Genomic DNA, 144,179 nt, shown 5'->3' on the forward strand with positions numbered 1-144,179 from the left:
GCCAAAAAGGGCCAGAGCGAGGTAAACCGCTGCCACGGGCGTCAGTACCGCAGTGCCAGAATTTTAAAATTAGTCAAAAAAAAGTTTTTAATACCGATTTTAGATTTTTGAAGTATTTTTAGGTACGTTAAATGTGTTTTAATCTTTACATAAAAATTCAAAAAATCCGTAGACCGTAGTAGGTGTAATAAAAAGTTTATTATTTTGTACACCGATTCGAGTAAAAATCTCTCAACTTATTCTCTGTTATGGAATTGAAGCTTAATAATCGGTAATATGGTATTTTGTATAATTTAGAAAATTTTGAGAATAATTACAGGTTACCAATAGAGTCGGCTAGTCATTTATTTGTTATCATGTTTAACTGATTGTTGAATTTACAGCTTTAAATACATGATGATATACTTGAATGATTAAATAATTCAATTATGTTTCCTTAATATATATATTGTCTGTCTTGCGTGACTTATGGTTGATTGTCAAATTAGAAATTAATATACAAACGAAAAACTGTTTGATCATGTGAATTAATGAATTGTAGGCTTACTGAATATCCTGATAGATGGTGGACAGACCGGGTACATAAGGAACCCTAACATGAACGTTGCCTTATACCGGACGGGGTATCGAGAATTGGTATTTTCGGCGCTCATACCGAACAGGGTATGAGGACGGTCCGTTTCACCCTCATACTAAATTGCGTATTGAGGAAATATATTTTTGGCTCTCATACCATACGGGGGTATAGGGACAGTTGATTAGTTGACAATGTTGAATATTGATTCACGTATAGTGGGACATCCCTATGGGCCCTCAATGATACCAATAGGCAAATAAAAATAAAAAATTATTGTTCTTATTCACTTGAATATGATATTAGAATGTTATTTAGGTTATTGTCTCTATAGGTTGATTTTGAAAATCTCGCAACAGTAAATATATGTAATAAATAATTTTCCTTATGATAAATGAATTTACTCAAATCAAGAGCTCTATTGATTGTTTTTATAATTTTTGTCAATCTTCAGTTTCTGTACCAGTGAGTAGTGTGATATTCTTACTGGGCTAGTATAGTTCACCATTTCATTAACTATTTCATATCAATAAGAAGAAAATCCCTGATTAATAAGAGGGTTGTAAATAGTTCACCACTCCGACTCCTTTCAAATGCTAGTAAAGGTCGTCATATAATACTCAATTATTGACTTTTTATTTATTTCCTTAATTTTCGTAATTTCTTTTGAAATGAACATTCCTGTAGCCCTATTGGGCATTTTAAATTATTATGTAATGAATATAAACCTAAATTCTATTATTTCGTTTCCGTATTTAATTCATAACTTTATTTTATTTTAAGTTCCAAGCTTTTACAGATAGTTTCACATACAGACTTTTGCATAAAATATTGTGCTGCTTGTAGAGATTATGGTTTGAAAGTAATGAATTTGTATTGACATGTAAGTTGTTTGTAGACCACACTTCTATATGCGTAGCAAATAAAATTTTAAGTGAATATAAGCAAACAAGGGATATTACACATGGAACAACACCAACCCGAACAGATGCTTGAGAACCTACAAGTATGGTGGGCTCAAGATCCCAATTATTGGTAGTGTAATATTGATGGAACAGTGTCCCATACAGGTGCATGAGGGGGTATTAGGGTTGTATTTAGGGACTCCTTTAAAGGAAATGATGGCTGCCTTAGCACAACGAATATCGGGTTGTTACTCTCCTTTCTTAGTTGAGTTGATGGGCTGCTGACTTGCACTCAAACACATTATGGCCAACGTACAGGGTCCTGGTATTATAGAAATGGACGCCCAGACCGTGAGGAATGCTTTAATAACCAGATCTGTAGATAATTTAAAGTTCAACTTCATCATCGATGACTATCGAGTTATGTTAGCATTGCGGTCGAATGTTTCACTCAATTCGATACGCTGACATTGTAATGAAATGACCCGTCAAATAGCAAGGGAGGCATGCTTTTGTCTTGTGTTCAATGCACGAGAGATTTTGCTCTCGTCCACGAATGTATCTCTCTCGTCTTAAGTAATGTTATTTGGCTTTTACTAAAAAAATACTACAATTTTATATAATGGATAATTAGTTTTTAAAATTATATATATATAAGAAATATAGAGATCTAATACATATATAAGAAATATCAGATACTAACAGATGTCATATTATTATTTTTTTAATAATTTTATATTTAAAATAATACATATCATATATTATCTCTCTATATAGAATATAGGTCGTATATATGTGTGTAATACTAGAAAATACCACACATAAATGATAATTTCTTATCTTTTACCGTTTAACAATTTTACATAGTCTTCAAACATAAAGATAAAAATTAATATGATAATATAAAATAATTATCTATTTATGTTTTTTAAATGTAAAAATACAATATATTCATTCACAATTTTAATGTTAGTAAACATAATGCACAAGTAGATATTTGGTATTTGGTTTGTTATGATTAATCAAAATAATTTTTATTTTTTAAAAAAATTTAAATATATTTTAAATTTTTAAATATTTCTAAATATAAAAATAAATTTATTGAAATAATATATATTCGTATATAACTAATAATATTAGTATATTTTTGTAGTAAATAATTTAATTAACTTTTCGGATAACATACATTAATAATATAAAAATATGTGTGTAATTGAATCTTACAATTATTGAATCTTAATATCATAATAACTTATATTGTCATGATTAAATTTAGGTTGAATTGAAAATAAAAATAAAATATAAAAATAGAATTTAATTTTTACTTTATTACAAAGTACATACTATATAAAGTTTTAAATATAAAAATAAATTCGATACTATAAATAATAATAATTTATTTAAAAATTTTAATATAAAAATATAATTTAATTTTTAATTAACTATGATATATATTATATAATTATTTTTTAAAAATTATAACTAGTGTGTAACACAAGATATAAATGTACTTAAATCAATTTTATTTATTTATATTTAGTTCAAAACTATTATTTAATTTTAGATTTTAGTTATTTAATATATATATATATAAATTTGTCATTAAATCAAACTTCAGTTATATGTGGTACTTATAGATTTTATATTTTACATATTAAGAAATAAATCACAAAAATCCAGTATTATGTAATTAAATTAAACTTCACTATATCTCATAATTACAGATTTTCTATTTTACATATTAAGAAAAAAAAATCCACAAAAATATATATTATTAATTAGACATAGATTTTATTTATAATTAAAAATTGTTATTTTTTTGTAATTTTTTTCACTTGAATAATGGCTTCAAATTTTCCTTTTATTAAATCTATCATTAAACTCCGCCGCTGGTAAAGGTAACGGAATCTATACGACCTTGTTAGCTGAAACCCAATTATAGAACGACACGTGTCGCCAGCCCCAACACTAATTAATCCACTACCCTCTAAATGTTTTTAATTTCTCTAAACCACCATATTTCTAAAATCCTTTGATTTACATACCTGCTTTTCTTTACACGTCAGCTTGCCGTCATATCAAACTCAGCCACATAGTCAACGTAATGGAATCTACAACCACGACCGCGTAAGCGGGCATCCAATTAAGATATGACACGTAATACACCCCTCAATATTTTAAATTTATTGAAAACCATCAAATTTCAAAAATCCTTTCAAATACGTACCTGTTTCTCTTTTACACGCCAGCTTACCATGTGACCATGCGACTGTGGTAACTACTACAACTGTTTAAACCGGAGAGTTTAATTATGAAAAAAAATTCTCTTTGGCCCACTAAAATCCCAAATTAGAAAAACGCCCACAGTAATTTCTTGAATTTTTTTTTTCTGTCAATAAATATTGATGATGAACACTGGTGTGCCATTTTTGACCTTTCGCTATCGGGATCTAGGGTTTTCTTGGTTTTTCAATTATTATTTTTTAATTTTAGCATTCCTTCAAAGTCCAAACCCTAAGGCCAGTGGTAATTCATCTATCTAGTCTACCAATTGATCATTGAAGAAAGAGAGATCTAGAGTGATCATTATGATCAAAAATCACACATCTTAAAATTTTGAGAAAAAAACCCTAAGTTTTTTCCTTTGTTTTGTGTTTTGTTTCAACAGATCGGTTTGTTTTAAACGGCAAAAAAAAAAAAATGGGATCAAATCTAATAGGTTGATTATGAACAATCTCGACGACTGAGAAATTCATCAACTTTGATATTGAATAATCGATCTTGATGAGAATTTGATTTGGGGATCTGAGGGAGAGAAGAAATGTCTTTGTTTAAAACGGTAGTGTATGAAGGGGAGGAGAGACTGGGAGATGTGGAGATATACCCACAAGAACAGCGACGACAACAATATGAAGAAGAAGAAGAAGAAGAAGAGATGAACAAGAAGAGGAAAATCATCGATGAGGTGGTGATGAAAGATATCAGGATAAGTCACTTCTCGCAACCAAGTGAGAGGTGTCCGCCACTTGCAGTTCTTCATACCATTACTTCTTGTGGAGTTTGCTTCAAAATGGAATCAAAATCTTCGCTCTCTCAAGACTCTCCGCTCCACCTATTGCACTCCTCCTGTATCAGAGACAACAAGGTATAGCCACCAAGAACCATTCATGCAACTTGAAAGGGAAAAAAAAAAGAAATTGAAAATTACGCTTAAAAATGGTTAAAATACTTGACTGTTTAAACATGACTCTCAGGGAGGAAAATACAGATGATAATTTTCCATTCTTGCTTACAGAGGACTCTTCTGGACATTCTTGTCAAGGACCCATATCATGAAAAATTTTGACAGTTTCAGCGAATCCATTGTAGACCCTAATTTTAGTATGAACTTCTTTGGTTTTGCCCAGAACTGATTTGTGGAACTTTGAACATTTTTTACCATTTCAGCGAACATTCTGTAGAACCTAAATGGCAATAACTGTACGAACTAAACTTGAACTGTGTGAAATTTGCATAAAATTCTCCAGATGCTTGTTATAAAGCTGTCGAAGGTTTCACAGTTTCGGACAAACCAGTATTATAAAATGTCTGAACTTGATTGATTTAAATTTTCAACATAATATGAACTGAACAGAGTAGTTGAGTTTATATTCCTGAAGTCCCTGAAAATGGTACTTTTTGATGGAAACTTCTTATGCTGAGAATATTCCATGTGATTCTGAAAATTCACACCTGCTTAATCTGGCTGTGCGTGTATAATGGATGCTATTATGTTTAGATGGACAGGATGATGGTATTTTGATGAACTATATACTGGGTTTTCACTGGATTATAATGTAGAAATCATGAGACTTTGCTTAGCATGCTTCTAGTACTAGCTGTATTTCATGGTTCTGAGAAGCAGAAGCCCTTGTTTTTTTATCCCATCCGAAAATTTCGGGAATTTCATGATAGGTAGTAAGAAACAAACTGTGTCGTTTATTCTATTGATCGATTCTTCTTCTTTCATGTTATATTTGTTTGTATATTATTAATGAAGCTATCTGTACAAGATAGACAAATCACAAGCATTGATGGCCATTATTATTATTGTGGTGCCTCCAGACTGCAGTTATGGTTTTCGGAAATGAGGAGCTTCATCTAGTCGCAATGTATTCTAGGAATAACGAGAGAAATTATCCATGTTTCTGGGGATTCAATGTTGCTTTTGGGCTTTATGACGCGTGTCTTGTCATGCTGAATCTTAGATGTCTTGGTATTGTCTTTGATTTGGATGAAACTCTCATAGTTGCGAATACAATGCGCTCATTTGAGGATAGGATTGAGGCTTTGCAACGGAAGATTAGCACTGAGGTGGACCCACAGCGTCTTACGTGTATGGTGGCAGAGGTCAAACGTTACCAAGATGACAAAAATATATTGAAGCAATATGTGGAAAGTGATCAGGTTGTCGAAAATGGAAAGGTGATCAAAGTTCAATCTGAAGTTGTTCCTGCTTTGTCTGACAACCATCAGCCTATTGTCCGCCCACTAATAAGGTTACAGGAGAGAAACATTATTCTGACTCGGATCAACCCACAGGTTTGTATCTGTAAAGCTTAAGAGCAAATTTCTAAGGGAACTTGTTTTCTTGCTCTCAACAATGGATGTATTTTTTGGGTTGTTGGGCCACCATAAAAACCGTCTCACCTGTGGTTGTTTGCCTTAAGTTCGAAACTTGTTTTCTGGTATGATATAGCTTAGAGAATTCATTGCACATTACATGATGTTGATCCTTGTGCGATTTTTTTGTGTCAAGAAGAAGAGCACCAAGAGGTGCCACCTGTGTCCAAGAGAAGAATTTACAAATCTTAGAATTTATACAAATAAGATCCCATAATTCCTCTCCACTACTTGGGATTACCTTATCCAAAATATAAATTATTTGGAGCCAAAAGCCCCTAATATTTTGCAATAAAAGCTAGTTCCTATAATACTCCTGTACACTTCTTAAGGTCTGGTAGATCCACTCAATGGGTTTAAATGGATGAAATTATACCTTTTCATGTTTTTGATGGTTTTATTATTTAATAGATTTGAAGACATGTAAACTACATGAATTTAAACTGGCTGGTTTCTACTCCTATAGATTCGTGATACTAGTGTCCTTGTGAGGTTGAGACCTGCATGGGAGGACCTACGGAGCTACTTGACTGCAAGAGGCAGGAAACGGTTTGAGGTTTATGTTTGCACAATGGCTGAGAGGGATTATGCCTTAGAGATGTGGAGGCTTCTTGATCCAGATTCAAATTTGATAAACACAAAAGAATTGCTAGACCGGATTGTGTGTGTCAAGTCTGGTATGCATATTGTTATATATTTGCTTATATTAGATTTAAATGTCAATGTTGTCTTTTTCTTGCGGTTATTTAAAGCAGCATGCTCATTCTCATCTAGTGCTTCTCATTATTTTTGTTTTATAAATATGCATAATATATCTCAACAGGTTCAAGAAAGTCATTATTCAACGTCTTCCAAGATGGAATATGTCACCCCAAGATGGCATTGGTGATAGATGATCGCTTAAAAGTATGGGACGAGAAGGACCAACCTCGGGTCCATGTTGTCCCTGCATTCGCTCCCTACTATGCTCCATTAGCTGAAGTATGGTACTTGCCATGGGCTGTGATTTTTTACTCTTTGATGTTCTATTAACATTTGCACATCTCTAATATCTTTTATTGAGACATGGACTCACCGTAGGTTGTTTCCTTGTAGGCAAATAATACTATACCTGTACTCTGTGTGGCAAGAAATGTTGCTTGCAATGTTAGAGGTGGTTTTTTCAAGTAAGAGTTGAAACTTGAAAAAAGTTTTCTCACATAGGCACATACATGTTTTGAGTTCTGAGAGAGTATATTCTGGTCTGTTGATCTTTGAGGGATTATTTTATGTGAATGTTGGTTTTATTATCAACAGAGAATTTGATGATGGTCTTCTACAAAGGATGCCAGAAATATCATATGAAGATGATATTAAAAGTATTCCTTCTCCACCTGATGTTAGCAATTATTTGGTCTCTGAGGTCAGCCTACTATTTTGCTTTTCTGTATCTATGTTTATTCTTTAAATTGTTGTCTTTGTTCCGTGCATTTCTCTTGTATGTGCACGTAAATTTGTTATTTACCATCTATTTTTCTTTCTTTTGCTACATTTCAGGATGATTCTTCTGTTTCAAATGGGAATAAGGATCCACTTGCTTTTGATGGGATGGCAGATGCTGAGGTTGAGAGAAGACTAAAGGTAAATTAACATTCTTGGACCAATGTATATTCAGGTTTGGTTGCTTCAAGTAAATTTACATTATTAAGTACAGATCATTTACTATAAAAAAAATACATATCATTGTTGGCTTTCCTTTTCCAAACTTCTCTATCCTTATAATTGGTGGATGTGGTGCATCGATCATTGAAGTTTAAATGGGTTTCGGTGCTTCTTGGTTTCTTCCGATCAGGAGGCAATTTCAGCATCCACAGCAGCTTCTCCTGTGGTAACTAATCTAGATCCAAGGCTTGCTTCTTCTCTTCAATATACAATGGGGTCTTCTTCTAGCTCAGTTCCACTGCCAACAGTTCAACAATCAGTTATGCCCTTTCATGGTAGGCAATTTCCTGGGACAGCCTCAGCAGTTAAACCTGTGGTTCCTGTTAGCCCCTTGGAATCGAGCTTGCAAAGTTCTCCTGCCAGAGAAGAGGGTGAGGTTCCGGAATCAGAATTAGATCCAGATACAAGGAGGAGGCTTCTCATATTGCAGCATGGTCAAGATACAAGAGATCATGCACCAACTGAAACGCCATTTCCTGGAAGACCTCCAATACAAGCCCCAATTTCACGTGGGCAATCACGTGGAGGCTGGTTTCCAGTTGAGGAGGAGATGACTCCTCAACTGTTGAACCGAGTAGTTACAAAAGATTTTCCTTTGGACTCTGAATCAATGCCTTTGGAGAAGCACCGAGTTCATCATCCTTCATTTTTGCCCAAGGTTGAGAGTTCTATTTCATCTGATAGAATTCTTCATGAAAATCAAAGATTGCCAAAAGAGGTACTTGACAATCTGGTTTTAGCCTTGAGCATTTATTTTGAGAAGGTCAGTGTTCCCTGTGATTGGTGAATAACATGATCCATATGACATTCTTTATTTGCAGCCACTTCATAGAGATGATCGGATGAGGTTAAACAATTCACTATCTAGTTATCATTCCTTCTCAGGTGAGCTTTCAAATTTTAGTTGCACATGAGATGATATCAGGAATCTTTGATTTTCATTCTTAGGATATTATTGTTCGCTTCTCAGCCCATCCCATTTTCATTATTTTCTATTATGACAAACTGACTGTTGATTTTGGGCTAATGTTTGAAATTGAAGGTGAGGATATGCCCCTGAGTCGATCTTCTTCAAGGAACAGGGATCTTGACTTTGAATCTGGACGAGTTGTTTCAAGTGCAGAAACTCCTGCTGGAGTTCTACAGGATATTGCAATTAAATGTGGTACAAAGGTAACAAGAAACGAATTGTATTGTTACAGATATTCTGCACCTAACTTTATGCATGCTTTCTTGCCTGAGTTCATATCTAAGTTGTGCCTTTTTGCATCCTTTTCTTTTAATGATAATTTGTAGGTGGAGTTCAGGCCAGCTTTAGTTCCGAGCAAAGAACTGAAATTCTCCATTGAGGTTTTGTCAAAACTTTGAGTTTCAGATTTTTTTTGTATTTTTTCTTCGCTTTTTTATATAATATTTCTTCCTGAAGTTCTCCTTTGAGGTTTTGTCAAACCAACAATTATACAAGTTCACAATTTCTGCCGTTCTGCGTGCAACTTACATGACCTGTCTCCAAGTGTTCCTATTATACATGCTCATTTGATTTGTTACCTTTTGCAGGTTTGGTTCGCTGGAGAAAAAATTGGTGAAGGAGTTGGTAGGACAAGAAGAGAGGCCCAACATCAGGCTGCTGAGGGTTCTATTAAAAACTTAGCCAGTAAGTTTTTTCTCCTGATGTTGTATTTCTGATATTTCTTAGCTCATTTTTCTGCTGTCTTTTTGATAGAAAAATCACACTCTCTCTGTTCTATCTAGAGTTATTTGCATTTGGGTATTAACTCTTATATCTGACCCAAGGTTGTTTCATTTAAGTTTATGGAATGCTTTGGAACTTCTTTTTGTCATATAGCTTTATTTTTGAGAGAAGAAATATTATTAGAAACAGGAGAAAAAAAGTATGACACCAGAGGAAAAGATTTGTTAACTGTGTAATTTAATGTCAGTTCTGCATTGGTTCAGTTCTATATTTACTCAATGAGATCCTCCATTGAATTTAATGCTTTTCTTCTAGTATTTTCCTTCGGTAATCTTGACAATCTTAGCCTAGCTATTTTGCAGATATATATATTTCTCGTATGAAGCCTGATGCTGGGTCTGCACATGGGGATGCTAGTTCCTTTACCAACACAAATGATAATGGCTTTCTGGGTAATGCAAATTCTGTTGGGAATCTACTTTTTCCCAGAGAAGAGTCTACAATATTTTCAACTACATCAGAGCAATCTAGGCTTGTGGACCCAAGGCTGGAAACCTCTAGAAGATCTATAGGTGCAGTTTCGGCACTTAGAGAATTGGTGAGGTCCTAGAAATTCTAGCATCTTACTTGTTTATATTTGTCACTTTAACCGCTATATCTTTTCTGGTTACTGATGCGGAATGGACTTGGTGGAAAACATCAGTGCATGATGGAGGGCCTTGGGGTAGTTTTCCAACCACTGCCACCATCAGCTAATGCAATCCAGACAAATGAAGTACAGGCACAGGTTTGCATTGACTAATATTTTGCTTTAATGTTTGGATTCAGATATTGTTGCCTAAACACTTAGGGAAACTTTGATAGAAAATTGAAAACCAATTAAAATAAAGACTTGATTTTTTCTAGTGATCTCATCATGCAATACTATTATTTCTTGTCATTCGAGATATTATGTGAATGAACCTAATCTACTATTGAATCTAATGACTAAAACGAAAGTAAATTCCATATTCAACTTTAATAAAATAAAAAAAATAGAAGAAATAGATATCATAGCTTTAATAATAGAGAAAATTTCTTACTTCCTTGCTTTTTCTTGCCCTGGATTAGAGACATAATGTAATACATTGGTTTTGATACCAACTGATGTAAGGTGAGAGAGAAAGGAAGGAAGTAGGGAATCGGAGAGAAATGGTTGCAGAGACTGAAGAAACTAGACTATCAAGAAAAGGGGTGAAAAGACAATGAGGAATAGGTATAATGGGAAAAAGAATAGAAATCTGAAACTCAATCAGCCACCTCTGAACCTTAATGAAGGTCTTCTAATTTTAGGTACCAAATTACGTTTTAAAGAGAAATTCAATCTAATCAATTTGGGAAAGTAAATAAAATTTAAAATAGATAGGATCTCGGAGATCCATCAAAGCGCAAAAGCCGGGATTTTGAAGAGTAAATCACCACGTGTAAGCTTACCTAATCCATCGGTTTAAGGTTCTTTTTTGGGGGGGCTGTATCTGCAAGGAATTCAGATGTATGATTGCCAATTCATAATTGATCATACATATATATATATATATGGAAGAAACTAAATCCTAAATATGATACCTTTAACTTCTGATAGAAATTATGCTTATAGATATATAGTAAATAATCTGTACATTTCTAAGTGCATATAAAAAATTAAAGTTTTATATTTTTAAATAAATATATTCTAATCTGAATTTTTTTTGAATATATGTTATTCTCATTCTGCATCACTTAAACTTCTATTTGTTTTAGATCTTGAGAATTGCACTGCAGTTTATCATGCTTGCATTAATGCAGGGCCATCCTGGAATTATCTCCCCTGTTATTACTAGTATGGACTTATTTATTTATTTTTTTTAGAAAAACATATGGGCTTATTATATCTTTAATAGGTTTGTTATTTCTTGGTTAGCTAGAATCCTATTAAGTTGTTATTCCATCCTATTTAGTTTTTGTTTCCTGTTTATAATTCTAGATGACGTTGTCTGGACTTGGTGTGAATATCCAGTCTGGGTATAGAGCTAAGTGGTGTTAGTTGATCAGTTTTATAGTCATATTATAGAGAGTCCGTCAATAAGAGTTCACAAATTGGGTATTGGTACTTGGTTTGTTTGATAAGGAAATATATAACTAATTTTAGGTTTTAGGAAGCTATGGCAATGTGATATACATAACAATCTTAGATGAGAATGTCACATACATAGCAAACAACCTTTAGCATAAGAATTAGCACTCATATTTGTAGTGAATAGAAATGTGATAATAAGGGTTTTGAACTTGTTGTAGAAGTACTGTCAATGTAAAATATAATATTATAATTTTTGTCTCAAAAAAATATAATGTTGTATTTAGTTAATCATGTTAAAAATTAAGTGGTCAATATTGAAATAATAATAGAAGCTACGTGACAATGAAAAGTAATTATTACAAACAATTTAAATATATTATAAATCTTTTTCTTAAAAATTTTTGTACTTATTTTACTCAGTTTAGTTCATCATCTTTTAGTTTTGAGAAATAGAAACTACTTAAATAAATAAATTACCCATATTTTATTTTTAAAATATCAAAATGATATTTTAATAAAACATAAAATTAAAAAATATATTCATTAGAGATTTCATTCACCAAGCTATATCTTAGAAATAACTTTTTTCAGCTTTTGGTTCACTTTTATGAAAAGCCAAAAACAGCTTCAACTTCAATTAGAATTGTGTGCATTTTATATGGCACAGCATGAGCACAAACCAGCAGTGCGGCCAAAGACCGGTGAATTAGTAATATATAACTAATTAAATGTTTATCGTATAAAAATGTTGAAAATGTAGACATCTAAGAGTTCGAAATGCACATCAAATGTTGGACATAGGTCCGGTAACCACATCAATGTTGTGTCATGTCTAGCACAGGTATTATACTAAAATTAAAGAGTCTGAGCAACATAGGTTCTAAGCATAATAAGATATCCATAAATCCTATATAAAGTGCTAGTCTATTGTTATTCAGCCGTCTTATAAAAATCACAGAAATATTTTCTAGTGTTCCACAGCTCTAACAAACTTCTAGTTGCGCCATTACTTAGCATGGATTGTTAAATCTGCTACTGCTTAGTTAAATTATTAATATAGAATCACATCTATATCCTTTTTCATTTTGGTTGGATGATTATAATTACTATATCAGTCACTCAAAGATGTAAGGTTCGTATTCAGTTGGACATCATTAGACATGACACATGTAATGCCAAGTTAAATAGGAAGTCTGTTTCTTGGTTGGGCTATCATAGAAATGAGGTCTGTATTGATGTGTTGCCTATGGTTGTTTCTCTTGGTGCTTGATTGCTTTATCTCTAATCTTCTAGGTTGAGCCTTAAGGAAATAAATCGATTGAATGGGGAGCCTTTAACTATTCTTTTCATCATAACTCCTTATGAGTTGTGCTACTCCTTACTTTTATTTAAAAAAAAATGGGCTGTGCTACCCTTACTCTATTAACCACCAGTAGGATGGATCTTGGAGTATGCGCGTGTGGATAGTATAGCTATCAATAAGATACCTGTCACGAAAATGTTTCCAATCTCAAGGACAGGTGTATTGAGTTAAGAGGGACATCATTATAGCATTTTTTAATGAGAAGTATGAGGTATGCGGAAGTATTACTGTTATACAATAAACTGTAGAGTCGTTCGTTCATTATTGAAGATGTTATCTCTTTCCAAGGAGTTCGTGCTGTGCTCCAACTCCTTAGCCTTTAGGTACTAATCTTTATAAAGGAAGTTGAATCATAAGCATACTGAGTCTAGTTCTCTAGTGAGTAGTTCTTAAGCATTGTTTAAGTTTTGAGAGTAACTTTAGTAAGGTTGTTGTACTTTAGATGATTTCTTTGGGTGCATTGGATGACTAAGACAAGATACTTGATATCTAGTTTCATATATTTTTTAGTTTGCTTATATCAACATTGTCAGTCTTCAGGGAAATATCCCATCACCATTTTTCATGGATATTTACTAAATGCACCTATTAATTTGATCTCTCTTTCTCGTGGTGCTTTTTTTTTTAAGAGGCCATGAATCCTTTGGCCAACATATTCATGATTCATATGTTATGATTAAACCTAAAGATAAAATGAATAATGCTTGCGGATGATGTTTATTGTAATACTAAAAATCTTAGTGTTGGTGTATGTCATGGTTCGCGTAGGACCTTGGTATTTGTTCCAAAAAGTTATATGCTTGAACCATGGGCCTCCAATCAATACCATGAAACACCTTGGTCTTGTACTTATTTGCCAGATATAGTAGGATATCTAAAAGCACTATAAACCGTTAGGTGTTACTTTGTTGTTAATTCAGGCTGTTTATGACTAGATATTGTCTCATGATTGATTGCTTTAACAAACTTTAGTTGTAGCACGTGTTTGGATCCCTGTGATTTTGAATGGGGCCTCATCTCCTTTTTTTCTTTACAGTTTATAATTTCTGTCTCGCTATGCTACTTCATGTATGTTATTATTATGTATCCTTACCAGCCATTCGGTACCTAATTTGTGTCCCACTGAATTACAGAACTAATTTTTTTGTCCTTCTGTTGAGTTTTTGCACATTTTGGAGAATGATTGTCTAAGTACTGTGTAAACAATTTGAGTCTTCACTCGTGTTTCTTGAATGGCTGATTAGGACTGGTTGATTAAGTAGAGCCAAATGACATTTCAAACATTTATGGTGCCTGAGTTTGCCCATTTTGTCATGGTGCCTATAAATTAAGATGTGAGCTTGGTGTTGGTTTAAACCACCTTTTTCCTGAATTCTAACAATCTTCTTCTGTTCATGTTTCAGGTTGAAATAGATGGACAGGTTTTAGGGGAAGGGATTGGGTCGACTTGGGATGAGGCTAAGATGCAGGTTTTTCCCTGCTATTATGAGCTATACATTTTTAACACACTTAGAGTTTCCTCATATTATTTATTAATATTCTATTTGATCACCTGAACAAAAATTTCCTTAGGCTGCTGAGAGAGCTCTTGGAAGCCTGAGATCAATGCTTGGTCAGTTTCCTCGGAAACGTCAGGGTTCCCCGAGGTATGTCATTTTGCTTGTTACCATTTATTTTCCTTGTATGATGCATTGGATACTAGTATTGGCTTGGTACTGGATGGTTTTGGGGCTTGATTATTGGGTCCATCTACCCCCCATGTGGCCCCTTTAATCTTGTTTTGGTTGCTTCAGCCAAAGGATTTTATCATTCATCTCCTTATTTCTGTCAAACTTTTATTTTTTTGTTTCCTTAAATGAACTTCTGATTTATGATGAAGGTCATTGCAAGGGATGTCAAGTAAACGACTAAAGCAAGAGTTCCCGAGAGTTTTGCAGCGGGTACCATCTTCTGGGCGATTTTCTAAAAATGCTCCACCTGTTCCCTGAAAGAGCTCAGAATTCTTTCAGGTTTTGCGACATTTGTACCATACTGCACAAACAGAGTAGACGAGGGGAGGGGACAGGATCAAGCGAACTGGCTACTGAGACCTCGCCATGCCAACTACCTGGTTCCATGCTTCCTTTACATCTCATATCACTTGCCTGAACTTCTCCAAAATGCAAGAGGAGATCTCCTGCCAAGGCTGCACATCTAATTATGTTCACACCTGGGGATTTGTGCAATTTGTATATTTTCTCAATACCGACAAAATCTGTACAAATAGATCTCCGCTGTCTTGGCTTTTCTCGTCGTGCCCGAAAAGATTAGATTTTGAGAGGTTAATGTAACCCAGTTTTGACATACAGTTGGCGCAAGTGATATACTGGAATGTGGTAGTATTGATTTTTGCAGGTTTTGTGACCGCAAGAACATATCTATAGCAGCTTGTAACAATATTTTATATCCAGCCAGAGTCCCCCAGTACAGAATGATCCTTGAGTTTTAGGGTTAGCATAGTTGATTGACTGGTTTCAGTTAGTCATAAGGAGTTCTAGATTTAGTTGATTTGCCTTTTTTGATTAAGTAAATGAGCTGATGTAATTCATTGCTTATTCAGTCTTGTTACAGAGCCTACAAATTTTCATCTCTTTCTTTTTTTTGTGCAATGAAAAAGCAGTTTCTCTCTCCAATTATGTATAGTATTTAAAAAGTTCACTTTTGAAACAAATAAACTCTTTGAAAAAATGTGGAGTTCTTTTGTGGATTTATGTATATAGGTGCATATTATATATAGATATATATACATGACTATTACGTATGAGAGAGCTATATATGCATAAACTATACACACACACACACACATATATATATATATATATATATTGATACAAGGGGGGTCCTTATATATAAATTATTCCTTCATGTATTATTGGAACAAGAAGGGGGAGAGAAAGTAATTCTAGATTATATCTAAAAATAAGAAATTTTGGTATGAAAATTTCATTTATTTATTTTCTTATAAAATTTGAACAAATATTACATAAGAATTCCAAAAAAAAAAAAAAAGAGAGAAAAGAGAAAATATTTAATAATTTTTACTTAATTTATTATTACATTAATAAAAAGTACAATTTTTTATCCATATAATTCTAAATTTACATAGAAAAATAAATTAATTTATGGATGTAAAATATTTGTTTTGAAAAAAATATAGAATGGTAATTAATAAAGAAAAAAGTAAGTGTAAAATGTCTTAAATTAGATACCACTTATTTTAATTTTTACCAAATAAAAGAAGTAAATGATTTTATTATTTATTTATTTATTTATTTCAGTAATTATTTTTTACTATTTTTAATTTCAGTTCTTCTTTAAAAAATAATTATTTTTATTCTATATTTAAAAATTAATTTCACTATTACTTCAAAAAAAAAAAAAGAATTGACTGTTTGGCTGGGAGTAAAAAATGTTTTTGACTGCGAACAGCCACCGAATTGACTGTTTTTTACCGAGAGGAATTGATATTGCCAAGCGAACAATTGGAGAATGCAAGACTGCCTAATGCCACAACGACGTCGTTTTACAATCTTCTTACAATCGTCCCTGGCACTATCATTTTTTGTCTCGTAGTCACCATGAAGTATATAAAAAGTCAAATAATGGCATTCGAAACTTCAAAGCCACCTCTTACATTTCTTACACATTTCCCTCACCGAGCTGTTTCTAGAGAGAGAAAAAGGCGTACAGGGAGAGAGAGCGAGAGAGAGAGAGAGAGGGGGGAAGGGAAAGAGAAGCATGTCTTCCTTCGATTCATTTGGCATGGAAGGAGAGGAGATTCACGCGGCGAATCACCATCGTCCCTTCGAAGACGACGATGAATTCTCTGGTTACGGCGCCTACTCCAGCTTCTCAGGCAATAACCAGCACTCATCCAGCGGGTTCCCCGGGGAAGAAAGTGATGTTACAGTGGATCACGTGGCTGAGTCGCCGGATATCTTCGGCTTCGGATCCTCTGATCCGAATCCTAGTTACTCGCAATCTCCGTTCAGCTCCTCGGTTCATGTGGAGAACGGAAATGGAAATGGCTATGGTGCTGGAAGTGATAACGTTTTTGAGTCGGATGGACCGGTGCTTCCGCCTCCTACCGAGATGGAACCGGAGGAGGGTTTCGCTCTCCGTGAGTGGCGTCGGTGAGGGTTTTGATTTGATTTAATTACTCTTATACTCTTCTCTTTTTATTGTGAGCTCGAGTAGATCTGCTGTAGATCTGTGCTCCTTTTTCTTTTTCTGTTTTCAAATAGTTTTCCTGATTCAGTGTTTTAGCTGTAGCTTTGGTATGTCGTTTATTATTTTCGAGAAGTTGCGATTTGAGTTGAGTAAGCTGGAAATAACTTGATGAAGTTAATTTAATGCTTGTTTTTTTGTGTTTTTTAAAGAATTTTTCTTGAACTTGATCAGATCCGTGTGTTTACTATTTACCGTGTGATAAAATTTTTTACGCTCGATTTAGTTGTGGAGATTAAGGTAAAAGTTTAAGTTTTCTCTATGGATCCGTATTGTTACTATTTTCTATTCATCTATTTTGAGAATAGTGTTCAAATAAGCTGAATTTTGGAGAAGTATGACAAAACTTTTGATTGGATAATTTTGGAGAACTGACTGAACTTAAGTGAGGCTTTGGCATTTTTAACTGATATGTTAAGAGTTGAATGGATCACAGCAGGAAGGAGCTAAAATCCATTGTGAATTTACGATCCATGATGGTTATTCAGCCATGTTCCTGTGAAAAATGTAAATTTAAAGAGTTTGAATTTTGATTATTGCTTTTTGGATCCTGCATCAATTCGAGCTTTGAAAATCTGCATAAGTTCACATCTAGGTTATTTTAGATCTGCAGAATTACGTATGGAGTACTTAAGAGTTCAAAATTGCTTCTTGTTTAAGTTCTTCTCTAGTCAAGATTTTGTGATTGTATGTGGTTGATGGTGCTAAATTTGGTATGTTTTTCTTTCTGTGAGCAATATGAAAACGATTAGCTTTTCTTGTTATATTTAATTGGAATGTGCTTGAAACCCATCTTGAGAAGGTGTTCTGCTGAGCTTAGTTAGGGGTGTTGCTAAGATGATTCATCAGTTAGAATTGGGTGTAGCCTTCTCCTCGCTTGAATATAGAAGCATTCTCAGATCTAAACAGCTAGGTTTCAATTTTTTTCGGCTTGTTTGTTCAAGACCATGACATTTATGGTGATATTGTTTTCACAATTCACATTATTAGAATCTTTATTTGGAATAAACTTCTGTATATTGTTTGAACTGTTTTTGCTTGCTATAAGTTAACGATTGACCATAATCTTTGTGGGGATTGGCTTAGAACAAAAATTTATGGGGTGTAAAGCCTGATCCACGACTTTAGTTGTGATGTCCAGCAGCATGCATGCTTTCTGGTGGCATGGTAATTTGGCGCTCATTAAACAGCCTGGTGTAGTTTCTTTCAAATTTTAATGGAAATAGTTTATTGTAGTTGCTTTTGTGTAATCATACTTAAAGGCCTGTCATATCCTTGTTTACTCCCTTCTTCTCCTGCAATTCACTGTTCTTTGAAGAGTTGTTCCCATCTGGTACTGGTTGCATAGATGAAATTTTGGATGTGTTGGATCCTTGCTTTTCCTTGATAAGTTTTGTTCTATTTTTGTATGTTGAGAATTGGATGTTCCAATACATTATCAGCCTGATTTGCCTCTTACGAGTGTAGTTCAATTTCTTCGAGGCAGGACATTTTTTTCGGGTTCTAATACCCAATCTCAGACTTCTTTGTTTCTCCATAATATTACATATTTTTTAATGGTGGAACTTCGAATGCAGTCAAAATGCCATCCAGCTAGAGGAGAAGGAAAAGAGGGAGAAGGAAATCAGGAACCAGATTATTGAAGAAGCTGAAGAATATAAACGAGCATTCTATGAGAAAAGAAATGTTAATATTGAAAGTAACAAGGTTAATAACAGGGAAAGAGAAAAGGTAAGCCATTAATGAGAATTGTCTTTACAGGAATTTATTCCTGTGTTGCTGTATCTGATATTTTGAGATTTTGCTTCTGGAGCAGTTAGTCTTAGCTATCCAAGAGAAGTTCCACAAGGAAGCAGACAAACAATACTGGAAGGCAATTGCGGAACTCATTCCTTATGAGGTGCCCAATATTGAGAAGAAGAGAGGCAAGAAGGATCAAGAAAAGAAGCCATCAATAACAGTTATTCAAGGACCTAAACCTGGGAAACCCACTGATCTCTCAAGAATGAGGCAAATCCTCGTGAAGCTGAAGCATGCACCACCACCTCACATGATGCCACCTCCTCCCGCACCTGTGAAAGATGGGAAGGATAGCAAAGATGCCAAAACTAAAAAAGACGCTGCAGAGAAAGCTGCAACTTCTTCGCCAGCAAAAGATGCCATTCCTCAAGGTTCTTCACACACTTCCCAACCAGAGGCTGCTGCAGAGAACATCCAACCTGCTGCGGAACCTGAGCCAACACCAGCCGCATGATTTGCTCACAGTAGTCCTTTTCGCCTAATTTCAGGTTGATCGCATATTCTCTTATTTTGTTTTTGTCCAATCTGTCTATTTCTGTCAAAATAGCATTTTGTATCACGTCATTTACCTTAGGAGAGTCAAAAGAAAACATTAGTCGGCTCCTTCTGTCAGGAGTTGGATTCTTATTATTATTATTTTTTTTTTTGGCTGTATGGACAGGGAGTTGAAGTCCTGGCTTTTAATATGGTTTTGTTATTCTGCGTTTAACTTCTTCCAACTTTTCGCTCTTGTATTATCTTGGCTTTTAATATGGTTTTGTTATTTTGTTTTTGGTTGTATGATGGACTTGTGTCTTTTAGCTGATCACGAATTACTTCCTGGTCGATAGATATATTTATCTGCAGCCACTTCAGATTTTGATTATTTATACTTGGAAATTTTGTCATATAGACCACAGCGACGGAAGTCGCATGATTTTTGTGTCATTGATAAAAAGATGGATTTTCTTGTTTCCTTGCTGTGCAGCCATAGGTCTCAACTACACCACCATGGGTTCTTTTGCCCAGATCTGTTCTTGTATTCTATAAACCACGAATGTAGGTTAATGTGATAAGAGTTTTTAATTATATATAAATGTTGATATTGTTCAATAATTAAATCCCTTTTGTTAACACTACTTAGTAAATTTATATTTGGAATAAATGAACTATTAGAAATGTTAAATTAAAGGAATAAAATATATAATAAAAGGACAGGAAAAAAAAAAAAGAAAATGAAAAGAAAGAAAATTGATGTCTTCTTTCAGATAGTATAAATAACTTTGAGTTTAATTATTTATTATAAATATAAAAAAAATTATTTTAAATTTAAAAATTAATTTGATCGATTATGTCTAAAATACGTGTTAGCAAAAACTTTAATTCAACATTAGGTGTTTAATTAAACAAAATAAAAAATTAGATTATTAATTGCACATTTGTTGAAAAAAAAAAAAAGATCATTTTAATATGTATTTAACCAAAAAAAAAAAAACACAACTCACCTGCAGTCGAAGATCTTGTAAACTATATATCTTATAAGTTCTCATAATTGTTTTAAAAAAATGAAATATAAGTTTTTACATTTTGAAAATGAAGCAAACAATTTTAAATAGGCATCAAATTTTGTATTTACTTATGTCCAAAAGTATCTGATAGCATTCAGATAGATCTCTGGGATGGGCAGAAAAACAAATGTCTTGAAAATGACACTTGATTATTATACGATATATACATTATATTATACTACAAAAACATTTTACCACCATTAATTCAATGCACATTATAGATGGAAGTAAAAGCTTTTTCACGCACGGCACTAATCTGAACATATTAATTTGTATAATTCTTTTAAATGATAGTTTCATTACATAGAATTAAAATAATAACCTTCAAATTTTATTAAAATATGATAAAATTAAATTCATATAGAACTTTACATGGAATTATTATATCAATAAATTTCAAATACAAATTTCTTTTTTTCAGAAAATAAAAATGACAAGAATCATGATATAAAACTCAACATGATTTTTTTTTTCTAAAAAAGAAAAAAGAGTAATAGAAACATAAAAACAAAGCAAGTGGGATTATGCCCTGAAAGACAGATATATTTAACCTTTTCTTCCTCTTTGTTATTATTATTTTTTTTTAATTGCTGGTCAAATTGAATGAAGGCTTTAATGTCTATCCCTAAAAAGTCACATCTCATCTAGCAGTTACCTGAGTGATCGTAATGGGAACAGAGCTCATTTGGTAGCTAGTAGAATCAGGCGATGATTTCTTTTCTGCTCCACTAAACTCCCCTAAAGCTTGGAAGAAACCTGGAGCAGCCAGTAGTTTTTCATTGAGCTTAATGTTCTTTGATAGCATGTCGACAACCTGGCTCATCACTGGTCTTCGGCTAGCTGCTGCCTGGGTGCAGAAAAATGCTACTTTCATGTACCTAATGACTTCGTCTTCTGGGAATTCCTCTAGCTCAGGATCTACTAACTCCAATAGTTTCTCTTCTTGATAGAGATCCCATGCCTGTTGAAGCCAACCAAAGTGTTGGGAGATAACCAACCAAAATGAATTAATTTGAAACAGATTCCAAAGAAATTGCAGGTTTAATCTGTGAAGCAACATTATTTTCTATACTTCATAATTTTCAGTTGAAAAGGGTTGTTGGGAAAGAGAAAAGATATTCTATTTCAGTAAACGAAATTTAATGCTAACAATTTACGAATTATTAATTTTGTGTAAAAAACAATAGCTTATATAAGCTTTAGACCAATTGGAAAATGTCAAACCTTAATATTTATTAACAAACAGGTAAGCACCCATACAATATTACATCATAAGTTGGAATTGGATAATTATCTTAAAAAATTAAAAAGGAATTAAAAAAAAATGTTTAGACATCATGGTACATATCACATTTAATATTCTGCCTGTTCACAAATGAGAAGAAGAGACTTCATTTTACTATAACAAAAAGTTTCTGAATTTCAAAACTCTAAGACAATGTGTGGAGTAAATGTAAAACAGAATTCACTTTGTATTCAAATTAATTCTTATATTTGACCTAAACCATGAATTAATCAAATGTTCATAAATTCAAAGCATGGAGTTGAGAATGAAGAAGTCTTTGTACCAGTTGCTTGACTACAAACTATTTGCTTACTTATTTCCTTGGCGGCTCAAATAAAGTAGAAAATTTATCAACCAGATGTAAAGTTGGTCTTCCTAAATGGTTATCTGAATAAGAAGTCTATATTGAGTTGCCATTAGGTTATCTGCTCAATAGACATGAAGATAAAGTCCTCAGATTGAAGAAAACCTTGTATGGATTGAAGTAAGCACCAAAGACATGGAATAGCCGCAAAAAAAATGGGTTTATCCATTGTCTTAATGAGTATACTCTTTATTTCAAAATTCATGATAATTGAGATATTTTGCTTGTTCTTCTTTATATGGACTTTGTTCATTGTCTTAATGGGTATGCACTTTATTTCAAAATTCATGATATTTGCAATGCTTTGTTTATTTGTTTTTATGCGGATGATTTTATATTCACTAGCAGCAATCCAAGCTTGTTAGAAGAATTAAGACCTATGGCACTTGAATTTGAGATGACCGGTATAGGACCTATGTCATAAATATTTGGGCTAGAGGTGAAGCAGCTGAAGGAAGGCATATTCATTTCTCAGGAGGGCTATGCAAAAGAAGTTTTGGAAAAGTTCAAAGTAGTTGATTGTAAACTCGTAAATACATCAAAGCTTGAAAATAAAGAAAAAGGAAAATCTCACTCTTTTCAAGGTCTTGTCAGAAGTTTAAGATATTTAACGTGTACAATGCCTAATACCTTTTATGTAGTTGTAGTAGTGAGTCTTTCGATAGAAACTCCTGCTTCCACCTACATGTAAGCTGCTAAGAGAATTCTTCGCTACCTAAAAGGTACACTTGATTTTAGACTATTCTATTCGTTCTCAAGTAATTTAAGCCTGTGAAATTTTGTGATAATGATTTTTCTGTGAGATATGGATGATATAAACAGCACTACTAGTTTTGTACTTTTATGAGTGATTGTGTTATCGCATGGAGGTCAAAGAATCAACCTTTTGTCACAGTTTCAACATATGAGTCTGAATAAATGTAGCAGCAACCTCTTGTACTTGTCATGCAATTTAGCTAAAAAGATTGCTGAAAGAACACCATTTGTCACAAGAAGAAGCTAACAAAAATCTGCATTCACAATAAATCCGCACAAGCATTTGCGAAAATTGGTTGTTCCATGACCAAAGCAAGCACATAGACACAAATTATCATTTTATTAGAGAACGCATTGTTAACAAGAAGTGGAGCTCAGGTATGTGAAAACTTAAGATCAGGTTACAGATATTTTCACGAAGCTTTTTGAAGATTTTTGAAGATTGAGAACAAGCATTAGTTGAATAAGATTTCAAATTACGGGGGATGTTAAAAATAATAATTTGAAATTATTATGTGACTTTTATGACGCACTTTGTATTTTTTTAAAAAAAATATCTCTTATGATGCATGTAAGTTATTGAAATTATTGCGCGGCTCTTAAAATTCTTATGCCTACAAGAATTCCTACCAATTAAGTAGTTTTATGAAATCTAGTAATTATTTAGAAATGTTTTTTTGGATATGCACCATTAATTAAGAATAATTTATATGTGTCTCTTGGTTCCCTTTTTGCACCTATAAGCACCCCCTCAGAAAGAAAGCAAGGAAAAAGTTCTATTTCTATAATTTTCTTTTCTCCAACAAAGTAACTTTCTTTTCCAACAGTTGTACTAGTTTTTTTTTTCCTCAGCATCTATAAGCAAAGCAGCAAGGTAACCGCACAAAGATGAAAGTGCAAAGCTGAAAAACTAAAATAAACGTACCCATTCTAAGAGGAGCTTCTGCATCCTTCCCCGGTTTCCCTTTGCACTGCTTCTCCCACTAATTATTTCAAGCACAAGGACCCCAAAACTGTAAACATCAGCCTTCAATGTTAATTGACCACCCAATGCATATTCTGGTGCTAGATAACCGCTGCATGAAAACATAAACAGTAATGTAAGAGGTTTTCACCTAACACCAAGATTTCATTTCATAACTGGAGGGGAGCCATAGGTCTGTTCAGGACAGCTCTATAATGTCAATTAATTATTAAAGAAATCCAGAATTCATTATGAAAAGTTTTAAGCTGTTCATTCAAGGCCCACTAAACTCTTTTGAACTTAGACCAGTCAAATTTTGGTTGTATCAGTAAAATGCTGTAAGAGGCAAATGTCTGTCTGGTCCATTGCAGGAATGCTTGTTCTTGATAGTTCTTTACTCTTTTTGCTTTTAGAAAGGGTTCACTCACTTACCAGTATCTTAATCTAGCCTCTAAGCGACTCCTATAAAAAGTCAAACTCAACAACTGAGAGTTAGTCGTTAAGCTTTTATACTACTGGTACGAAAAGCTTATGCGGTCCCCTGAAGACCTACCTTTTCAACTTATCTTGGATTTTGGTTGAATGATGGTTAACAGTGATACTGTGTTTTCCGTTTATTCTTTTCCCCGATATGGAGCGCAGTTTAGGGGAGGAGACTGAAATATCAAAAAAGCCTTTGGGAAAAGGGTTGAGATTGAGTGTCATAGGGATAATGCTGAACAAATAAGTATAAGGTTTCAATGCATCCATATCAAACTCGCCACTGGATAGAATCTTGTTAACAACTAGTTGAGATTTTAACATTAATTATTCAAGTCTAATATACAGAGCTTCGGAGAATTCTAATAATTCTGCTGTATGTTTTCTCGGCTTTTTCAATTAATAAAAGCCTCTTCCTTGCTTATCCTACCTTAGCAAATAGAGTAGGTATCATGCCCACTGCAATTGACAGAGCAAGAAGGCTCAGAACAGAATTCAAACAGTGAGAGTATTCCAGTTCAGTCAGAGAAAAGAGAAGGTGAAACTGATGCAATGTAGAGAACCAATGTCAAGAACCAAGACCAGTCAACTAACTATCTGAAAGATGACTTACGTTGTTCCTGCTATTCTTGTGCTAATATGAGTAATATCATCCGGGAAAAGTTTGGCCAACCCAAAATCTCCTATTTTGGGGCTAAAATCCTTGTCAAGAAGTATATTACTAGCTTTGATGTCTCTATGTACAATATGTGGTGTAACTTCTTCATGAAGGAATGCAAGACCCCTGGCAATGCCCAAGCAAATATTAGATCTTTGACCCCAGTCCAGTTTGATATTTCTACTTCGACCTGCAAATATATGGGAAACAGGTAATTCAGCCTTCCATTCCTCAGGCAGAGATCATATTCAAATCTCATGCAACAAATTTAGTTAAAAGCTACCTAACAATGCTCGATCAAGGCTGTTATTTTCTACATATTCATAGACCAAGATCCGGTTATTTCCTTGAACACAGCAACCGACTAACTCAACCAGGTTTGGATGCTTGACATTGGAGATTGTATTTATCTCGGTCAAAAATTCATGCACTCCCTGCTTTGATTCTGCAGAGAGTGTCTTAATGGCAACTTCTTTTCCACTCCTTAGAATTCCCTACAAAATTTGGAAAATTGTTAGCGAGTCACAAAACTTTGAAAAAATTATATAAATAAAGCTATAGCTCCACAGTCCCTATAGTGTCAACATGAAATCATAAATGAAATTTGTTTAACATTAAAATGAGTCGCAGTGCTTAAGGCAAATAGGAAATAAAAAAAGCGCCACTCTGAAATTGATTGTAGCTGAAATATGGGCATAACTATACCAATACTAAATATCTACATGTTTTTAACAATAACTTAAAAAAATCTCTAATAAGTTTGTTCTCCAGAAAGCCGATAGATCATTGTCCTATTAAGCTGTATTAACGAGAAATATATGTTAACTTTGAGCACCTTGTAAACAGTTCCAAAACCACCACGTCCTATCTTCTTGCTTGAATGAAAATTATCTGCTGCCGATCTTAATTCTTTGTAGGACAAATTGTTTACATTACCAAGCAATTGCCCTAGAAACCATGAAGGTAGGAACAACAAGAAGAGAATTACATAGAGGAAGAAAAGATTATGATAATATGAGGGGAAGATGATCTTGCCAAAGAATATACCAACAACTTAAAAGTAAACCACACGATGGAACTATATGCTAAAATGCTTCCAATATACTGCCAAGTTCCCTACCCAAAAATTTTGAAGAAGGTATTAGAAAAATATTGTATAAGAATCTATTGCTAAAAGATATATGTAGTTTTAAATTCTGATGCACATTTTCATGAAAATTTGTAAAGCATGATCTTCTCCAACAGCAGATCCAATCTTAAAATTCATTTGCCAACTAACACATATTTCGAAGTTTTATTCACTGAAAGCTTAAAGTATCAGCCAGAGGTTGAACAGATGCTCAAATCAAAACTTGTGCTTAAGCAATTAAACTGGATTCATATATTAAATTTATGGGCATCTGACTTTGAGATGAAATTAGATGCAAACTTCCTCGTGTCAAATGCAGCAAGCAAGGATATAAGGAAAAATTTTTAACGCAGGCATGAAGATCATCCTTCCTCTTTGTTAACTAACTAATGAAGGAGCCTTACTTAACCTTACCCTATCCCACCCTATCTTACCGGGTGTACCAAAGACAGCTAAAAGCAAAAGTAGTGAATTATGAGAGTTCCATGGAGTCTAACATCCTTGTGCTAGTCTAAGTCTTACCCAAGAACTACTAGCGGCAGCATTCTGATCCCATCCAAGATGTTAATATTACCACAAAAAAAGAACTAATTTGCAAGAGAAAGAGAGAAGCCAGTGTAATTAAAAATAAAAATTACACAGCTTATAGATGTCAGCACAATTAAGTTTTTCTGCATATAGTTCTTTTTTAAAGCAGCCATCATGATTCGAAAAAATGATTTCAATTTGCATCAGTTATTTCTTCTTCTTCTTCTTCTTCTTGAGATACTAGATCCGTGAAATAAAAAACATGAGAAGTTCTTACCATCTATGCCGTGTGGAATTTGACTAGTACTCTGTTTTTTGGCTGCAGTTGACGCACTGAAGCAAATACAACCCATATCTGTCTACGGTAAGTTACTGCTATTTTCTTTCCCACGACATAGTCCCTACCTCTTTAGCACAAAAACAAATTACATATGAATAATTTCTTCAATCAATGAAACCTCATAAACAGAGAAAAGAGACTCTCAATCTACTTGAATATCTTGAAACTCACAATATTTTACTAAAACTTAAATTAAGAAACAACATTTATAATTTATTTTTAGGTCGTTAGACTCAGAGCATCCATTCAACTAGGACACAGTTCATATTTCTTACAACTATCCAGTTTTAAGCCAACTCTCTTTTTAGATAGGAAATAATGCATGGGAGGAGCACTTAAGCTTGGATCTCCGTCTAAGTTGAGAAACACACAATTGCTAGGCTAACGTAACCATCACTCAATACCGTTTCTTCCATAAAACATAACAAAGAGAAAGTAACATTAGGTTATGATAAACACAACCGTGTCCCTCTTATCAAAAGTGTAGCCATAATCAAACTCAATATTCAATTATTAGCATCTCAATAACTGATCAAGTCGCACTCACAAATTTTTCTAGATTTAGTCAAAACAGTATACATCGATCACACTTCAAGTTTAGCTTAATTACTATCAAAACTATAATCGACCTCGATTATACTACATTTAAAGCATTTCCCCTCAATTAACTACTGAGGTCTACTTAATCAGAAAAGAAGGAGTCATACCAAGTAATTAAAACTCCAAAAGATCAACAGACAAAAACAAATAAGCAAAAAGGCAATAATAAATCAACAACTAAAAGATTTCCTCGAACAAATGAAACTCGAAATCAATAAAATTAAGATCAATTAGTAGTTACCGAGTTAAGACGCTAATAAACGGCGGCCATATTAAGTAATCTGACAAGCTTTACATACTTGGAAGAAGAAGATTAATTTTCTCAAGAAAAAAGAAAGAAGATCAAATAGAGCTACGAAGCTTTTTTGTTCGTTTGATTTTTTGAAATAATTGTTTGATTGAATATTGCAACGACTAATTTATACGAGTTTAGAGCATTTTTCTAGTAAGTGATTTGGCCGGCAACGTGTGAGAATCACCGCTGTCTCTGGTTTACTGCTTCCCGTGTGGACACTCCCCTCTTTCTCGTTCGGCGGCTGTTGCAGACAGCGACCGTTATTTTTCAAACCCATATATTTTGTGGAAATTAAGTTTCGTACCAGAAATCCTTTTTTAATTTTCATTTAGGTTACAAAATTTATTTTTAAAATTATCAAAATTTTTATTATTTTAAAATCTCGAATACTGTATTTAATTAGATTAAAATTAGTTTTAAAATTGTATTTAGGAAAAAAAAAAATGTATTATATTTATAGGAAGACAGTGTATTATATATATATATATATGAGAATTATATTTTTACATATATGTTAAATAAAGAAATGGCTTTGTTGATACAATAATAATTTGTATAATGTACAATAGTTAAAATTAAAATTAGAAAATTTGTACTTCAGGTAATTAAATGGACTTCCCAGAAAGTACCAACAAATATTTTTGCACATAAACATGTAATTAATATCCTAATGTTACTTCATATTTCAATATGTATACATATATATATATATATACACACACACACACACACCTTTGATATTCTAGTGTTAACGTGGGACCCATATTTGCTCCCATCCAATCATAAGGAGGTAATTTGATTCATAAACTTTATATTATAAATTTAAACTTTAGGCATAATTTATTATTTTATAAATATATTACGAATTAGTCAATATTAATTTTAACACTATTAAAATAATTGAAAACGAAATATTATTGACCCTAACAAAATTTAGAAAGATTTGTCTGGTGCAGTATATATAGTTTTCAATTTAATATAAAAATTCAAATTATAATTTAATTTTATAATTTGAAAATTGAAGTGAAATAAATTAATTGAGTTAGGAAATTATTATCTGCAAAAAATTTTGTTTGACATTTCAAATTATTGACCCTGACGACAATTAGAAGATTTATCTGGTGCAGTATATAATATAAATAATTTTAAAATATTGTATTAATAACATATATAAAATTACATCTTTTATGCCTAATTATATATATCTATATATAAATATATATATTTATATTGTTACTGAAAGATAGAGATGTATTGTTGTGTTATTATTTTCAAAACGTAAAGAATAGTAATACATAATAATAGCAGAAGTCAAGTCACATTCACACGACTATTATTGTTAATGCAATTAAAAAATAAAAAAAAAGGGTCAAATTAATTGCAAGTAGGTAAGAAAATTAGGATCATATTTGCTGGAATCCATGGAAAATTAAAGAAATTATAAAATAACATATGTAGTAAGTAACCAAATTATATAACTAATTAGTTTTTTCAATACATTATATATTTTTAAAAACTCTAAATTAATATTTTTTGTAGAGTCAGTGGTTTACCTCAGCCTGTCTGTTTTCGGCCGATTTTAGTCGATTTCGCCAGCATATTTATATATCTCTGCGAAAAAATATGTTACGGAGTTTCAGTTGACCGAAAAAAATCAGAAAACAGAAATTTACTAGTGATAGGGTTTTTCGGGTGTGGCGGCTCAGTCGTTTCACTTTCGCGGCTGGAATCTTTTCTTCGGTCAACCAATAGAAAATAGAACGGTAGAAAAATCGCACGAAATAAAAAACGATAAGAGACTCATCAGAGGCGGTTGCGGGTTTTGCCCGCGACGGTTCCGCCAGGTTTTTCTCGCAGTTTTTGGCTCACTTACTATTTATTTTGCTCCAATATGGCCACAGGGGTGCTCGGAATCGAAGTCCGAGTGAGTTAGAAAATTTTTACTTTCTTTTGCAATCGGAGGTGGCTCCGGTGCGACGGTGGTCGGTTGTCGGCTCCCTTCTTCGGTGACTGATTCTTCTTCTTCGACGGGAGACTGGCGGACATGGTTCGGGTTCTGTGTGATACGAACTATTTATACCCATTTAGCGTTAATCTAAGCCGTTCATCGCGTATAATCTTGACTGTTCGATCGCGTCTAAGAAGAAAACCAATATTGACCGTTCATTATGTTTGATCTCGACCGTCCGATCGCGTCTAACACTTTATTTGGATCGTAGTAAATGATCGAGTTTTAATGTATGATATTCCACGGGTGTGAAAAAATCATGTTTATTTCAACTTCTAATGGTAACAAACGGTATCTCGCCGGTAAATTTTGGATGAATTTTAAAACTACCGAATTGGTGGTATGTGAATGACATGTTACTTTTTTTCTCTTTATACCCTCATATAATATACTTAATTCTATTTTTATTATCACAATTTATTATTTATTTTATTAAATATAAAAATTTAATTTGTAATAATTATTTATTTAAATACAAATATAATTATATTAGTAAACAATTTAATTTTTTTTTTATTATATACTTCTTATATACCACTTACTATTACATAAATAGGTAGAGATAAATTATTAATTTGACTGAAAATACAATCATATCATCCTATCATCAAAACAAAAAATATGATATTAATATACATTAATATACAATCATCCAAACATAAAAAAATGTTGTCATCTTTATCTTATGTCATTGTCATTCAATTATTGTTATTATCATACATTAATTAACTATCACTAAAATTTATCCAAACAGAGTGTAAAGGGAGAATGGATTCGGACCGTCTACGCGCGGGGAATCGCTTCCAGGTCGTCCGATCGCGAGGCACGCGAATCGCCAGCATGGTCTCCCGTGTGGTACCGAGTCAGCGTGCTTTACCACGCGGCGCGCTCCGATTCGTCAAGGTTGTTGACTCAGCGGTCCTACGGGACCAAATTTTTTTTATTTGCATTATGACCTCCAGTTTCTGATTTTTCTTTCAAAAACACTATTCGAACCCAAATTTTCACATATTTTTTTAGAAATTATTTTTAATTTCATCAATAACCTATTTTTTCATAATTTTATATTAAATTAAAATTTATTAATTTCAAAAATAGATTCTTATACATTTTTAGAATGTTAAAATTAATCTCGGACCAAATTTCGGACTCGAATATTAGATTATTTATTGAAAAAAATACATGGGTTTGCATATAACAATAAAAGTATTGTAAAACAATCATGTGATGATTCATTGCAATACTTATTTGTATTGCTTTAAGAATGTTATAGCAATAAAATTAGTTTTTATAGTGATGATTATTTAAGTTTGTGTCAATTTAATGTCATTATAAATTATTTTCTTGTAATCTTATAAGAAATATTGTTTTGATGTTTTAAAAAATAAAAATTATTAAGATAATTTCTTTAGCTAAGTAAACTAATTAGAAATGTATATTTGTGAAACTAAATACTTAAAATAATTAGCATAAATACTTAAAAGAGCATATCAATAAAAAATAGTTAATTTATTGAGATTTAACCAAATTTAATTAATACAAATTCATTAACACATTAATGATATTTGTTGTACAATTAAATTAAATATTTTAAGTTGGTCATTGTTAACCGTAATTCATATAAAAAATTACGAATTATACAAATTCGATAGAGTTTGAAATAATGGAGTTTAAGTAAGATATAAATGGTCTTAACAATTAGAGCACAACTTTGTTTGTGACAATTAAAACCCTTTAAGAGTATGGAAATACACCTACTCAATTTAGTGTATGAATATGATATTTATTTTAAAATGAAGGCATTAATTTCTAGCATTCTGTTTGAATAAGTATAGAAATCGAATTAGGAAACATAAGAAATTAGGATCAGAGATGAAAGAGTTACTCACTAGATCCAAAGATCGAGAGGATCATCTCTTTCGTACTTATCAATCGCTTCAATCAGCACTCTGTGCCCAATCAAAATCAGTATAAAGTGGAGAAATAAACATCAGAAAAAAAAATAAAGAGATATATATCGACAACAAAAAGAAATAAAAAATGAGATAGACGAAAATGAAGATATAAAGAATTTTTTTTTATATAAGATAGCTCCTATAAGACGTTAATAAAAAATCAAGACGTAATAAATATTAATTATTGTCTTATTCCATAAACCCTAATTCTTTGGATCAAGTTAGATTCGTGAGAAATGAAAAGGAATAAAATTATGAAAAGAAAGAAAAATATTGAATATGGTATTTATTTTAAAATGGAGGCATTAATTTATAGCATTCTGCTCGAACAAGCATAGAAATCGAATTAGGAAACAGGAGGAATTGAGGCCAGAGATGAAATAATTACTCACTAGATCCAAGGATCGAGATGATAATCTCTTTCGTACTTGTTACTCGCTTCAATCAGCTCCCTATGCCCAATCAAAATCAATATAAAGTGGGGAAAAAAACATAAAAAGGGATATTTATCGACAAAAATAAGAAATATAAAATGAGAAAAATCAAGGTGTAACAAATATTAACTCTTATTTTATTCCATAAACCCTAATTTTTTGGACCAAGCTATATTTGTGAGAAATGAAAAGGGAACAAAAATATAGAAAATAAAGAAAGATACTGGATATGGTGTTTATTTTAAATTGGATACATTAATTTCTAACATTATGTTTGAACAGACATGGAAATCGAATTAGGAAACAGGAGGAATTGGGGGCAAGAGACAAAATAGTTACTCATTGAACCCAAGGATCAAGAGAATCATCTCTTTCATACTTGTCAATCGCTTCAGTCAACTCCCAGCACCCAATCAAAATCAGCGTAAAGTGGGAAAATAAACATTAAAAAAAAGAGATATCTATCGACAAAAACAAGAAATAGAAAACGAGATAGATGAAAATGAATACTTAAGAGAATAATTTTTATATGAGATAGCTCCTATAAGACGTTTGATAGTGTGCAAAAAAAAATCATTGTCATATCTTTTGTAGGTTTAATTGAATTGCTTACTATATAATTTAAGTTATTTTGTCTATTTTGACGTAGGATAGAAGATAAAACTTAAAATCTAGAAAAATAGTGAAAAAATGAACAAACACTACAGAACAACTATTTGTTATGGTTTAATCCTTGGGCAAGTCTTAAACCCTACAGCATTAGCAGAATTTAGCCCACACACTTAAGCCTTACCTAAGACTTACATCTCAGCAAAAAATGATAAACACAACCAACCCTTGGGCATAGCTTGCAACCAAGGCAACAAGATGGAGCAATGATTATATTCAACTAAGCCTTGACCAACGCTAAGACAACATATAAGTTCACATGTCCCATGCGTGACTAGAGTAAGCCTTGCCCAAGGCTTACGTCGCGAATAACAATCTATTTGAAGAAAAATGCGCGCTTTTTAAATCTGAAAAAAATTATATTCCAGCTGAAATATGATGCCTGAAATATTTGAGAAATCTTTGAGAAAGATCTCAATATAAAAAAAAACCCTAACCTCCTTAGGTTATAAAATATGGAGTTGCTAAGCAGAAAACATCTTATTCTTTTCATCCGCTGCCGCTAAGAGCAACATCTATTACAACCACATCTTCCCTTCATCTTCCTTCTTTTCTTTATTCTCAAGAAAACTCATTTTGTGTTAAAAAAGTCCACCATTAGTGATTGATTTTCTTCCTTTTTCTAGTTGATATATTTAGCAAATTCCAATGATGAGTTGTGAGATTAAATTGAGTTAATATAAAGTTTTATTTCAATTATTGTATTTATTTACTTTCTGTAGCGCCCGGGAAATTGAAGAAAAAAAAAAGGAGGGGGGGGCACGTCAGCAGCCACGTCAGCAGACTTAGTCAGCAGTCCCGGCCAACCGGGACCTGCCACGTGGCAAGACCACGTCGATCCAGGACGGGCTACGTTGGCGATCCGCGTATGCGCGATCGGACGGTCCAGATCGAACGTGCGATCGGACGGCCCATATCGAACGTGCGATCGGACGACCCAGATGCAATCGCACGGACGGCCCAGATTCAATCAAAAACGGACGGCCCAGATTAAATCAAAATGGACGGCTGAGATCAAAAGGCAAAAGGGTATAAATAAGACCCCACACCAGACCACAAACCCTAGCCGCCTGCCCTCGCCGGAGAAGATGAACCAGAAGTCGGCCGCCGCCACCCACCGCCGCACCGGAGGGATTTCCGACCGCCGATCGAGGTAAATTTCATACCCCGACTCGTTTTTCCACGCTGATTTCCCCTGTGGCCAAATCGGAGCCAAAATCCGGCCAAACAGCCGGAAAACACGGCCGAAGCCCAGCGCCGCCGCCGCGCCCCTCCTCGGTTTTTGCCTCCGATGAGGCCCTTCCCGGCCTCCGTTTAATGCAATTTTTATATCACCGTGATCACCATTCTTTTCTCTACAGGTTGATCGGAGCCGAATCACCAAAACACGAACTTCACCGGAGAGCCGCCGCATCCGAGAGCACCGCCGCCGGTAAGCTTCGGTTTTCTGTAATTTTTTGACCCCCCGAGGGCCCTAGAGTTGTTTAATCGCAAGGATCGATACAAGTGTGGCTGAATTCGGCCGGAAACGGCCGAAAACGGCTAAACCGAGGCGAATCGTCGCCGTAAGCGGCGGCGCCGTCGCCGGAGCACTACGGAGCCGCCGTGCTGGAAATGCGATATTGGCCGAAAGGGGCCCTGGGCCTAATTTGGGATTTTTTTGGAACACGTGCAGGTACTAGTAGTGCGTTTCAGTTCCCCGAGAAAAATTCAGGGAAAATTAGGGACAGCCTGTAGGCGCACTGTGAAGCCGTGTTCGGACCCCGAAACTTGTAAGGACCCCTCACCCTATTTCCTATCACGGTATTAAAGTTCAATAAATGATAAAATGGTATTTCATGAATCAACGAATGTGTGAAATTGCTTAAGGTCGCTAATGGAGCCCGAGTCTAGTGTGGTTGTCGGTTAACTGTTATTTGGCCTGTTTTACAGTTTTAAATGCAGTATGATGTTTGATGTTTTCATTTTATAGTTTTGTGTGCATATTGTACTGTTTTATTGATTATGGATTGAATGACTGGGATATTGATGCTGTATGTTGTCTGTTTGGCATAAATTACTGTTTTGCTTGTTTGTATGTGGATTGATGATGCTGACTGAGGGAAAATAGAATGATAGATTATGTAAATGAGTAACTGTATAATGTGGTCAGCCTGACTAGATATCCTGGGAGATGGTGGACGGACCGGGTCCGTAAGGAACCCTACCGGGATTGTTGTCTCCCATACCGGACGGGGTATGGAGATCTTATGTGTTTTGGCGCCCATACCGGACGGGGTATGGGGACGGCCCGTTTCACCCTCATACCGGACGGGGTAATGAGGTCTATAGTTTTGGCGCCCATACCGGACGGGGTATGGGGACTGCCCTGGAAAAATAATTTCAAGTGTTAAGGGTTAACGGGTAGCGGGACCCCTATGGATCCCCATGGATACTAGTGGGCTGGTAAATGAGGAAAATATGTTGTGTAACAATTGAATTACGAAAGGCTTGATAAGTATTATGTTATACAATTTATATATGATTTCATGATGATGATGATGTTATTGCTTTCGTACACTGTTTTATGGATTCTATCGAGGTAAGTGAATGGTAAATGTTTTATTATTGATAAAAGGATTTGTTGTAAATTATGCTCCATTGGTCTTTTTGTGTTTTCTACTCACCTTTACCTCCGTGATGGTGAGATATCGTGATGTTTTTACTGGGTTAGTGTAGCTCATTCCTTATTTAATCATTTTAGATCAAGAGGACATCGTTCCCGAGCCGGTTCTGCAGGAGGACGACGAAAGGGACGCCTAAAGACTCCATAGTCATATTCGTAACTTTTACTTTCAAGTTTCTCCTTTAGATAGTTTGATCTTTTATATTTTGTGAGCATGTTTTTGGTTTTAGTGTAAGGGATGTTATTCAAATTTTGACTTCGTTTCCGCATTTGATATTTTTAATATACATTTCATTTTAAATTTTCGGGGGCGTTACATTTTCTGTACATATACATATTTGTTATATTTGAATCGGTTTGAACAGGGTCCATCAGATGAAACCAAGGACATAAACATTTTTATAGAAAATGTAAAAAACTAAACAAAATATTTGAAACATCTTCGTAGCTATATTGCAAATCTTTTAGATAAATCCTTTAAAAAATTAGAAGGTCTAGGACACTGCGATGTGTTATTTGATCGAAATCATTATTTTACATATTAGAAATAATAAACTGTCATCTTATTCAATTGAATTAGGATGCTTTAGATCTGACATGTCTATCGTGAGGAGTAACATCAAACTCAGTGTTATGGGTATATTCAACATTTTCAAAAAAAAAAAAAAAGGTTAATAAGACACATTTATTTTATTAATTTAATTACTTAGTCAAAATTATTTTATAAAATTATTTATTTAAATGTTCATATCATAAACATTTTAATTTTTTTTTGTTAATAAATAATGTGAAACCAGATGTTTAAAACAAATAATAAATATAATAAATAAAATTATAATAGAAACTATTAAATATTATATTACAATAAAATTTAAAATTTATAGACTAACTTGATAACTTGCAACTGTAATTTCACATACATGAGTTTAAGTGAAGATAAATATATTCGGTCTATTGATTAATTTAATAAATCAAAGTCTGTTAAATTATTTGTAAAATAATATCTTATTTTGTTTCTAAATATTTTGTATTTTTTTAATTTATTATTATTTTTGGAAGAACATTTAATTAATTGCTCACCCTAAGATCTTAAATAAATATTTGATTTTTCTACAATTTTATTTTTTCTTATATGGAATAGTTTAAAAATCTCAATTTAATTTTTTAAGTCAAATATTTTATATATTCTAAATAATTCATCGTATAACTCATATAATTGTTTAAATATAATTTATTTTTTTTTAAATTTCATCAAATTCGATATAATTTGAAATAGACTAAATTAATTATATTTTCGAAAATATCATATTATGAATTTTTAAATAAAAAATATGCCAAATTAATTATTCAAATAAAAAAACTAGTGTCCCACTCCTGGTCCCGGTAAAGCCCGGCCCATCTGCTCCTGATCCACTCAAACCCGATCCGCCCAGTCAGCATTACCCGGCCCGACTGAGAATTGTTAAGAGGAAAAAAAAAGCAGTAAGGCGCACATGACGCAGCACAAACCCACTAAACCCCTTTTTCTGAAACACAAAACAACAGACGTTGACACCGAACTTTCTAACCAGACCGTCTCCTCTCGAATCTTTTATCTCCAACACCACACCAATCTGCTTCAAAGCAAACCCTAACAAAAAAAAAAAAAAACAAAACAAAAAGAAACAAAATTCAATTTCCCCCTGAGAAACCCACCCATACTAACCCCACTACTCTCTCTCTATCTCTCTCTCTCTACAGTGTTATGTGTCGCCCTCAATTGCGACTTTTACACCACTCAGCACGACATTTCTCTCTCTCTTTAGAGCTATATATTTTTATATATATAGATTTTTAGGGTTTGTTGTTTTGTTGATATGAATCAGCAGCAGCAGCAACAACAACAACAACAACTGCCCCAGCAGCAGCAGCAGCAACAGGTGGTGAGCTCCGCGAGAAGCGGAAGTGCTGGTACTGCTGTTAAGGAGGGGGAGGAGGAGGGGGCGACGGTTCAGTTGGAGGCAGGTGCAGTTGCTGGAGCGGCAGCTAAGGGCTCCGAGAAAGGAGGTGGAGCGGAGCCCGTCGCGAGTGGTGCAGCACTTGAGGAAGATTCCATGGAGAAACTTGGGGATCCGATGGAGGAGGATTCTGTGAGTCCGGCCACCGTGTTTTGCATCAGGCTTAAGCAGCCTCGGTCCAATTTGCAGCATAAGATGAGTGTTCCTGAACTGTGCCGCAATTTCAGGTACAGTTCGCGTTGCCACAAATTTTTGGAGTTTGAGCTCGTGATCAGCTATTTTCTTGTTTGGTCTCTGTTTCTTGTGCTAAAAACAATTCGAGTGCGCTGTCCTTTGAACTTGACCTTGAGGGAAGTTGAACTTAAAATTAGTAAAGAGCTCGGCGTCTGACTGTTTTGAAGCTCTTTTTGCTGCTATTATTTATAAGTCTTACTTGTTTCTCGGTGAATAATGATTGAGTTTCATATTAACTTAGGTAAGCCACATAAATTTTTACATTCGTTATTTCTTTCTTCGTTTATTTTTGTTCTATTTCATTTATACTAAAAAATCAAATGTTTGCGTATGTAAGCTTCTTTATCAGTGAAGACCAAAAATTGAGGGGGAACCTGTGGCATTACGCCTCAAACAACTCACCTATTCTATGTGAAAAATAATTAAAATTTCTGTTTTTTTTTTCGTGCTAAAAATTTGACTGTGCTGTCCTTTCGGCTCAATTTGGAGGAAAAAATCGAGCTCGAAATAAGTCTATGTTCTTTTCTGCTATTGTTACTTATCCTTAAATCCTACCATTTGATGAGTTTGGTATTTGATCAGTAATTGCTGTTTTGTTGAGATCAAGAGATATAATTCCATTTCCTTTACATTTCTTGACATTGTATGGGAAAACAATGTTTTTTCTTGAATTATAATTTATGTTAATGATTGTTACATAGGAGAAAGTTGTCATGTGGGTAAGGCTCTCTAGATGTGAGGATTCCCAAAAGCAAAATGTTAATAACACAACGAGGATATCTTAGTTTTTTTTTTTCTTTTTGAATTGGGGGGTTTCGGTGGTTGGGGGGCAGGCAGGGGGGAAGGAGATTAAGTTGTAAAAAATGGATGGGGTCTGGGGGCTTCTTATATAAAAGCTTAGTTCTTTCTTCTTCCTTGTTATGATAAACAAAATATATTTTTTTGAAATATCAAGTGTATAGTATTAATAATGGCACCAAGGGGGTGCCAAACCCATGTACAGCTGTGATAAAAATATTTTCTATTCCTACTATTTACGTTTTTCACTTTTTTCACAGTGAATTATGATCAAATCTTATATGACTTTAATCAAGATAAATAAGTTTCTCTTCTTTATTTATTTCTATGCAAGGAATTATAATATTTGCATATACAGAATGTCATTGAAGTTGAGATTCAGGGTGATTTTGCATATTACATCTCGAACAACTCAGCATTTCTACATAAAAAGCATTTAAAAATTTTGGACTAAGGGGAGGGGATGGTTCCCCGTGTCTCTCCTTCTCTCTACCCCTGCAAGCTCTATTTTTTAGCCTCCTTTGTATACTATGCCTTTACTTGGTATAAATCACTTGCATGCTAGGTTATGTGATACTTAGTTGTTCCAAAAGGTCAGAGGCTGTTTGCTGGGTGGAAATGTTCATTTCCTCTAAAAGGAGTGGTTAACTTTATCCAAGAGCACCCTATAAAATTTTCTATTCTGTTACATCTCTCTCCTCAGAATTCCTGAATTGGTTGCCAAGAAGTTGGAGACGAGTCAGTGCAGGCTTTGTGGGGAGACACTGGTGAGCCAAGAAGTTACATTTGGTTGGCTGGGATGATATCAAGAATCCTTTTCTGCAAGATGGTCTACTTTTTAAAATCTACATGTGGCCTCAGTAGTCTCTATCGGTGGAAGTGTCTTTATGGGTTGCTGGCGGAGGGGAAGAAGGTGAGAGAAGCAGCTCTGTTAAACAATGAACACTGCAGTGTTAGGAACGAGGCGCACCAGAAGGAAAATAGACAGGGAAGCACAGAATCAGGACAGGAACACAGAAAAAAGGATAGTGGTGGAAGTAGGGGATCTGAGCAAGCTTACAGGGAAGAAAGTAGAACAGGGAACAGAGAACCGGCACCATTAAAGGTTTATAAAAGATGGGAAAATACGTGTCATCATCTGAAGATAAACAGGGGCCACATGGAGTCATCAAGTGAAAAAGGAAGGAGGATTATGTGTCTGCAATCCGTGATTCACTAAGGACACGTGGTGATAGATCAAGAGGGCATATATAAAGAGAAACAATGAGGCCAGAACCTCACTCATCGTCGAGGGTTTTCATCTCTTGGGTTTCCTGGTGAAACTCTGGTGATTCATGGCGATTTTCATTCCTTTCTAGTTTAAATATGTGTGTACTTCTGTAATCCTTGCATGGTAAGCCTTATGTTGAGTTTAATTTTTCATCAAATCTCCTTTCATCTCTCTGTTTTTCATCCTTTTCCTCTCTTTTCTCTCATTTCTTTCTCATCAAACCCCCTTTTTTTGGCACTCAACCATCAAGTACGTGTCACAAGTACCTGGCATGCAGTTGGCTTGATGCATCTAGATATTACCAAGGAACTTATGAGAAAATCTCTGCAAAGAATCTATTAATTCTGACAAAAGGAACTGCTTAATAGAATGCTATGCCTCTGCTTATACAGAGGATAGGAATGCTAGGAAAGTAAACTACCACAAGGGAAAATTTTGTGTTAACAGTTTTCTGTCTGCAATTTGTTTCCTGAAAAGGATAAACAATACAATAAAGAACCCAACTTAAAAATAAATATATAACTTAAATGAGAAAAACCAAATTAGCAGTAAATTAGTGACCCTAATTTTTTCCTGCATGAGTTTTCCCCAGGTTAGGAGCAAAAAACTCATCCTCAAATTTGATTGTTTGCCACGACGAAACAGATTATCAAACAATCCTCCACATCTGGGACCTTGTTTGTCCCTCCATGTAGATCCAAAAATTATAGTTGTTCACATGCAGGAGACTTTTCTATTCAATTGTCTATCTAAGAAGCATAGAATTTCTATGTTAATATGAACATTCAAGTAGCTTTGCATCCTTATTTGAACTTTGCTTTATTTCCTTGTCCAAGTAATCTTCCCTTTCTTGATTGATTTTTGCAAACTCAGCAATGAAAATTGAATTGGCTTGTTCTTGACTTCCATAGGAAACTTGAAAAGCCCCTTCGTTGCTTACTTATTGACATTCTTCAGCTGATTTCATTATTGATTGGTGGTTATCTTCAACCTATGTATGTTTTAACATTCAGAATACTTCCTTTAGGTAGCTTCAGGGGATCACAGTAGTTCTCTAGTATCTCCATTTGGACTCCCTCATGTTCTATGCATAGATAATGTATTTCCTGTTTTATGTCACCTCTTTCTCTTCCATCTGATTAATTTTTTGGGCTGGGCGTAGCCCGGATACTCTTGTTTTCCATGGAGCAATCTTTTAAATAAGATTTGTTTGGCTTTGATACCAATTGATATAGGGGAAGAAGGTTGGAGAAACTTGGGCTGTAGCTTTACGGATTATAACTTGGAAACTGAGAGTGCCGAGCCTGGTAGCACGGGCTTCTCACCAATGCGGTGGCATTAAGGTGGTTGGAAATTGGTTTGGTCCAGAAGGTGGTTGGGCTTTGGGGGGGTTAAAAGCAATTATCTCAAAAAAAAAAAAAAACTTGGAAACTGAGAGTAAAATTCTGTGCGGAATTTCTATTATAAAATACCATGCTTCTTCTGCAGAGGATAGAAATACTAACAATGAAACTACCAAGAAGAAAACTCTTGTGTCTTAAGTTTCCCTAAATTAGTTTAGCAACTTAAAATGATCAACCTAATAAGAAAACGATAGTAAATTAGGAAGCCTAATTGTCTTGGTACAGTTGCTGCTGGTCCAGATATGTTATGAAAAAGAGTTCTGAATGCTGAAGTATGGGCACAAGCATATCGGTTGGCATTTTGGTGAGTGTAATAGATTGCATGACACATGCATTTAGAAGTATCAGAGGAATATTTCAAAAAATAGAAGTATCAGAGGAACTTAGCAGTAATTCGTTAGGGATCAGCTTCAAGCTTGGGGAGTTGTGATCCTCTTCTGTTTTGGCTGGCTTGAAAGTTGGCTGAAGTCTGCACCTCTTCATATTCAAGTTCTTAACCTGTTCACCTAGCTAGATACAAGGATGCTTGGCAGCTTGGGTAACTGACCTCTACTATCTAGGACAAATAAGAGTTACATGGGACATTGCACCAGTTTTCTTGTTGCTGCACAAAACTTATGGCAGACACAGGATGAGCATTAGAAGTACAAAATACTTTATATGAAGTAACTAACTAAAAGTTTGTTTTGTTCTCTTCTTTGGCTTGATAGCTGTCTCTTATTTGGGTTGATACCTGGCGGTTCTTCCATAGAATTCATATCTTATATGCTTGTTTTCAAGTGAATGATGTTTTGTCCATCAGTATGAGCCTGTCTCTGCTCTCTTTTTTTCCCCTTTGGATATTTAGATATTACCTTTTAAGTGCTAATTGTCTTCTGTCTGTTCTTTCAGTGCTGTTGCTTGGTGTGGGAAGCTAAATGGAATAGCTTGTGCATCTGAAACTTGTGCAAGAATCCCAAGGTTGGTTCGTATTCTTTTCTCCCGTTACAGAACTGTAGCTTATTTGTTCATGTTTGTAGGAGCACATATTTTGAAATTCATTGGCAAAAATGGACTTTTTTCGGTTAGCATGCCTTGAAAAATGTCAGGTTTGAGTTTGATTATTTGTCTGAAAATGAAATTTGTGCTGAAGGTGGAACAAAAATATTACTTGGAGTTGAATGTTGGGTCATAATGGATGTTTATATAATTTTAGTTTTTGACATGTTATTTTCTTCTAATTGTTGCCTGTTTTTGATCATTCTGAACAAATTACTAGTGCAGAAATATCTCAACCAACAGATTATTGAACACCTGCTCATGTAGTAGGTAAAAAAAATAACCAGAAAGAGTTGTTATCTTTTTCGTGTTAACTTTTGGGTTGTATTTCTATAGATTTGCTAAAATACATACCTTGACATGCATATAAATTCCTGTTTTCTCTGTGCCTCCTCCCTTTTCAGTGAGTGAAAGTTAATGAAAGCTTTGGTTTTTGATGAAATGTGATGATTATAATTTTTTTGTTGCGTCATTATTCATTTTTTGTAGTTCAAATGCAAACCACCCATTTTGGATCCCCATACATATTATGATTCCCGAGCGGCCAACAGAATGTGCAGTCTTCAATGTAATAGCCGGTATGTATTGATCGTACACTGTTAATGTACATTAACTTGTTATATTATAGTTAGTTCTGAGAATTGCTTTTTTCACGTGGGAAGCCTGCAGAGAATGTATACTCACCATTGATAAACTTAGGAAAAAAGGGGCAGATTATAGTAAATTGTTGTTACCTCTGTTTGAGAGCAGAAGAATCTTTTAATCACTTACTTCTTTGGTGCCCTGTGACATACGAACTTTCGAGCATGATCTATGGGCTTTTAGGAATTAATTGGATAATTTCTAGGACTATTCCTGGGGAGAGTTATGGGTTGGGAAGGGATTGATGTCAATAGGAAAATAGCAAATTTAATTCCTTTGACCATCTTTTGGGTTATTTGGAAAGAGAGAAATGCTAAAATCTTTGATGGCATTAACCTGGACTTGTATAAATTAAGAGATAGATGGTTTCATTATTTTGGGACTAGTTTGTTAGGTTATGATATTATTAGTGATGAGAATTTTGGATATGTTATTGACTCTCTAACCATATTGTGAAGCTACACATGGGCGGTACCCCTTTTTGGTACCTTGTTAAGATATACTTTACACTTTTTATTTTTTTTTAAAGTTCCATTTCAGTACAAACTATTCCAAATTTAGCTTTCCATGGGTTCCTGAATGAGATAAAAAGTATAAAGTATCATCAAAACATAGTATCAAGGGGGTGCCATCTTTGTACAAAATTATTTACAAATCAATTAGTATGTCAATAAAATCACCACACTCTTCTACAGAAAAAATAGGGTGCCACATTACCAAAAGACCCAACAAATGGAGCCATCTATCTCAAAGTGTAGCAAAATTCTCTTCCTTTCTCTCAAAAACTCTATTATTTCTCTCCTTCAATACAACCCAGGTAAGAGGAATGAAATCAATGTGTTTCTTTCAACTTGGTGATGCCTTTCCATGCGCGTAACTCGTCTCGCATTGAGCCAACAATTGCTCATTTTATCCCCGAGAATCCGTATGCCATAGTCCATAAGTTGTACGTAAACGGAAACCAAAGCATGATGTGGCCACAGGATTCTACCTCCCTCTCATAGAGAAAGCATCCCTTCACCAAGACTTTTCTCCTCATCAGTTTATCGATTGTCAAAATACATTTTTGTCTTGTCTCCCATGCGAAGAAAGCAACTCTGGGGGGGCACATTTACCTTCCAAATTTGCTGAAATGGGAATTTGGCTTGTGCAACTTTGTTCTCGCATAAGTAGTTGTAAAATGACGAGACCATGAATAAAACCATTACTCCTTAGGTCCATAATGGTTGATCACTACTTCCATTAAGTCTTATCTTGGAGAGTTTACATAGTAAATGCTCATATTCATTCACCTCTCAATCATTTAGATTTCTCACAACATCTGCACTCCACTCACTGTTCCGTATGTTTTCTCTGTACACCTCATATACAGTGTTATCCTTATACCTTGCAATAACATATATATGACAGAATTGACCTTAAGAGCTCCCCTTCGATTTGGGAGTATTTCCAGAAATTAATTCTATCCCGCAAGCCTATGCTCTACCTAATGCATTCTTGAATTGATGGCCTGGGAGGGATTACGCAGCAAGAATAAATCTATTAGACTCATTCCCCTTACAATTTTTTGGGTTATCTGGAAAGAAGGAAACAACAGGGTTTTTGATAGAATTGAGTCTGATTTCAACAAAGTTAAGGACAATTGCTTTCACTACTTTGGTTCTAACAGGGCATAATTTTGATTGTTTTGATGATCTAGGTGACATTGTAGATATACGAATTGAGATGTAAATTTTGTATATGAGCGATCCTCTATTAGCACCTTATCAATACAAGTTTCATACTTTTATTTAAAAAAAAATTCTTTTTTGAAATCTGTTTCAATTCATGCTTATTTCCCTCCACATCCTTTTCCCGTGCGTTCTTGCAGTCTCTCTAGGAAACCATCAGCTATGTATTGTGCCGAATATGGCCTCAATCACTCTCCACCACAGGAAGTCATTCTCTTTCATGAATTTCCACAACCATTTCCCTTGTAATGCCTTGTTCATCTGTACAAAGGATCTCAATCTCAAGCCCTCCAGCGACATAGGTTTTTTAATCTCATTCCAGCTTACCAACTGATACATTCGCCTTTCCTCCATATCGCCCCAAAGTAACCTGCATTGAATAGACTCCGTTTTCTTAGTAATCTTTACTTGTTTTGTTAGCAGTGACGTGTAGTAAATAGGTAGGTTAGCCAACATGCTTTTAATAAGTGTCAATCCCCCTTCCCTTCGGATAGAAACTTCCTCTTCGAACATGCTAGTCTTCACTTGAACCTTTACACCACTGGGTTCCACATTTTCACATCTTCATAATTTGCACTTAGAGGTAATATGTCAGAACCCTTAGACATGGGATCTGATCTGAAGAAGAAAAGGAGAAGAAGAAGAAAAGAAGACCGAATTCGTATAGAAATAGGGAGATGAATTTATTTCTTTTCCGATGATGATCACAACAATGGAAGGAGGGCTTTTTATAGGCCAAAATACAATAAGAAACAAGATTAATGGCTGGAAATGGTGGCTGGTACGCCTTGCAGTGGTGACCGCAGGAGGTGATGGCTTTAATGGCGGCTGCAGCTCCTAATGAGCTGGTTAGGGTTGTCAACCCTAGTTCTAACTGGCTCTATGCTTTTACTAATTTTTCCTTTGGTGAATTTCTTATTTTACCTCTCTTTTTATTATATCCTAAATGGTTCCTGACAATACCCTCCCCTTGAGTATCAACCTTGTTCTCAAGGTTGATTTGAGAAAACCTTTTTTTCCAGAGCCCTTTCTATAACAATTTCCTCCATGACCATTATGGTTTTGTTTGCACAACGGTGTCTTGGGAATACTGGTCTCCACACTTGTAGCAAGTACTCGTTGCTCTTCTAGGTTCCATATCCCTTCGGAGCGATTGTCATGATTTCTTGTTTTAGATACTTCCGCGAATTTAACAATTTTATCAGTAGAATGTGAACTCGGGACAATTCTCTAACAAATTTTTCCTGCAGTAAGGCCTGTTTGAATGCTTGATTAAACGTTTGCAGCTTGAAGAGTCTTAGCATAGGTTGTAGTTGTGGTATGAGGGATATGATAAAGCTGGATATGAAAAATCTTTTTGAAAGTGGTGAGTTATCTGCATCAATGGGAGAATGTAAGTGTTTAAATTATTCTAGATAGTTGAGAACAATATCTGTTTGGGATAGTTTGGTAAATTCCTCTATCAAATCCTTTCGCGATGGTCCCACAAATTTGTGACAAAGCTCTTCCACAAAATATTCCCAATTTATGACATTAATTTTGGTTTGCCATCCGCGGTATCATATATCGGCAACTTCTCTTAAGTATAATGATGCAATAGCCACCTTTTATGCATAAGGAGTGTTGTGGATTATAAAATATTTTTCACATCTTCAAATCCATCCATGAGGGTTTATTCCTTTAAAACATGGAATCTCCACCTTAGGAAGTGAAAGGAATTGGCCAGACCCAGTGTAGTGCATGGTGTCCATTTGGTCGATTTGGTTTGGACCGGTTCGGTTCAACCCAGTTCTGGTAAGGTTGGGCCGTTTCAACCCGGTTTGGTTCGGTTCAGTCTTGTCCAGACCGGTTCGATTCGCTTCCTCCACGGGTCCGGTTCGATCTAGTGGATCATACTTAAATAAGGGTGAACACCCTGCACTTTGCGCCCTGCGGGGGAGGGGAAACAGACCCCCTTCCTCGCATGATCCCGTCTGCGACTTCGGCCACTCGTTCGTTGGTGTCCGGGGTTTGCACCCGTTCGTGTCACTCGGGAAGGGAAGCAGATCTGCTTCCTCACACGCATTTGTCGGCGGTTTTGACCGATCTTCGAAGGGCGTCCCGCAGATCCATTCCATGATGGTGCTCAGCTGCTGGCAGATTTCCCTCTTCATGTCGTATACCTCTTCCATGAAAGAAGTAAGCTTCTGATCTACCTCTTGCACTGAGAGTTCGACGATCTCGGGTTTCTCTGGTTCGGCCATTATCGCGGTCTTCCTTTTGATTGAGTGTGGGTTGTGACTTCGGCGAAGGATTAAGTCGGTTCTTGCTCTAATATCACATTGTCAGAACCTTTAGACATGGGATTTGATCTGAAGAAGAAAAGAAGAAGAAAAGGGGAAGAAGAAAAGAAGACCGAAGTCATATAGAGATGAGGGGATTATTTTATTTCTTTACTGATGATGATTACAACAATCGAAGAGGAGCCTTTTATAGGCCAAAATACAATAGAAAACAACAAGATTAATGGCCAGAAATGGTGGCCGTTACGCCTTGTAGCGGGGACCGTGGGAGGTGATGGCTTGAGCGGCGGATGCTGGTCCTAATGAGCTAGTTAGGGTTTGTCAACCCTAACCCTAGCTAGCTCTATGCTTTTGCCAATTTGTCCTTAGGTGAATTTCTTATTTTACCCCTCTTTTTATTATACCCTAAATGGTTCCTGACATAATCCCAAATACTTGATCGGTAGTGCCACCCTTTTATAGTCTAGCACCCTTGCTGACCTGCCACCCTTTTATAGTCTAGCACCCTTGCTGACCTGCCACCCTTTTATAGTCTAGCACCCTTGCTGACCTCCTTCTGACTCACCATCTCAGATTTAGATTGATTGTTGTTACGCTTTGAACCGCCTGGAAACTCAACAGGATGGTTATGAGATTAAGCATGGCACTTTCTTTTCGCACATAGAAGATTAAAGTATTGTCCGCAAAAAATAGATTCGTAACCTCATCCATATGATCATCTCTGCCTACTTTTAAACTTTTGAATAATTCCAACTCTCTCGTTCTTAGTAACATCATGTTTAACGCTTCCATTACAACAATCAAAAGTAAAGAAGACAATGGATCCTCCTATACGAGGCCTCTAGAAGCCCTAAAAATAGACGATGGGGCCTCATTCACCATAACTGTAGAGGAACTTAGAGTGTAATAGGATTCAATCCACTTTCTCCATTTTTCTTCAAACCCATCCTCTTCAACATATAATCTACGAAGCCCCAGCTACTGCAATCATAAGCCTTCTCCATGCTTGCAAAGGACTCCCTCCCTCTTATGATAGAACAGGTCATCTACCACCTTATTTACCACAAGCGCTGTATCCATAATTTGTCTGCCATCCACAAAAGCATGTTGACTTTCTTCCACCACTTTATCCATCTCCTTTGTCATCCTTCTGACTAATGCTTCTGTAATAAGTTTGTAAATGCTTCCAACTGAGCTTATGAATCTAAAATCCTTCATGTTTATAGTCTCTTCCACGTTGGGTATGAAAACCAAAAACGAGGAATTTAATGGTTTAACAAAAGACCCTGACTCATGTAATTCCTTAAGCAGCTGTACTGTGTCTTACTTCATCACCTCCGAGAACTTTTGAGTGGAAACCATATTGAAGCCATTCGGATATGGAGCTTTGTCTTTAGTACAATGCTTTAAACCCACAAATATCTTATCTTCTGTGAATTCTCTCTCCAATGCTAGACGATTGGTCTCATCTAGCTCCCTAAACTGTACACCATCAATCTTAGTTGTCCAACTGAATTCCTCATTATAGAGCTTGCAGAAAAACTTTCTAGCCTCTTGCCTAATCTGTTTGTTCCCTTGTACGAGCCGACTATCGATCTCCAGCTGTTGCATTTAATTTCTTCTTTTGCGATGATTTGCCACATTGTGAAAATATTTTGTGTTCCCGTCACTCTCCTTTATCCATCTGGATCTCAATTTTTGCTTTCAAGAAATTTCCTCCACTTGTAGATTGTTAGCGTTGCAACTCAAACTTAAGGGTTTCCCTGCGAATCAGATTTTCAGTGGACATGTCACCTTCCCTCTCCCTCCTGTCAATCTCCTCTCTATCCTGTAATAACTGTTGAATATTCATGCCTTCCTTTCTTTCTTCCGTGCCCCATCTCTTGATTTCAGATTTAACAATTTTCATCTTTTGGGCGACTCTGTAACTTGCTTTACCTCTTGTGTCGGTCTCACTCCACCAGTCCTTGACCTTATTGTTGAACCCGTTTGCCTTTAACCTCCTATCATTTAGAAAGTCCCTCTTATGATTGAGCCCAGAAGGCCAGAAATATGACACTGCATATCTTTTTGTTTTTACCTCATCCATTATTTGGTTTGTTTTTTTTTTATTGACATTATAATTGCCCCTACTATGTAATCATATTTATAAATTTAGCCTTTGCTTATTCTTTTCTTCATTGAGGTTCTAATATTATGATTTCTAAATTCAATGAGTTTAACTGGATGTATTTGCAGATTCTCCTAGGGATTCTGTTCAATTTATTGAGTGGTCTCCTACTTCATGCCCTCGTGCTTTACTAATAGCTAATTTTCATGGGAGGGTAACTATTTGGACCCAGCCTTCTCAAGTAAGCTAATCTTGCTGATTTCTAGACGCCTTGTTATTAACTTGATTATTATCATATTGGACACCGTCCTTTTTGGTTTAGCCTTTTTCAACTGCCTTCAATCATACTCATCTACCTTATGGTTCTGAATTACTATAAATGCTTGTCTCTTCCTCTATTAAATTGTAGTGGTGGTTTGTTCTTCCAGGGGGCACCTCATCTGGTCAGGGATGCTACTTGCTGGCAGCGTGAGCATGAGTGGCGGCAGGATATTGCGGTTGTTACAAAGTGGCTGGCAGGGGTGTCTCCGGTTGTTTTTCATTTCTTTCTTTGATATATCTGATTATCTCAACAAGTCTGTAGTTTTCTTGGTATTTAACTGCCCAAAATTCAATAATTTTGTTGTCTGACTTCTTTAATACATCTATTTATGATTAGTACGATAGAGAGGTCACAAACTAAAATGATGCTCAATGGAGTTGATTGTTTCATAAAATGCAGGCAGGCTCTGGCTTGCAATATTTTTAAGATTAGTCTATAGTGGAACTTGTAGTCTTGAATGACCCTATGTAGTTGCTTGAATTATCAAGCATTTACTTCAGAAACCTTCAGGAATTCTAAGGACTCAAAATACAATTTGTGTAATCCTAGTGATGGGCATACTGAGAAATTGTCATATGGGCAAATTGATATAAACCAAACAAGTCCATCGTTCAAAATTATTGTTGGTTATTATTATTAAAAATATAAATCCATTTTTTCAATGGTTTGTTCTAGGTCCCTTTGTTTGAGCGGGGGATGGTTGGGGGTAGGAAGCAGTTCTGTTGTTATTAAAATATATGAACTTCAAATCTTTTTAGCATTTTTGTGGCTACCTTTTACCTGGTTCGCACATAGCCTGACCTGATATTTTGACTAGCATTGTCCTTAGCTTTCATGGTGGTTTCATTATCCATCTGGATGGTTGCCATCAGTGAGCCACAGTACTTTATTCTTTGAGATATTCTTCAAAAGAAAAATTGGTGTTGGACAAACCAATTTTTCTTTTGGAATTTACATGTGAATTTTAATGGAAATTTTCTGGTTGATTTTATGTGTGATTGATGTCTCTTTGAGGAGTTTTGAGTCTCTGGCATATAACAAATAAATTTCATTGTACTTCTGCTTTGTAGATCTGCTATCTTAGACTCTATTGTTTTCCTAGTTATAAATGCAATTTCTTTTAGATTCTGCTCACTTGTGATGCTGGTGTTCTAAGCACTGGATTGTCTGGCATGTTTTAAATCAGTATAGGTGGCTTTCCTCAAAACCCAGTTCTCTCTCAAACCCAAAGTCAACTTTTGAGGAAAAGTTTCTTTCTCAACAGTCTCAAACTTCAGGTTTGTTCTTCACTCTATAGTGTTTGTAACAATGCAGGTCATAGTTTTAGTCTTGTTGTGCATTTTATGTATATGTTGATAATGACCATCCATTGCCGGTTAGCAGGTGTGCTTCCAGGTGGATGTTATTATGGAATTTAGAGAGAAGTTGAATTTCTTGTGATTGAAAGGGAGCATATATATATATATTGATATATTTAGTTATTACAAATTAAATCTCCATTGAGATTCCCTAACTGGGATTCACTATTTTTTTAGGAAGATTGGGGGATTTTTCAACACTTCCCCTCAAGATGGTGAATATGCATATTTTATTCCCATCTTGAAGATAAGTCACTGGAATTTCGTATTTGAGTGCTCATACTTAATGGTACACGTTATACTTGTTATTTCAACTCTAACAGACTTGTAAATATCTTATAAATGGGTAGTACTCCCTTAGTGCCGATGATTTAATATATATTTTATACTTTTTGTTTAAAAAAAGTACTTGTTATTTAAAAAAAAAATGAAAATTCGTACTTTTGTGTTCCTTTGTTAGCACATTTGTAGTTTGACCCTTAGTTGAGATATATGGAGTTAAAATTAGTTCATGAAGTTTTTATCTACTTCAATGTGCTTTGTTATATCATGTTGTACAGTATTGTGAGCAATACTGATGACAGACTTTTTGGCCCTTCCCACCTTAGTATTGTGAGCAATGTTAATGGTAGACTTGGTGTCCTAAAAGGCCCTTCTTATAGATCATTAAATCTTTTGAAATTATATTAGGCCATAATAATTTGCAGACTTCTTGTGTCATTGCCCTAAGTTATGCCTCTGCACTTCATCCAGTAATCACATTCTACTTTTTACTCATCCAAGTCAAAAGCTTGCCTCTTAAGGAAAGTACAATAACCCATACTAGGCTGCCCGTGAACTGGTGATGCATTGTTTATAGGCATGCGGTAAGACAGACGCGTGCTAGGGCGTCTTCAAGGAAACGAGGCTAAAAACTCTGTTGGTTTTTTAGAATGGAAAACAAGAGTATTAACAACAAAGAAAGCCGAGCGAAATCTAGAAGAAAACCTAGGATTCTCATACTATGTGGAATTTAGAGAGATTGAATTTCTTATATATTAAGAATCAGCATATACATGGGTATATATAGCTGTTACAAATTAAAAAATAGGAAACTAATTAGCAAGTAAAATTTCTATAATCAGTGGGATTTCATAATCAATATCTCATTTTTGTGAAGATTCATTTTCTAATGTTAAGACGGAAGGTTGAGAGATTTTCACTAACTGGCTATTTGATACTTTTGGTTTGGTGTGTGTTGCTCCATCTTTATTGGAGTGATTTTCCGTAACTGGCTATTTGATACATGCATGGGGAGGGTGTGAGAAAGGATACTAAAGCCCTCTGGAGAGAAGTGCTCTTTGTGGATTTTTAGGTTTTGTGGTTGGAGCAGAGTCACAAGATTTTCAATAACCAATTCTTTGCTTTTCAGTTTTTTTTATGAGACGATGACGTTTTTGGTCACCCTATGAGCTAAAGACTTATGGTTACTTTACAGATACTCTTATTTCTGTGTTACATAGAAATTGGGAGACAGCATTGTATTGGTTCCTTTTTTTTTGTTTTTTTTTGTGCTGTTTTGACCCTCTGAAGTTAGGAAGCTGTTGGAGGATAGCTTATCTTCTGTTTTTGGATTCTCTCTCTTCTTTTCTCCAAGAATATTTCTTCTTCTGTCAAAGGACTGAGGAATTTTCCTACAGTTATTATTATACTCACTGTTATGTCGAAAATAAAAGAATTATTTTCTTTTTTATCAAAAAATAGGCTTCTTGCTTGTACAATATCTGTAGTTACAGGAATATGATTATTAAAAAGTTGTATTTTTACACAGAAAAGTCAGAAATGTTAATGCATATATTATTTTACTGTGATAGTAGTTTTCTTTCTTTCTTTTTTTTCAAATTGTTCATTTACCTTCTCATACACATACACAATGTAGAAGTTCATATACTTTAGCATATCATTGACCCATTATTTCTATTTTTTAACTTTAATGTTGAAAACCACCTGTTCTGTACTATAAACTGATAAAGAAGTTTTTTTGTTTCAGCTAGGTGGCCCAATTTTCTGTGCGTTTGCTCCGTTTTTTCTTCAGGCTCTGTTCAACTTCATTGGTCCCAGTGGCCTCCTATTCAGGGTGGTACATCCTCTAAATGGTTTAGCACGAGTAAAGGAATTTTGGGGGCTGGGCCTAGTGGAATTATGGCTGCAGATGCCATCATAACAGACAGTGGTGCCATGCACGTGGCAGGTGTTCCAATTGTGAACCCTTCCACTGTTGTTGTTTGGGAGGTCACTCCTGGTCCTGGAAATGGATTTCAAGCAGCACCAAAGACCAGTTTGAGCAATGGAATTCCACCTTCTGTTAGTCCACCCTGCTGGGCAGGCTTTGCCCCCTTGGCTGCCTATTTATTTTGTTGGCAAGAATATTTGATATCTGAAGCAAAACAAGGAAGAAAGTTGACTGATCAAGATTTCAGTGATGCAGTGACACTTCATTGCTCTCCAGTTTCAAATTTTTCTGGGTACGTGAGTCCTGAGGCTGCAGCTGTCTCTGCTGCAACCACAACATGGGGTTCTGGAGTCACTGCAGTTGCCTTTGATCCAACTCGTGGCGGATCTGTGATAGCTGTTGTGATAGTTGAGGGTACTTTTCTTACACATTTATCTCATTATCATGCTACCTCAGTAACAGAACATGCATTCATATGCTAAAACATGTATTTGTGCATTGTCTAATTGATAAATTCTTCTGTTTGTTTCTCATTTTCTCATGCTTGTTTATCACCTGTAATACCCACATAATACGTGTAATTTTACTCCATGCAACCAGTCTAAATTCGTATCTTTCATCTTTCAAAAGGATGATACACCATGTCTTTGCTAGATGGCATAATCAACAGGGAACTTCTACCATGTTTCCAGGGCATGGTGCCTCAACTTCTTCCAAAAACAAATAGCATGGTGCCTCCGCAAATATCTTGACATAGAATTCTTTAATGAATTATGTTGTTTCAATTTTTGACAGTTAAGATTTTTCCGTATTGTGAGGGCTGGAAATGTAGGTATCGTGCAGCCAAGGCATGTGATAGCTCCCCAATCAAGCAAGCTACATTAATTTAAGAAATGCAATTGACATGCCACCTGGGCTTGTTCGTACTTCTTAAAGTTATTTGTCTTTTCTGATTAATTTTTAGGAATGTAGATTCTTTTGGATCTATTCTATGATTTTAAGTGAGGATCGATTGTAGGAAAAATAATTATGTAGCTGACTGCAACTATTCAGGTCAAGGCTTAGTTGAGTGGAGCATAAATTCTTAGCTTATTTGTTCCAAGATAATTACATTAACTTTCTTATTATACATGTGCAGGGCAATACATGTCCCCTTATGATCCAGATGAGGGTCCTTCAATCACAGGATGGAGGGTGCAGCGTTGGGAATCAACTGTGCAGCCTGTTGTTCTTCATCAGATATTTGGAAACCCGTCTTCTAGTTTTGGGGGGCAGGCACCAATGCAAACTGTTTGGGTGTCCAAAGTAGACATGAGCATACCACCCACTAATGATTTTAAAATTTATCAAGCAGCTGGTGTAGGACCAACATGTGATGTACAAAAGACATCTGATACTGGTCTTGAGAAGGCCAAAAAAGTGAGTTTTGATCCATTTGATCTACCAAGTGATGTTCGGACACTTGCACGAATTGTTTATTCTGCTCATGGTGGTGAGATTGCTATTGCTTTTCTACGGGGTGGGGTCCACATATTCTCTGGTCCAAACTTTGCACCTGTTGATAATTATCAAATTAATGTTGGATCTGCAATTGCTGCTCCTGCCTTTTCTTCAACAAGCTGCTGTTCAGCTTCTGTTTGGCATGATACTGCCAAGGACCGCACTATCTTAAAGATAATTCGTGTTCTTCCTCCTGCTCTCCCAGGTAGTCAAGTGAAGGCTAACTCATCATCCTGGGAACGGGCAATTGCTGAAAGGTACTTGAGATATCACAAGTCAATCTGGTAGCACACATCAGTAATACTTTTGTTATGTGCTTGTTTGCTATAGAAGATTTACAGAGTGCTTTTATTTTTATTCATACGTCTGTTTTGTGGAGAATGCTTATATCTCTTGTGTCAAGTTCTCGTATTTCCTTGATCTTGAAGAGTTGTTTTTTTCTGTTAATTTGACTGTTTCTCTATAGCAGACACTGTATCTTCTCTTTTGTATTGGTGCTATCTCTTTCTAGGTATACATATATTTGTCTTTCTATTGAAAAACAAATGTCATTTAATTTTGCTGCAGACAGGCAACCCTATAGCTATTATCTATCATGTTTTCCTGTCAAAAACTAATTGAATTGTCGTTAAGTTTCCAATTTACTTTGTGCTGCTGGCTTTTCTGTTTCTCTTAGAGCAGGTTTTGGTGGAGTCTTTTGGTTGGAGTTGATTGGTGGGATGCTGTTGGGTGCACGCAAAGTGCTGCTGAGGATGGCATTGGTAAGAACATTTAGATCTTGGTTAATATGTTGTACTGATATGACCTAATCTCCTCCAAGCTGAGAGCCCTTAAAGTTTGCAAGTAATCTTTTTTTAAGATTAAAGTTTGCAAGTAATATACTACATCTTGTCTGATTGTAATGGTTCTCTATGATCTTTCTTTTTTCTCCAGTTTCGCTCAATAGTGTAATTGCAGTCCTGGACGCGGACTTTCATTCTCTTCCTTCTACTCAGCATAGGCAACAGTATGGTCCTGTATGTTCCTTTGGATTCTTGCTTCCATCTCTCATTTTCATATACTTTGGATTTATCTCCGACAGTTGCAAGTTACAATGATGAGAAATGGTATTCTCGCAAATGTGGGACAAATTATGGTTAGCTATTCCTGCTTACAATTTGGAGATATAGATCTAGACATGATACTTAGGTTCGTAGATATCACATGTAAGAAGTTTTAAGTATCACATTTAAGGCTTTGATTCCATCACAAAACCAGAAATTTGAGAAGCTCTCAAAATATTTATTGAATAATTGAAGCCTCCTACATATGGTGGATTGCAATTTGTCCATAGTTTGTGGATGGAAGGGCATAGAATACCTGAGTTGAGTGTTCAACGTTCTCCACAAAGCACTCTAAAAGTAAATAAGAATTTTACATCACGACTAGAAATATTGGATGGAGGCACTCTATGTAAGAGAACTACTTCTCTAAAGAATAGTTTGGCCACATTAGAAGCATCAAGGGGTTTTGTACAAGTACAATAAAATTAGCCATCTTAGAAAATCGATCTACTACCTGAGGCTTCTTTTTGTTTTTGGCAAATCAAGTATGGATTCCATGCTTATATCCATCCAAGGTTCATGAGGTACAAACACATGCATATATAGGTTAATACTATGCTTATTTCCCTTGTAGACTTGGTAGATACGACATCTAGCAACTGCCCTTATCAGTTCTCTTCTTATGCTTGGCGGTTAAAATTGATTTTCCTCCATGAAAGTTGTTTTATCTATTGCAAAACAACCCACTTTACCATCCAATTGTAGTTCCAATATTACTTATGGTAAGAGGGATGTGTTGGATAGGCAAAGATGGGTTCCTCTAAACTATGCTTCAGTCCAGGTAAAGTTCTCATTCTTCATGTCATTAGTAATAGTTCCATTACAATGTAAAGCGTTCAATAAACCTTCTGTAGAAAGATGCCAAGGCGTGGAAGCTTTGCACCTCCTATACAGTTTTGGCAGTTCGGGATTCTTGGATAACTTTAATCTTTTCAAGATCAACATCCACTCCATTTGAAGAGACGAAAAATCCTAAAAACACAATATTGATTTTTCTTGACGAAGTACTCTCAAAACATGTTGTAAATGAAAGATGTGTTTTTTCTTGGACTTCGTCGAAGTAGACGACAATGGATCTCCCTTTAAAAGCTTGGAACACTTGATTCATGAAAGATATAAGGTACTCGAGGCATTAGATAGTTCAAATGGCATGCCCAACCATACATATAAGCCATCCTCTATTTTGAATGTTCTCTTCTATTCATCTTTGGGTCCCACATGGACTTGGTAATATCATGTCTTTAAGTCTATCCTGGAAAAGAATGTGGAGCTTGCTATAAGGTCTACCATGTCATCAAGACGACAAATGAGAAACCTATACTCGATGATAGTCTCGTTGATTGTGTGACTATCAACATACACTCTCTAGGTCCCCTCTTTTTTGGGTGTATGTAATGCAGGGACCAGACATGAGCTTAAACTTTCTTCTATGAATCCTTAAACAGTCACTCATCAACTTGTCATTTAACTCAATGTGTTTACTTTTGTTTGTGTGCTAGGCTACTAGGTTTAGCAATTGACACCTAGGAACTAGGTTAATTGCATGTTGAATGCTACGCAATGAAGAGAGTGCATTTAACAAATCTATAGGAGCAATATCTAAAACATCAGGGATTAGCCTAGTTCCTTTCCATGGTGCTCTTTGTTGTATTGTACTAGTTCCTTGACCTTCCTAGATACTATAATGAAAACAACTTCTGGTTGTTTGCCTTTTGCTTAAAACAACTCTAGCCATTAGTTGCAAGCTTTACAGTTTTCACGGTCTTAAATTTTTTTATATCGTTTGTACTCATAAGTAAGATAATGTATGTTTTCCCCTCTGGAGAAAGAATATTTACTTTTTCTCTCACGATAAGGTACATCTAAATCATTAGCCAAGGTCAACCAAGAAGGATATGAATCACTTACATGTGAACAACATCATATAGGATGGTGTTTTTAAGTTATCAGTGTTAGTGTGTCATCATTTTATGCTATCTTGTATAAGTTATATTCATGGTTTTGTCAAAGCTTTCATACGCTCTATGGTTGAGGCAAACACTATATTATGCAACTTCTCCTATCAATGACAAGCTTTTTTTACTTTAGGTCCACAAATAACAAGAGCTTTGTAGTCCAATGCCAATTATCTTCCTCAATTTTAGGTGTTGGAAGGATAAACCTGATTGTAGATACAAGGGAAGTTGTTGTAGAGGAAGGGAAAGTGTGTAAGCAGTAGTCATCATCAGCTAATCATTTACTTTCTGCCCTATATGTTGTCTCTTCTCTTCTTCTTTGTTCATTCCTATATGTAAGTTATTTTTCTCAGGACATTGATAACCCATATAGCTTAGCTTTTCACACGCGAAGAATACTATTTTCTTACCTTCAGTATTGAGTGTGTTGGAATATGATTTTGCAACAATAGCTTGGTTTGAAGCTCATTGCTTAGAACCTACTTATGCACCATGTTGCTTTGGAGTTTTATTCTAGAGGTTGATTCTCTAGGGAAAGGAGCACTATAAACGCCTGTACCTATATCTCGTTCATTGTGCACAACTAAATCTATGACACAATATTCATGATAAGAGATTGATTTTCTAATATCACTCATTTCGTTCCATGTGCAAGCAAAACTGCCTTGATGCTCATAAGTTGGCCAAAATGATCGTTTAGAGAAGTAGTTCATTTATATGGATCAAATGGGGACTTTGCCCCTTCAGGTTCGAAAACAAGTGGCCAAAAATTGATGATTTCCGCACCAAGGTCCAGGAGTGGTGGATTGATACAAGGGTAGATAGCAAAACCAATTCCAGAATTGAACAAAAGTTGGAAAAATACTAAGAGATAAAACCAAGAAATAGTGTAAAGAGGAAGGAAAGAACTATAACTTACCTACAATGCCATTATTTCAGGAGATTATGACTATTGATCGGAGGGAGGGCGATGAGACTATGTCAACTGAAGACCTGGTTCATAGAGAGGTTTTGAAACTCAAATTAGCTACCAGAATACAAATGGAGGAGATTTCCTAAAGGCAGAAATTAAGTGCTCGGTGGATAAAGGTGTGGGATAGAAACACTAAGTGCTTTTTCATTTATGGCGGAACAACTATTTGTAGACGATGGAGATAGATGATAGGAGAGTGGAAAGGAACGAGCAATTGAGGAAGGAGGTTAGAGACTATTTTGGCAGATTATACCATGAAGATTTTTAATGGAGACCTACTGGATGTATCGACTTCAGGACCTTAGATGAAAAAAGTAAACTAGATCTCGAAAGAGAGTTTACAGAAGAAGAGATCCTTGAGGGCCTAGCACAGTGCAAAATGTACAAGGCTCCTGGCCCGAACGGTTTCAACATGATTTTTTTTTTTGAAATAATTCTTGATTTTATTGGGAAATTTTGGCGTTGCATGAAGGAGGACATCATGAAGCTTTTTAAGGAATTACATGAAACAGGATCATTTGTTACATCTCTGAATTTGTCTTCTCTGGTACTCATTGTTAAGGTGGGAGGGACGCAAAATATTAAGACTTTATGTCCATAGATATAATCAGATGCATCTATAAACTCATAGCAAAGGTTCTCGCTTGAAGAATATCTAGAGTAACGGATAAGGTGGTTGGTGAATGTCAACATGCTTTTGGGGGGAGGGGGGGGAGGGGTATACAAATTTTTGACGTTACTCTTATTCCTAGTGAAGTGGTGGATGAATTGGTATACGAAAAAGGGAGGGGGTCTTTCCAAGCTCGACATGGAGAGAGCATATGATCGTGTAAATTGGAGTTTTGTGGAATACATGCTTATGAAAATGGGATTTGGTGTGAAATGGCATAGATGGATAACATCTTGTATAACTACTACTACTTTTATAGTGATGTTCATCTTATTTCTTCAAGGCTTTTAGAGGGTTTAGATAGGAGGATCCATTGTCATCATTGCTTTTTATTATGGTAATGGAAGCATTAAATGAGATATTGACAAGTGCCATAGAGTTAGAATTATTCAGAGGACTCACAGTGGGGGTGGGAGAATGCACCAAGGAGACAACCCGTCTATTTTTGATAGATGATACCATGCTATTCTGTGAGCCGAATGAGTATGCAATGCTCAACCTCATATGTGTTTTTTTGGGCTTCCAAGCGGTCTTGGGACTCAGTATTAATCTAACCAAGTCTGAGATGATTAGGTTGGGTGATGAGAAGGATTCTAGAGTTTAGCAAGAGTTTTGTGTTGCAAAGCTATTAAACTGCCGATTAAATACTTGAGATTACCACTGGGGGCCAACTATAAAGAGGTGGGGGACGTGGGAGTCGGTGGTGACTGGATTTGAGAAAAGGTTAGCGGGTTGGAAGAAAGCTTTTCTTTCTAAATGAGGGAAACTTACACTCATCAAAAGCACGTTGGGCAAGAGGGATCAAAACATAGCTTTTTCATGATATAGCCAACTATCATAGGAGGAATAACTATGTGGAGACTCTGGACAGGAGATACGGCAGTGGAAGGAAATGAGTATCTGAGACAGGAGGTTAGGGATTATTTCTGCAGACTATATCATGAAATAACAAGAATGGAGACCCAAACTAGATGGAATCAACTACAGGGTTTTGGACGAGTCAAGTACGCTTGCCTTGGAAAGAGAATTCATAGAAAATGAGATTTTTGAAAGTCTTATGCTGTGTAAAAAAGAAAACCACCTACCCTGTAACGATCCCGAAAATATTCAAAGGAAATAAATGATAATTTAAGTGCGGAAGCGTAATGAAAGATTAAGTTTTACATTCATTACACAATAACTTAAAATACCGAATAGTGCTACGGAAATTACTCTTTTGAAAGAAGTACAAAAAAAGAAGGAAATAAGGGGAAAGTAAATAAAACTGGCATCTTACTTGCAAATTTCTTGTGGATCAGACTCTGGATCTTGGTACTCTTGATTTGAAATGGTTAAATAAGGAATGAGTTACACCAACCCAGTAATAATATCACGCCAACTCACCGACACAGAAAATAAGATTGGTAGAAAATCAAAATAACTAATGGAGCACTTAATTAAGTAAATTCATTTATCAATAATAAAATCATTTACCGTCTACTTACCGTAATGAGATTTATAAAAATAACCTATAGAAATAATAACATTATATATATCATGATTTTATATATAGTCGACAACATAACCCATATTATACTTTAATATTCAAATCATCAAAATAATAATTTTTCCTTTTTATCAGCCTGCTGGTATCTATGGGGGTTCATAGGGATGTTCCTGCTACGCGTGAAGCCTTTCCTTTAACATTCTCAATTGCAGGCCGTTCCCATACCCCGTTCGGTATGAGTGTCAAACTAGTAAATTTCAATACTCCGTCCGGTAAGAGGGTGAAACGGGCTGTCCCCGTACCCCGTCTGATATGAGCACCAAATTATCAAATCTCGATACTCCGTCCGGTATAAGACAATGTTCACGGTAGGGTTCTTTATTGTACTCGGTCCATCCACCATCTCCCAGGATATCCAGTGAGTCTGCCGTTCCATTCACTTAATTACACAATTTTTCGTTTTTCTTTAGTATCTATTTTTTCAATTCAATGGCAATCACATAAATCAAACATACATGCATTCAAAGTTATAAAATCAATCAATATGGTACTATCATGCATTTAAACTGTAAAAACAATCAATATAACAACAATAGATAATTTTCGGTTCTGGCTCTATTAGTAATCCGTAATTAATTAGGCACATTTTATAAATTGTAACAAAATACTGTATTTACTGTTAATTAGACGTCAATTCTATAACAGAGAATAAAGTGAGGGATTCTTACTCAATTTGATATCGGAAAGACTAAATTGCTGACTACATATACTGGTGGTTCCCGGATTCCCTGAATTTTTCTTCGGGAATTAGAACGCGCTATAAATACCTACAAATGTCCCAAACAAAGCCAAAATCAGTTTCAGGGCCCATTTTGGCCAATTCTGGAATTTCGGCACGGCGGTGGTCCGCCTCGGGTTGGCTATTTTCGGCCGTTTTCGATCGAATTTGGCCAGTTTTGCATCAATTCCTGCGAGAAAATACGTAAGGAGGCCTCAATTGCCTGAAAAACATAAAGAATCAAAACTCACCGGCAGTGGAGCTCTCCGGTGCGGCGGCTCTTCCAGCTCACGTTGCGGTTGGATATTTTGCTCTGATCAACCTGTAGAAAAGGATACTGTGATCACAGTGGTGGAAAAATTACACAGAACGAGAATCGGGAAGGGCCTCATCGGAGGCGTTTTGTGAAAATCCCTGCGGCGGCGACACCGTGCTTTACCTGTGATTTCGGGCCAATCGGCTAGTCCTTTTACTCCGATTTGGCCATGAGGGTGTTTAAAATTGAATTCTAAGCAAAAAGAAAATTTTTTAGCTCTTTTGGCGGTCGGAAGTAGCTCTGGCGCGGTGGCGGGTGGCGCCGGCTCTCTTTTCCGGCGGCTGGGTCTTCTTCTCCGGTGAGGCGATTGGCGGCTAGGGTTAGAGTTTGGTGTGAAAAAGGTTATTTATAATCATCCCCTTTTAATCTAGGTTGCCCATCGCGTTTGATCTGTACTGTCTGATCGCGATTAAATAGGGAGTGAATCTGAGCCGTTCATCGCGATCTAATCTGGTCCGTTCATTGCGATTTAATCTGAACTGTCTGATCGCGTTTAAATTTAACCGTCTGATCGCGTTTGTGGAGGGAATGCATTTGAGCCGTTCGTGTGCGCGGGAACGGATCTAAGTAATTCGATCACGGGCACGCGGATCGCCCGCGTGGCCTCTCGCATGGCACCGCATCAGTGCCCGTTACCACGCGGCTCGTTCTGGTTCGTTGGGGCTGCTAACTGGGCATCCTATGTTGCAAAACTTTTCTAAATTGCATTTCGACTTCCGGTTTTCAATTTTTCTTTCAAAAATATCCCAAAAACCCAAAATTTCACCTTTTTTTTTTTTCCAAAATTGTTCTCAATTTCATTCTCCATTAAATTTATTTCATTTTTACTTTAAACTAAAATTAAAAAAAATTAAAAAAATTACATTTAAATTAATTTAATTTACATTAAGTTTAAACTTGGGCAATACATATCCTGGATGTCTTCAATATGAGTTTTATTTAGGAATTTTGGCACATTATGAAGAAAGATGTCGTAGAACTATTTAAAGAATTACACGATTCTGGGTCTTTTGTTAGATCTCTCAACTCTTCTTTCTTGTTGCTCATTGCTAAGGGTGGAGGGGTACACAACATAAAGGATTTTAGGCCCATAAGCTTAGTCGGAAGCATATACAAACTCATAGTGAAGGTACATACTAGGGGGATGACCAAGGTTCTCGAAAGCTTGAAAGATTGGGAGATTAATGAGTATGAAAATCTCCTATCTACTTTCTCTTTCATTACATTGGATGGTAGCAATGATCAACCTTTGTGAGGTCTTATCTCTACTGGAGTATTTTCGGTCAAATCTTTCTACAAGTATCTAACTAAATAGGAATGTTTTGGATTCAGATTTCCCTTTAGACAGATTTGGAAGGTTAAAGTCCCTCCTAGAGTGGCTTTCTTTGCTTGGAAGGCTGGAAGGAGATGCATCCTGACTATTGATAAATTGATGAGGAGGGGAATCACAATGGTGAATGGTTGTTATTTGTGTAAAAGGACTGCTAAATCTCATAATCATGTTCTTCTATGGTGTTCGGTAAGCTTTGATTTAAGGTTGTGTGCAAGTTTTGGAATTTGATTTATTGGGTACTTGGACTTAGGTGATGGCAGATCGGTGCATGATGAAATTTGGGCGTGGAAGGGTGTGAAGGGCAACAGGAAGTACCTGGATGTAATTCCACTTATTATTTAGTGGGTTGTGCAAAGGAGAGAAATAGGAAGGCTTTTTTGATGGGGTAGACGCTGTAAATGGTTTGACATTCTTAATAATAGATGGTTGCAGACTGTGTCTTTTATTAATAAGTAATTGTTGGGAGAGTTAAGAAACCTTATTAATACTTTGATTGAAATGTAAATTTCTTGTATATGAGCTTGGTACCCTCTTAGTGCCATCATTAACACCATCCTTTACGCTTGATGTTTCAAAAAAAAAAAAAGGCTTTGATTTGAGATTTATGGATTATTGGGTATTGGTTGGACGATGACGGGTTCAGTTAGAGATGAAATATGGGCACAAAAGGGCATTAGTAGGCAGAGGAAATATGTGGACCTTATCCCACCTACTATCTTTTTGGTAATTTGGAAAAAGTGGAATAAAAGAGCTTTCAAGAGGATTGATGATGTGGAAGTTTTTGGTCTTTTTTTTTAATTTTTAGTCATCATCTTTATTTTATGGAAGTTTTTGGGGACTTTGTTGACATTTTGTTAAAGCTGTAAATACTTTGTATACGGGTTGACACCCTCTTGGTACCTGGTAATATATTGTAATTTTTATTAAAAAAAAATCTATCTTGTTTGCAGTTAGCAGCATTTGCCTGGTGATAGAAGTTCAGATTTTCTTCTATATAATATTGTAACCCCATTCTCATGGTTCTACACCGTAGTTATAAATGTAAAAGTAATGTTATCATTGGAACCTAGTGCATCGTCTAAATGATCTCATTGTGTTCGAAAATTTATTCTTTTAATTTCATTATCAAACTATTAAATTCTAACTTGCTAGTAACGACCTGGCTGATGCTTTTGCCGAAACTACAGCTTGCTCCTTTTCTACATGTACATAACCAACTAAATGGCTTTCCTGTCCTTTCACCTGTTTAGTTGATTTAATTAGACTGACTGAAACTTTCTTTCATGGTCTACTCAATTCAAACTAGAAAAAAGATGGATTCCGTCAAACTTCTCTCCTGGCTGATTGACCCAACCATTCAGTTCTGTGATTAGTCTGAATGTTTACTTGGTCCTGTGAGTTTGGTTTTTAGTTGGTTCCTCAGGATGCCTGTAGAAACTGAGAGAGGAGTTTCCCGGCCATAATTATCTCTTGGTTACCTCATTGTTCTTAGTTCTCCTTATACTTCTCCCCCTCAATGGTTTTATGGGTAGGAGGTGCTTTTTGAATGAGAGTATTATCTTGTCCTTCGTAGTTTTATTTGCCTTCATCTTTTGCTACTCTCTCTCACATGATACCTTGGGGAAATAAAGTTGCTTCTATTATATTGCAGAGTCTTGACAGGATAAAGTGCAGGTTGCTGGAAGGAACAAATGCTCAAGAGGTTAGAGCAATGGTTCTAGATATGCAGGCAAGATTATTGTTAGATATGCTAGGGAAAGGAATTGAGTCAGCTCTTGTAAATCCTTCAGCATTGGTACCTGAGCCATGGCAGGCAAATGCTGATACATTGTCTAGCATAGACCCTGAAGCAATGGCTGTTGATCCAGCACTTGTTCCAAGTATTCAGGTTAGTGTTTCTACCTTTTGCAGTTTGAGCACCAGATCATCTTTGAATTTTGAGCTGCGAAGATAAATGATTAATAGTTCTAGTCTTCCTTCAAGTTTATGCCTTTTATTGCTCCCTTGCCCTTGTTAAAGATGCATGTAAAAACTTCAGTACATGTTTTATGTATGGTAAAGTTGACCTTGGCTTAATCTACATCACCGTCAATTTTTAGCCAAAAATACTGATTTGAGGGAGTTTGCAGTTTAGCAAACATATATCTCATTCATTTTTAGTGTGTCAGTCTTAGTTTATATCAAGCATTACAGACTACATTGCTTTGCTGTGCTGACTTGTTCAGAGATTTTTTTAAATTAATCACTTATCATGTAGTGCAGGCATATGTTGATGCTGTTCTGGATCTAGCTTCCCATTTCATTACACGCCTGCGACGTTATGCAAGTTTCTGTCGCACATTGGCAAGCCATGCTGTTACAGCTGGTACTGGCACCAATCGCAACATGGTGGCAAGTCCAGCACAAAATTCAGCATCTCCTGCAACAAGTCAGGGTCAGTATGAAATAGTCTTTTGTGCTACTGAAAATTATCCAAAAAATATATGACCTTCATAATTTTTTCAATGTTCCCAACCAAATGACTCAATGGCCAAAGCACTGGTGTGAATGTTTGTTTAGAAACATTTAGGTATGCTTAAAGGTACCTATGGGCTAGCCCAATGGTTAGTTCCTTCCCTGTTTCGTAAGAGGGTGAGGTTTGAATCTTGCCTTTACATTAGAAGAATAAAGGGTATGCTATAGAGGCAGGCAATCTGCTGGCTTTAATGTAGTCTTTCTTATTCACTGGTGGTTAATATGTGTTCTTGTTAAGGTACATTACGTAAGTCTGCTTTGAGTTCTTTTATTCTGTTTTCTTCCTTCCATCTCTTGTCGTTGCTAAAGCAACATTTCCTCTGAAATTGTTTGAACATGTTTCTTACAGCTGGTCAAAGTGGTACGACAAGTTCCACAGGAAGCACACAGATGCAAGCTTGGGTCCAAGGTGCAATTGCCAAGATTAGTAGCTCCACTGATGGAGTGTCAAATTCAACTCCTAACCCTATTAGTGGTCCATCTTCTTTCATGCCAATAAGCATAAATACAGGCACTTTTCCTGGAACACCAGCTGTTAGGCTTATTGGGGACTGCCATTTTCTTCATAGATTATGTCAACTATTACTTTTCTGTTTTTTCTTTCGGCGGACGCAACAACCCCGCTTTGCATTGAGAAATGCTGATAATAGTATGCAAAAGCCTCAACCTGGCAAGGTTGAGGAAGTCAGTTCTGTTCCTATAAAACCATCATCTACTATGGGTAGGTCTGATGAAGTTCAGGGGGCTAGGACTGGTCAGCTTGCTCCTGGAGCAAAAGGAGCAGAAGATGGTCCTGCTCCTCGCCTGAAGTTAGGATCTGGTAATGCTGGTCAAGGGTACACTTTTGAAGAGGTATAGTATGATGTTCTTTATTTAAACAACAGAGCCTCTTCATAGGAATATGCATGGACAATATTGATTTGTCTCTATAAGTTCTCCTGGTAACGAATCAATAACATAGGATTCACGCAAAGGAGCCATTGGCTTTGTGTTGCAGGTAAGGGTCCTCTTTCTCATACTGATGGATCTTTGTCGGCGAACTGCGGCTCTTCCACACCCATTGCCAGTCTCTCAGGTTGGAAATAGCAACATCCAGGTGCGGTTGCATTACATCGATGGGAATTATACTGTATTGCCTGAAGTTGTGGAAGCAGCCCTTGGTCCACACATGCAGGTAGATTTTACTTTTGAAAAATCTTATTGACTATTTTGAAAATGCCAACATGGATTTTTACCTAGTTGGTTTAAAGCTCATGATTGTTAAATGTCTGCAATTGGACATCCTCTACAATAGTGCTATAAGGCTGTTCGTCCCCTTTTCCCACTCCCACCATTTGCTTCTCGCAATTGGTAAAGTGAGTAAAGAGGTTTTGTTTTAAGAGTATTATATTTACGGAATGTGCAAAGGATGCATGCAAATGGTATTATATGTCACATTGTATGAGAACTGACAAGAGGATGATGATTGAGCTTATATATATTCTTGGACAGTAGATTTGAAATTAACTAGTCCTTGCTAGTTGTGAATTTTTATTGATTTCAAACACAGTTATTTCTTTAATGAACTTCTCTGTTGCCAAATTTGGGTGCACAGAATATGCCTCGGCCTAGAGGAGCTGATGCTGCTGGCCTCTTACTTCGCGAATTGGAACTGCATCCTCCATCTGAGGAATGGCACAGACGCAATATGTTTGGTGGGCCTTGGTCTGATCCAGATGACATGGGTCCAGCAGATGATGCTCCTAAGCTAAGTACTTATTATGTAGACCCACTAGATATAAACTCATCAGAAAGTTGTGATTATGGAGCCCATTGCTTGTGGCCGAGGAAGCGTCGGATGTCTGAAAGAGATGCAGCTTTTGGCTTGAACACTTCTGTGGGCCTGGGTGCATATCTTGGTATAATGGGATCACGCAGGGATGTCGTAACAGCTGTGTGGAAGACTGGTCTTGAAGGGGTTTGGTATAAGGTTTTCTTCTCCCCCATTATAATTTTTCAGTTTTCTGCTGTCTACATTTAAAGTAGTACAATAATATGCTTTAACAAGGTTTCAGTAAAAAAGAAGCCTTTAGTGGTAAAGTTTCTTATAGGGAACCTTAAAACTTCAATTAAACTTAAAAATATAGTCAGCAATTTCCTTAGAGGGATCAACAGTATCAATATTTTCAGGTGTGGAGATACTGATGGATGAACATCAATGGGTCCTTCTCAGGTTCAATAAATTTGCTTTGAGGTTCTAGTTTTAGTTAGATAACCCAGCTCTATGACAGGGTTGCGTGTACTCTTGGCCCCCCTATTAAGAGGCAGCTCTAGCATATAGGCCCCAATTCAACAGGAGGTGAGTGCAACCATCTAGAAACGAGGAGGGAGGGAGTTGGGGTAAGAGCAGAAAGTTTTTTTAACATGCTTGACCATGTGTTGTTCACTTGGTGGAGCCTGTGAAAATTTTCACTATTGAAAAACTCAGTTTTGCAACTAAGGTTTCCCCTTTATATACAGGGAGAAAAGTAAAAAGTAGAAAATATTCCCATATTAAGAGGCAGCCCTAGGGTTAGATATATGAGCCCCAACGCTACAGGTGGTGAGTGCAATCACCCTAATGATGTCGATCTAGGTCCTCTTGTCAACAATTGAAAATGAAAATTAGCTGAAAAACCAATGACAAGCTGGAACAACTGTGACAGATCTTTCTTGATGCTAGCACGTTGGTTGTTATTTTGATCATTAACAAAGGTGTAAGGCTTGCTAGAGTAGTTGAAAACAACCAAGGCAAAATCACGAAGGGGCACCGATGACTCCTGACATAAGGTTGTTTTATAACAGTAAATGTCAAAATCTTTCCTTTATTGAGTCTATGAGGTAGAGTTATTGATATCATGGACTTTAGGAAAGTAAAAAGAGTCATGTTGGCTGCCTGTAGTTTAGCAAGATGCTTGTGGTTGGTGGGAACAGACACAAACTGATGCCTTGTAGGCAGATTCTAAAACAGAAATAGTTCACGATTAAGAAATGTTTCTGGAATTATAGTCTTTTATTTGTTATCAAGGCTATTTACCTTTTTGGGGAATTTTAGTTATATTATGAATTACTATGGATATTATTCTTATTTAGTTAGACTGTAGTTAGTTATTTTCTATTATAGGCTTTTCAATTATTAGTTTATTTGCTTTGTCAGTGATTTCCTAGGTATGCTTAGGTTTTCCTATTTTGGTTATATTTGGTCCCTATAGATAGAGCATCCTAGCATAGTTGATTGTAGAAGATCATAATTATTATTCAACATTATCTTGATTTGATTTTTCTGATCCAAGATCTCTACTTCTGGTTCTATTTTATTTGTCTCTAAGTATAACATGTATCATTCGATACAGGCATCATGGAGGTGCAAATCCATATGCAAAATTAAGTTGGGATGTAACCCTAACTTTGATTCGTCATGTTACTATTTTTATTATCGTTTCTGGAAACCCTAAATCCCTAGCCCATCCAGCAAATGAGGGAAAGAAAAGGCACAGCTCAGAAGTCGCAATCCATTTATAACGTTATTATTATTATTACAACCCAAAATCCTAAATCCCAAACTCATCAGCCAAAAAGGATTAAAAAACGAACAATCCAGAAATTGCAAAATAGCCAAACTAGCCCTGAGAATATTGACTATTTGGTCACCAGCCAATGCAATGATGTGGTCAACACTTCCCCACCATGGGTTCAAAGACCTCCAACTGATCCATAATAAAGACTTTAGAAAAATTATCAAGGAACCCAAAGTAGGGATCTCTGATTATAGATACCTGATCAGCATGACAACAATGTGGAATAATAATTAGGGACGGGCATGGGGCAAGTATGAGGTGGGTATGTCTTCATCCATGCCTGCCCAGTTTGTTTCTCATCCTTAACTTTCTCTACCCTATACCAGCTACGGGTGTAGAGTTGCAAATGCACTGCCACATGTCACCCATCACTTGTCCTACATACTCCCACAACTGGGCCTACTTTTTCATTTTGATGTATATAGAAGAAAAGGTTTCCATGGGTTGGCCACCTTCTATAGGAGATTTGTTCGAATTCCAGCAGCATTATCACATCAAATAATTCATTATTTGATGTTCCAAAAAAATAATGAGTTTGTTTAAAGAAAGGAAACTTCAAATGGGCAAAGGAAGCTGAGAGGAGATTCATTGATATCAAAGAACTTACTACTACACTAGTTTTAGCTCTCTCTAATTCTGGAAGTGTTAAACTTGAGTTCATTTCATGTGGAGTTGGCATTAGAGGATCTTTTTGTCGTAAAACTAATCTCTTGTTGTTGTGACAAGTTCTATTCTGAGTACTTGGTAAATAAAAATGGTCAAGCTTTGAACAAGAAATTTCTGTCGTAATTTGGCCTTGCAGATTTGGAACATATTGGATTTATAAACAAAGATTTGGGAAAATAACGTAAATTCAAAAGGAATTTATGACCTATTCTTCCATAAATCTTTGAGTACTTCAAGTTTCATGAGCACATCAATCAAATGCCCACAATGTGGGCATCTTTCCAAGTTCAATTGGTTATGCAATTAAGCATAAATTGGTGCAAGTGATCAAGTTGTGAATGTGTTGAGTTGAAGGATAAAAGGCCACCATTAGTACGAAGTGATTGGATTTGAGAATCTACGGAGTTCTACAAGGTTAAGATTTTGGAGAACTTAGGAACAATTACAAATGGATGAATCTGTATGAAAGACTTTCATATCATTTTTGTTATTTCTTCAATGGTAATTGATCATATACACCAGGAAACTCTTTGCAATAAAAGAAGTGCCCTGGTTATCAGGTCGCATAGGGTCAAAGTCAAGAACTCAGGTTGGTATATGCCTTTACCTATTCTTGAAAAATCTACAGATTGTATGGGGACTTCCTAAATACAAAGATATATAGACTTGGTCTTTATAGACCCAGTATTTCCTTCATTCCCCACCCAAAAGAAGTTGATCAATATCCCAAAATAGAAAATTGTCTCTTATTGAAACCTCCGATGTTGCTCATATAGTAAAGTTGTTTTATCAAGAGATTATGTGTTTGCTTGGTATTCCAAATTTTTAACTGAAATTGTTATCCTAAATATTTATATCACTTTCAGATTACTTTATGGAAGCAGTTTGAGAAAAGAGCTTGAAATATAGTAATACCGATTGTTAACAGACAAAGGCCAAACTGAGGAGATAAATTGGACTTCATTCAATATCAATAGGATATATTTGTGGAGAGAAGCCAAAATAATGGTATAATATTTGCACATACAACTTTTGCTTACAACATTGCAATTCATGATCAGCCGTTCTCCTTTGTTTATACAAAGTCTAAATCATGCTGTCTACTTGGTCAAGTTGAATAAATATCCGGATCTGATGTAACAGGTAGTAACATGGCTGGACATGTTCAATCATTCCGGGAAGGAATAACTGTGATGCTTGATAAGGCAGTGATGAACACAACATATCACTTGGTAGACATAGAAGACACATTTTTCCTACAATAAGCTAAAAGGGAAAGAAGTATAATCCCACAAAGTTTCTAAGAAAAGATTAATGAGGTTGTTTGTGTTACCAATATTTCCATTGACATGGACTTTTTTTTTTCCCCCGAAATAAACATTGACATGGTCTTTTTAAGACTTTCAATGTATTAGACTTGTATCAATACCATCAGCCGGGAGCACTGTTATATGCTGAATCCTACAGATTACAGGTACACTAATTGTAGAGTAACTTTGTGATAAATTCAGTATAAGTAGAAGGGAATGCGGAATGATGCAGATTATGAAACAAGACTCTAATTATAACTCCTAATCAAATTGTTTGGGTTCAGACTCTTCTATATTTAGTGGAATATTATGAATCTAGATTTTCCGTGATGAAATTCTAGACTTTTTTCCTCCTCTATATAATTTCTACATCCAAATGAAGTAGTATGGTTCGTAAGTTATCAACTTGTTATAATCTATTACCAAGTTTTCGCTCTGCATGCGTCGGTTTCTCTTTTGTTTCTTTAACCAGTCCTTTGCATATCTACCCGTCTGTATGTATACTTATCTCTACTTGTATTCTCCGTAAATGCAATGCAAATGCTTGTGTTTCACTTTATTGTTTCTTTTTTCTCTCTGTTTGTGCTTTGTAATCCTGATTATCTTGAATGTGTTTGTAGTGCATAAGGTGTCTGCGGCAGACTTCAGCTTTTGCTTCCCCAGGTGCTACCAATCAACCTAATCAAAATGATCTGGAAGTTTGGTGGATAAGCCGATGGGCATATGGCTGTCCCATGTGTGGTGGAACATGGGTTAGAGTTGTATAGATATCTAACCTATGCTTTGAGCATTCTGTCTCACAACCCGCCGACTCCCCTTTTTGTTTTCGATTCTGAGTTGAAACTACCCTAGATAATATTTGAATCCAAGCTCCCTTATTAAAAGAGCTGTGAATTATCACCACTGGGCTTAGATATCTGGGTCACCCTTGTAACTCCTGTTTTAAGAGCAAGTTGGTTGCTGGACAATATTGATCATGAACCGAAGTGATCCAGAGTATATATTGTATAGGACCCAGTGTTTTATAATCTTCAATCTTTATTTTTGGAGTATATAATTGACGAGAGAATACCTCCCATGTACAAAATAGAAATAGCCAACTACATATAATCCAAAATTTCTTCCATTATCAAAAAACTCCTCTTTGACATGCTACTAGAATAAAGCATTCTATTATAACAAGTAGCTTCTTATTATTTTTTGGTTATGCAATTCTGTATGTATGTTCAAAATTTTATGTTTCCAGGCTGGTTTTACCAATTCTTTAAGTTCTGTGTTTTAGTTTTTCTTAATGTTGTAAAATTTGACTAATAAAAGATAATAAATAGTATAAGGATAAAAAACAATTCATAAATTTGTTACTTTTATTCAATATTACATAATTTGATTGTTATTGATAATTGTAAATGTTACTAATTACTTATAAAATACATTTTTGATCAAATATATTAAAAAAGAAAATTCCAATTACATTCCAACATCATAATTTATAATAATAATTCACTTACAATCTTCTCGTAACCAAAGAGTCAGTTTCCAATTTTACCATATAATTTTTTTTTTATTTTCTATTATTTATCTTTTATTAGATTTAATTTCGAATTTTATTCCATACAAATTTTCTATATATGTATATATATATATATATTATGTTGTATTTTAAAAAAATAAAAAAATAAAGAGGGCTTTTATGTATTTCATGGAATCTTGGTGCAAAAAATAATTTTACATAAAAAGAAAACGTAACTTTCCAGCTTCCCGTCTTGCCCCTGTTGGCCGCCGCTGTAAAAGTAAATGGTGACTGGAGGAAGTCGATCCTAAGCTCTTTCTTCTTCTCTCTCAAAATCTCAATTGCAGATTCTATTCTCCAAATTCTGTGTGCTGGTAAGCCATTGAAGACTGAACAAGCATGAGCGCGACACAGGGGCCGCACTCACTAGCCTTCAGGGTGATGAGACTCTGCAAGCCATCCTTCCATGTCGACCCGCCTCTCCTCCTCGACCCCGCAGATCTTCTCGTCGGTGAAGATATCTTCGACGACCCCGTCGCTTCCTCCCTCCTCCCTCCTCTTCTGCAACCACTTATCTCCTCTTCCGACTACTCCTCCGATCTCAGCTACCGCTCCAGATTTCTCCTCCGCCACCCCTCCGATGCCCTCGGCCTCTCTTCCCTCCTCCTCCTCCCTCAATCTTTCGGGTCTCGCTCTATTTCTCTATATCCCTTTCTCTATATACAGATACAAACCTCTGTTTTCTGGAAGAGCATTTACATTTTTGTTTATTTCGATCAACAGGGCTATTTATCTGGGAGAGACATTTTGCAGCTACATTAGCATCAATAACAGCTCTAGTTTTGAAGTTAGAGACGTTATCATCAAGGTCAGTAACTCCATCAACTCCAAATAATATTATAATTTAGTTTTAGGTTTGGTTTTTCTTTTTTTTGTTAATCGTATTTTCTTGTTCTTGTATATTATACTTTTTAGATTTCTTTTCTACTGATTCTTTGTCGTGAGTTGAAAAATTTATGAAATATAATGAGTAAACGGAATTTTCTAGGCAGAAATCCAGACGGAGAGGCAGAGGATACTCCTTCTTGATACATCAAAGTCGCCCGTTGAATCTATACGGGCTGGAGGGCGTTATGATTTCATTGTGGAACATGATGTGAAGGAACTTGGAGCTCACACGTAAGTTTTGTGTGATTCATGGAGCTTTATTAGGTGGGCTTTTTAACATTTTCTTGTTTATGCTGATTTCCTTACTCTATGCTTGTGTTAATTTAGGCTAGTGTGCACTGCATTGTACAATGATGGTGATGGGGAGCGTAAATATCTTCCGCAATTCTTCAAGTTTTCAGTGGCAAATCCACTTTCAGTTAGAACAAAGGTGCAATTAAGATTCCTTGTGTTCCAAGCATTGGCCATACACAATTTGTAGTATACTAGTGAAGTCAATTTGAAGAAAATGAATTAAATGTTTTACGTTCGTCAGGCATTAACTATCTTGTTGATTTCTTCCATGCAGGTTCGCGTAGTAAAGGTAGGTTTGGGTTGAGTTCTATTAAGTGTAAGTTCAAACAACTGTCTGCTTATGCAAGCTGTTCTTTGTTCGAAGTTTCAATGAAAACGTAATGTGTTCATTTTCAAATCCTAGGAAAATTTATTGACCCAATAAAAGAAAGATAACAATAAGCATCAGTGCCACCAAGTTAACTACTCTTGGTTTTGGTAATTGTTTTAGCATTTTTTAGTTGAGTTTCCTTTTTGGCTCTTTTTTTCTTTTCGAATTGATGCATAACACATAGGTGGATTTGGAGATTAATGTGTTACTATATGACTAGATCCATTAAATGTATTAATGGAGATTGGAGGGTGTCATTTCCATCCTGTGTTTGTTATTGGTTTTGTACAGCAGTGGACCATGAAAGGTATCTGTTATCTGTCTATAATTTCACTAGGAACGTAACATCTTGTTGCTTTAAATATAATTAATCATGCTCATTATGCTGTCTCCTTGTTGTACAGAGAGTAAATCTGGGCAGGTTACTGGAGGGATATTTTTCATCTTTAACATACCCATATAGCCCTGGAATATGATTTCTTCTCAAATTTGAATGCTAATTTCTAACTTGACTTTTATTTGAATCATTGAATGCCATGTTTATGAGCCAAATTGGTTTTTGTGTATCAATTCACTATTCAAATAATTACTACAAATTTTATCTCAGGAAACTACATTTTTAGAGGCTTGCATTGAGAACCATACAAAATCCAACCTTTATATGGATCAAGTTGAGTTTGAACCAGCTCCGCATTGGAGTGTCACTATACTAAAAGCTGATGAACACCTATCCAAGAATGATTCTTTAACAAGGTAACATATATATCATCTGATATTCTTGAAACAACTAATTGTGATTCCTTGGTCAGACTATATCTGCTTGTCATATCTCTATTTCTTTGTTCCCTCATAAAACCTTTCTCATCACGCATTTCTTCCTCTTTAATTTCCATATGCTGGCAGAGAGGTATTTAAGCCACCAGTTCTCATTCGATCTGGTGGAGGAATTCATAACTACCTTTATCAGTTGAAATTGCCCTCAAATGGTCCTGGACAAGTGAAGGCTCAAGCAAGTAATATTCTAGGCAAACTTCAGATAACATGGCGTACGAATTTGGGGGAGCCTGGTCGTTTACAGACACAACAAATTCTTGGCACTGTAAGTTTGATGCCTTTAACTTTGAGAGAAGCAGCATTATTCTGTGATGTAGCCATATCTTTCATTTGAAAAGATGGTTATTGTATTTCTTTATCTTTAATGCTATTTGTCTTCTGTTCTAAGTTTTAGCTGCTTTGTCCCTTTTAATTTCAGTTATCATTTTTTGAAATGAAAATGATCACTGTGTGTTTGCTCCATTTAATTTCGGGTTTTCATAAAGTAGCAGGATATTATGAAATTATGTTTTTCTCATTAACAAGTATAAAAATAAAAAAGTAGCTGTGTGTTATCTTCGCTCTCTCAGTTGTTCCTCCAGTATAGCTTTTGGGCATCTTGCTCTTCATAATGAATATTCTGGTGGATGTGCATGTTTGTGCACTTGCGTGTGTTTGAAATATTTAATACTAAGCACTGGAATTAGCGTGCAATGTAGTTTTTCACATATGAGTTCACGTTATGAGCCAGGAATTTTCATGAGAACAAAATAGCAGTTCATTTGAGAATTTTTTCTACATCTATGCATGAGCTTGGTGCTTTTCTTTAGAATCCTTTATTCCCTTATGACTTCACATAACATACCATAGATGTTCTTCCCCTGAAGAAGCATACTGTGGAAGTTCTATAAAGTTGCAAGTTGCAACTGGTCTATTACACTGGGGCCTTTACATGCACATCCACATTTATCTACAAACACTCATGTTTTGTGTACTTCACTATAGTACAAAAGTAAGTACCATACTGAGTGTCTGACAACGTTTTTTCTGCAGCCTATCACACGCAAGGATGTTGAGTTGCACATTGTTGAGGTTCCACCTATCATCATTCTTAATAGATCTTTTCCGGTAATTATTGAAGTGTTTTTCAGTGGACATAGTAATTTTCTTACTTATTTGCCCTATTCATTTGATTTTAAGTGACCCATCACCTATTTCGGCAGGTTCGCCTGAATCTGGCAAACCAGACTGATAGGAAATTGGGTCCCTTTGAGGTTCATTTATCCCAAAATGAGTCAAGCACAGAGAAAGCTGTTATGATTAATGGTCTCCAGACTGTGGTAATGCATTTGATTGATTCTCAGTTATGATCTTTGCTACCCTACTTTTGGTTTAGTTGACACTATGTCTTGGGCAAACGATAGTGTCTCAACTCTCAATAATATATCGGCAGAAGAAATGATATCACAGTGTATGCATATAAACAAATGCACACATTCGCATGCAAATGCAAGCATCACTGCATGAATTAGTATTATTGGGTGGTGATCTTTGGAAGTTTGACACCATCACGAATGACCTTTCTTTCTTCTGTACTCACTTTCTCATATATATTTTTCATATATATATTTTTCATTGAAATAATTATTTCTGATGGCACATCTTGACATATTTGACAGACATTACCGCTAGTGGAGGCATTTGGTACCACAGATTTTCACCTGGTATGAACAGCTCTTCTGACTTGCACCTGATAATTAAGATTTTGTCCATAAAATTTTTTGGAAAATAATTTGAGCATGGAATGGGACTATTTGTAAACAAAGAAGCTTCATACTCTGTCATCTGATCTTACTTTACCCAATTTTTTCTATAAGTTGTTGAAGATTCAGGATCACTGCCTTGTAGATTTACTGTTATCTTGATGTTAAGATTTATTTTGTTTAAAATGAGTGATAGTAAGTATCTCATTCTACGGATATTTCTGAATAATTGACTGTTTCAGTAACAATTTCTTGATCCATGTTTGCTTATTCAGAACCTGATTGCTACTAAACTTGGAGTTCAGAAAATCACAGGCATTACAGCATTCGACACAAGAGAGAAGAAAACTTATGAACCATTGCCTGATATAGAGGTTGGCTATCCATGCTAGTAGGATCTTTTTAGGAGAGAACTAGCTCCTTGAATGTGCTAGGACAGATTCCTGAAATCTGGTTTTGTCTTGATCATACCTACCAGATTTGCAGAGATGCAATATATCTGGAATTTGAAAACTCGAGCACGCTTGATTTCTCAAATAATTATACATGTAAACCAAATTTGGAGCTTGATCTAGGGTCTATATTTATCAGAATTCTTAGAAATTAGTTTCCAATGTTATTATAGTATTGAGAACTACATGTAACAATGTCTAGAACATGCACGGATACGTATATATGTGTTTGCCATACATAATTCAGGGGTGTGAGGAATGCCTTGGATATTTGATAGCAAAACCATGTTCTAGAACTCAATATCTTGTCTTGCTCTTGTACTGTGTACTGTCATTCGCATTCTTATTGGACTATAATTCTGATTAGTTATTTTCTACTATGTTGCAGATTTTTGTAGATTTGGATTGATTTTGCAAGTTTCATTCAGCTAGGTGCCATTGCTCCATATTCTTTTGGAAAATCATCTGGTTAACAGAGCAGGCAGTGTCATGGCATGTACATGTGTGTGTATATATATATATATATATATACAGATCGTGCATCAATCAGATTGAGCAGGGCTGGAGGTAGAAATCACCAAACCTCATATTGCCAGACATCTGTTAGTGACTGGCCTCCAAGCATTGAGGACTTTTACAACCTTTGGTTCTTACCAATTCCATTATTTAAGATTAAGGAGTAGATGGACCCTTAACTCAAATGTATTTTGTTGTTTCATGTTTAGTTACTTCAAGGATGAGGAAAACTTAAGACTTCGGAAATAACTTTTTCATACTTTGGGTTTTGAGAAAGTCATGTTAACCTACTAAAACCTTATTTGTTTGGTCTGTTGGCCTGATATTTCCTGAGGACAATTGGCAACTAGAATCATGTGACCCAGGAAAAAAAGTAAAAGGAAAGGATGTGACCCCTTTCTTTGAATACTTTTTAAGTGTATGTTTAGATAGAACATATTTAAAGAAAGATTTATTTTTAGCATGCTGAAGGCTAACAATTTGTCCTCCTGAAAGGATTTTAGGCAACTTTTATTATGATAGCAATTAGGGTTGAAATTATCAGAGTTGGATTAAAATTGGAGTTTGATATTAAAATCTTGATAAATTGACTAAAATGAACTACTTAATGGTGTATATAGCTCATGGAAAGAGCTTTTCATTTTTCGTTCAAAACTCTTAAAAGAGAAAGCTAGATCGAGCTCGGGTTTAAAGTTTTAATTTAGTTATATCCTATAAGAAAAGCTGATTCTTACCAAACTTGAGCAGATTTATTGGAAATATATTCAAAACAATATTATATGTATCCATATAATATATAAATACATGAAAAAAATACAAGCAAAAAACAAAAGAGTGTATTACATGACTAGAAACGAATGATAATATTTCTAAATTTGTATCTTACTCAAACCAAAATTCAATCATTTCGCTCAACCAAAAATGATATTAATATATGTGACTAGAAATGAATGATAATATTTTTAAATTTGCACCTCACTCATTAAGATAAAAAGTCTATAATTTTAATCCAAACTTCAATCAATTTTCCCAACCAAGTTCAAACTGAATTTATTTGGTTTTTTAGTTCGGATTGCACCAAATGTCAAAATCAAACCACAAACTGCTTTCACCGAGAGAAGAAAGAGACAGAAAAATGAAGTGCTCTTCGTTACTTGATTCCTCCTTATTTACAAAACAAATATTTTACAAATCAACCAGAAACCCAGAAGATTAAAAAGCTAAAAAGTACTTGTTTCCAACTTTAACCAAATACAACATTTTAAATAAAATTCGAAAAAGAAAAACCAGAGAATACATGAACATTACAATAAGCAAAGCTAGCTTCCCAATGCCCAATTAGCTTCGCTGCCGACGCGTGGCATGTTGGTAATTTTGGACTGAACATCAACCTTGAAATTAGCTCCACACATCACCCCTTCACTGTCAATCCTGGGCATTGCCTTCATCTTCCTCCTTGGATGCTCAAAGCTCATCAACCCTTCTTCGCTATGGAACATACACCCTGCAAAAACAAAATGCAATTAATTTTCTACTACAATTTCCCACTTCAAAATTCTACCCACAAACATCTTTTCACACACCAGTTGGAAATGGTGCAAAGGATTTTGCACAGCTTTCTTTAATGGCTGCCAAGTTGTCAGATATCACAGCAGACCCATCACCTGCAATTCCCCAATAAAGCCTCACCCTTTCATTTGCACCCTGCATTACATCAAACCATTACTCAATATACATCACAGTATTTTATGCATATGTATGTATAGATAGCGTGTTTGGGAAATGAACTTGCCAGTGCAACAAAGACATTTTGAGCCTTGGCATCATAGATCACAAATCCAAAGTCACCGTCAAGATCCTTGAGGACCTGGTGAGCAGGATACGGACCACGGTCACGAAGGGTCCTGTATGCTTCAATGGCAAACACGGCCTCATCGCCGCCTTTCGACAAACCGTACTGCTTGTTCAGGCTGCATAAATTGTTCAAGCTCCCCAAGAAGATACAATGCACGTCATTATACCCACAGAACAACCTGCCATATTTTCCATCAACCATAAATCTGATTACATCTCTGTCAAATCATAATTACATGATATAGATTTATTTCCTTTTCCTGGGTATTAATAAATTTTATCCAATCGATTAAGCCCTTGAAGATTATGTGGGAGAAGGAGAAAAGTACTTACCTTTGAGATTTGGAATGGGAATTTTGAGAAGGAGAGTAAGCGAGCAAAGCTGCATCTCCAAAGCAAACAGAGAAAGCATTTGTCGGATGAGAAGAAGAGAAATCATTGAGGATTTCTTGGGGAAGTTTAGGTTTCTTGGATGAACCCAATGAGGCCGGACTGCGTAGCTCCTCGGGTGGATTTACCAACCCTTTGTTGAATACAGCCAACATCTTTTCCTTCTTTTCTGGAAAACAAACAAACCCTTTTCTTGCCAAACAAACAGATACCAACGAGAGAGAGAATGAACGATGAAGAAAAGAAGAAAATGGTAGTAAGTATTTATAGAGGAGAAAAGAGAGATTTGACACGACGGCAGTATTATCTAAAACGCATATTTCGATCGTAGATGCCACGTAAAAGCTCACCAATAAAGTCAATGCTCAAGTTGTTTCCTTCCCTTCTTTTTTCAAAGTCACCCTTCAATTTATGGATAAACTAACCACGGCCGATTATCAAGGGGGTTTGGAGTGAGTTATAAGCAATCTATCTTTGAAAGGCAGGATTTTTATTTCTTTCTTCTTTTTTTTTATCTGTAATTTTTAAATTTTGGAAAAGGGTAAATAAAGTAAAAAGTGGGAACGAGAGGAAATGGTCGCAGAGAGTTATCCAGAACCAGAAATTATTTTATGTCTGGTTTGGTGGAGTGAGAATGATCCGAGTCAGCATTTCATTTCTTGTCGGGTGATCTGATTTGCTGTCTTCTAACGGACATATTACCCCCTCTCTCTCTCTCAATGGATTAATTATTAATTTATTGTCTATTCTTGAATTATTGAAATGATTAAATTAATTAATTAATTAATTAATTAAATCTAAAAGAATTCTGAATCACCATAATAATAAATGCTGAATACTCTTTTTGTCTGGCAAAATTAATATTTACACAAGGGCCCACTACTTTCCCATAAAAAGTAATTTTTTAATCACCACATTAAGTAAAATTAATTTTTCCCATCCAAACTAATTATAACGTCAATTTATTACTTTATAATCTCCATTTTATTACTTTTTTAAGTTTTTCTTTTTTTTTTTTAGTATAAATGTATTAACTTCTCATTTTTATATAAAATTTAGTAATTTCTTTGAGTTATATTTTTTTTTTTTAATTTTTCAAATTTTAATTAATTTAACAATAGATTTTCACGTATTTATAGGCATATGTGTCAAACTACAAATTACACTTGCCGTTTGGATCAAACAGTTACTCCACTTTCATTTGTCCATTGAGTCTGGGATTCTCCACTTCCACTTCTGCTGTATACTCACAAATAAAATAAAATAACTACAGACTTAAAACAATATTATACAAAATGATATAAACCAGCGTGCCAATAATTTGGTATACAAGTGTACGCGGATTAATAGATACACACGTGTGCATGACATGGCTGCGTGTTTGGTTGTATGTCCATGCAGCTGTATGTGTCCGGGCTTACAAAGGTGAATATGGCAGTTAACAGAAATGGTACATTGATGATATAGGAAAATGTATATTTATAAATTGATTACCAAACAAGCAAAATATCACAACATTCACAACTCGTATCTTAGTCTTCAGATCACTAGCAGAAGACTACTGTACATTGTGAATTAAAAGTAACACAAAATACAAGTTTAATCCCCCCTATGCACTATAATCTCTGCTGTAATACTTGTCTTCCGGGTAATAAACTGCAATCACAACATTCCCTCCAAATTTCCTCCCACTTAGCAAATTCCTTGCGTTTGCACAAGCACTCGTATCCGAGTATTCCAAGAACACCTGCAAAGTATAAACCATGAGATGGGATACCATCAGCCACCCCAATGCATAATGCATGATAACCTGTGAAAATTGGTTTTGCCACTCGTGAAAACAAATTTGGATAAATATTTGAAAAAAAAAAAAAAGAAAACAAAGAATCAAAGATAACCTGTGAAAATTGGTTTTGCCACTCGTGAAAACAAATTTGGATAAATATTTGAAAAAAAAAAAAAGAAAACAAAGAATCAAACAAGGGCATTCTGCCCGGAAAGAAAGTACTTCTAGGTAACATAATCAACCAAAATCATGAAACATATGCACGGTTTATTGCCTAGAATCCCAGTGACAGGAGCAGAGATAAACCACTATAGCAAGGGATTCAATAGAGTAGAAAAGAAAAATAATTATCAATGAAAGTCAAAATAAGCCAAACTATTATGAGGTCAAAATTATTGGAGGTCTTTTTTGTCAAAATCTTTGCAAAAATAAAAAAATGAAAGAACTAATTGGTTATTTTAAGACATAGAAGAGCAAGTTGTAAGTAAACCAAACCTTCACGGATCCTCATGTAAATTTCCTTGTAATATACGTGTGTGTGTGTGTGTGTGTGTGTGTGTGTGTGTGTGTGTGTGTGTTCACATCAATCAAACAGGTTAAATTGCCCAATTTACTACAATGAGAAGCCACCCCTGCTTGGAGACTCCCAGACACCTTGCCAATTTTAGAAGCAAAAAGGAAGAGAGGATATTAGTAACTAAGAGACTCCATTACTGTTGCGTGGAAGAATTTTTTCACTTTGGCTCAATAGACTGGACTCCTTCCAATTTATGATGCATAACCAAAAAGACTTTGCAAAAAAAAGATTCTAGTAACCAATTGACAGGAAATAAGGTAGGAATACCCTGAGATTTTTATAGACAAAAATGCACCACCACAACAAAAGAGTAATATAAGAAATTTTAAAGAATCTTGGGCTGGAAATAATATTAAACTCAACAGCTAAAAAGCCTAAAGCATAATCTTAACGTTTTTGGAGAGGAAAAGGAGCCAAGCCGAGTATAATATAGAAGAAGAAATTACCTTTCCAACACCTGGCATCTGCTCTCCATTTGGATTTGGGCGAGGAATAACAACATTCAACAAGGTTCCTGATCATTTCACACATAGCACATGAAGGTCAACCTTTAACACTAGTCACTAACAGTAAAATAAATGATCTGAGGAATCTTCTACTAAAGACCATCTTTGTCCGAGAGAAAATTGTAACAATAAACTTCAATAATCCATCATCAACAAATATTACACTGGTTTTACTGCATGTATCCGATATGCTCTTTAATCAGTTGAATCTTAAAACGTTCATCTCAAAAGCGTTTGCCTCCTTTTTCCTAAACTCTATTTCCACGATTCCAATTATGGAGGACAAGTTACGAATTTTTTGGGGATAGAATTTATGATTAATTGGCTTAATTAAGAGATTCCGGGCAAACCTAAATATCACAAATAGGTTTTATTATATATCAAACATAAAAAAGAAACTCTTAAGCATTACCTAAGATTTGAGCATATCACACAATCAGAAATAATAAGAATATTCTCAGAAATAATTTGTTACCCATGACTTGAGATTCAATTCTATTTATAGTACTTGAATACTAAAGGTAATCTAACTATAACCATAAAATTGTGGTAGAAAAACTAAAGCTTGAAACGATGTAAATTATAAACAAAACCCAAATACTGAAGCACTAATATTATTAATATTATTACAATAAATTGTAGGTTGGCTAGAAATACAATCCCTAATCAAAATCTATTGCGCGTCATTCTTCCCTCATTGAAGAAAACTCAACCTTGAGTCTTAAGTGTCAGAAGTATCTAAAAGCACAATCTTGGAACTACACAGAAAACAAATTGGTCGAACTTTGTGCGTGGTCATCCTCGCTAGAAGAAAAAAACAGCAGATCTGGGGGTAGAAGTAAATAGAATTGAATCTACAGCTCATACAGTCCGGGGGTAGAAGTAAAAACTTTGTTCTTATACCAAGCAATAATATAGATCCAGGAGAACTGGTCTCTGTGCGTGCCACCCTCCAACCAGGTGTCATGCTATAAGCTGATCCTGTCCCCAGTGCAAACTCTCCAGCTAACAGTCCTGGAAATTAGTCCTACCTATATCGATTTTCTTCCACATCTCATTACCATGGGATTTAGACAAGAGCCTAATGTACCAGCCTCTGTTCACATACCAAATTTCACCTCTATCAACATTCACGAGAGACTATCAGTTTCATTCATAAATGTACAAAGCCATTTCCCCTAAAGAGCAATATTAACCTCCATCACATATCTCAAATCCAGCTTTACTGTCTGAGACCTTTGACATGGGTCTGATATGAAGAAATAAAAAGAAGAGAAGGAGAAGAAGGAAGGAGAGGAGAACTAGAGACGAAAATCTGAGATAGTTATTTTATTTATTTTCTTGATGATTACAGCATAAAGATTGAGTCTTTTATAGACTATAAGCAATTAAAGTAACGACTATTACAACCGTAATCAGTGTCCATTCTTAATGCAGCAGTAACTACTGTGGAAGTGCATTCAAAATCTTAACTTTAACTCTAACCCTAATTGATACATGCAAAAAACTAATTTACCCCTTTTGTCATTTCCTTTTTCACCCTTTGTATCCTGACAATACCCTTCCCTTGAGCATCAACCTTATCCTCAAGGTAGAGATGTGGAAACTGTTGATGTAGATATTCATAATCTTTCCAGGCACATTCTTCAGCTATATGTCCTCTTAGTGCTGTCTATTAAAAGGCTGTAACTTGGGTATCTTATACTTCTGTTTTGAGATACTCTTGTTAGAACGCAGCTTTGACATGTAAGTCACCTGAGCCTTAATGTGGTCAAAGTTACTTTGTGATATTTATGGTAAAAATTAAGAAATGAGGGTAACTTTAAAATATTAGGGCAATTTTGAAATTAAGTTGAGACAAGATTTGAATTTGAGAAAACATTGGGGTAGAACTTGAATTTTAAGAAAATAGTGAGGATAGAATTGGAAATTAAGAAAATAGTGGGGCACAACTGATAATTAAGGAAATAGTGGGGCAGAATTTGTAATTAATTGAATAGTGAGGTAGAGTTTAATATTAGGGAAGAAAAGAAGATCCTGGAAGTGAGGGAAGAGGGAGTCGAGGAGAGAGAAGGAGATTATAGAGAGAGAGGCCTTTAGAGAGAGAAAAGAGAGGGAAATATATAGAGAGAGTTTAGAGATAGAAAAGTAGAGAGAGAAAGGGAGACTTGTAGGGAGATATTGGGATAGAGAAGAACAGAGAGAGAGGAACATAGAGAGAGAAGAGAGAGAGAGAAGAATCGAGATAGAGAGAGGAGAACAAAGAGAGAGAGAACCGAAATAGAGAGAGGAGAACAAAGAGAGAGAACCGAGATAGAGAGAAGAAGAACTGTTAGAGAGAAAGAGGGAGAAATATACATAGAGAGAGATATATTGGGAGAGAGAAGAACCAACATAGAGAGAGAAGATAAGAGAATAAGGGAAGCATAAGAACAGAGAGAGAAAGAAGAAGAAGAACCAAGAGAGAAGGAAGAAGAAGACCAGACGGAACCAGTTGGTCCGAACCGGTTTAGTTCGATTAAGCTATTACCCTAAACCAATCAGACCAGTTTCGGGGTTTCTTTTAACCGCCGAAACCCATTTTCTTCTTTTTTCTTCTTTGTGCGTCGTAAAGGGCAAAGAAGTATTCCCTCATCGCCTGCCATCACCTCCTCCCATTTGGATTTGATACGCGCCTCTGATACCACCTTGTCATGCACTTTTGACATGAGTCTGATTTGAAGTAATAAAAAGAGAAAGATAAGAAGGAAGGAGAGGAGAAATAGAGAAGAAAATCATATATAGTTATTTTACTTATTTTCTTGATGATTACAACATAAAAATTGAGTCTTTTAAAGGTTATAAGCAATTAAAGTAACTACTATTATGGTCGTAATCAATGGTCGCTCTTAATGCAGCGACAACTGCTGTGGAAGTGCATTCAAAACCTTAACCTTAACCTTAACCTTAACCCTAACCCTAATTGATACATGCAAAAAACTAATTTACCCCTTTTGTCATTTCCATTTCACCCTTCGTATCCTAACATTCACCTTAATGAATAGGCTTTTTGACCTCATCCCAAGCCAAGAGGATGATATTTCTTCTTTCCTTAATTTCTTCCCTAGAGAAATCTTTATTGAATTTATTCCAATCTTTTGGCTACATGACAACTATCAATAAGTACACCTAATAATGAGATCGTTTGTCATAGTGCTTCTGGTAAGTGTAAGTCTCCCCCATTAGACAAAAAGTTCCTCTTTCATCCAACCAACCACAATACGAACATCGCCATCACAAGTCTCCCAAGTTGTGACATCCTTATATTTGCCACCTAACGGGAGCCTCAGATATTCAATCAATAAGTCCACACTCCTGCATCCAAGAATCCTAGACAATCTTCTAGCATCTATCTCATCATATAATTTCACCAATCCAGACATGGAAATGTTAATGTTGAGGCCAGAAATCGCTTGAGAAACTTACCAAAATTACGTCTGAAGTTAAGTAGAGTCCTCTCATTTAATTGACAAAAAAGCAAAGAATTATAAGCAAAAAAAAAAAAGTTACCTCCACCACATGCTCACCATCACCACTCTTAACCCCTTAAATATCTCAAGCTCTAGCCCTCAAAAGCATTCTATTAAATGCTTCCATAATAATGATGAATAGAAGAGTGAAGACAGGATCATCTTATATGATACCTTTAAAGGCTGTAAAGAAAGAAGATGGACCCCCCATTAACTATAACAGCAAAAGAGGTCGTAAGGATGCATGAGCTAATCCATTTGAGCTATTTGTCTCCAAAAACCAGTTGCTCCAGCATGTAATCAAGAAAGTCTTAGTTTATATGATCGTAAGTTTTCTTAATATCAGGTTTGCAAAAGATACCCTCAAATATTCTTGTATTGTTCATCCACGATTTCATTTGCAACAAGAATCTCATCCAGGACCTATCTACTCTCCACAAAAGCATGTTAACACTCATTGACCATCCTCCAATCACCTTAGTGATTCTCCTTGCCAACACTTTGAAAATGAGTTTATAAATACTTCCTACAAAGCTAATTGGTATGAAATCTTTGATGCTTGTCACTCCCTCCACCTTAAGGATAAACATCGGAAATATAGAGTTTAAACATCTAATTAAGTACCCAAATTCATGAAACTCATCAAATAGCTCAACAATGCAACCCTTAATCATATGCCAAAATTTCTATAGGAAACCCATGTTAGAACCATCAGGCCCAATAGCTTTGCCCTTTCTACACTGCATAAGGTGTTCTAAAATCTTCTCCTTAGAAAACCTCCTTTCGAGAGATTCACGACTTTGTTCATTTAATGACATAAAATTCGAGCCACCAAACTTAGACCTCCAACTAAAATCCTCATAGTATAGCATGCCAAAAAAAAAACTTGACCTCTTCCTTCAACTCCTCATTCCCCTTCACCAAATGCCATCAATATCTAACACCTCCACATAATTGATTTCTTGTGGTGATTGACCATAAAGTGGAAAAATTTTGTGTTTCTCTCTCTCTCTTTTATCCATCTATCTCTTAGTTTTTGTCTCCAGGAGATCTCTTCAATTTACATTCTATTTGCCAACTCAAGCCTAATAGATTTTTTGCAAACCAAATCTTTAGTAACAAACCACCCCCCCTCCAAACAGTCAAATTCCTTAAGGTCCTAGAGTCGAGATTAAGTGAGTATAGCCTCTCTCCCCCGCTCTTCCTTACACCACTTATTAATTTCAGCCTAACCACCTCCAACTTCCTAACCACCCTGTAACTAGCATTTCCCTCCACTATCACCTCTCACCACCATTTTCTTATTTTTTTTCATGGAACCGGTTGACTTTAACAATTTATCCCCAAACCTAAAGGAACGGGAGCTCCATCTTATCCAATCAGAGTCTAAGTATATGGGGAGTGACCAGAAATAGTGCGTAGCAAAAGTTTTTGACACAGCCTTGATTTTTTAGGTTGACAAGTCATTAACACAAAAAATCTGTCTCTAGAGCAAGTTAGGTTTAACCTCTGATTAGACCAAATTCATTTACCTCACACGAGAGGCAAATCCAATAGTTGTAATCTATCTAAAGTCTCCAATGAACTCATCCATACAAATCCAAGAGAAATGTCCCTTGATCTTTCCTGTTTCCGCAAGACCATATTAAAGTTACCGCCATTAACCATGGGAGATCTCATTTTCATTCATCCAAGTCCTCCCACAACTTGCCCTTCTCTATCCTCACCTCTGCACTACACCCTGGTAAGCATCCACTATCAGAATATTAAGAGTAAAAAAAAGAAAGAAATAATAAAAGAGGTAAATTAATCTTTTACAAGTATCAATTCCGGTTAGAGTTAGAGTTTATGTTTTAAATTTTTTTCACAACCACCACCACTATATTGATTCTAACCATGATAATAACTGTTTTAATTGCTTATAACCTATAAAAGACTCAATCTTTATATTATAATCAATTAAGAAAAAAAAATAAAATTATTTCTCAAATTTTCCTCTTTGTTTCTCTTCTATTTCTCTCTCCTCTCTCTTTCTTTCTCAAGATCAGAAAGTCATATTAAAGGCTTCTGACAAAGTAGTATCAGAGCCGGAGAATCCGAAAGCGATTACCGTGAAGGAGATCGACCTGAAACTCACTGCTTTCATGGAAGAATCGCGGCGGTAGTTTAGCATGATCCTGGATCTGCTATGTGGCAGATCTGCCGACTGGACCGAAGAAAACTTCGAACGCTTGGCGGAGGCATTTCCGGAAGATGCGAGACCGACGGTTCAAGGGGTCGTACCTGACAGACAACCAACCTCTCTTCCGCATGATGAAGAAGAAAAGAATTGAAGTTCAGATAAAAAAATAAACCCAGATATTGAATCGGGCCAAACAACACAGACCAAACCAGGTTCGCTAACTTATCTAATTCAAACTGGCCCAGCCAACATTTTGAACCGAACTGGTTCACCTGCTCCCCTTCTCTTTCTTTCTCAAGCAGTAGCGGTCGAGAATGAACACCCTAGAGGTCTCTCCCTCGTTTGCCTCAGCCAACTAGCCAGAAAAAGCTACCTCCCAGAAGCTCTGCTCGAGTTCCGCTTTAATCCGCGCGAGGTCAAGATGGGAACCTACAGGTCTCTCGTTTTTCAGATGGATTCTGATCTGGAAAAGGAGAGGCGGAAGAAAAAGAGGTGGAAGAAGAAGGCATTACTGCAGCAGCATGATTACATCGCTCGACAGTGGCTACGTTCAGTGGTGTAGAGGAGCCAATATGTGAAAATCAAATTTTCACAGGGTGGAAGTAGTAGAAAACTGTTTTAAAATATATATATATATATATATATATATATGTATACACATCTATATACAATAAAAAAAAATTGATTTATGAGACAGTAGAAAACTGCTTCAAAAAAAAATATATATATATATATACACGTATATAATAATTAACATATATATATAACTGCTTTAGTATATACATATATATATATATGAAAGAGAAAAAAAACTGCTTTAAAAAATATACATATATAATAATAATAATAAGTGATATTTTACCCTTGAGGACAAGGTTGATGTTGAAGGAGAGGGTATTACCAGAACATTAAGAGTAAAAAAAAGAGAGAAAAAATAAAAGGGGTAAATTAGTTTTTGACAAGTATCGATTATGGTTAGAGTTAGAGTTAATTTTTGAATTTATTTCACAACAGCCACCGCTACATTGATTATGTCCGTGAGAATAGCTGCTTTAATTGTTTATAGCCTATAAAAGGCTCAACTTTTATATTATAATCAATTAAGAAAAAAATAAAATTATTTCTCAAATTTCCCTCTCTGTTTCTCTTCTATTTCTCTCTTCTCTCTTTCTTTCTTTCTCAAGATTAGAAAGTCATGTCAATGGCTTCTGACACCTACCTTCACACATTACTTCTATCTTCAAATAAACATGACATAAAGCAGCCTCCAAACCAAAACCTCCATGCAGCTAAGAACTCTATCATCCCATAAGACAAGAATCACTCGCCAGCTTGCCTCATTATCCACCCTTTGTTTGCTCTTGACCGAAGGATTTAACTGTCCCCCATTCATGTTCCCCTTTTTTCCTTCTCTCAATCTCCTTGAAAAGCATCATGCCCTGTTCCTCGAGTTCTTCAAAACTGATAACAAGCATTTTACTAATCTGTTGTATGTTTTCAGGACCCATCTAGACTTGTCTTCTACACGCAGCCCTCCCCCGATCTCTCCATTCCCATTCTCAGCAATAGTCGTAGCATCTTGCACCTCAGTAATCTCTCCACCCCCAGACTGCTTAGCAACACCAATTTTGTTGCCAGAACCACTGCCAACAGCAAAATAGAGGCCCCACCGGCCTTCTTAGCTGGTTCATGCATAGCTCCCCTTCTTCCACTTCCAACGCCATTTCTTCCGCCCTTTCTTCTTCCTCTCCCATTCTACTACACTCCCCCTTTCTCCGTTGCCTTTCCTGTCAGCAGAATCTGTCTTGGGATCCACCATTGCAAATCCCATCCTCTCACTATTCAAGGTTCTTTACCTTCTCCCTAATATTCGAATTGGGTTTTTTATTTTCCTCGCAACAGGTCACCATTCATGCACGGGCCCGATCTTGCTCTGTTTTATTCATTTCCCTTTCTCGGGCCAACTAAATTTCAGCTTCTTACCAGCCTTCACCTCGCTATTGGTCTCCTTAAGCCAAGGCCCCTTCAGCGCCCTATCTCCTCCAAAACAATGCAGCTTCTTTGCTTTTCGAAGAATTTTAAATTTCACCGAACCCATCTTAAAATTGGGTCCTTTTTCCCTATCCAACTCCCCTCTCTCCTCCCCTCCACCATTACAGCAAAGTTCCTCTCTCCCCTAACCTCCATCCTCATAATCAACTCCACCTTACATCTCAAGCACGCGCAGTGTTCTAGGAATGGTGTTGGGAACCACCACCGAAAATGTTGCTTCTTCTGGGTGCTCAGTTTTAGCACCTTTGGTCGTCCAAGCTCATCAAACTTCCTTCCAACCATTCTAAACAACACCACCATCATCCTCACCACCATCCAGCCTGTGGACCTTCCTAAAATGAAGATGCGTCTAGATTCCTCCCCTTTATTCTCTATAATGACCAAAAAACTTACCCTAGTTGTTGCCCTCCATGGCCACCCAAAGATTCTGGTTTCTGCCTGCAATATTCCACCTCCAGAGGTCTCCTCATCTCATCCAATAAAACTTCTACAAAGCACCCAACAGCCACTCGACCTCATCCTCCCAGAACGTGATGGTCAACCTAAATCCTCTCCTATTTTCACTCACCTCGATGCCTTCCGCTTTCTTTCCCGCAAATCAATGTCAAAAGTCTTGCTTTCTATGATCAAATATTTTCTGATCTAAGAAAGCACCATAGCCTCTCAACACTCGCCGGGGGCCCAAGCAGGAAGGAGAAAATTGGTGTTCGTATAGAGACCCTCGACCTATGTCCCTACAGATTCTCACAACCACGTCCATACAGATTTTCCAACATTTGAGCATTCAAAATCTAATAAAGAGCATGTAGTATAATTCGCATAAGATGATTATTTTCAAGTGTTTGATAAAATTAAGGAATAATTATTTCCACCAGGGAACAATACAAAAATAATTCATTGAGACATATAAAAACATGGTGTGCATACATACCAAACTTGCTACATTCTTCCCTCATGTCTTCAAGTATTTCTTCATATTCCTCATCATCTCTTAACGTATCGGCCGTAATCGCCTTACTCATAAAATAAATAGAAATATGTTCAGTATAATCCACAAGATTCCTTTTTTTAAATGATAATCTAAAAATTAATAATTAGGATAGGATTATATGATATGAAGAAATAAGCCTTCCTAATCATTTTAATGATTTTCTTTACCTCACTCTATCCATGATCCAAATGGAGGGTAATCTAATTGTGCGAGAATATTCAAAAGGAAATTGGTGACCTAAAGTAAAAAGGTATATGGCAAAAAACAGCAAATAGATGCAAAAATATACCTCAGTTAAGCACAAAACTTTAGTAGGAGCTTCTGCAAATACTGAAGGTGAAGTTTCGACTCCAGAGAGACTAAAACCTCCAACTTGCAAGGCCATCTTCTGGAACCAGAATGCATATCCACGTCAAGAACTAGAAAGTGGGGCTTTGAACACATACATCACCAGAGATAAATAACCCAGAAGATAAACAAACAAGAGGCATGAAGTTTGGCTTTACCTGCATTGAAATATGCTGCTGTGCCTGAGCTAATATATTTTCCTGTTCTGACTTGGACTGCCCAGTGCTGTTCGGTAATATTTTCACATCAGGAAGGCTTCAAGGATTATACAAAGTTACACTACTCAAAAACACGTAATGTGATGAGTATGTGTCATGATGACGTGCGGTTAAAAATATTGAAGGAAAAATTATTTAAAAAAAATATCAAAGGAAAAATAGCAAAATGATGCAAGAACTTGAAACCTACACACCATAACAAAAATTTTTAGTACATATGCTGCAACCACAGTATACATTAGCCAGATTTACATCTTTCCCGTCTTTATTCTCAAATCCATTAAAGCAGCAAAACAAGATAATTGAATTGGAATGAACATAACAAGCCTACTGTATTTTGTAATTTTATATTCCCCAGTAGGTTATTCATCAATTTTTGTTAAAAAAAAATGTACAATGTGCATATAGAAATAAAATTGAATCAGATTGAATAAAATAGAAAGGACATAGACAAATTTTATCATTTTGCATTAACTGAGTTAAAACGAAGAAGCCAACTGGGCATCCAGCCAACAGGATATTCATCCAACCATACTTGCATAATATGAAAATAAATTTCCTCAGCTTCCAAATCCATTTATAATTGTGTCAAAAGTCACTTGGCCCTGTTTGTTTATCTTCTGTGTGTTTTAACCACCCAATAGTATACCAACAGTTACCACTTAACATTTTTTAGATTGTGTGGAAGGAAAAAAATAGGAGAGTTTTTGAAAACATAGAAATTAACTTCGTAAAAATTAGAGATAGATGGGTTAATACTTTTGGTTCCACATTATTGGATCATGACATGAATGATTGGAATGATATTGGAATGGTCATCGACCACTTAACTGAGATGTAAATCTATTTTGTATACGGGCGGTACCCCCTTTGTACTATTGGTCACAATAATATTTCTCTTTTATTTCAAAAGAAAAAATAGTACACCAACAGTTAAAATACCTCCATCTAAAAACTCAGTATCAAACTAGAAGATTTGAGAAGATTTGAAAAAGGAGACATAGCATGAAGAAAAAAGAAATGGAAGGTATAGCTGCTATCAGAAGCACAGCACTAATTCAGAACCTTGTATAACACCAACCTTATGGTTGCACGACGAACAGTTAGTGTCTTATCACCCATTTTCAACCCGTTAAGCGCAGCACATGCAACATCTATCACTGCTGGATCCTGAGATATCTTGCACATTTAGTTCACCAGCTAATCAAAATCATCTAAGACCTCTAAATTATTCTTTATATGCACGGATATACACCGGTACCGTGGCTTGACTTGGCTCAAAGATCAAACCAGAACAAAACAATAAACAATTTTTAGACCTTATTAAACCAAACTATAAGCTTTTTAAGGATTGAATTGACTTACCTTATAAACACAAAAACCATATCCTTTAGAATTCCCTGTATCTTTATCCTTAACAAGGTCAAAGCCACGGAGAGGGCTGCAACAGATCAGGTGAGAAGCATTTGAGTATTAGGATTAGCTTAATAGAATTATTTTACAAAATATGGAGGGTTCATAGAGGTCCATGTTTAAAATGACAATGAGAAAGGGGCAGAAAGGCCAAAGCTAAGCTCATACCCAAAAGATTCTAGTAACTCTCTTATTTGTGCTTCAGTAAAGTAATATGGCAATCCACCCACAAAGATTCGGTCAGGTCCTTCTGCTCCAGCAATTGCTCTGGCATGATCAAATGGTAAATAAAGTGACATATTTTTCAAGAAAATTGACCATGACAAAAAAGAAAAGCACAAGCATGAAACCACCATGATAAACACAAGCAATAATTTGTGGATTGAGTTGAGGAAGCAGATTGTGAAAGACCATCAAATAATGAGAAACCACAATAATTTGCGAAGTCAATGATCATGACAAAATTAATAAAGGTATTACCCAGAAGACCAAGCTGAAATCATGTATAGATATTCTCCAAGGAGTAGAAGACCATTAAATGTTATTGATAGCTAATCAGCAAAGGCACTCAAAACAAGCACATATTCTTGCCAACCCTTATAATTTAGGGAGCTTAATTAGGAAAATGTAGATATATATATACACACATATAAAAAGTAATGGACGAAGAAATAGATGATGCTAAATCAAACTAATTTATACATGCAAAAATTGCGAAATGGCTTTTTGGAGTAGAAAGAAGAAAAAAAAAAGAAGAGTGGTGCTACAGAAGCAAGTTTGTTGCATGACTTAACAATGAGCACATATTCTTGCCAACCCTTATAATTTAGGGAGCTTAATTAGGAAAATGTAGATATATATATACACACATATATAAAGTAATGGACGAAGAAATAGATGATGCTAAATCAAACTAATTTATACATGCAAAAATTGCGAAATGGCTTTTTGGAGTAGAAAGAAGAAAAAAAAAAGAAGAGTGGTGCTACAGAAGCAAGTTTGTTGCATGACTTAACAATGAGCAGGGATGAGAAACACAATAGAGTATATGCTAGAGTAACTAGAACTGTTGCAAATTACAATACAAATCATCTACCCAGGATTAAATAATTTATACAACCAGTACATAAACAATCACTAAAGACCTTACTAATATATTGCACCATAATTCATTTATCAAGTAAAGTTGGCGGCCCAAGCAATCTTCCATCACTCTTACCTCCTAATGTCAATATTTTGATACGAAAGAAAGACTCTGCCCAACCTTTTTTATTTTTTGGGAGAGAAAAAAAAAGGTGATATGTAAGAGACACAAAGGGGGTGCAGACCCAATTAAAAGAAGAGAGGAAAGAAAAGCAGAATTTACATTCTCCTAATGGAGATTATATGAAAAAAATTCAAAACTTCAGTTCCATCACACAAGGATCCCCTTTGAGCAAAATGCGAAGGGTTCTAAGCCAGTGACCTCTAATCTCATAAAAAAGATGTGGAATTGTGAAGGATCTTCTACTTCTCTCTTTCCAGGTAACCCAAAAAATAGAAAGAGGGATAAAGGAAATCTTCTTCCTTGACTTCATTGCAACAATAAAGCTCCATAACCATATGAAAATGAACTGCAGTCTGCAGCCACATTCAATAGCTTATTCAACATACAAACACCATTTATTAGCCATATTCATCCAAGCGCTAATTGGACTATTGATGTTAATATGATCAAGGATGAACAGAATCACTTTACACTAATGCCGACATACCCGGGGGTGATTCCAACAGCAGCTAAATTAAGGTGAGGACTTGGTTGGCTTGGGCCAAGGGCTGCAGCTAATGCTGGATTGTAATCTGTAGGACGCCGGACCCTTACTGCAACACCCTACCAAGATCAAAAGAACATCAAACTAAAAACTGACAAATATAATGATATATATTTTGTAAATGCCACGTTGAATTCTCTAAATATTTTCCCCAGTTTCTTCACTTTATTTTTTTTTCATTCCAGGCTGAATACATATGAATTAATGAGAGGAAACATTGCAAGCACTTAGAAAATAGGAATTGTATGTAAGACTTACTCGCCAACTTAAAAAATGGACATACCTCAAACATAATCCCATCTAATGCCATTGCATTACTAGCTTCTTCAACAGTTCTCATCTCAACAAATGCAAATTTCTTCTCATGATTAATGTACACATTAACTACTGCATCACCTACAAGTCCACATATAGAATTATGAACCACAATCAAATGGGAAAAGCGAATACTTATGCCAAAGAGTGAAAGACAAAAACATGTTGGATTACCAGGACCAGCCGAATTTCCTCCAATTGCAGCCATAACACAGCTAAAAAATGTTGCAATTGCCTGTTTCAAAAGTACCAGAAAAAGTACCTTGAAATTATTTCAGAAAACAAGAACAATGTTTTTATAAAAGAAATATTATTAAAAAGAAAGAGCAAGAATAAGAGACTACATAATATGAGGATAAGATATCCTCCTACAACAACAAAAATAGAAAACAATAAGCAAGCAAGGTTCGATAAAAGATGGATTACCAAATTTATGGTTTGATTGTTTCACACAACTACAATATCAAAAGAAATTCTCAGACTATTTGTACTAAAGCATTGATGTCACATAAGAGAGATTATATAGCTTCCTAAGTAAACTTTTCCAAATAGGACATAACAAAGAATTTATCTCAAAAAATAAATATTAGTTTTATATTATTAAGAATAGGAAACCACTTACAAAAAAATTAAGAAAGCATAAAATAAATCCTAGAATTATGTCCCATATCTTTGGTATTGCTGTGCACCATTATCTTTTTCCTGCCCAGCATGATGAAACGGGTTACATTTTCACCTCTAAGCACGTGGACCCAAGATTTGTAGATGTAGAATGTCTCCAGCTTCACTTTTACAACAATATCCAAGTTTCCATCATCAAGAATTTGGTGACAAAAAGCATGGCTAAACCAGCATGCCGAAAAAGTAAAACTATCAACAAAGGAAAAACAGAGATGAAACTCTCTCACTAAGCTATGAACATAGTCAAGTGCTTACTTTATTATAATTAACAATATATCTTTTACTGTTAAAGGATCCTCATGGTTAGCAAATCCCTACCTTACTTTCCTCCTTCAACCAAACAAGATGTGGTTAAAAACTTCCCTTTACCTTCTTTATCATATTTAACTCTCAAACATGGTTGATTATATCCTCTTTAATATGTTTTCTTCTACTTTACTTTCTTCCTTAAACTCCCAAACATTATCTAAATCTAAGAAAAAAAATCTTAGGCATAAAACCCATGTCGAAAAGCCTACAATAGAAAAGCCATAAATGGTTAAAGAAAAATGAAAATGAAAGTTATAAATCAAAATAATAACAGTATCACAGGAGAGCAAATTGCAAAAAATAATAAATCACAATCTAGAGCTGGATTAAAAACTATCCAACTAACAAGACCATAGGAATGGAAATTTCATCATTCTTTCAAGCTAGTAAACAAGAAATTGTAGCAGGAAGAAAAACCTGCTCATTTGCCATGGGGGGTAGACCTCCGACGTATACCCTACGAGCATGCCTTGTTGCCTATAAATAGAATCAACCCAAAAAGAAAAATTAATGATTCTTTATGAGCATAATATAAACAACAAAAATCAAGCAGTAATTATCCACCTGCTGAGTCATTGATTGGGCTGGCATCAGGGGAAGAGCTCCCACCTGTTTTATATGAAAAGTTCAACAATACATAACTAGGCAGGCCAGGGCAAGCATGCATTTAATTAAAGTAACCACTATGAGGAGCATGGACCTGGGCTGTTCCAAAAGGCAACATATTTTGTGCAACTCCTGGTACTGTTTGAGGAACAGCAGGCAATTGCCCTGTCAGATAAGAAAAAAGGTCAATGAAAAGAGATTTGCTATAAGGTTTAATATAATCCTAATAAGAATGGGGAAATAACACATAATAGAAACCTATAACCATCTATATTCATCATAAAGCCATAAAGAGAAGCCTATTCATACCTAAGAAATTATTCAATTACTAAAGTATGATATGTATTCCATCACTGCAGATGCAGGGCAATTTTTTGTAAGTCTAGCAAAAGGCAACTGTTTCTTCTTGAAGGTGAACAACAAGATCCAGCTAATCGCGCATTGGTTCGGCCTCGGACATAAATCTACCGCAAGCACGCCAGTGGATAGAACAGTAGGATATGCGACCTTACACTGCCTCTTTACCCAACCAATAACGCAAAACATAAACAAGAACCACACACAACAGCCAAACAACACCAATGGTTCTCAGTTTCCATAGTAACTCATTAGATAAACTTGAGATGTAAATTCATGTGAAATACTTTCAAAACTCTGGACAAACAAATGGCAAAAAGATTGCAGACAAAATGCTAAATATTCCTAGATTTTTAGAAAAGTAGGTGCAATGCATAGCTTATAGGGATAAAAGTACACTAATAGAGAAGAGGCAAGATGCCAACCTGGAACAGCAGCACCAGGCAGAATGGCTCCAACTGGTGGAGCCATGTCAAAACCACTTCTCCGCTTGCTGTAAACAAAGTCATTTCCAACAAAAGAATAATAAATTCATATAGCTATTAATCAAAGTACATGTAACATCATCATTCTCTAATTCATAAGCTCACTGCCGAGATTCAGATCTCTGTCAATTCTTATAACAATCTCGAAATGCCACAAGTTTACAGTGTTTGGCATGATGAACTGACAAACTCAAATACAACCTCAATAGCCATGAGTGTTTTCAGCCTCATCCCATGAAAAGAGATGCACGCTTTTCAGTGAACAGCTTCGGCATGTTATCATCATTATGCTAATATATACCTTCTTGGAGAATGCGAGGGTGATATGGATCGATTCCCAAATCTATCCCTGGAGCGAGAACGTGATCTGTGTCTATGCTGCTTTTCTTTATCTCGACTGTATTCGCATTTCCTACAATAGATAAGCCAAAATTACTAAAATGAAAAAGATAGAAGTATATGCTTTACACATCCCCCGAAATAAAGTCAAACAATCTCTATACCTACAAAGGGCTTATAGATCTTCCCAAACAAATCACTAAATCAGATCTTTTTTACAAGAAATATATCATAAAAATGGACATTTCCTATATTTATCCATTAAAAGTTCGACCGAGGATCAAATTCTTTTACAAACCCAAGAAACACATGGAAGATGAACCTTATATCATTAGACAACTAGTGGAAAAGAAGAAATGAGTGACAGCTATGAGCATATAACCTGAAGTAATCTCGTTTCCGTGAGCTATAGTTATCATACTTGCCCCTGCCTCCATGATCTCTCAAGCCCCTGGCTTTGTGGTCCCTAAAATGGCGGTCTCGGTCCCTTTCCCTCTCTCGACCTCGCTCTCGAGTCCCAGGTCTCTCACGAGTCCAGCCATGAGAATTTTGCTGGTGAATTTGAATATAGTCAGCCATTAAGTCGGAAAAAAAAAACAAAAACAAAAACTTTAATTCAGAACAAACACCAACAAGGACAGTAATAAGTGAAGTGGCAAGTTTACGTAAAAACAGAAACACAGGCCTACTTTTTAAAGTAAAAATTGTATAGTTCTCAATATCAAATTGACAAAATATTTTTCCAGTCCCTGATGCATCCCCTATAGCACTAATTGAGATTGTTTTAACTTTTCACAATTCCAAGAGTTAACCCACACTTGCAGAAATTCTCTTTTATGGCTCCAGGGGTGGGTGATGAAAGATGATGAGCAAAATGTTAGATGATTTACTACTTTTCCCCCTTTTTGAATCTAAAAAATGCAAATAAAGAACCAGGAGAGCATGTTTCTTCACTTTCCTTAAGCTGCCGAAAGCAAATTTCTCAGCTCTTGTTCTCAAAAAATATGCGTATAAAAACCATCAATAGAACGACAATTAACAGATAAGGAGATACAGTTGAGGACTTCAAGTTTTTTAAAAAAAAAAAGGAAACATCAAAACCATGCTAGAGAACATCCATATTAGATAAAATCGTCAAGAAGGAGTACAATTTTTTTTTTGAAATAAATCAAGAACGAGTATAATTATTCAAAAGGGATACAATCAGTTGAAAAAAATGAAACAAAAGCATAAAAAAAGAAATGGAAAAGGCGAAAGAACTGCTCTCAGTAAACAAGTACGGCAAGAAACGAACCTTCTGTTGGGAGGACTTATCGTCTTCACCATTGGCGTTGTATGGTGATTCGTGCGCAGACATTTGTCGCTTCCAAATTGAAAACCCTAACCCTAATTATGGAGAATTTTTGCTGGAGCAGGAAGAAGAGTTGGTTCAGTTCTGATCTGTGAGCCTGCTTTCTCCGTCTTTCAACTAATCAGACTAATCAATCAGTTCGTCTCTTTCGCTCTGTGCTCAACGTTTGCCGTCTTGATGAATTGGGTCAGAAATTGGGGATCATTTTGAAACCCTATAAATAAGGCCGACTTGAATTGGGCCAGAATTTTTGGGCCAAGTGTAATTTGATGGAAAATCGCGAGCCTATGACAGAGTAATCCACCTCCATCCTATTCTTTTGAGACATAAATTGTTGAATTCAGTAGTGGTGGGCGAGTAGGAATAAATAAATACTTTATTTAATAAAATTAACTAACTAAAATTGTAATTTAATTGTTTATTTAATCAAATGTATATTTGACGTCATAAATATCAATTTTAACCAACTTCATATAAAATATCAATTTTTTAATGATTTTTTTAGGAAAGCATAGCTTACGTGATTGGTTGTTTTTTACGTCTAAATAATGATTTAATTAAAAAGTCAAAAAGCCGATATTTTGCTTACGTCCGGAGCCGTACGATCGGATTGGTGCTGTCACGGGAACAATATGGACAAAGGACGTGTTAGTTTTATATTGTTGTTAATTAATAAAAGAATTTGTAATAATAATTTATACTATATTTAGTAAAATAAATATAAAAAATGTTATTATTTTTAAAAATTAAAAGATTGTGATTGATGAAAATAATTATATACATTCTCATTATTAAAAATATGTGTAATTATTTATTTCTTAATTAATAATATCAAAATTAGAAATGGAGTTTTAATTTTTTGAACTATTAGAAAAATAATAATAAATGAGTATAAAATTAAAGAGTTTTTCAAGCACATTTTGCTTTAATAAATTCTCGTATGTTAATGAAAACAAAACTGTTATGAAAAGCTAACGCAAATCTTTTAATAATAAATACTTGACATTACGAAAAATGACCGTAAGATCATTAATGTAATAATCATCATCATTTGTAAGAATTAAGACCATTAAATTTTATAATTTTAAATTTATTTATTATCTAAATAAAAATATTTTTAAACATATCAATTATTCTCACTTTCCGTCAAATTTCGTTAAGTGATTATGTTAAAAATATAAACCAGATAATTATGAGATATGATTATTCTAAATATAATAAAAAAATTTAATTATTTAATTCAACTATCAAATTTTTATAGTAGAATATATTTTTACAATTATAAAATATCTTATATTACTATTAAAACTGAAAATAATAAATTTTAAAATTTTAAAGTCAAATTTTTTTTTTAGTAAATATATGTTATGAAAAATTTAGAAAAAAATATTTGAAAGTATAAAAATTATTTAAAATTTATGTAAAAACTCTAGCAAAAAGCCGGAACTAAACGCCTCCGTAACTGCCACATCATGCTCTTCGTATTATCCCATCAAAACAAACGCGTAATGGTCGCGCAGTGACTCCCCATCTCGTACAGTCGTTTACTAAACCGGCACGTGTCAGTTTTCAGACGGTAATAGCATGGATTATATCTGCGTTCTCATCTGTTGTTATTTTACTTTTGTTTATCTCCATTGATCTCCTATCAAATATCAATGACGTTAAAGATTGACGGTCAAGATCTCTTGGTATCCATAAACGTCAGTGCTGACGAAGTACCAGAGCAAATCACTCTCCCCTTGAACTTGTGGTCTCTATCTGGAACGCACATCGCTACACAACCATTACCTGCAACTTGGGAGCTTCCAATCCCAATCGTATTTTTTCTTTTTTTTTTTTGCTTAACACCAAATTTTCATTTTAATACTAAAAACTTCAATTTTTTTCTAATTTTTCTTTAAAATTTCAAGTAAATTCAATTATTTTTAATTAAATTAAATTTATAAATCAAATTTAGAAAAACATTGCAGTGTTTTCTATGGTTGGTATTGGAGCAATCGTGTCAATACTAAATACAACAAAATCATGTAGGTGCAAATATATAAATGCATAACAAACAAACACTACCTATATCATATACATATATTTTCTATGGTCTTTTCTTCTATAAATATAATTTTTTTAAAAATTTCCCAAATTTTTATTATTTTATTATAATTAATATTTATTTCAAAATTTTGTATACTAAATGTTAAATTTTTTACCAATAAATAAGCTTAATATGAGTATTGATATGCATAACAAGTTATTAATTTATTGGGTATATTTAAAAATGATAAATTAGGATTAAACGGTTATGTGTATTAATGTATCAGGTTTAAGTACGAACTTAAAATATGTACAGATACCATATTTGTAATTTCTTATTTTATGATTAACAAAATGAAAAGTGACAAAAGTTGACAATAAAAAAATAATTATGATTTTTGAATCGCACATAGAACTTTATTTTTCTTATTATCCCATCAGCTAAAAAATAAATATTAAAAAAAAGGTCACGTGTTGTAAAACTCGGATTCGATATTTGGTCCGGGATCAATTTTATTAAAATAATTTATTTTATTTTATTATTTGAGAAAAATATGTTATGAATGTAATTAAAAATAATTTTGAGAAAAATAAGAAAAAATTTGAGTTCAGATGATGTTTTTGAAAAAAAAAATTAAAAACAATAACTCAAAATAAAAAAAAAAATTAAACCACGTAAGACGGCCCTTTCAACAATCCTGACGAACCAAAGCACACCGCGTGACAAAACACGCTGTCGTCGACACCACACGGGAGGCCATGCGGGCGATCCACGTGTTCAGTAATTCGATGACCTAGATTTGATCCTACGTACGTGAACAGCTCAGATACATTCTCTCTTTATGCACGATTGCACGGACAAGATCAATCACGATGAACGGTCCAGATTCGTTCACGTAATTGACCTAAACTGTAGCGCCCGGAAAATTGGAAAAAAAAAAAAAAAGGGGGGGGGCCATGTCAGCAGCCACGTCAACAGACCCAGTAAGTAGTCCCGACCAATCGGGACCTGCCACGTGGCAAGACCACGTCGATCCGGGACGGGCCACGTTGGCGATCCGCGTATGCGCGATCGGACGGCCCAGATTCAATCAAAAACGGACGACCCAGATTAAATCAAAATGGACGGCTGAGATCAAAATGCAAAAGGGTATAAATAAGACCGCCACACCAGAGAAGACGAACCAGAAGCTGGCCGCCGCCACCCGCCGCCGCACCGGAGGGATTTTCGACCGCCAATCGAGGTAAATTTAATACCCCCGACTCATTTTTCCACGCTGATTTCCCCTGTGGACAAATCGGAGCCAAAATCCCGGCCAAACGGCCGGAAAACACGGCCGAAGCCCAGCGGCGCCGCCGCGCCCCTCCTCGATTTTTGCCTCCGATGAGGCCCTTCCCGCCTCCGTTTAATGTAATTTTTATATCACCGTGATCACCATTCTTTTCTCTACAAGTTGATCGGAGCCGAATCACCAAAACACGAACTTCACTGGAGACCCGCCGCACCCGAGAGCACCGCCGCTGGTAAGCTTCGGTTTTTCGTAATTTTTTGGCCCCCCGAGGGCCCTAGAGTTGCTTAATCGCAAGGATCGATGCAATTGTAGCCGAATTCGGCCGGATACGGCCGAAAACAGCCAAACCGAGGCGAACCGCCGCATCGCCGGAGCACGGCGGAGCCGCCGTGCCAGAAATGCGATATTGGCTGAAAGGGGCCCTGGGCCTAATTTGAGATTTTTTGGAACACGTGCAGGTACCAGTAGTGCATTTCAGTTCCCCAGGAAAAATTCAGGGAAAATTAGGGACAGCCTGTAGGCGCACTGTGAAGCCGTGTTCGGACCCCGAAACGTGTAAGGACCCCTCACCCTATTTCCTATCACGGTATTAAAGTTCAATAAATGATAAAACGGTATTTCATGAATCAACGAATGTGTGAAATTGCTTAAGGTCGCTAATGGAGCCCGAGTCTAGTGTGTTTGTCGGTTAACTGTTATTTGGCCTGTTTTACAGTTTTAAATGCAGCATGAGGTTCGATGTTTTCATTTTATAGTTTCGTGTGCATATTGTACTGTTTTATTGATTATGGATTGAATGACTGGGATATTGATGCTGTATATTATATGTTTGGCATAAATTACTGTTTTGTTTGTTTGTATGTGGATTGATGATGCTGACTGAGGGAAAAGAGAATGATAGATTATGTAAATGGGTAATTGTATAATGTGGTCAGCCTGACTAGATATCCTGGGAGATGGTGGACGGACCGGGTCCGTAGGGAACCCTACCGGGATTGTGGTCTCCCATACCGGACGGGGTATGGAGATCTTATGTGTTTTGGCGCCCATACCGGACGGGGTATGGGGACGGCCCGTTTCACCCTCATACCGGACGGGGTAATGAGGTCTATAAATTTGGCGCCCATACCGGACGGGGTATGGGGACGGCCCTGGAAAAATGATTTCAAGTGTTAAGGGTTAACGGGTAGCGGGACCCTTATGGATCCCCATGGATACTAGTGGGCTGGTAAATGAGGAAAATATGTTGTGTAACGATTGAATTACGAAAAGCTTGATAAGTATTATGTTATACAGTTTATATATGATTTCATGATGATGATGATGTTATTGCTTTCGTACACTGTTTTATGGATTCTATCGAGGTAAGTGAATGGTAAAGGTTTTATTATTAATAAAAGGATTTGTTGTAAATTATGCTCCATTGGTCTTTTTGTGTTTTCTACCCACTTTTACCACCGTGACGGTGAGATATCGTGATGTCTTTACTGGGCTAGTGTAGCTCATTCCTTATTTAATCATTTCAGATCAAGAGGACATCGTTCCCGAGCCGGTTCCGCAGGAGGACGACAAATGGGACGCCTAAAGACTCCATAGTCATATTCGTAGCTTTTACTTTCAAGTTTCTCCTTTAGGTAGTTTGATCTTTTATATTTTGTGAGCACGTTTTTGGTTTTAGTGTAAGGGATGTTATTCAAATTTTGACTTCGCTTCCGCATTTGATATTTTTAATATACATTTCATTTTAAATTTCTGGGGCTTTACATAAACAGGCAACGATCGGATGAATCTTCTCACTCTACGTCGACGTAAATGAATGACCCAGATTGACGCGGGATGAATATATAAACATCGAATCGTAGGAGAACCCTAACCTTAGTCGTTCTGCCCTCGCTGAAAAGAATGACTAACCACCGAAGAAGGAGACTGATTCCTAGCCAATGTCGCACCAGAGCCACTACCAATCGCAAAAAAAGGTAAAACTCTCCCTTACTGCTCGAAATTCGATTCTGACTCTCTCGTGGCCATATCAGAGCAAAAGGGAGAGTGAGCAAAACCCAGCAGAGTCACTGCGGTCGAAACCCTAAAACCTCTCCGATGAGCCCCTCCCCATTTTCAGTTTTATAAAATTTTTCGACCATTGTGTTTACTGTTTTTTTCAGTGTAGGTTAGCCGAAGAAGAAACCCCAGCCATGAAGGAAAACCGGTGGAGCTACCGTACCCAGATACCTCCCAGCTAGTAGGTTTGTTTTTTTGTAATTTTCTGGTCATCCGAGACCACTTAACATATTTTTCTGCCGAGGTATGTGTAAAACTAACTAAAATCGATAAAAATCAGCCAAAACCAGCCAGGCTGAGGCAAACCACCGCCACGAGTGGCAAAGCTGGCGCCGTAGCACAGCAGTGGAATCCTAAAATTGGTTATAAATGATTTTCGACACTAATTTGGGATTTTTGAGGTATTTTTAGTTGAAAAATGAGTATTTTAAATTCCCGTAGGAAAATTCAAGAAACCTAGAACCTATTAGTAGGCATAGTTGATAGCGCATGTCTCGAAATACCGATTTGGGTAATGATCTCTCACCATATTCCCTGTTACAGTAAATGGAGGCTTAATAAATCGGTAATCTTGTGTTTTTTTTCAAAATTAGAAAAACCATAACAATAATTATAGATCACTAGTGGAGCCGAAAAATTGTTCAGTGTACGATTGCTCTCAACTAGTCTGTGGCTATTTACTTTCCTATAATGCCTAAATTGCTTATTATTTTGTCGTATGATTTAATTATCACATGTAATTATTTTCTCATTATTGATTGTCTGATTGTGGTACTTATCTGATTGATTGATTTGAAATAAAGGCCTTAATTACGTTAAGCTATAAAAATATATTGTTTGTTTAAATGTCATTTAATTGATCTATGAATATAAAATGAGATGTTAGTAAGAAATTGGTGATTGTTTGTTGATGGAGATTTATATATGAAATGTTTATTAAGTATTCTGAGAAAGGGTGGATGGACCTAGTACGTAGAAAAAATTATATTGTGGACAATACCTTAGTCGGACGAGGCTGAGGGGTCCTATACTGGAAGGGTTGGAAGATATGGATCACTCTCATACCGGATAGGGTATCACGGCGATGGTGTGTTTGGCGCCCATTACTGAACAAAATATATGGACAGCTGGGTAAATTAACAAATCTAGATATTTGGTTCACAATTAGGGGGATATCCTTATGGACCCCCAGAAGTCCCAGTAAGTAAGTAAAAATAGAGAATGACCGACTTTACTCACTTGTATATGAAATTATAAATGTTATATGAGTGTTTTTCTTATAGAATGACTTTAAAAAACTCGTAACGATAAGTGTAAAAATAATATTTTGATATTAAACGAATTTACTTATTTTAAGAGCTCCATTAGTTATTTTTTTATTTTTACCAACCTTTATTTTTTTATTAGTTATTAGCATGATATTCTTAATGGGCAAATGTAACTTACCCTTCTATTAACTATTTCATATTAAGAGAACCAATATAAAAATTCCAATCAAGAATAAGGTTGTGAGTAGTTTACCTCTTGAACCCCTTCAAGAGCTAGTAAAGGTTAACCCCTATGACATTTATTTATTTGTTTTAAATCAATTATTTACTTCTTTTTACGAGTCACTGTAGTAGAGATATTCTTGTAACCCTATTAGGCAATTCAATTTATTGTGTAAAAAATGTAAACCCTGACATTATTATTTACTTCCGTATTTAAATTATAAATTCATTTCCTTTGAGGTTCTGGGTCTTTACAGTTGGTATTAGAGTCGCGTTCCTCGGAACTATTCATTACAGAAATACTTAAAAATACCAAATACAAACTATCATCTAACCTTTCCTTGTAAAATGCAGGTACAAAGATATAAGGAGAGGAAGACCCTCACTAAACCGAGCAGTCCAGGATTGTTCGCTTCGAGAGAATATTGACTGACTCTTTGAGATGCTAGAGAGACTCATCTCTGTTCAGTAGGCCCTAGAAGAAAGGAAGAGTTACATGGCCCTCCCCCGCTGCCATAATTTGAGCCACCTTTGCAATGGGAATATCCGACGCCACCCAAGTATAATCCTGCTCCTCCGCTATATCATTCGGCACCGCCATAGTACAATCTGGTACCTCTACCGTATCATTCGACACTACCACTGAGCCACTTAATCCCTCTAGAGTATAATCCAGTCCCTTTTTCACGAGACCTAATTTCACCCATCATGGACTCAAACTATATTGAAAGGTACAAAAAAATAAATTCATCTACTTTTGTAGGGGTATCCTCTTTCAATGATGCAAAGTATTGGCTAAGACAGAGAAGGCATTCGTGACTCTTCAGATGATTCCTGAATAGAAGGTTGTACTTGCTACTTACATACTCGTGGGAGAGACAGGTCGTTACTGGCAGCTCAAGCAGGCCACCCTACCTGTTTCAGTCACTTGGTAACAGTTCTTGATGGCCTTTAATACAAAATACCTCCAAAAGCACCTTCGACATTTAAAGAAAATGAAGGTTGCATTCAAGAGATCTTGGTAGTCCGAGACTTTCTGAAAGTATTTCCTGATGAACTACCTGGACTGCTAGTAAACAGAAAAGTTGAGTTCACCATAGATCTTTAGCCTGGCACCCAGCCTATCTTGATTGCCCCTTACCACATGAGTCTTGTTGAGATATAAGAGTTGAGGAAACAAATAAATAAATTATAGGATAGTGGGTTCATTTGACATAATGTGTCTCAATGGGGTACTAGAGTCACATTTGCAAGGAAATGAGATGAAACGTTAACATTATATATTGACAATAGAAGATTGAATAAAATCACGATCAAGAACAAATACCTCCTCCCTATGATTAATGACTTTCTGATAAGTCGCATGGTGCCCAAGTCTTCTCCAAAATAGACTTGCGTTCGGGTTATCATCAGGTAAAGATTAGGGCAGAGGACATCTACAAGACAACTTTCAGAATTAGGTACGAACACTATGAGTTATTGGTTATGTCATTTGAATTAACCAATACACCAGCCATTTTTGTGAACTTGACGAACAGAGTTTTTCAGACAATTCCTGAATCAGTTCGTCATTATTTTTATCGATGATATCCTGGTATATTCAAATAGCAAAGAGGAACATGCTCACTACCTAACTTAGGTTTTACAAGTTCTCAAAAAGAAGAAACTGTATGCAAAATTGTGCTAGTGTGGATTCTGCCTCGAGTAGACTACCTTCTTATGGGACATCGTATCAAAGGATGAAGTATCAGTCAACCCTCAAAAAGTTAATACAGTATTTGGTTGGGATAAATTGACATCGGTTAAAGAGATTCGTAGTTTTCTGAGAATGACAGGTTATAACCACAGGTTTGTTGAAGGATTCTCTAGCCTAACCGTTTCTTTGACCTGACTCACAAAGAAGAACGTCAAGTTTGAATGGAAAGAGTATTGTAAAAGGAGTTTTACAGAACTTAAAAAGTAGCTGATTACTGCACCCGTGTTGGCTTTATCAAGTGAGACAGGTAGAAATACAGTGTTTAGTGATGTCTCCTACTTAGTGTTGACTTGTGTTCTAATGCAGTATGAGAATGTCATAACTTATGGATCCACAAAATTAAAGAGTCATGAAAAAATTTACTTCACAAATAGCTTAGAACTTACAGCCATTATCCACGCCTTGAAGACCTAACGCTACTACTTTTATGGGGAGATTTTTTATATTTATACTGACCATAAAAGCTTGAAGCATATATTCACTCATAATGATTTCAACATGCGCAAGAGGCGTAGGATAGAGCTCTTCAAATACTACAATTGTAATATTTTGTATCATCTAGGCAAAGGCAACGTGGTAGCTGACACGCTCAGTAGAAAAAGTGTATGTATGTTAGCTCACTTAATAGTTTCGGAATGCAATGTAATAGGGGCTGCACAACATATATGACTTCAGAACTTAAAGAGAGTTACGTGTTTTTCTCACCTGACTGTTCAATCTGAATTGATGCAGAGAATAAAGGACGCCCAATTAACCAATTCTATCATAGCATCTCTCAAATAGGATGCAGAATAGGGAGTAAATCTAGAATTTCGAGTGTCTGCCAATGAGTTATTTAGATTTCAGGATAAGATGTGTGTTCTAAATGACAGTGAACTGAAAAGGGATATATTAACAGAGGTTCACAGCTCAAAGTTCGTCATATATCCCAGAAGTACTAAAATGTATCAAAGTATGCAATCTCGATTTTGGTGGAGTAGGATAAAAAGAGAGATAGCTGACTTTGTCTCCAAGTGTCTGGTATATCAACAGGCTAAACTAAGTATCAGCACCCAAACGGGTTATTTCAGTCATTATTGATCCTGGATTAAAAATATGAATATATCACAATAGATTTCGTGATGGGATTGCTTAAAACAGGCTCGGGACATGATGTTATCTGGGTAATTATTGATTGTTTCACCAAGTCTTCTCATTTCTTGGCTATCAAGATGACCAACTTCTTGGACAAGTTAGTAATAATGTATATTCAGGATATAGTCAGGTTACATGGAGTTCCTATGATAGTGGTATCCGACAGAGATCTCAGGTTCACTTTTCAGTTTTAGTCTAGTTTTTAACAAGTCATGGGAATGAAATTATCCTTTAATGCCGTATTCCACCCACAAAACCGATGGACAATAAGAGAGAACAATGTACACACTGGAGAATATGCTTCGAGATTGTGTTATAGACTTCAGGGGCCATTATCATGATCACCTACATTTGATAAAGTTCGCCTACAATAATAGCTACTAAGCAAGTATCGACATGACCCCCGTACGAGACATTATATGGTCACCCCTGCAAGTCGTCGATCTGTTGGAAAGTGGTGAGTAATAAAAAATTGTTCGACCCAAATCTTGTAGAAGAAATTATAACCAAGATAGTTAAGATCATGAAGAACATCCAGACAGTTCAGAGTATGCAGAAGAGTTATGCGGATATCTAGAGGAGAGATTTAGAATTTGAGAAACGCGATCGAGTGTTTCTCAAGATCACTCATTTCAAGAGAATCAATAGGTTTAACAAGAGGGATAAATTAAATTCCTGGTTCATTAGGTTATTTGAGATCTTAGACAGAATTGATACGACCGCCTACAGACTAGTACTACCTCTAAAGTTATTCGGGGTTATAATATGTTTCATGTATCCATGCTACACAAGTATAACTCGAACTCCTCACACATCCTGTCCCATGAGCCTCATTCATTCTAAGATGATCTATCCTATGATGAGGTACCAGTGGACATTGTAAATCAAAAAAGTAGAGTACTCCACAATAGAGAAATTTATTTAGTTAATGTCTTATGGCAAAATCACACACAGAAAGAGCCACATAGGATCTAGAATCGGACTTCAGAGCCCAATATCCTCAATTGTCTGATTAAGTGAGAGAGTAACAAATTTGAGAGACTAATTTTTTCTTAATGAGGAGATAGTTGTAATACTCAGGTTCAGAATTTGGTCCGGGATCAATTTTTGTATTATAAAAATAATTAAAATAATTAATTTTATTTTATTTTACTAAATTATTTGAGAAGTATAGGTTATAGAAGTAATTGAAAATAATTTTTGAGAAAATTGATGAAAATTTGAGTTCAACGGGTATTTTTAAAAGAAAAATTAAAAACAGGGGTGGAAATACAAAAAGAAAAAATTTGACCACGTGGGACAACCCTGTCATCAGCCCCGATGAACTAGAATACGCAGCATAATAAAATACGCTGATTTCAATGCTACGTGGGAGGCCACGCGTGCGATCCATTTGTCCAGCAATCCAACGGTCCATATTAAATCTTGTGCACGTGAACGGCTCAAATGCATTCCCATATTAAGTACGATTGAATGGACGAGATCAATCGCGATGAATAGCTCAGATTCGTTCACGCAATCGGCTTAAATAGACAACGATTGGATGGTTTTTCTCATTCCACGTCAACACGAATGTAAGGTCCATATCGATACAGAATGAGTACATAAACATCGCGTCGTAGGAGAACTCTAACCCTAGCCACTCTGCTCTCGTCGGAGAAGAAGGCCAGCCATTAGAGAAGGAGACCGACCCACGGTTACTGCTGCACCGGAGCCACTGTCAACCGTCAAAAAATGTAAAATTCTTTCCTACCCACTCGGAATTCGATTGCAAGCCCCCCTGTGGCCATATCGGAGTAAAAGGACGGTGGGTGAGTCGAAAACTGCAGGTAAAACCCGACGGATCCGCTACGGGTGAAACCTTAAAACCCTTCCGATGAGCCCATCCCTGTTTTCCATTTCATAAAATTTTCTAACCATTATGTTGATCGTCCTTTTCTGTGCAGGTTAGCCGAAGAAGAAATCCCAGCTGTGAAGGAGAGAACCAGCAGAGCTGCCGCACCGAGAGACCCCCCACCACCCCCTCCCCCCCCCCCCAGCCAATTAACGGCCTCCAAACTTGTTTTTTCTGCAGGGATACGTGCAAAACCGATCAAAATCAGTCAGGCCAAGATGAACAACCGTCACAGGTGCCGGAGCACGACGCCGCCGCTGTGCTGGAACCCTAAAATTTGTCGGGAAGGATTTTCGACACCAATTTAGAATTTTTAGAGTATTTTTAATTACGTGATGAGTATTTTAGATTTTTGCATGATAATTCAAGAAATTTGGGACCTGTTAAGAGACATAGTAGATAGCATGGCGTCTCAAAACACCAATTCGGGTAAGGATCCGTTACCCTATTTCTTGTTACATTAAATGGAGGCTTAATAAATCTGTAATCTTATATTTTGTAAAAAATAAAAAAATTCTAACAATAATTATATGTCACTAATGAAGCTGAAAAGCTAGTCAGTGTACAATTTTCCTAAACTCGTCTATGTAGCTATTTACTTTCCTATACTATTTAAATTGCTTATTATTCCGCCATATTATTTAATTATCACATGTAATTACTTTTTTGTTATTGATTCCATGATTGTGATTATTATTTAATTGACTGATTTGAAATAAGGCCTAATTATCTTTCTTAATTGTTAAGGTATAAAAATGTATTGTTTAAATGTAATTTGATTGATCTGTGAATATAAAATGAGATGTTAGTAGGCGATTGGTGATTGCTTATTAATGGAGATCTATATATGAAAGGCTTACTAAGTATCCTGAGAAAGGGTGGACGGACTTGGTACATAAGAAAAATTCTACCGTAGATAATACCTTAACCAAATGGGACTGAGGAGTCCCATAGCAGAAGAGTTGAAAGATATGGTTCACCCTCATACCAGACGAGATACGGAGACGGCCGAGTAAATTGACAAATCTAGATATTAGGTTCACGAGTAATGAGATATCCATATGGACTCCCAGGAGTTCCAATAAGCAGGTAAAAAAGCAAAATGAATGACTTTACTCACTTGTGCATGAAATTATAAATGTCATATGAGTATTTGTCTTATAGGACGGTTTTGGAAAACTCGTAACGATAAGTTTGAAAATAATGTTTTGATATTAAATAAATTTACTTATATTAAGGATTTCATTAGTTATTTTATACTTTTTACCAACATTTATTTTCTGTATAAGTTATTAGTGTGATATTCTTATTGGACTAGTGTAGCTCACCCTTCTATTAATCATTTTAGATCAAGAGGATCAGAATCTATATCACAATCAAGAAGAAAGTTGTGAGTAGTTTACCTTCCAAACCCCTTTAAGAGTTAGTGGAGGTTAATCCTTATAACATCTATCTATTTATTTTAAATCATTTATTTATTTCTGTTTACGAATCACTGTAATAGAGATATTCTCGTATCCATATTAGGTAATTTAATTTATTGTGTAAAGAATATAAACCATAACATTATTATTCGCTTCTGCATTTAAATTATAAATTTATTTCTTTTAATATTTCGGATCTTTATACGTGTCGATTTAAAAAATCTACTACATGATGTAAAAATCTCATTCATTATAGATTCAGGTACATTTCTAAGTTTATTTGTTTTAATTAAGTACGAGATTTGTTTATAATTTTTGGATCTACTTTGGTTTAAAATTTAACACTTGACCAATTTTTATTTTCATAATATATTATTGATTCATATTAGTTTAATAAAATTGATATTATACGTTGAAAACGTTACCCACGAAATATACAACACATTTTTTATAGTCCAATTAAGATATAAAAATAAAATTTGAATAATTAAATATTAATGGAATGATAATAAACATTTGACTCCTATGATTTGTATGTTACTTACCGCACCATGTCTAGTCCTTTTTCCTATCCTATATTAATTAAAGCACAATTGGAATTTTGTGAACTAAATTAATCAACTAATAAATGTTGGATACCGAGCAAACATATGAAATAAACTATATAAATTATTTTGAGGTTTGATATAACATATAAATATCATTTTATTTTTCAAATTAAATAAAAATTTATACTTCATATGTTATTGTATACTTTACACTCTTATAGTTAAAGTTGGATATTAAATTTAAGATCTTTTTTCTCAATGTTGAATCTTTATATGACCAACTTCATTATTTTGAATAAGCAAATTACAGTACTAAGCAACTTTATTATTTTATATCTAACTTTTTATTTAATCCAATTTTATAAAACCTTATATATGAAACAATATTTGCTCCTATAAGTTTAACAATTACTTATAACTTTATCTATATACATAAAAACATAAAAGAGAACAATCAATTGTCATACATGTGATTGTCAAATATGTTATTTCACGAAAATTATTCCGTTAAAGTTTTAATTAACTGACTTCTATTTAGTTTGTCGATAATAAGATTGATGGTGTTTGAATATATAAATTAACTTCTTTCCTGTAACCTTCTTTGAAATTTTTCTTTCTCTCTTTGAATACTTACATGATCAACTTGATTCTATTACATTATAAAATTTACATATCAACTTTATTCCTTATATTTCTTGCCCTTTCAATTCAATTTGTGCTGCCTTACTCGTGAGGTAGCATATGGAAGTATGATTTCTTTCCCATTAACTAACTTTGAGGTATTTCTCTATTCTTTTGGATATTTAGGTGATCGACTTTATTTTTTATGCATAGCAAAATTACAACATTAAGTAATTTTATGAACTAATACAACATCTAAACTATTTTAGTTTTTGTAAATTATTAATAATAAAACTCACGTTATCAATTAGTTTTTATCGTATTCTCAAAATATTATTGGCTAAGCCATTTAGTAATATTTCAATTTCAAGTGAATTTTTTGGTACATATGAACATTAATTGTTTCGCTTTAGGTCTTGTATAACATACAAAAAAACACAAAAGTTTAAATATTTGTTCTTAGCGTGGGTTTTTTTGCCATTGCCTTAGCACTCTCTCACACTAATTTTAAATTTTCTTATATTTTATTTTAAAATTTGACAAATATTATTTCAGTTACTAAAATCAATAAATGTAGTTGAATATCTTATACTTTTAATATTATCATATATGGTATTATATTAATGAGTATAAAAATTTAAATATACATTATTTTATAATAAATTTTTTGAAATATTATATAAATTAAAAATGGGTGTCTTTAATAGTTTAGGTATATAATAAAAACAAAATAAAAAAAATTAATAAAAAATTTGATATAAATTTGTTGTCAAAATGTTTTTTGCCATTTTTTTTCTTTACATTTTCGTTGTAAACCCTATGAATAAGAGACATTAACAAATTAATGGGTCAAAATTCTTTTGTCGTTAAAAATCTAACAAAAATAACGATAAATTTTGTTGATGAATTAATTGATAAATTAAAAAATAAATAGTTAATTAGTTAATAATTAGTTTAAACAAAATATATAATTAAATAATAATTAATTAATACATAAAAAAATCAAGGACCAACCATATGATAAGTAACACATGACATTTTATAATAGTCACCATATTATTTTATAATAGACTATTCAATCTTTAATATCAATTATAGAATAAATAACTCATAAAATCGTTAAGACTAGTATGTATAATCAAAAGGCAAGATCAAATAAAAGAAATTATTCAAATTACAAAGTTAAACCATTTATCTTTATAATTATAAGACCAAATTATTCATTTATATCTTGTTACAAAATCAATGGTGAATTAGGTGACATCACCTAAATGAAGATGTTCTAGTTTTCTTAATATTTCATTTATTATATCTATTAACTCTAGTATTAAAATGATCAGTATGATAAAATTCAATATTATATTGGTTTCTTTATATTTTTATACTAGTTAAATATAATTTTATTTTTTTTTTTATCATCCAATAAATCTTTAATTTAAACTAAATATTTACGAAAACATACACAAACAAACCGGTAAGAAATTATGCTATTGTCATGTGTAAAAATTCTCTAAAACGTGAGTATTTTGTATCAAAGAATAATAATTCGACCTCTCATCAAATAAAATAAATTAAAAATTGAAAAAATGATATAAAAATAGCATATTGTCACATGCAGAAGTCTTGAAATAATATGAGAACAAATTTAATCGTCTTATTACTTATGTCATGAATATCAAAAATAACGTGTAGTGATAATTTAAAATACTTGAGAAGATGAAGAGGTGAATAACAAGATGAATTATCTAAAAAATAATAATTTATATAATAAATAATACATTATCGAAGTATTTATACATATGAACTTCTTATAAAAAAATAATTTTTCTAAAAAAATAGGATCATATATATGAAAGATAATGTTTTTAAAAATTTATTTTGATATTTTTGTTTTATTTTAATGGAGCATGAAACTTCAATATCATTTTAATTTAATAATATTGGTTATATAATTAATTATGAATATTTTAATAAACTATTACTAGGTTTACCCGTAGAGAATTATTTCTAAATAGTATCAGGGGCATTATGGGTATTGCACCATTTGCCCGTATCCAGAAATAATTAATTTTAAAATTTGGTATAAAATCATTTTAATTTTAATAATTTATAAATTTAAAAAATCATTTTAATAAATAATATTTGATAACTAACATTTTTTATATATAGACATAATATATTTGATTTTATGGTTTAAAAAAAAAAAAAAGAAAAAAACCAAAACGGTTTTGCTCGAACCGCGCACCTACCAAATTAACAAAAAGTTGAAAAACCCAGTAGGTAATAGGTAAGAGGTCCTCATATAGTCAGAGCCCTCATCATCTATCACAGACTGTAATTGCTGACCGGGTATAAGCGGTAATAATTCTCCTATAAATACCCTAAAATCCTCTCGTTCTACCAGTACCTCTTCTATCTCCATTTTCTCCTCTCCACTAACAACTCTCTCTTGTTCTTCTTCCATTTTTCATTCTCTTTCTCCTTCTCTTTCTCTAGAAACCTCCATTAATACGTATTTATTTATACGTATATTATCTCTCATCCTTTCTGCTTAGGTAGCCGTTTCTGTGCTCAAGACAAACGAAACCGGCTTATATATTTCTTTGTTGATCAGTTTCTATAGATCTGTCTTTCTTTTCTGGTTCATTGCCCGGTACTTTTCCTCTGTGTATGGCAGTTAATTTATTGCGGCATGAGGTGTCAGATCTTTGTATTGGAAAACCGTCGTTGAGGACGCTATCGATCTCCTCCACCGTCGCCGAAGCGTTGGCGGCGCTGAGGAAGTTCGGCGAAGGTTTTTTGAGTGTATGGAGCTGCGGCGACCACGCTAAAGCTGAGGAGGCGGATTCTGGCTGTCGATGCGTAGGAAAGGTTTGCATAGGGGACGTGGTCTGCTTTCTTTGTAAGGAAGAGAATTTGAAGAATCCTGGCGTTGCGTTGCAGGCGCAGCTCTCTGTTTTGGTTCCTAAGATCCCTGGTCTTGTTAAGCATTTAGAACCTACCGCGAGGTGAGGTTAAAATTTTAATCTGGATTTGTATCTTCTTCTTTGAATTCTTCGTTCAGGCATCGGATTTCGATTCAACTGATTTTTTTTCTATTTAAGATAATTATTTAATAAGAAATGAATGTTTCACAATCTGTGTACCAGTAACTTAGAAATTTTAAATATTTGTTTCAACAAAATTAATTTAAATAATATTTTTAGCTTTTTAAGTTTCAAATGCATGCATGTAGTTAACTTTTTAGAACCAGGAGAAAATTTCAGAGCCGTCTTAAATTGTAAAACATTACTGCATTTATGAATAATTTTTTGCTTCACGGTTCTAATTTCATCCTCTTATAAAATTTTCAGCTTATGGGAAGCCATGGATCTCATAGTGGAGGGTACACAGAACCTTGTGATACCTCTCCGTACCCCAACCACAAATTCCAGGAAAAAGCTCCTCTCAAAATCCTCCATGAGCGGAACAATTCACAACAACAGTCAATACTGCTGGCTAACACAGGAGGATGTCATCCGCTACCTGTTCAACTCCATTTCAGTCTTCTTTCCCATCCCGGGCCAACCTATAAACTCCCTCAACATCATCGACTCCGATAAAGTCCTCACTGTCTACTACGACGATCCTGCATCGGTTGCCTTGCCTTCCATTGCTCAATCCATTTTAAGACAAACTTCGGTCGCGATCCTCGACAATGACAACAAACTCGTTGGCGAAATATCACCCTTCATGCTCTACTCATGCGTCGAGTCCGTTGCAGCGGCCATTGCTACGCTCTCTGCAGGTGACTTGATGGCTTACATAGACTGTGGAGGACCACCTGAGGACTTGATAAGGTTGGTGAAGGAGAGGCTGGAGGAGAAGAATTTTGGGGCGGCCCTGGAAATGATGGATGAAGAATTGGGGATTTCATATTCGTCCTCTTCATCGTTCTCCTCGTGCTCATCTTCGGACGAGGAGTTTGGGATGGGGAAGAGCGGGAGATTTGGGGGGTACTCCGCGAGGATGGTGAGGAGGTCAGAAGGAATTGTGTGCTATCCATGGAGCTCGTTGGTGGCGGTGATGATTCAGGCACTGGCACACCGTGTATGTTACGTTTGGGTTGTTGAAGAAGATGGGAGCTTGGCTGGGATTGTTACTTTTGAAGGGATGATCAAAGTATTCATGAAACAATTAAGGTCGTAGAAGATTGAGGATTCAAATTGAAAATCCTGAATCTCGTAACGACGAAAGATTGAAACGAAGCAACAATAAGCTTTTTTTTTTTTTTTTTTTTTCTAAGAAATGTATTCAATAATTTAATTTGACAACGATGGGAATAATCCACCAAGAAAATGTATGTTAATCGATCAAAAACTGCACGGAAATAATTTAATTGTACTTGGATGATGAGTTTGATTAGGGACGGCCATTATTGGAGAAAATGGGATAAGAATGTCGGGGTAAGGTGAGAATCGATAGGAATTCTTATTATTATTCTGTTGTTTGTACGGTGGAGTAGGTATGAGGAAATTATTCCATTGGTTGCATTCCGCCTCATTAGAAAAAAAAAAAAAATATATATATATATAAATACATTATTTTATTGTAAGAAAATTACAATACATTTATTATTTAATTTTTTATGATATTTTTATTAAAATTATTTAAAATTAAGTTTATAAATAATATAATATAAAAATATTAACTGGTAAACATTACCGAGAGTGATAAAAGATTTTTCCAGCTGTCCGAGATATCAACTTGGAAACGGGAGGTTGGTTTTGCTTTGGGACTGACGGATGTGGAGGAGGAGAAGCCTCATCTCTTCTACCCGTTGTATTTGACAATTTTTAAGTTTCTTTTCTTTTTTGAAAATTTTAAGCTCATTAATCAAAAACCAACTAAATAGAACATTTTAAGGAAGAATTGTTTCTTATGGTTTCATAAAATTGGAACTTGAAAAATCTAATACAGATTGTTAAACAGATCAAATTTAAATTTCAAAACTCAGACCAAAAACCAACCATGCTAATATTTTATGTCCGACACAAATCTATTTTCATACGGATTGCTTATCCTATCTTTTATAAGTCTAGACGATATAGTAATTTAGTAATATTACGTAATAATCTATAATCGATATAAATAAAAGCATTGATAGATGGGTTTCTCTTTTCGCCCGTCAGCAAAAATCTTTTCCTATTTAACACAGGAAAAGTTAGAAACATGTCTACGAGTTTCTGTTAAATTTTCACGGTAACACAGACATTGCTAAAAGATTCTGTAATCTAGCTCGGAGATACACGATGATAAAGCCTCTCTTACTTGGAAATTCTCCGAGTCCATATGGAGTGCATCTTCGTATAGCCTCTTAGCTTGCTCAAGTAACTTCACCTTCTCCTTACTATTACTTGGCCACAGTCGTGATCTTTGTTGCAATGCCACGCCCCATCTGAATAAAGCTGCAATTAACATGTCAATACACAAATTATCAGAACACTGCAGCCTTACACTCCTATTTGAGAAGAGTAATCATTGCTGTGCGGAAACAAGACCCTATTCGAAATAATTTTAAGGACCAAATTTTTGCCATTTTATATTTCCACACTGCTGCTCTAGGTAATAACAAATAGATATGTTTCCCATTGCAGTAATGGAGATAACCTTAGCTCCAAACTTAGGATCTCTGCTTAATCTCACAACCTCTTAGTACCTTGAGCCAAATTGAGGTAGTGGTTATGACCAATGAGCAGCACCCACCTACCCATATTTCTTCGGCAATCCCAAACGCTCTCTTAGCAATTGCATAACCCATTTTTTTCAGCAACTATAAATACATTCTACCAGTTCTTTCAATTTTAGCTTTTAATGTCATTTGCACCCACAAATACCCCTTCCAAAAAGCTAGCCATTAAGTTATTTACTTCCAAAATGCCTTAACAATTTAGTAAATCAACTTTGTATCTTTTCTATGTCAAGACATACAAAGAACAAACTTAAACATACCATCGGGCGCATAATTATTGCCTTTGGACATCATGGCATCAAATTTATCAATTGCAGCCATGAACACTTTGTCTGCATCAACCGCAGCTTCCTGAAATTCAGAAGATTCATTTTTTTTATAACCTCAAATATTAACAGATACTCTAGATCCAAATTCAGAGGGAAAAAACAATATATGTCAACTCTCAAATAAATTTCAAAAATCTACTGATTGCTAAGCCTAAACAAGCAGCTTGGTACAGATCCTGAGACATGATTTGCAACACAGCCAAGCTGAGTTGACTGATTTGATTAAATACCTTCTTGATGACCAGTTTGAGGAAACCTCTGATTTCTTAAGCCTATATAAGCAACCTGGTGCAAATCATACAACAGAATAGTACCAGGATTGCAGCACAGCCAATTAAGCTGACTGAGTTAAGTTCTTCCTTGATGAGCAACTGACATGCTAATTAAACGCAAAGAGAGAGTACATACCGGCCCAATATCTGAAATTAATTGTGCACGGAAGGAGAGAGCAAGCCCCCAATTGTATAATGCTCTCACATCATTCCTATCAATTGACAATGCCAGTTTATATTTTCTACCAGCCTCCACAAGGAGTTCTTCACATTCTTCACAGACATTAATAAGCACAGATGCAATTTCATCTCTACTCTCAAATTGATGATCTCGTCTGCTAATTATTTTTCTATTTTCATCAGAAAATGTAGCATCATTTTTTGAAAGGATAGCTCTCAATTCACGAGTGACATGTAACTTCAATTCTCCATGAAGAAGATATGTATTGCCCAGCTGGCCAACCGCCAATAAACTCATAGGCTTAAGAGCAATAGCTTTGGAGAGTAACTGAGCAGATTTTCGTAAGATCATTTCTGCTTGCTCTTCGTTATATCTGCCCCTGATAAGCTCTTTCGCCTCTTTTAGAAGGTTATTGGCTCCTGTTAGATACCTATTGAATACCTCATCATTTGCAAACTCTGAAGATGATGGCAAATTAATTTCACCATTATGTGCGGGGAGATGACTGAGGAGATTGAGTTCATCCCTATAAGTTTTTCTGACTCGAGATCCGTAAATCCTGTTTTCGATCTTCTTCTTGCTGGATGAAGACTTATAGTTTTGGCTAGAATTCCTCAGTGACTGCTCTTGTAAAAATGAAGCTCTAGTTTCCGTATGAAGATCTATAGAATCAAGCAGATTTCCATGGGCTTCCCAAGCTCTAGTTTCATTACTATGATGCATCTTCAAAGAGACGTGGCGATTGTTCACAAAATTTCGGCTGTTATTTAGGAAATTGTCCTCATCGTTGTCAATATATCTCTTAGCACTGTCACCCAAAACTTCTGAATTTGTTCTCCCTTCCTCTAAATCCATTCTTATTCTTCTACTGTTATATGAATATGACTGGTGTGATGAATCTTGCAAGAAACTAGAAATTGCATCTCCTTCATTATCAGTTAGTAGTCTATCAAAAACTTGTTCTCTGGTGGAGGGACTTGAAATGTTTTCTCTAGTTTTATCATTGGTCGGACTCCTCAGAGTTGCTTGTTTGATATTATTCTCTTTTACTCTATCATACTTCAAACCGGCCGACTTTTCTCGGAAAAGACTACCAACAAACTGCAAAATGTCAAATCCCCTATCAACTGGCTCTTTCTTTCTTCTACTTGGCTTCTGGTCCTCCAACACACTATTAGAATTTCCTAAATTATCAGTGGAAGCCTGAACAACATTTCTAGCATCCAAAGCCGATAGTCTCACGTTTTCCATTGCATTAACATAGTTCTCCAAATCACTAACCGTGATTATACTAGTATCAATAGCTCTTTGCACATCATTCTTAAAATTGCTAACATTAACATCAAAGCCATCAAAAAAATCAATCAAACCGCATAATTTCTCAGGAGAAATCCTAATACCTTCCTCTTTAGACCTTCTTTTAGCTGTAATAACCTCACTGAAACTCCCGCCACGAACAAATCCAAATGAAAACCCAATAGCAAATAACAAAACAGAAGCTGGGAAAACAACAATAGAAGAAACTCTGATCCTAGATATTGAAAATGCACAGAGAAGTCCTAAAAGAAACATAACCACATGCTTCTTATCATCAACTCCTACAGAAACCAGAAGACTACGTAAACGATCTGACTCACCGTGGCTGGCCACGTCACTACTTCGTCCCAAATCGTCCCATCCGCCATAACTCGCCAATTCAGAAGCAGAAGACGCTCTCGGAGGACATAATTTTACTTTTTTTACAGTGTGCAGGCATCTCCTCCGACAAAAGTTGGGTAACCTTGGATTTTCCCGGGACATTGACGGGAAATGAAAAAGGAAACTTGAAGGCGAAATCCGAGGATTTGAAAAGCTAACATAGTTGAAACTAATTAGGGATTTCATTGGAGATTAATTCCAATGAAAATTTATTATTATTATTATTATTATTATTATCTGAAAAAAAAATTAGCTCCAGCGAGAAGAACGCATCGTCCTGAAGCAGTTGGATACAGTGGATTGAGGGAGCTTCTCGCGAGGGTGTAAGGAGAAGGTTAATTTCGTAAATAAATGAAAGAGAAGGGAATTATTTTGTCATTTCGTTCCTCCAGTCAGGCGCAACCCAAAAACGGCAGCGTTTGGCAGGGAGCGTTTGTGAATGATGGGCTGAAATGTATGAATTACGTTTTATGAGTTTGTACAAGGTGAATAACATTTTTTAAATACTTTTTCAGAAATATTTATATTATTTTTATTCACATATAATAAAAATTATATTTATAAACACACGGTAGGAATTTAATTTATTATAACGCCGATAGCCCTACATTTTGTATAACATATTTTTTTAAAAAAAATTATTATTATTTTAAATTAATTATATTATGGAATTATATATTTATATTGTTCAATGCATTGAATATTCATATGTGTGTGTATATATATATATATATATATATATACAAACTCTTTATCAAATTCAATAAAGCTCAATTATGTATTTATTTTTTCTAAACATTATATTATCAAGTTAGTTATGTGTTTGCTGTTGGGACACATTAATAATTCACGAATCTTTATCATTCTAAAATTAAATAATAAAATATGCGAGACTTTGTTTTTAATCAAGCAAAAATTATTATTTAAATATAATAATTAATTATCCAAATATTAATATTATAAATGTGTGTGTATATATATATATATATATATACTGGGTATTACAAATCTTCGCATCTGTTTAATTTATCCAATTTTTTATTTCATAATTTAAAATTTATATTAATTAAGAATTTAAATTAATATAAATATTAGAATATAAAATAAAAAATTAAATAAATATGTCAAGATTACGAACCGACCTCCCTCAATTCTTATATATCACGTGATGAATCGTTACAAATAATAATTAGGCAATTATTTGTCTATTTTTGTCCTATTACAAACATTTAATTTCTTTACTAGTATACACATATATATATATATAAACATATACACACTAAATTGTATAACTAATGAATTCAGAAATGGTTAGCCAATAGAGATAAAGTATGTTTTGTAACGGTCCTGGAAATATTAAAATGAAATGAGTATTTAAATATATCAAATGCGGAAGCGAGATCAAAATTTTAGTTAACATCCCTTACACGAAAAACCAAAAACGTACTTAAAATATAAAAGATTAAACTAACTAAGAGAGAAACTCGAAAATAAAACTATGAGTATAACTACGGAGTCTCTAGGCATCCCCTTCGTCGTCCTCCTGCGGAACGGGCTCGGGAACCATGTCTTCCTGATCTGAAATGGTTAAATAAGGAGTGAGCTACACTAGCCCAGTAAGAACATCACGATATCTCACCGTCACGGAGGTAAAGGTGGGTAGAAAAACACAAAAAGACCAATGGAGCATAATTTACAACAAACTCGTTTATTAACATGAAAACCTTCACCATCCACTTACCTCGGTGGAACTTATGAAAACAATATAAGAAAACAATAACATTATCATAATCATGGAATAATATAAGCTGTAAAACATAACACTTATCACGCCTCTTGTAATTCAATCATTGTACAACATATCTTTTTCTCATTTACCAGCCTACTAGTATCCGTGGGGGTCCATAGGGGTTCCGCTACCCGTTAACCTTTAACATTCATAATCAGTTTCCAGGGCCGTCCCCATACCCCGTCCGGTATGGGCGCCAAAACCATGAACCTCAATACCCCGTCCGGTATGAGGGTGAAACGGGCCGTCCCCATACCCCGTCCGGTATGGACGCCAAAACCATAAACCTCAATACCCCGTCCGGTATGAGGGTGAAACGGGCCGTCCCCATACCCCGTCCGGTATGGGCGCCAAAACCATAAGATCTCCATACCCCGTTCGGCATGTGAGACCACAATCCCGGTAGGGTTCCCTACGGACCCGGTCCGTCCACCATCTCCCAGGATATCTAGTAAGGCTGACCCCCATAATACAATTATCAGTCTACACAATCTTTCATTTTCCTTTTCCTCAGTCAGCATCATCAATTCACATACAAACAAGCAAAACAGTAATTCATGCCAAACAGACAACATACAGTATCAGTTTTTCAGTCATTCAACCCATGATTAATAAAAACGTAGTATATGCACACAAATCTGTAAAATGAACACATCAAACCTCATTTTGCATTTAAAGCTGTAAACAGGCCAAATAACAGTAAATCACCAATCACACTAGACTCGGGCTCCATTAGCCACCTTAAGCAATTTCACACATTCGTTAATTCAAGAAATACCGTTTTATCATTTTGAACTTTAATACCGTGATAGGAAATAGGGTGAGGGGTCCTTACTTGTTTTCGGGATCCGAATACGATTCACAGTGCGCCTGCAGGCCGTCCCTAATTTTCCCTGAATTTTTCCCGGGGAACTGAAACACACTAACAGTACCTGCACGTGTTCCAAAAAAAACCCAAATTAGGCCCAGGGCCTCTTTCGGTCCAAATCGTAACTCCGGCACGGCGGCTCCGCCGTGCTCCGGCGATGGCGCCGCCGCTGGCGGCGGCGAGTCGCCTCGGGTTGGCTGTTTTCGGCCACACTCGCATCGGTCCTTGTGAGAAAACAACCCTAGGGCCCTCGGGGGGCCAAAAAATCACGGAAAAACGGAGCTTACCGGCGGCGGCGCTCTCGGGTGCGGCGGCTCTCCGGCGAGGTTCGTGTTTTGTTGATTCGGCTCCGGTCAACCTGTAGAGAAAAGAATGGTGATCACGGTGATATAAAAATTACATCGAACGGAGGCCGGGAAGGGCCTCGTCGGAGACAAAAACCGAGAGGGGGCACGGCGGCGCCGCTGGGCTTCGGCCGCGTATTCCGGCCGTTTGGCCGGAATTTCGGCCTCGATTTGGCCATAGGAGGAATCAGCGTGGAAAAACGAGTCGGGGGTATGAAATTTACCTCGATCGGCGGTCGAAAATTTTCCCGGTGCGGCGGCGGGTGGCGGCGGTCGGCCTCTGGTTCGTCTTCTCCGGCGAGCGGCAGGCGGCTAGGGTTTGTGGTCTGGTGTGGGGGTTCTATTTATAACCCCTTGCCTTTTGATCTCAGCCGTCCATTTCGTTTTAATCTGGGCCGTTCGTTTTTGATTGAATTTGGGCCGTCCGTGCGACTGAATCTGGGTCATCCGATCGCGCGATTGATCTGGGCCGTCGGATCGCACCCACGCGGATCGCCAATGTGGCTCCTTTCGGAGTGACGTGGTCTTGCCACGTGGCAGGCCCCGGTTGGCCGGGACTGCTGACCGGGCCTGCTGACGTGGCTGCTTTTCTTTTTTTTTTCCTCCTCCTTTCCGGGTGCTACAACTCTCCCCCCCATAAAGAAATTTGGTCCCCAAATTTGCCTCATTACTCTTGATCAAACAGATGAGGATATTTGGCCCTAAATTCTGATTCCAGCTCCCAAGTCGCCTCCCTAGGCGTGTGGTTCTGCCACAAGACTTTTTCAAATGATATTTCCCGGTTACGGAGTATTCTGCTTTCTCGGTCCGTGATACTGATCGATACTTCTTCATAAGACAAGTCCTCTCGGAGTGAAAGCGGTTCATGAGCCACGACATGAGAAGGGTCCGGATTGTACTTGCGCAGCATAGATACATGAAACACATTGTGAACCCGGGAGAGCTCAGGGGGCAGTGCAAGTCTGTAGGCAGTGGTACCAATCTTGTCTAAGATTTCAAAGGGTCCAATGTATCTGGGGTTTAATTTTCCCCTCCTGCCGAACCTACTAATTCCCTTGAAGGGGGTGACTTTAAGAAACACCCGGTCACCTTTCTCAAAGGCCAGGTCTCTCCTCCGGGTATCAGCATAGCTCTTCTGCCTACTCTGAGCTGTCTGGATGTTCTTCTTGATCTTAACTATCTTGGACGTGGTTTCTTCCACCAAATCCGGGCCAAATAATCTTCTATCGCCCACTTCCTCCCAACAAATCGGTGACCTGCACGGACGCCCGTATAGCGCCTCGTATGGGTCATGCCGATGCTTGCTTGGTAACTGTTGTTGTAGGCAAACTCTATCGGGGGTAGATGGTCGTCCCAATGGCCTCCGGAGTCAAGGACACAAGCTCGGAGCATATCCTCCAGCGTACGGATTGTCCTCTCTGATTGTCCATCGGTTTGGGGGTGGAAGGCAGTACTAAGGGACAGCTTTGTTCCCATAGCTTGCTGGAAACTATTCTAAAACCGAGAAGTGAATTTGGGATCCCTGTCGGATACCACTGTTACTGGGACTCCATGCAGTCTGACTATTTCCCGGACATACATTCTTGCCAACTTATCCAAAGAATCAGTCATTCTGATGCCAGGAAGTGGGAAGACTTAGTGAGTCGGTCAACAATTACCCATATGGCATCGTGTCCCGATCGTGCCTTGGGTAGTCCCGATACGAAGTCCATGGTGATGTGTTCCCACTTCCACTCTGGAATCGGTAAAGGCTGAAGCAACCCCCCTGGGCGTTGATGTTCTGCTTTGACCTGCTGACATACCAAGTACTTAGATACAAAGTCGGCTATATCTCTCTTCATCCCATTCCACCAGAATCGAGGTCGCATAGTTTGGTACATTTTTGTACTTCCTGGATGCATGGCGAACCTTGAACTATGGGACTCTGCCATGATGTCTCTTTTTAATTCACTGTCGTATGGGACACACATTCTGTCCTTGAAACGAATCAATCCGTCGGCAGAGATCTGAAATTCTGAGTTCACTCCCTGTTCTGCATCCTTCTTGCGGGTTATTAGGGCGGGGTCGATTGACTGGGCTTCCTTTATTCTTTGGATTAACTCGGGTTGGACTGCTAGGTGGCTTAAACATGTGGCCCTCTTCAGATCTCGCAGTCGAACCTGCTGCGTAGCCCCAATGGACCTGCATTCTGAAACCATCAGATGGGCTAGGGTGCCTGCACTCTTCCTGCTGAGGGCATCGGCTACTACGTTGCCCTTACCTTGATGGTATAGGATGTCACAATCATAGTCCTTGAGGAGTTCCATCCACCTTCTCTGACGCATGTTGAGATCCTTCTGAGTGAAGATGTGCTTCAAGCTCTTATGATCGGTGTAGATCTGAAAGGTCTCTCCATACAAATAATGGCGCCAGATTTTCAAGGCGTGTATGATTGCGGCAAGCTCCAAGTCATGGGTAGGATAGTTCTTCTCATTATTCTTTAGCTGTCTAGACCCATATGCTATAACCTTTCCATGCTGCATCAGGACACAACCCAGGCCCAGATAGGAGGCATCACTATAAACTGTATACCCTCCTGATCCACTCGGTAGAGCCAGCACGGGTGCAGTAGTCAGTCGCTTCTTCAATTCTGAAAAACTCCTTTCACAGTTCTCATTCCAATCAAACTTTGCATTCTTCTTTGTGAGTCGGGTTAGAGGGGCCGCTAGACTGGAGAACCCTTCGACAAACCGGCGGTAATAACCCGCCATCCCTAGGAAACTGCGAATTTCCTTAACTGTTGTCAGCCTTTCCCAACCAAGTACCGCTTCAACCTTTTCGGGGTTCACCGACACCCCTTCCTTCGATATAGCATGTCCTAGGAAGGCGGTTTGCTCGAGCCAAAATCCACACTTGCTCAACTTTGCATACAACTTCTTTTCCCTGAGTACCTGGAGGACTTGGGCAAGATGATGAGCATGTTCTTCTCTACTTTTTGAGTAGACTAAGATATCATCGATGAACACGATGACAAATTTATCCAAAAACTCTCTGAAGATTCTGTTCATTAGATCCATAAAGATGGCCGGGGCGTTGGTTAGCCCAAACGGCATGACCAGGAACTCATAGTGTCCGTACCTGGTTCGGAATGCCGTCTTGGGGATGTCTTCTGCTCTCACTTTTACCTGATGGTAACCTGATCGTAGATCTATTTTAGAAAAGACCTGTGCACCCTGCAACTGATCGAAAAGGTCATCAATCCGGGGGAGAGGGTACTTGTTTTTAATTGTTACCTTGTTTATCCTTCTATAATCAATACACAGTCTCAATGTTCCATCCCCTTTCTTTGCAAAAGTAACCCCGGCACCCCATGGGGAAATGTTGTGTCTAATGAAGCCACTGTTTTGTAGCTCAGTGATTTGTTTCCTTAGCTCTTCCATCTCGATGCGGCTCATTCGGTAAGGAGCTACCGAGATGGGTTGGGTTCCTGGCTGTAAGTCTATGGTGAACTCGACCTCTCTGTCCCCTGGTAGACCGGGCAGTTCATCCGGGAATACGTCTGGAAAGTCTCGGACTACTGGAATCTCTTGGATACAAACTTCCTTCTTGGGTTTACCTAGTTAGGGAAAATACAATATAAACGCACTGGGAATTAAGAAGAAAAGAATTTGTCATTAGGGAGAATCAGTACCGAATAATTTTATTAACTTGTAAATGGCTCCTCGTTGGGAGGATTAAATACAATCTTTTTATTAAAGCAGTCTATGGTGGCGTGATACGCCGCTAGCCAATCCATTCCTAGGATTACATCAAAATCCCCTGTGTCTAACCCTATCAGGTCTACCCTCAATTTCCTATCTGCTATCTCCACGGCACATGCCCTGTAGACAACCTCTCCTAGCAATGTCTCCCCCCCAGCGGTAGATACAAACAATAATGAATCAAGTCTATCAGGTGATACACAAATTTTGGAAGCAAGAATATGTGAAATAAAAGAATGTGATGCACCAGTATCAAACAAAATATGAGCAATGTGGCCAGAGATAGTATACATACCATGTACCACGTCCGGGTCTGCGTCGGCATCCCTCTGGGTAAGGTTGTAAACTCTGCCTTGGATTGGAGGCCTCCCTTGATTCTGGTTCCTAGGGCACTCCCTCGCATAGTGCTGGGCACTGCCGCAGATGCGACAGGTGTTGTTGAGGCGGTAGCAGGGTCGGTCCCCATGATCCCTGCCGCAGTACTGGCAGATCTTCCCACGTGCTGCCCCCATAGCCTGAGGAGGGCCCTGAACGGCAGGCCTGAGTCTCTTACTGGGTTGGACAGGCATGGTAGGCGCTGGCCTGCGGAGCGGGGCTGAAGGTCGGGAACTTCCCGCTAGTTGAGGGCGGGTGTCGAAACTCCTTTCTATGATCTGCGCCTTTGCTAGGACTGCCGAATATGTCTCGAGTTCCATCACCAACAAGTGCTGTCTGATCGCCGGGCGGAGGCTCCACTGGAATTTCCTGGCCTTTCGGCCCTCATCCAACAATGTCTTCGGGGCATGTCGGCCCAGCTCCAGGAACTTGCGAGCATACTCCGACACTGTCATATTACCCTGGACCAATTGATCAAATTCCATTTCCTTTAAATGTTGGATGTGTTTAGGGAGATACTCCGCATGGAAAGCTGCTAGGAACTGCTCCCAAGTAACTGGTACAGGCAGGGTGGCCCGCTTGAGCTCCCACCAGCGTACCGCTTCCCCTACCAGCATGTAGGAGGCAATGACAGCCCTCTGCTCAGGAATTACTCCCAAGGTCTCAAAGGCTCTCTCAGTCTCTGCCAGCCAGTATTGGGCCTCTTCGAAAGAGGATCCCCCTAAAAAAGTAGAAGGGTTCAGTCTCCTGTACCTCTCTATGAAGCCGGGGTCGATCAAGGAGGGAGCGGGGTCCCGAGGTAGAGGGACTGGGACCGGCTGAGGGTGAACTGGGGGACCCTGTGGTGGCGCCTGCTGATGTGGTGGGGGCACTGGAATGTGCTGTGGCGGCACCTGTTGGTACTGTGGCTGTGGTACCGGGTCGTACCGCAGCTGTGGTGCCGGGTGGTACTGTGGAGGAACAGGCTCCTGCCGGGGTGGCTCGGGATCAGCCTGCTGTAGCGGGGGCTCAACCTGCGCTAGCGGAGGAGGTCCGGGTAACTCCCTTCTCTCCTATTGCCTTCGTTGGGCAGCTACGAGAGCTTCCACCATCTCATATAATCTGTCCAAATCCTCCCGAAGCGAATTATCTTGGGCCGCTCGGTTTAGTGGGGGCCTTCCTCTCCTCATTTCTGTGTACCTGCATTTACAAGGAATGGTTGAGTAACGCCCAATCGGTGAGTATTTCTTTAAAGGACTATAGTGTAAGGGATGGGTCCGAGGAAACCTGGCTCTGATACCAACTGTAACGGCCCCGGAAATATTAAAATGAAATGAGTATTTAAATATATCAAATGCGGAAGCGAGATCAAAATTTCAGTTAACATCCCTTACACGAAAAACCAAAAACGTACTTAAAATATAAAAGATTAAACTAACTAAGAGAGAAACTCGAAAATAAAACTATGAGTATGACTACAGAGTCTCTAGGCATCCCCTTCGTCGTCCTCCTGCGGAACGGGCTCGGGAACCATGTCTTCCTGATCTGAAATGGTTAAATAAGGAGTGAGCTACACTAGCCCAGTAAGAACATCACGATATCTCACCGTCACGGAGGTAAAGGTGGGTAGAAAAACACAAAAAGACCAATGGAGCATAATTTATAACAAACTCGTTTATTAACATGAAAACCTTCACCATCCACTTACCTCGGTGGAACTTATGAAAACAATATAAGAAAACAATAACATTATCATAATCATGGAATAATATAAGCTGTAAAACATAACACTTATCACGCCTCTTGTAATTCAATCATTGTACAACATATCTTTTTCTCATTTACCAGCCTACTAGTATCCGTGGGGGTCCATAGGGGTTCCGCTACCCATTAACCTTTAACATTCATAATCAGTTTCCAGGGCCGTCCCCATACCCCGTCCGGTATGGGCGCTAAAACCATGAACCTCAATACCCCGTCCGGTATGAGGGTGAAACGGGCCGTCCCCATACCCCGTCCGGTATGGGCGCCAAAACCATAAACCTCAATACCCCGTCCGGTATGAGGGTGAAACGGGCCGTCCCCATACCCCGTCCGGTATGGGCGCCAAAACCATAAGATCTCCATACCCCGTCCGGCATGTGAGACCACAATCCCGGTAGGGTTCCCTACGGACCCGGTCCGTCCACCATCTCCCAGGATATCTAGTCAGGCTGACCCCCATAATACAATTATCAGTCTACACAATCTTTCATTTTCCTTTTCCTCAGTCAGCATCATCAATTCACATACAAACAAGCAAAACAGTAATTCATGCCAAACAGACAACATACAGTATCAGTTTTTCAGTCATTCAACCCATGATTAATAAAAACGTAGTATATGCACACAAATCTGTAAAATGAACACATCAAACCTCATTTTGCATTTAAAGCTGTAAACAGGCCAAATAACAGTAAATCACCAATCACACTAGACTCGGGCTCCATTAGCCACCTTAAGCAATTTCACACATTCGTTAATTCAAGAAATACCGTTTTATCATTTTGAACTTTAATACCGTGATAGGAAATAGGGTGAGGGGTCCTTACTTGTTTTCGGGATCCGAATACGATTCACAGTGCGCCTGCAGGCCGTCCCTAATTTTCCCTGAATTTTTCCCGAGGAACTGAAACACACTAACAGTACCTGCACGTGTTCTAAAAAAAACCCAAATTAGGCCCAGGGCCTCTTTCGGCCCAAATCGCAACTCCGGCACGGCGGCGGCGAGTCGCCTCGGGTTGGCTGTTTTCGGCCGTTTTCGGCCGAATTCGGCCACACTCGCATCGGTCCTTGTGAGAAAACAACCCTAGGGCCCTCGGGGGGCCAAAAAATCACGGAAAAACGGAGCTTACCGGCGGCGGCGCTCTCGGGTGCGGCGGCTCTCCGGCGAGGTTCGTGTTTTGGTGATTCGGCTCCGGTCAACCTGTAGAGAAAAGAATGGTGATCACGGTGATATAAAAATTGCATCGAACGGAGGCCGGGAAGGGCCTCGTCGGAGGCAAAAACTGAGAGGGGGCACGGCGGCGCCGCTGGGCTTCGGCCGCGTATTCCGGCCGTTTGGCCGGGATTTCGGCCTCGATTTGGCCATAGGAGGAATCAGCGTGGAAAAACGAGTCGGGAGTATGAAATTTACCTCGATCGGCGGTCGAAAATTTTCCCGGTGCGGCGGCGGGTGGCGGCGGTCGGCCTCTGGTTCGTCTTCTCCGGCGAGCGGCAGGCGGCTAGGGTTTGTGGTCTGGTGTGGGGGTTCTATTTATAACCCCTTGCCTTTTGATCTCAGCCGTCCATTTCGTTTTAATCTGGGTCGTTCGTTTTTGATCGAATCTGGGCCGTCCGTGCGACTGAATCTGGGTCGTCCGATCGCGCGATTGATCTGGGCCGTCGGATCGCACCCACGCGGATCGCCAACGTGGCTCCTTTCGGAGTGACGTGGTCTTGCCACGTGGCAGGCCCCGGTTGGCCGGGACTGCTGACCGGGCCTGCTGACGTGGCCTTTTTTTTTTCCTCCTCCTTTCCGGGTGCTACATGTTTAAATATTTTAAAACGGTCAAAACATTGTGAAATCAAAATATAATGTGGGTCGAATTAATTATAAAGTGAGACAATTTTATATTTATATTAATAAGATTTTAAGGAATAAATTTTGAAATAGAGAGAGCTTTAGAAAGTTCTTTAAAGCTCTTCTTTTATTCTCTTAGCTTCTAATAATTTTATATGGAGAAAGTAAATTAGTGATTTGATTCATACCAAGCTAAGAGAATTTATTAATAGTAAATGTAACACTCGAGGTCGAAATTTAGGTTCGGGATAATTAAATAATAATAATAATAAATTAAATTAAAAATTTTTAATTTTAGTTTTTTGTCGAATTTTTGAAGAAAAATTGTGTTTAGTATGCATTTGAAACTATTTTAAAAAATCAGGGACGAAGTAGAAATGAAGAAAGATCTATTTGAAAATAAATTTAGAGAATTAGAGTAAAGTGAAAATAAGGAAAATTAGGCCATGTGTACCATCACGTCAGCAGCGCAGCAGGTCGTCACGCGCTGTGTGGCAGACACGCATCCACATGGAAAGCCAAGCGGGCGATTCGCCTGCCAGCAGATCCAATGCCCCAAATCTCCTATCGTGGACACGAATAATCCAGATCCGTTCCCTGTTCAAATGCGATCGAACAGTCAATTTAATATGGTCGTGCGGTCTAGATTTATTCTCTAATTAAGAGCGATCCAACGGATGGGAGAGGGACATGTGTCCTTGCATTGACGGCCCAGATCGACGCAGGAGGGTATTTAAACACCGTATACCAGGAAACTCTAACCCTAGCCACACATGTCCTCGCTAGAGAAGAAGAAAAAGAAGGGCGGCTAGAAAGAAATCTGATTGTCGTTACCGCCGCACTAGAGCCACCATTCTAACACCCCAAAATAAATTGTATATATTTTAAAATTTATAAATATAATTTTTATAATTTATTTTTTATTTAATTTAGAGTAAAAATAAAATAAAATTGATTGAGGATTAAATTAAAAATAATTTTGGAGAAAAGGGGTGAAATTTTGAGTTTTGAAGGTATTTTTGAAAGAAAAATAAAAAAACAAAGGCCAAAATATAATTTTAGGAAGTTTCGCCACGTCAGACATCTGGTCAGCAGACCTAGTGAATCAAGACGCGTCACGTGGCAGCGGACGCTGACACGGTGCCACGCAGGAGGCCACGCGGGCGATCTGCGTGCCCACGATCGAACGACCCAAATGCATTCTCTCCCCAAACGCGATCGATCGGTCAAATTTGAATATGATCGGATGGCCCAAAGTGGATCACGATGGACAACCCAGATTGGATCGTGATGAACGATCCAGATTCACTCCCTATTTAATCGCGATCGGACGGTCCAGATCAAACGCGATAGATGATACAGATCAAAAGCGAACGGATATAAATAACCCTCATCCACACCAAACCCTAACCCTAGTTGCCAGACTCCCTCGCCGGAGAAGAAGACCCGGCCACCGGAAGGACACCGCCGCCACCCGCCGCCACACCGGAGCTTTTTCCGATCGCCAAAAAAGGTAAACAATTTTTCTTTTGCTCGAAATTCAATTTTAAGCTCACCCATGACCAAATTAGAGCCAAAAGATAGGCCAATTGGCTGAAAAACGTCGGCGAAGCCCGGCAGTGCCGCCGCGAGAAATTTCAGAAAACGCCTCTGATGAGGCCCTTCCTGATTCCCATTCTGCATAATTTTTCTACCGTTGTGATCACCATGTCATTCTCTACAAGTTGATCGGAGCAAAACACCAAACCGCAACGTGAGTCAGAAGAGCCGCTGAACCGGAGAGTCCCGCCGCCGGTGAGTTTTGATTTTTTATATTTTTTGGGCCAACCGATGCCATTTAACATTTTTTCTCGCAAGGATTGATGCAAAATTGGCCGAATTATGCCAAAACGGTCGAAAACAGCCGACCTGAGGTAGACCGTCGCAGCGGGCAGCGGCGCCGTCACCAGAATACGGCGGAGCCGCCGTGCCAAAATTTTAAAATTGGCCAAGTGGGTCCCGAGACTGATTTTGAATTTTTTTGAGACATTTATAGGTACTATTAATGCGTTTTAATTCCCGAAGAAAAATTCAGGGAACTCGAAAATTTTCCGTAGGCGCAGTCGTACAGCTTAACTTTTCAGGTATCAAATCGAGTAAGGATTCCTCACCCTAGTCCCTATCATAGAATTGAAGTCTAAATAAATAACAATATAGTATTTGTACAAATTAAATAAATGTGCATAATTAATTACGAATTACTAATAGAGCCCGAACCGAAAATTATTCTCTATTAATTTTTGTTGATTTATTTTACAGTCTAAAAGTATGATGGTATCTGGTTTATCAATTTTATGGTTTGAATGCATGTATTGTTATTTTATGTGATCATCGTTTAGTTGAAAAATTGAGATATGATTGCATTCCTTGATGCATGTTTGTTTACTTATGTGATCATGGTTGATTTGAAAAATGGAGACTAAAAGAAAACGAGAAAGTTGTGTGATTAAATAAACGGATGGAACGACAATCTTATTAGATATCCTAGGAGATGGTGGACGGACCAGGTACATAGGGAACCCTACCGTAAACGTGTCTCCTACCGTAAACGTGTCTCATACCGAACATGGTATAGAGACTTGATAATTTGGCGCTCATACTAGACGGGGTATGGGAACGGCCCGCTTCACCCTCATACCAGACGGGGTATTGAGGTTTAATAATTTGGCGCTCATACCGGACGGTATATGAGAACGACTCATAATTGGGATTGTTAAAAGAAATGGGTCACGTGTAGCGGGGACATCCCCATAAACCTCCATTGATACTAGTAGGCGGGTGAAAATGTAACAGTTATTGTTTGGTTATTTAACGATGTGTATAGATTTATGATATATGTTATGTTGCTGATCCTACATGAAATTATGATCCGTATGATATTATTGTATGTAACACCCATTATTTATTTATTTTTTTTTCATTTTTATTTGTTTTATTTTATTTTATTTTATTTTGTAATTATTGGAATTTTATTCAATTTTTATCTAATTTAATTCAATTAGATTTAATTTAATGAAATTATAAATGATAATAATGATAAAATAGGGTAAAAATATTATTTGGATTTAATTAAAATTGATTTTGGGAAAAAGGGGTAAAAATTTGGATTATGGGGGTGTTTTTGAAAAGAAAATCAGAAACTGGGGGTCAAAACATAATTTAGAGAAGTTGTGCCACGTCAGCAGCCACGTCAGCGGCCCCGGCCAACCTGTGCGCGCCGCGTGGCAAAGACACGCTGTCCAGGGAACGGGGCGTCAGTGATCCGAGTGCGCGCGATCGGACGGCCTAAATCCGTTATCGCGCACACGGACGGCCCAGATCGAACGTGCGCACGGACAGTCCAGATTCACGCGCACGGACGGCCCAGATTCACGCACACGGACTGTAGCGCCCGGACCGAGAAAAAAAAAAGCCACGTCAGCAGGCCCGGTCAGCAGTCCCGGCCAACCGGGACCTGCCACGTGGCAAACCCACGTCGTTCCAAAAAGGGCCACGTTGGCGATCTGCGTGGGCGCGATCGGACGGCCCAGATCAAGCGTGCGATCGGACGGCCCAGATTTAAACGCACAGACGGTCCAGATTTAATCAAAAACGGACGGCCCAGATTAAAACAAAATGGACGGCTGAGATCAAAAGACAAGGGGTTATAAATAGAACCCCCACACCAGACCATAAACCCTAGCCGCCTGCCGCTCGCTGGAGAAGACGAACCAGAAGCCGGCCGCCGCCGCCCGCCGCCGCACCGGAGGAACTTCCGACCGCCGATCGAGGTAAATTTCGTACCCCCGACTCGTTTTTCCACGCTGATTCCTCCTGTGGCCAAATCGGAGCCAAAATCCCGGCCAAACGGCCGGAATACACGGCCGAAGCCCAGCGGCGCCGCCGCGCCTTCTCGGTTTTTGCCTTCGATGAGGCCCTTCCCGGCCTCTGTATGATGCAATTTTTATATCACCGTGATCATCATTCTTTTCTCTACAGGTTGACCAGAGCCGAATCACTAAAACACGAACCTCGCCGGAGAGCCGCCGCACCCGAGAGCGCCGCCGCCGGTAAGCTCCGTTTTTCCGTGATTTTTTTGCCCCCCGAGGGCCCTATGGTTGTTTTCTCGCAGGGACCGATGCGAGTGTGGCCGAATTCGGCCAGAAACGGCCGAAAACAACCAACCCGAGGCGAATCGCCGCCGCCAGCGGCGGTGCCGTCGCCGGAGCACGGCGAAGCCGCCGTGCCGGAGTTGCGATTTGGGCCGAAAGGGGCCCTGGGCCTAATTTGGGATTTTTTTGGAACACGTGCAGGTACCAGTAGTGCGTTTCAGTTCCCCGAAGAAAATTCAAGGAAAAATTAGGGACAGCCTGCAAGCGCACTGTGAAGCCGTGTTCGGACCTCGAAACGAGTAAGGACTCCTCACCCTATTTTCTATCACGGTTTTAAAGTCCAATAAATGATAAAACGGTATTTCATGAACCAACGAATGTGTGAAATTGCTTAAGGTCGCTAATGGAGCCCGAGTCTAGTGTGTTTGTCGGTTAACTGTTATTTGGCCTGTTTTACAGTTTTAAATATAGCATGGGGTTCGATGTTTTCATTTTATAGTTTTGTGTGCATATTTTACTGTTTTATTGATTATGGATTGAATGACCGGGATATTGGTGCTATATGTTGTCTGTTTGGCATAAATTATCGTTTTGCTTGTTTGTATGTGATTGATAATGCTGACTGAGGGAAAAGGAGAATGAAAGATTATGTGAATGGAAATTGTATAATGTGTTCAGCCCGACTAGATATCTTGGGAGATGGTGGACGGACCGGGTCCATAGGGAACCCTACCGGGATTGTGGTCTCCCATACCGGACGGGGTATGGAGATCTTATGTGTTTTGGCGCCCATACCGGACGGGGTATGGGGACGGCCCGTTTCACCCTCATACCGGACGGGGTAATGAGGTTTATGGTTTGGCACCCATACCGGACGGGGTATGGGGATGGCCCTGGAATTTGATTTCAAGTGTTAAGGATTAACGGGTAGCGGGACCCCTATGGATCCCCATGGATACTAGTGGGCTGGTGAATTAGGAAGATATGTTGTGTAACGATTGAATTACGAAAAGTGTGATAGGTATTATGTTATACAGTTCATATATATGTTTCCATGATGATGATGATGTTATTGCTTTAGTATATTGTTTTATGAATTTCACCGAGGTAAGTAAATGGTAAAGGTTTTATTATCGATAAAAGGATTTGTTGTAAATTATGCTCCATTGGTCTTTTTGTGTTTTCTACCCACCTTTACCTCTGTGACGGTGAGATATCGTGATGTCTTTACTGGGCTAGTGTAGCTCATTCCTTATTTAATCATTTCAGATCAAGAGGACATCGTTCCCGAGCCAGTTCCGCAGGAGGACGACGAAGGGGACGCCTAAAGACTCCATAGTCACATTCGTAGTTTTTACTTTCAAGTTTCTCCTTTAGGTAGTTTAATCTTTTATATTTTGTGAGCACGTTTTGGTTTCCGTGTAAGGGATGTTATTCAAATTTTGACTTCGCTTCCGCATTTGATATTTTTGAATATAAATTCCATTATGAATTTCCGGGGCTGCTACACGGACGGCCCAGATTGCATCGCGATGAACGGCCCAGATTCAATCTGGATGGACGGTCAAGATTAAAAGGCGAAGGGTATAAATACCCCCACCCACACCTGACCAAATAAACCCTAGCCGCCAGTGCCTGCCGGAAAAGAAGAACTAGACACCGGAGGAGCTGGCCGCCGCCACCCGCCGCCGCACCGGGGAGTTTTTCGATCGCCGATTGAGGTAAATTTCATACCCCCAGCTCGTTTTCCATGCTGAGTTCCCCTGTGGCCAAATCGAAGCCAAACTCTCGGCCGAAAACCAGCGACGCCGCCGCGCCCCTCCTCGGTTTTTGCCTCCGATGAGGTCCTTCCCGGCCTCCATTTAATAAAATTTTTATATTACCGTGATCACCATTCTTTTCTCTACAGGTTGATCGGAGCCAAATCACCAAAACATGAACCTCGCCGGAGAGCCGCCGTACCCGAGAGCACCGCCGCCAGTAAGCTTCGATTTTTCGTAATTTTTTGGCCCCCCGAGGGCCCTAGGGTTGTTTTATCACAGGGACCGATGCAAGTGTGGCCGAATTCGGTCGAAAACGGCCAACCCGAGGCGAATCGCCGCCGCAAGCAGCGGCGCCGTCGCCGGAGCACGGCGGAACCGCCGTGCCGGAATTGTGATATTGGCCGAAAGGGGCCCTGGGTCTAATTTGGGATTTTTTTGGGACACGTGCAGGTACCAGTAGTGCGTTTCAGTTCCCCGGGAAAAAATTCAAGAAAATTAGGGACAGCGCAAGCGCACTGTAGAGCCGTATTCAGACCCCGAAACAAGTAAGGACCCCTCACCCTATTTCCTATCACGGTATTAAAGTTAAATACATGATAAAACGGTATTTCATGAACCAACAGATGTGTGAAATTGTTTAAGGTCGCTAATGGAGCCCGAGTCTGGTGTGTTTGTCTGTTAGTTGTTGTTTGTTCTATTTTACAGTTTTAAATGCAGTATGATGTCTGATGTTTTCATTTCATAGTTTCGTGTGCATGTATCACTGTTTCATTGATTATGGACTGAATGACTAGAATCCGATGTTGTGTGTTGTTTTGTTGGCGTGGACTACTGGTTTGCATGTTTGTGTGTGACTTGATGATAGTGACTAAAGGAAAAGGGATAAAAGGTTATGTGAATTGGCAAACGGATAATGTGGACAGCCTGACTAGGTATCCTGGGAGATGATGGACGGACCGGGTCCGTAGGGAACCCTACTGAGATTGTGGTCTCTCATACCGGACGGGGTATGGGGATCTTATGTGTTTTGGCGCCCATACCGGACGAGGTATGGGGACGGCCCGTTTTACCCTCATACCGGACGTGGTATTGAGGTTTATAGTTTTGGTGCCCATACCGGACGAGGTATGGGACTGCCCTGGAATCTAATTACAAGTGTTAAGGGTTCACGGGTAGCGGGACCCCTATGGATCCCCATGCTTACTAGTAGGCTGGAAAATGAGGAAAAACATGTTGTGAAATGATTGAACTGCAAAGATGTGATAAGTATTATGTTATACAGCTCATATGATTCCATGATAATGGTAATGTTATTGCTTTCGTATATTATTTTATGAACTTCACCGAGGTAAGTGGATAGTAAAGGATTTATTTGTTGATAAAAAGAAATTGTTGTAAATTATGCTCCATTGGTCTTTTTGTGTTTTCTACCCACCTTTACCTCCGTGACGGTGAGATAGTGTGATGTCTTTATTGGGCTAGTGTAGCTCATTCCTTATTTAACAATTTCAGATCAGGAAGACATTGTTCCCGAGCCCGTTCCGCAGGAAGACGGCGAAGGGGACGCCTAAAGACTCCGTAGTTATATTTAGAATTCTTATTTTTGAGTATTTCTTTTAATTAGTTTGTTCTTTTATATTTTGAGCACGTTTTCGGTTATTGTGTAAGGGATGTTAATCGTATTCTATTTTATTTCGCTTCTGCATTTAGAATAAATATATCTATTTCCTTTTAAATTTTCGGGGCCGTTACATTGTATGCATAGGTTGTTTTCATAAATTCCACTGCGGTAAGTGAACGGTAAATGATTTTATGATTGATAAATGAATTTGCTAAATTTAGTTCTTCATTAGTTGTTTTATTTTTATACTCACATTTATTTCTGTGTCGGTGATATAACGTGATATCCTTTATGGGTTAGTATAGCTCATTCATTTTTTAACAATTTCAGATCAAGAGGACCAGGTTCCAGAGTCCGATCTGCAAGAAGATTGCGAGTAGATGCTAGATATTTTCTCTTTTCCGTTTATTTCCTTATTTCTTGTGTTTCTTTCAAAATGGTGAATTTCGTAATGCTGTTTGGTACTTTTAAATTAGTGTAAGGAATGTAAACCTTAACAATTTTATTTCACTTATGTACTTAAATTATTATTTATTTCATTCAGGTATTTACGGGGTCATTACAACTATCGACATCGGGGAGGTATGTTTTTCTTCCCTTTGCATTCAGAATTTGATTTCGAACCTCCTAACACCCGTATCAGAGCCTAAAAGCCAAAAAGGAAACCAGAAATTGAGAGTGGAGCTCAGCTGAGCTGCCATAGCTGCGACCCAAAAATCGCTCTGATGAGCCATTTTTCGTTTTCTGTTTGCTTCGATTTTTCGACCGTGGTGTTCCTAATCCTTTTCTGGTCCAGGTCGACCGAAGAGAACTCTCGACCGTAAGAGAGGAACGATGGAGTCGCTACACTGGAAAACCCTTCCCGCTAGTAAAGCTTCAGTTTTCCCTTTTTCGGCCAATAGAGACCGTTTAACCTCATTTTTTTTACAGATTTTCGTGTAAAACCAGCCGAAAATGGCTAAACTGAGAGGAGACACCGCCATGGACGATGGAGCCAACGTCGGAGCACGGTGGCGCAGCCGTGCCAAAACCCTAAACTGGCCGAAAAAATTAAAATGCTTATTTTTGGCTCTTTTGGGGTATTTTAGAATATGTGACGTGTGTTTTTTAATTCTCTAGAAAAGAATTCAGAAAATTCGAGAACCATCAGGAAGTGTAGTGAAAAAGCAATATTTCGAACACCAATCCGATGTAAGAATATCTCATCATTTTCTCCCGTTACGGTAAATTAAAGTTTAATAATTAATAATGGTATATTTTTGTAAATACTAAAAATCCTTAATTAATTGAATACAGGTCGCCAGTGGAACTGGTAATTGATCAGTATATAATTGCCCTAACAGTGTTGCCTATTTATTCCTATATTGCCTAAATTGTTATTATTTATTAATTTTAATTGTTTTATCATTTATTGATTGTTTGACTGTTATTCTCACGTGTTAACTGATTTGAAGTAAATGTCTTGTCGTGTTTTCTCAATTGTGTGTATTTGTCTGTTTACTTACCGTACTATTGATATGTAAATATGAAATGATTAAGTGTAATTGGTGGTTGGTTAATGATGTGAATATGTACATGAAAGGCTTATCGGGTATCATGGAAAATGGTGTACGGACCTAGTACATAGGGTAAACTCTACTATGCACATTATCTAAGTCGAATGGAGTTGAGAAATCTAATACCAGAAGGGGTTGAGATGTATTATTCACCCTCATACCGGACAAGGTATTGAGGCGGTGGTACATTTGGTGTCCATTACCATATGAGATATGGGACGACCGTTTAATTGATAAATTGGACATTTGGTGCCCAATATCGGTAGGAAAACCCCTATGAACCTCAGAGATACTGGTAAGTAGGTAAAAAAGTAACGTTTACTATTACTACTCATTTACATGTGTAATAAAGTGTTATCCTGATTATTGTCTCCATATGTCGGTTTTGCAAACTCAAAAAAGTGAGTATGAAAATAATATTTTTTTTTATATATTAAATAATTTTACTTAAAAAGGATAATGACTCAATTGGTTGTTTTACAATTTTTAGTAACATTTAGTTTTCTGTATCGGTGTTAAGTTTTAACATTCTCACTGTGATAGTGTATCTCATCTCCTTTATTTAATAATTTCATATCAAGAAGACTAATATTCAAATCTTGAATAGTAAAAAGGTTGTGATTAAAAATTGTCTCCCAAATCCCATTAGAGTTACCAAGCGGAGGTTAACCATATATGATTTTAGTCATATTTTTTTTTATTTTTGTTATTTTAATTTTTAAAAATGTACATTCCCGTAATTTTATTGGACATTTTGATTTACTGTGCAAAAAATGTAAACTCTAAACTAATAACTGTTTATGCTATTATTTTATCAACTCAATAATTTATTTTCTATTGAGTATTGAGTCTTTATAGTAAATAATAATTATACTATTAATTACACATGAAATAAATAGTTTATCTTTAGCTAGGTATTACATTTAGTTAAATTAATAGAATATTTAAAATAGTCTTGAAGAGTAATTTTAACTAACTAATTAATAAATTAATGGTTATATTATTTTAAATTAATTATTAAAATAATTGTTTAAATATTAAAACATAATTTAATTATTTTATTTTTTATTAAAAATATAAATAAAATAAATATTTAAAACTAATAAAATACATCAAAAATTAAATTATAGCGAAAACATCGAGTTATGATAAGTAGTCAATTTAAGAAATTAATTTAACAATTTTATTATTATTTTTAAGAAAATTTATTAGTTTTGTGCACTTATAAACATTATTTATTTATAAAATAATAAAAAATAGGCAAAACCAAAATGAACTCTTTAACCCATCACATCTATCTCATAAATATATATATATAATATGATTTTATGAGGTAAATTTATAGGATTTTAAAATAAGAAAAAAAAAGTCAAAGAAATTTATTTTTACATAAATTAAAATTCGGTTACACTAAATTTTTCACTCATTTTAAGTTATAATCCTAATGAAAAATTCTCCAAATTTGATTACCATAAATGCTTAATTTTCAGATTAATTAAAAATTTTAACCAATTGAATGCACGAATGTGTTAAATTTAGTAATTTAATTATAATTTTAATAAAAATAAAAATTAATTTATAATATTATTAAAGTGAATAATAATAAATTTTTATCAAATTTAAAAAATAAGAAAATATAAAATAAATGTAAATAAAAAATTACAAATTCGAAATGGATATAAAAAGGATTTGATTTTTGTACGTAATTGCTATATTTTAAATTTATTTCAAATCAATATTTATATGTGATTAATAAAATTCTAATGTTATTTTTAAATTTATTTAAAATAATTAAAATTGAAGTAGTACACATTTAATAATATAAGTTTATATTAATAATTTTCATTAATTAATACTTGATATTTTTAAGTAAGTC

General features: G+C 36.5%; 9 protein-coding genes across 20 annotated transcripts; 5 read left to right on the top strand and 4 right to left on the bottom strand.

Moving 5' to 3' along the window:
* Positions 1–3,901: 3,901 nt before the first annotated feature.
* Positions 3,902–15,665, top strand: CPL1 (C-terminal domain phosphatase-like 1). The gene is made up of 17 exons (XM_088207224.1): positions 3,902–4,624; positions 5,584–6,060; positions 6,608–6,818; positions 6,965–7,122; positions 7,237–7,307; positions 7,438–7,543; positions 7,678–7,761; positions 7,973–8,560; positions 8,664–8,727; positions 8,885–9,015; positions 9,139–9,192; positions 9,400–9,496; positions 9,898–10,133; positions 10,239–10,322; positions 14,397–14,462; positions 14,566–14,639; positions 14,873–15,665. The coding sequence occupies exons 1-17, from the start codon at positions 4,301–4,303 to the stop codon at positions 14,979–14,981; spliced, it is 2,934 nt and encodes a 977-aa protein (XP_088063350.1). The 5' UTR covers positions 3,902–4,300; the 3' UTR covers positions 14,982–15,665.
* Positions 15,666–16,653: 988 nt separating this feature from the next.
* On the top strand, positions 16,654–19,768 carry LOC110817830 (clathrin light chain 1-like). The gene is made up of 3 exons (XM_022046543.2): positions 16,654–17,165; positions 18,837–18,990; positions 19,076–19,768. Exons 1-3 carry the CDS (start codon positions 16,771–16,773, stop codon positions 19,511–19,513), a joined length of 987 nt encoding a protein of 328 aa, XP_021902235.1. The 5' UTR covers positions 16,654–16,770; the 3' UTR covers positions 19,514–19,768.
* A 1,147-nt stretch (positions 19,769–20,915) lies between these two features.
* LOC110817813 (cold-responsive protein kinase 1-like) lies at positions 20,916–28,236 on the bottom strand. 2 transcript variants are annotated; one of them, XM_088207489.1, is made up of 7 exons: positions 27,952–28,236; positions 27,048–27,177; positions 25,949–26,061; positions 25,397–25,607; positions 25,069–25,303; positions 23,937–24,087; positions 20,916–21,567 (listed from the first exon to the last, which is right to left on the bottom strand). In XM_088207489.1, the coding sequence occupies exons 2-7, from the start codon at positions 27,121–27,123 to the stop codon at positions 21,247–21,249; spliced, it is 1,107 nt and encodes a 368-aa protein (XP_088063615.1). In that variant the 5' UTR covers positions 27,124–27,177; positions 27,952–28,236; the 3' UTR covers positions 20,916–21,246. The 2 variants fall into 2 exon arrangements, with proteins under 2 accessions (XP_088063615.1, XP_088063616.1); XM_088207490.1 differs by lacking the exons at positions 25,949–26,061; positions 27,952–28,236.
* An 8,995-nt stretch (positions 28,237–37,231) lies between these two features.
* Positions 37,232–72,514, top strand: SFR6 (sensitive to freezing 6). Of its 7 annotated transcripts, XR_015813277.1 has the most exons (18): positions 37,232–37,960; positions 42,330–42,398; positions 42,966–43,054; positions 49,369–49,481; positions 49,669–49,770; positions 50,749–50,839; positions 52,950–53,546; positions 54,271–54,889; positions 55,314–55,393; positions 55,566–55,648; positions 64,898–65,134; positions 65,509–65,680; positions 66,110–66,612; positions 66,758–66,934; positions 67,355–67,729; positions 70,889–71,030; positions 71,166–71,496; positions 71,953–72,082. XR_015813277.1 is itself a non-coding variant. In XM_088207398.1 (17 exons), the coding sequence occupies exons 4-17, from the start codon at positions 43,006–43,008 to the stop codon at positions 72,097–72,099; spliced, it is 3,345 nt and encodes a 1,114-aa protein (XP_088063524.1). In that variant the 5' UTR covers positions 37,820–37,960; positions 39,469–40,158; positions 42,330–42,398; positions 42,966–43,005; the 3' UTR covers positions 72,100–72,514. The 7 variants fall into 7 exon arrangements, 5 of the variants coding, with proteins under 5 accessions (XP_088063523.1, XP_088063522.1, XP_088063521.1 ...); XR_015813276.1 differs by having other exon boundaries at positions 70,889–71,496; XM_088207398.1 differs by lacking the exons at positions 70,889–71,030; positions 71,166–71,496 and adding an exon at positions 39,469–40,158 and having other exon boundaries at positions 37,820–37,960; positions 71,953–72,514.
* A 557-nt stretch (positions 72,515–73,071) lies between these two features.
* LOC110817936 (trafficking protein particle complex subunit-like protein) lies at positions 73,072–78,461 on the top strand. Its single transcript, XM_022046658.2, has 12 exons — positions 73,072–73,528; positions 73,626–73,710; positions 73,891–74,021; positions 74,118–74,220; positions 74,359–74,373; positions 75,062–75,207; positions 75,358–75,553; positions 76,321–76,395; positions 76,491–76,607; positions 76,947–76,991; positions 77,306–77,404; positions 77,871–78,461. The coding sequence occupies exons 1-12, from the start codon at positions 73,242–73,244 to the stop codon at positions 77,889–77,891; spliced, it is 1,320 nt and encodes a 439-aa protein (XP_021902350.1). The 5' UTR covers positions 73,072–73,241; the 3' UTR covers positions 77,892–78,461.
* Positions 78,462–79,124: 663 nt separating this feature from the next.
* LOC110817811 (stem-specific protein TSJT1) lies at positions 79,125–80,685 on the bottom strand. The gene is made up of 4 exons (XM_022046520.2): positions 80,186–80,685; positions 79,791–80,031; positions 79,582–79,702; positions 79,125–79,502 (listed from the first exon to the last, which is right to left on the bottom strand). Exons 1-4 carry the CDS (start codon positions 80,395–80,397, stop codon positions 79,318–79,320), a joined length of 759 nt encoding a protein of 252 aa, XP_021902212.1. The 5' UTR covers positions 80,398–80,685; the 3' UTR covers positions 79,125–79,317.
* A 1,021-nt stretch (positions 80,686–81,706) lies between these two features.
* LOC110817812 (splicing factor U2af large subunit A-like) lies at positions 81,707–100,249 on the bottom strand. 5 transcript variants are annotated; one of them, XM_022046521.2, is made up of 18 exons: positions 100,022–100,249; positions 99,110–99,279; positions 98,690–98,800; positions 98,329–98,396; positions 97,641–97,711; positions 97,505–97,549; positions 97,358–97,417; positions 96,125–96,185; positions 95,919–96,031; positions 95,579–95,694; positions 93,993–94,091; positions 93,777–93,852; positions 93,493–93,581; positions 92,352–92,448; positions 92,135–92,233; positions 91,786–91,867; positions 83,052–83,119; positions 81,707–81,989 (listed from the first exon to the last, which is right to left on the bottom strand). In XM_022046521.2, the coding sequence occupies exons 1-18, from the start codon at positions 100,082–100,084 to the stop codon at positions 81,852–81,854; spliced, it is 1,626 nt and encodes a 541-aa protein (XP_021902213.1). In that variant the 5' UTR covers positions 100,085–100,249; the 3' UTR covers positions 81,707–81,851. The 5 variants fall into 5 exon arrangements, with proteins under 5 accessions (XP_021902213.1, XP_088064378.1, XP_088064377.1 ...); XM_088208252.1 differs by having other exon boundaries at positions 92,135–92,230; positions 92,352–92,418; positions 98,690–98,803; XM_088208251.1 differs by having other exon boundaries at positions 92,352–92,418; positions 98,690–98,803.
* A 16,605-nt stretch (positions 100,250–116,854) lies between these two features.
* On the top strand, positions 116,855–118,709 carry LOC110809972 (CBS domain-containing protein CBSX5-like). Its single transcript, XM_022035968.2, has 2 exons — positions 116,855–117,334; positions 117,680–118,709. The coding sequence occupies exons 1-2, from the start codon at positions 116,997–116,999 to the stop codon at positions 118,512–118,514; spliced, it is 1,173 nt and encodes a 390-aa protein (XP_021891660.1). The 5' UTR covers positions 116,855–116,996; the 3' UTR covers positions 118,515–118,709.
* A 740-nt stretch (positions 118,710–119,449) lies between these two features.
* Positions 119,450–122,863, bottom strand: LOC110809963 (uncharacterized). The gene is made up of 3 exons (XM_022035958.2): positions 120,795–122,863; positions 120,318–120,408; positions 119,450–119,773 (listed from the first exon to the last, which is right to left on the bottom strand). Exons 1-3 carry the CDS (start codon positions 122,721–122,723, stop codon positions 119,583–119,585), a joined length of 2,211 nt encoding a protein of 736 aa, XP_021891650.1. The 5' UTR covers positions 122,724–122,863; the 3' UTR covers positions 119,450–119,582.
* Positions 122,864–144,179: the final 21,316 nt, after the last annotated feature.

This window comes from Carica papaya, chromosome 7, assembly GCF_054855325.1.
Source record: "Carica papaya isolate Zhongbai chromosome 7, ASM5485532v1, whole genome shotgun sequence".
Lineage (NCBI taxonomy): Eukaryota > Viridiplantae > Streptophyta > Magnoliopsida > Brassicales > Caricaceae > Carica > Carica papaya.

Excerpts from the sequence above, each read along its gene's own strand:
- LOC110817936 (XM_022046658.2), top strand. The coding sequence starts at position 73,242 with ATGAGCGCGACACAGGGGCCGCACTCACTAGCCTTCAGGGTGATGAGA. Across the intron at positions 73,711-73,890 it reads TTAGAGACGTTATCATCAAG|GCAGAAATCCAGACGGAGAG; the intron begins GTCAGTAACTCC and ends GGAATTTTCTAG. Across the intron at positions 74,022-74,117 it reads AAGGAACTTGGAGCTCACAC|GCTAGTGTGCACTGCATTGT; the intron begins GTAAGTTTTGTG and ends GTGTTAATTTAG.
- LOC110817830 (XM_022046543.2), top strand. The coding sequence starts at position 16,771 with ATGTCTTCCTTCGATTCATTTGGCATGGAAGGAGAGGAGATTCACGCG. Across the intron at positions 17,166-18,836 it reads GCTCTCCGTGAGTGGCGTCG|TCAAAATGCCATCCAGCTAG; the intron begins GTGAGGGTTTTG and ends CTTCGAATGCAG. Across the intron at positions 18,991-19,075 it reads ATAACAGGGAAAGAGAAAAG|TTAGTCTTAGCTATCCAAGA; the intron begins GTAAGCCATTAA and ends CTTCTGGAGCAG.
- LOC110809963 (XM_022035958.2), bottom strand. The coding sequence starts at position 122,723 with ATGAAATCCCTAATTAGTTTCAACTATGTTAGCTTTTCAAATCCTCGG. Across the intron at positions 120,409-120,794 it reads TAATTTCAGATATTGGGCCG|GAAGCTGCGGTTGATGCAGA; the intron begins GTATGTACTCTC and ends TCTGAATTTCAG. Across the intron at positions 119,774-120,317 it reads CAATAATTATGCGCCCGATG|CTTTATTCAGATGGGGCGTG; the intron begins GTATGTTTAAGT and ends TGTTAATTGCAG.
- LOC110817811 (XM_022046520.2), bottom strand. The coding sequence starts at position 80,397 with ATGTTGGCTGTATTCAACAAAGGGTTGGTAAATCCACCCGAGGAGCTA. Across the intron at positions 80,032-80,185 it reads TCCCATTCCAAATCTCAAAG|GTTGTTCTGTGGGTATAATG; the intron begins GTAAGTACTTTT and ends AAAATATGGCAG. Across the intron at positions 79,703-79,790 it reads AAAATGTCTTTGTTGCACTG|GGTGCAAATGAAAGGGTGAG; the intron begins GCAAGTTCATTT and ends GATGTAATGCAG.
- CPL1 (XM_088207224.1), top strand. The coding sequence starts at position 4,301 with ATGTCTTTGTTTAAAACGGTAGTGTATGAAGGGGAGGAGAGACTGGGA. Across the intron at positions 7,123-7,236 it reads ACTATGCTCCATTAGCTGAA|GCAAATAATACTATACCTGT; the intron begins GTATGGTACTTG and ends GTTTCCTTGTAG. Across the intron at positions 8,561-8,663 it reads ATCAAAGATTGCCAAAAGAG|CCACTTCATAGAGATGATCG; the intron begins GTACTTGACAAT and ends CTTTATTTGCAG.
- LOC110817813 (XM_088207489.1), bottom strand. The coding sequence starts at position 27,123 with ATGGGTTGTATTTGCTTCAGTGCGTCAACTGCAGCCAAAAAACAGAGT. Across the intron at positions 25,608-25,948 it reads GTTTTGGAACTGTTTACAAG|GGAATTCTAAGGAGTGGAAA; the intron begins GTGCTCAAAGTT and ends CAAATTTTGTAG. Across the intron at positions 24,088-25,068 it reads ACAAGAATAGCAGGAACAAC|CGGTTATCTAGCACCAGAAT; the intron begins GTAAGTCATCTT and ends GTTTTCATGCAG.
- SFR6 (XM_088207395.1), top strand. The coding sequence starts at position 37,593 with ATGAATCAGCAGCAGCAGCAACAACAACAACAACAACTGCCCCAGCAG. Across the intron at positions 49,482-49,668 it reads TTTGGACCCAGCCTTCTCAA|GGGGCACCTCATCTGGTCAG; the intron begins GTAAGCTAATCT and ends TTGTTCTTCCAG. Across the intron at positions 66,613-66,757 it reads AAGGGTACACTTTTGAAGAG|GTAAGGGTCCTCTTTCTCAT; the intron begins GTATAGTATGAT and ends TTTGTGTTGCAG.
- LOC110809972 (XM_022035968.2), top strand. The coding sequence starts at position 116,997 with ATGGCAGTTAATTTATTGCGGCATGAGGTGTCAGATCTTTGTATTGGA. Across the intron at positions 117,335-117,679 it reads CATTTAGAACCTACCGCGAG|CTTATGGGAAGCCATGGATC; the intron begins GTGAGGTTAAAA and ends TAAAATTTTCAG.
- LOC110817812 (XM_088208249.1), bottom strand. The coding sequence starts at position 100,084 with ATGTCTGCGCACGAATCACCATACAACGCCAATGGTGAAGACGATAAG. Across the intron at positions 97,550-97,640 it reads TGCCTTTTGGAACAGCCCAG|GTGGGAGCTCTTCCCCTGAT; the intron begins GTCCATGCTCCT and ends CATATAAAACAG. Across the intron at positions 93,582-93,776 it reads ATGGTTTTTGTGTTTATAAG|GATCCAGCAGTGATAGATGT; the intron begins GTAAGTCAATTC and ends AAGATATCTCAG.